At 37.7% G+C, this 144,179-nt stretch overlaps 2 protein-coding genes across 2 annotated transcripts; one reads left to right on the top strand and one right to left on the bottom strand.

Annotated features, from left to right (window-relative positions):
• Positions 1–32,334: 32,334 nt before the first annotated feature.
• Positions 32,335–121,269, bottom strand: LOC120514410 (cytosolic phospholipase A2-like). The gene is made up of 18 exons (XM_039734768.1): positions 121,110–121,269; positions 91,216–91,353; positions 71,560–71,641; positions 65,198–65,346; positions 64,237–64,356; positions 63,500–63,537; positions 62,463–62,607; positions 61,747–61,883; positions 59,197–59,419; positions 57,225–57,339; positions 53,960–54,097; positions 51,646–51,738; positions 47,050–47,115; positions 43,140–43,376; positions 40,673–40,857; positions 39,167–39,356; positions 37,968–38,125; positions 32,335–35,449 (listed from the first exon to the last, which is right to left on the bottom strand). The coding sequence occupies exons 2-18, from the start codon at positions 91,246–91,248 to the stop codon at positions 35,318–35,320; spliced, it is 2,241 nt and encodes a 746-aa protein (XP_039590702.1). The 5' UTR covers positions 91,249–91,353; positions 121,110–121,269; the 3' UTR covers positions 32,335–35,317.
• Positions 121,270–132,279: 11,010 nt separating this feature from the next.
• Positions 132,280–138,671, top strand: LOC120514708 (prostaglandin G/H synthase 2-like). The gene is made up of 10 exons (XM_039735219.1): positions 132,280–132,432; positions 132,708–132,821; positions 132,949–133,092; positions 133,808–133,951; positions 134,307–134,488; positions 134,770–134,853; positions 135,183–135,429; positions 135,879–136,165; positions 136,984–137,131; positions 137,700–138,671. The coding sequence occupies exons 1-10, from the start codon at positions 132,372–132,374 to the stop codon at positions 138,110–138,112; spliced, it is 1,824 nt and encodes a 607-aa protein (XP_039591153.1). The 5' UTR covers positions 132,280–132,371; the 3' UTR covers positions 138,113–138,671.
• The last annotated feature ends 5,508 nt before the right edge of the window (positions 138,672–144,179 follow it).

Genomic DNA, 144,179 nt, shown 5'->3' with positions numbered 1-144,179 from the left:
TCATGCTCCGGCCCTGCTTTCCAGAACATTCTCAAATGTTGAAGGTAACAGTTGTATATGTGATTTGTAACGCATGAATGAAAATGTAAACACCAACAAAATAAAAGTAAATGACTCCTTATATATCCAAATCATGTACCTTTGTACATTTTGTTTCTCATAATGGTTGATCCTAACAGCATCAGTATGTATTGCTGCAGTTACACCTTTTTAGATAGGGGCACCATATGATATTCACCATGGAAAAATCTTTACCCTTAAACTGTTTTAATTTTGTTACTAGGATTTAACCTTATTTTAGAATTTTCATTCAAAATTTTACAGGGAATTAAAATGTGTGAAAATGTATTTGATGTCCCATGCTGATAAGAATGTTTGCCTGTCATTATTGTTTCAATAAATTCTGCGTTTGATTTTTTTTTTTTTAATTTAAAAAGTTTTCTTGTTTTTGAAATTCTTTTTCTATATGACATTCTCTACCAGCTTCTTTAGCTGCAATCTTTCATGATCAAAAGACACTGGTCCAGACAATGTCTTCCTCACACTTTGCCCACATTGGTTGGCTATGATAGGTATATCATTACTTTGTACATGAGAAGTCAGGCAAAAGGACACATTTTATTGGCTAATTGAACAGATTACAAAATGCAAGCTTTCGAGGCAGCTTAAGCCCTCTCTTCAGGCAACTTGTAATCAGCATATTATAATCTGTTCAGTTAGCCAATAAAAGGTGTCATTTTGTCTGATTTCTCGTTGCATCCTTTAATGCTAACACGGTACAACATCCTACTTCCTACATGAGAAAATGTTAACAAAAAATATGCAATTTTGAGCTACTGGCATGTTTTAAGCAAGTTTGTAAAATGGGTGTCACCATTGAATAGATTTCTCTAGTCAGGGTTAAGCTTAGTAGAGAGTATTTTGTTCTAGAAATTCACACTGGCCCCTGGTAAGCATTACAGTATCAAGTTTCAAAATGGGGAAACATATTCTGAAAATTAGTCTGCAGTATACTGAACTGTAGGCTGGTCTTTATTTAATACAAATATTTATATAGGTTTGCTTGGGGATGGGGAGGAGATGTACACAATGTACTTATTATTTCTGTGACTTTGCTTTTTGTAGAGAGCAGCTTTTAACAGAGAATGTTAAATGTTTCAGTCGCAACTTTGCTTTTTTTGACTTTGAGCTAATAAAATGCATAGCAGCAATCCTGCATATAAAGGCTCTTATCTTTTAAAAGAGCTGCTGCCAAAACCTTGTGCACCTCACAGTTATCTAGAAGCACACATATCTTTTCATTTTTATCTAAGATGCCAGGAAAGCAGCTAATCTGATGCAGGGGATCATTATTTTTGAGACAAATATTTTCTTAAGCCATTTTTATTTCCAATAACATTGGTCTCTGTTTAAGGCACATTTCCCTGAAGTGGATTAAGGTCACTCCAGTGTTTATGTGGCCTCCTGGCTTTTCATGTCATTTTGCATGGTTAGAAAAGGAAAGAGAAATTATTTTTACTGTAATACTGATAAGATTTGGTAGCAAAGTTGAAATAGAACGTTGAAATTTAGGACGTCCTCTGTCAAGATATGTTAAATATGAGTACTAAATGATGCCTTTCATAAATCTGGTCATAGCTCTTTTACAATAAGCTAAAATTTATTTTAACCTCCCCCAAGACGATTATTTTAATCTGCCTGTATTAAAGTGCTTTCTGTGGAAATAATGACGTATTCTTCTCCAAAACCACTTCTTACATGCCTCCACATGTGTAATATCCACTTTACTTAGAGTCTAAGTCTCTTTTCCATAAATGAAAATACTCCACACTACCGCTTTCACTATTCACTTTTATTGTTGTTGTTGAATACTTGCTTAGCTATTAGTTCTTTGTAGCAAAATAACCATCTTCTGCAATTATGAATCCACAATATTTAAACAGACACATTCATATTTATATATTTTACATACATATATATATAAAGGTTTATATATAAATACATACAATATATGTAGTCCAGCAAGTAGTGTACAAAACAATTAGGCTCACATACCACAGTAATACATTGTATTAGTAGTTCTCCATTTGATTTACTTTAGTTACGTTGATATATATAATGATATACAGTATTTTATTTATACAACTTAAAGCACATCACAACTACAGGTTCTTAGTATTTTAAAAAAAACGGGAGCACACTAATGTTAAGTGACTTCTTGGGGGTCATAGGTTGAATTGGTAGCGTTAAGGTCTAATATTGTAGCAGCCTGCATCTCAAAAAAGATTCCTCACAAACAATAATAAATTGTGCCTCCTGTGCTTGATTTTCTAGACTCAATTTCTGTCTTCATGGTCTGCTTTTTATATTAGCTTTACAACACCTGCCCTTCTTGTAGAGGAGTCATATTGCCTACCTTTATCCTTTATAACTGCATTTCAATCTAATCAATCCACTTCTGAAAAGTAATATTGCTACACAGTGTCTGATGATTAAAATGCTATAAAAATGATGTTTTATAAATTTCTTCCCAAAATTTTTCTTTTTTTTCTGCTAGTGTCTGCATTCTTTGAGGCTCATAAGCTGTTGAAAATAATGTTTAAGAAAAAAATACCCATTGGCTGCATTCACTCAGTACCACAGAGGATGAATACAGGTTAGTAAAAAAGGACATCATGGAACGACACACACATATTTCATCATGCATTTCTAACAACATGCTGTTGTTGTAATGAAACTTAAATAATGCATTTGCCTCTCGATCGTGTGATTGATGATGCTAGTTATTAAAACCAACGTAAAATGATATCTGTTACATTCATAAACAAATACTAGGCTACACATTTGGGAGGACTCCAGAAGGATCAGGCATTTATAAATAGACATTTTGGAATGTTCATTCAATATGAGTCAGCCCCTTCCACGTGTACTCCATAAATAGTTAGGTGACCATCCCAGACTTGCAATATTCCTATCATGTTTTATTCTTCCAACTTCCATCTGGTATTTGTGTTAAATCCTTCAAAAAAATCTGAAATATTGTCATTGAACAAACCAATTTGTATTGTTCTCCAAGTTATTTTCTATTAATTTTAGACTTTTCTTACATGTTATTTATTTATTCTAATTTTTCATATTATGTAACACCATTTTGAAATACTTTGGGTGCCACCATTTTATAATTTTTCTGTTCATTATTTCTATGGTCACAGTTAGGCGTATGACCTACATATTCATGGTGTCAGACAACGTAGTGCCACAGCATTTGAATGCAGGTATTTGAATATTTCTAGAGCATATTTTTTCATGATTTCTTAACACTGACCTTTCTTTACCATCTGCAAAAAACACACATATTATTTTTTTTACTTTGAGCTTTGGATTAAAATTGCATATTTTTAATCTTTATTTCAAATTATAACTTTTCCTTTGGTCATCTCTTGTTCTGTTTTAACATTTCCATTTCCAGGATAATCTTCCATTATTAATTCCTAGCAAAATGCCAACTATTTAAAGCTATTGGTAGTCTTTTCACAGTAATAAAATGATCTTTGTCAGTTATTGAATTCAATTTGTTCACCCTGTCAAAGTTATCAACTCTATTCTAGGCACTGAAAATGACAGCAATCTCCAGCCATTTTTGCGCCATGGACCTGTTTCATGTAAGACAGTTTTCCACAGACCGGTCATAATAAAGTGCATAATAAATACAACTCACTATAACGATGAATCAGTGGGAGCCCTGAGCTTGTTTCCCTGCAACAAGACTGTCCCATCTCAGGTATTGATGTGTGACAATGACACCCGAATTGTGTTCCATATGCTCAGTCTACTCCGTAATTTCATTTTGGTTGCTGTCACTGCAAAAAACCCACTTGACAAAGATATAATGTTAGAAACAGAAGCAGGATTTTCAGTGCAGGATTTTCATTGTGGTGATCTCCAGAGAGTTTTTTTTACTCATTTTAGGTTTGGTTAGCTTGTGGGCTTAATTTATCAGGCATCAAAACTGTGACAGAGACAAGTGTGGGAAAGAGGCACAGACAGAAGTGATGGGGAGATTGTTGAATGACTAGTGGTCAGAGTTATTGAAAGTTAACAGCAGTTTATTGTACACCACAAACAAATCAACAATAAACAACAGAACAATGTGACTGTTCAACATCCTCCCTCTTTCGCTTTGTTCCTTATTTCAAAATACATGAACAGGTTTGCTTTAATATTTTCTTTAAACACATTCAAGAATTAAACATTATATCAAAAGATCAACATAGTCTGTCAGATTGAGAAGTATAAATGTTTGTGTATGTGCGTCTTTACCTGAATGTGCAGCCACCATGTAAATATTATATTTTTGTTCAACACACGCTAATTCTCTGTGAAATTGCCATCATACACAAGTGATATGGGTCTACACAATCCTTCTGCCATGCTGTCAATTTATTTTCAATTACCTTTATAGAAAAATGTATTCTTAAAATTGGTAATATCTATGTATTAGAAAAGTATTACAAGCACATGAGAAAAGTAGATGCTATATTTTACTAATCCTTGAGATATAAGAGTTAGGATTAAAAAGACATGTCTACATATTTTTATTATTTTGTATGAGCTAGAAACCATCAATAGTTCATTAAGCCAAAGGTTAGACGTGCAGGAGAGCTGGAAGGGATGGTCCCCTCACTTAGAGGGGGAATGTGAACTCTTTTGCTGTAAATAATAGTAGCAAGCGCAGAGCTAATAGGGAATAAGAATAGGCCTTGTCAAACAGAAATGATGGCCAGAGAGAGGTTTGACACCCACTCGTGTAAGAAATATTGGTAGAATTAATTAGAGGCAAGATTAGAGCAGTGAAATTATAGGTGTCAGATGAGGATGAATAATGGCTTGTATGATAAGAATTGTAATAAATGTAAGACATGCCTATGGCTGCTCACTCATTTCATCTTAATTGAGTCTGTATGTGCACCATACAATAAATCTTGACTCTGCTACCTATCCTGAGACTCTGAGTGCCTTCATTGGGGTTAAGGGTGCCTGCACCAGTCTGCTTCAACAACTTGTGCAATTCAGTCAGTTGTTACACATCGATGAGACTTACTTACTGATGAATTCTGACACCATTCTGAATGATGAGTGCTAACAGTTATTGAAAGTTATGAACAGTTTATTGTACACCATAAACAAATCAATTTGCATACTTATCCAAAAATACTTGATACCACTCCTCCTACTTCCTTAACTACAGTGGCTGTCATGAACAACAGAACATAGTCACCATTGTACAGTGATAATCTAGTCATTTTTCAATATAGCACACCCTTCAGACTCCGATAAACAATAAAATGGAAATAAAAATCTTTTTTTTTTTCTTTCTGTATGGCCCGGTGCTAAATGCTACATGGGCCAGTACCAGTCCGTGTCCCAGTGGTTGGGGATTGCTGCTCTATGAAACTTGTAGAATTTCCACTGCAGTCCAGTAGATGGTGCTGTCATGAGCTCTACATCAACTGACACATAAATGTGTTCTTTTCCCTTTTAAAATGTGAAAGACATTTAGAAGGTTGTTTCTGTAATTGTCAGGTTCAAATATAAAATTGAATGGGGTAAGTTGACATGGACAATTGATTTGAATGTAGTGCAATCAATTAACGGAAAGCAAAATGCCAGCGTACAGAATGGGGAATATTTTAATGGTTGATAAAAGCTTAAAAGGAAAGGTGCCATTACACTACCAACTCTTTGTAAACAGCAAATCATGCAGTCTTATGCAGTAAACAACTGGCAAGCCAAGTCACTCTGCCAGATCCTTTCTCCAATGGCTTCACTGTTTTCAGAGCAGCCCCTTGGAGATTGAATAGGGGTAGCCATACCACACAATAATGGAAATAGCAGAAACTGCAAATGGCCTGGATAACATCTGGGTGGGCAAGTCACAGTTCTGAGACTAAAAACATAATTTACCTGTTATCAGGGCGGCTTATCATATCCTATCATTTGTAATGGAAACAAGCAACGAACATTTAAGAGAGGTTTACAAATTTAAAGAAAACAGGAAACTTGTGTCTAAAATATTTACCATTAAACATTTTCAATAATTAGTTTTTGTCTAGAAAAATCAATTGCAACAGACCTGCATATTGAATAGGCCAATACCACATAGACTGTTGTTAACAGAGGTGGAAACTGTCAGACTGCTGCAAGTTATAGGATGTAAAGAGAAGAATGTATAAATTATGCACAGTTACAAAGTACACAGCTCATGACAGCAAAATAAATAGTCCCCCATTTTGTATAATGGACACTGTGATGTTTATAAGCAGTTTGAGGACAGTCAGCCTGTCTGCTGGCTTACCTGCTACACTTTCCCTTTGCTGTACAATTGAGAATCCAGGAATAAAGTGGACTGAAAAAGTAGGTATAGTATGCTACAAAATCAGAATGAAAGCCTCAGCTCAAGTCATATTGGTAACAGCTAATGATGCAATTCCTTTTAGTGCAGTTGTGACATTAAGCAAGTTAAGGTTACATATAAGTCTACAGCGTATATTTAATATATTGTATAATTTGTGCCTGTGCTTTAAATGCACAAAACATAAACAACTATAAGATACAAGGAAAGAATGAAAAATGTAACCTTTTCACTTTAAAGAAAATTGAGAATAAGTGATGACATGATTAAAGTAAAACTATGAAGGGAGTTAGTACAGTGGATCAAGGCTATTACTTTAAAATAAGTTCAACATAAACACAAGGACACATTTGGAAATTTGTTAAGAGCAGATGTTATGCAAATATTAGAAAGTTTTTTATTCATGCAAAAAACCACAGATCCATCGAATAAATTACCAAGCAGTGTGGTGAAGAGTAGGATTTCAGGGACCTTTAAAACTTGACTTGATTTTAATTTTGGACAATCAAAGTGAATAGAATGAAGTTGTTGGGCTGAATGGACTGTTCTTGTTCAGATATTCTAACAGCGTAAGTGTCTTTATAATTTGTAGTAACCCACTCTCCCGAAATGGCCAAAGTAATGTGAGACCTCCAACAACAGCCGGGTGAAGCAGGCCAGAATTCCCATGTGTGAGAGAGACAGTGCATCTGGAGGCAGCATGAGCTTCTACTAAAGTGGTTGGTTTAGGTCTACTATGTGCCAAAATGCTTCAAAAGTTCAAAAATATTAGTAAAGCTCACAAAATATAGTCCAAGCCCCACCAGAGGGAGGATGACCCTAAACCTCCAGCTAAAGGATGAAAGGGCAAACAAAGAATCTTTATAAAATGTTCAAAAAACTGAAAGAAGGCAAATGTTGCCAAAAATGCAATCCAAAGCAAACATGCCCCTAACACAGTATCCAGAAATACTTAAAAATACCAGTAAATACTTAAACAGAGAACCACAGACACTTGGAATAACCTTCCAAGTAGTGTGGTAGACAGTAGGACTTTTGGGAGTTTCAAAACTAGACTTGATGTGCTTTAAAAGAATTAAGTGGATAGGACTGGTGAGCTTTGTTGGACTGAATGGCCTGTTTTTGTCAACATTGTTATAAAAAATTTTTTTGCTATAAAAAAAGATTTTTGTTTTACGTTGCTATGTTGTACCAGGTCCCTCATATTTTTTGGGTGGCCTAAGAGACTGGGCCACCTATAAATCTCTGTTGAGCCCTATAAAGGCTTACAGGAATTGCAGTCTTTCTGTGGTATATTGTATGCACTTGGTGATTGGTGAGGTTTTCTTTTTGCCTTTTCTTGTATTTACTGGCTTTGTTGGATTCTAATTTCAGGGTAGTGATCCTGGCTTAAACATAACACAATTACATTTAAAAAATGTGTATAATTTATTTGGTGTCTACTCACAACACAGAAGAAAACATTTGTTGCAATTTGTATTACTTCACTCTTGCTTTTGGTTACACAACACAAATTATTTTCTGAAGTTGATTATGTTATTTCATAAAATTCTTTCGAGTATCCTCTGACCATGAATTATATTAAACAGATTTTGGGATACTCTGTATATTCAAAAGTATGCCAGTATCTTTTGTGATATCAATTCCTCTTAATGGATTGACATGTGACACAAGTCAACGTCTGACGCGCATATTGAAAAAAGCAGTGAGCAGCAGATGATACAACAAGAAGCCTTTATGAATTTTTTTTTACATTAAATTGAAGACTGCAACACAAAGAAACACAGATTTCATAATTTTGGAAAGTCTGTGAAGGCCTTGCCCATCATTTCCTACTGCTGTAATTACTTGCAGAGTTGCTCCTGTTATGAATCAGAAAGATTGCTTCATTGCTTTGAAACAAAGCCAAAGAGCCCTTTTCCAACATGATTGTACACACACACACACACATATATATATATATATATATATATATATATATATATATATATATATATATATATATATATTATTTTTTTTACCTTGAGCAGACAGTAATTCTGTCAAATTTCCAGCCACACTCAAACAATCCAGTCAGCATTCATAAATTTGGAAAGGAAATTATGCTGTAGCCTTGCGGTGCCAGGATGAAAAGGAATCATCATGCCTGTAGAAAGTGAGAGTTGCTGAATCATTTAGCTGACTACTCTCATTCCGGGTGTTGTTTAGAAAATGAATATATTTCATGGCCCACAGCCAGTCATCTTTATTATTATAATGTATAAACATGACTTTTGCTCCCATGGCTCTCACAGGTTTCAAAGTCAAATGTTTAATAATGTAATAAAGAAAGGTTTGTGTCTTTAATTGACAAATCACTTTCACTCCTTTGTATTTTTTAAACATCAGATTGTGTAGGAAGATGCAAGGGGTTTCTCTAACACAGCCTGAGAGTTGGAGACGATTACTAATTAAAGATAAGCTTAAATAAATTTGGACATAGAGGCATGCATGCTTTGATCTCTCATGATGGAAGCACATCATTACGCTATCGTCCAAATTCATAAACAATAAAAATAACATCAGTGCTCACATGACAGAAGTAAAAAGCTATAAACCTGCTGTTAAATGCAGGAGAAAATAAATGGATGGAAGTGGACTTGTCATGTCTTCAGGCCACATGTCTGATCATTTCAATCACTGTTTAAAAATGTCAGAAAACAAACAAATTTTGTAAATTGTTTTATTCCTGTTCGCTTGAAATTGCAACATTTTTGAAAAATAAAGTTGCAGTGCCATAGACAGTGAAACCTTTATCTATGATAAGTGCTAAACAAAAATGCAAATAAAATTGTTACAGTACTTATTTGAAATATTTTTTTGAAAATTAAACTTTTTCAAGTAAAAAAAGCAGAATTGTCTTCTGTAAAACAGCTGTTCCTATGTAACCTGTTTTGTTTTTACTGTTTTCATAAGAATTCATTATTTTAGTTTGTTTTGTCTGGTGCCTCCTGACTTACCATTATGAAAAAAACCTACATATGATATACTGTTCAACTCCTATTATGTCTGTTTATGCAAGACATCAAGCTTTTTGGGGGTTCCTCCCTCTTTTTGGCCTTCTAGGACTGAATAATATCTTCATGTTTAGGTAAGTTTTTCGACCATATTTTGCATGGGAAATTACAACCTTGTGATAGAGTACTCCAAAAGGTGTCTTCAGCAAAAATGATGAGAAGGACTTGAAGTTGTGCTTGCCACATCAACCCACCCCAGAGGTTCACCCCTTAATGGGATATGAGGGGTCAAAGTTACTTGCTTTCACTAAGCATTGAAAAACTGGGGATCAGTAATTTAGGTATGTAGAACTTTTTTTATGCCATTTTGAGGTTGATAATCATGAGCAGCCCTTAAAAGCCATTTCCAGAAGTTTAAAAATTTCAAACATAAGTATTGTTTTAAACTGTTTCAAGGTAAGTGATTATGAATATGGTGTTACTTTTGATTTTTGATCCTTTACTAGGGATCTAGCCCTCTATGGACTTATATCAGAGGGTGAAAAATGACAAATTTTTATTACAATCGAGAATATTTAGATTTTAAACATTTAAATTTAGCACACATTTTATTATTTCAAATATTTGTTTATTATGTACTTTTGAAATATACTGTAAATGTAGTCCTACAATTTTGGTATTGTAATAACAATTGCAGGATTGCTTATAATTGGTTGATCGGTTGATGAGTTTTATTTGTATGGACCCACGTACACAAGAATGAAGGGATAAGCAGGCAGACATTATATTGTAAATCATGATGGGTACCTAAGATAAATAAATTCAGACTGAAGGCTTCAAGTGAGAATTTCTTCCCAGTTCTTTTTTCTTTACAATGTATAAGACTCTCCCTTGTTATATGTTTCTAAAAAATCACACATTTAACATATATTACCTTTTTTTAAGGAATTTTACTTTACATAGCAGCATGACTGAACAAGACTATGTTTGGTCTGGAGTGAGGTTAGAAACTAACATGGCCTCTCCTCTGCAAATATGCATAATGGAAAAACAGCATGTCACTTACTGTAACTGCAGATTCACTTTTGTAAGTTACATGTTCTTCCCAATCTTTTTTGGAAATCTTTATTTGTCTCCCACACATTTGGAGTAGAAATAAAGAAATGCCATGGCACTTTTTGGAAATACTGTAATTTATCCCTTTGACGTTAAGTTGAAGTGGTCATATCTCTGATTAAGACACAGTAAAGACAAAGGGACCGTTTTTGAGCATAATCACACAAACATCATATAAACACTTTTATTAGGCAAAACCGACTTCCATGCAGTGCAGAGGCAATCTAAAGTGAAATGATGACACTGTGCCATAAATGAAACTTTTATTCACAGGCTTTTTTGCCATTATAACAGGTGGGAAATTACATTTTAATCCCATCAGACAGCTCTCCCTTAATTAGCATTATTGTTCTTTTTTTATTTCCAAATCCCATTTTCCATTAAAAACCAGTGGTCAAAACTACTCTGCCGCTGAACTGGGTTGCCTGCTTTAAAGGAATATGAAGACATATACCTCAGAAATCTTCCTTCTCCAAATATGAAGGCATAACCTTCCCCCTGTCTTTTGGACTTTGTTATAGTCATAACAGAACTTAAAAAGTACCCCTCAAATATCCATGGACACTTTATTTACAGAGTGCTGAAAAAGGAAAGCTTGGCCTCTCCTTCAGTAAGATTAGTCTAGGTGTAGTGTTATGTAGTGGTTATGACTTTGGACTTCAAACCATGAGGGCGTGGGTTCAAATCCTCCTACTGACAAATATGTGACAATGAGCAAGTCATTTTACCTGTCTTTGCTCCAATTGGAAAAACAAAAGAAATGTAACCAATTGTATCTCAAATGTTATAAGTCACCTTGGATAAAGGCATCCACCTTTTTGTAAATATTATCACACCATACCAAACAATGCTGAAATAAAGACATGTCCTTCAAACTCGATACTCACCTTTTACTCCTTAAATATTGATAGGCAATTTCCCCCCTCATTTTCCTGGCATGACCAGTGGCTCTATTAAAACTAAAAAAATTGGGAGTATGCTCCCCTTGACTCTCTTGTTTACTGAGACAGAGGAAAAGGTCATCAGAACCACTTCCAGTTGCACAATATTTCTCAAATATCATATCTCTTTGTTTCTCATCATAACACATTGATAATATCAATATGCAATCATTTATCTCTATTCATAATTAAACTTTATATTGAAATGATATTTTCACACTTAGGGAGGTCAAAAACAATGGTAGAATTTTTTCATGATTACATATGCATTACCTACATTATGTGCAAAGTAAAAAAAGTTATAGTCACCTATGAACATAGAAAAAGTGTTAGAATTATAAATTACTATAGGTAAAACAGCATTTAGCTATATTTAATTATGATAATGATAGCAGAAATAAAAAAAAAATCATAATTTAATAATTTAATAAATTTATTAACAGGAACACAATGGGGACATAGCAGCTTATTGTTCCCATTACATCTTTATATTTACATGGCATGTTTAATGTTTACACATTATTGTCAAAAATGATGATATATAAATTAAAATTAATAATAGTTATTGAAAAAATATGCTTTATATTAAATATGTTTTTAATATCATATACACATTTATATTTCCATCCATCCATTTTCTAACCCGCTGAATCCGAATACAGGGTCACGGGGGTCTGCTGGAGCCAATCCCAGCCAACACAGGGCACAAGGCAGGAACCAATCCTGGGCAGGGTGCCAACCCACCGCAGGACACACACAAACACACCCACACACCAAGCACACACTAGGGCCAATTTGGAATCGCCAATCCACCTAACCTGCATGTCTTTGGACAGTGGGAGGAAACCGGAGCGCCCGGAGGAAACCCACGCAGACACGGGGAGAACATGCAAACTCCACGCAGGGCGGACCCGGGAAGCGAACCCGGGTCTCCTAACTGCGAGGCAGCAGCGCTACCACTGCGCCACCGTGCCGCCCCATTTATATTTCCATGATACAAAAAATTCAGATGGTTGTTAAAATAAAATACTACTTTTGGTTTAGTAATCTTTCTCAAATGTCATATCTGTTTGCTTTTTATCATTTTAAATATCTATACAAAATCTTAATCATCCATCTGTAATTATAACCATAGTTTATTTGAAAATTCATGAAAATATTCAGTTAAAGTACCACTTCCTATTGTTGGAAGCAGCCCAAAAGCTGATAAGATTCTGTTATTTTTGATATAAATCAGGTGTACAAAATCTCACTGACCTAGGTCAAAGCGTTTTCAAGTTATCGTATTTACACACAGACAGACATAATATCAAACACTGTATTTTCGGACGTCAATCTTCAACAGAATCCTGAGGTCAAATTTTTTCACGATTCCTATACTTTCTGTATACTATTTATATGAGAAAGTAATAAAAATACAGCTCTCTTAGGTATCCCTACCCACCTTATTGCTAACTGTAGCAAAGGTAATCACAGCCAACCCCAGAGATAACATCATGTACAGCCTTGAAGCTAAAGTCGTCCTTCTGACTGCAGCTGTTATTACTGCAGAAATATTCTAAAAAATGAATGTTTGATATGGCATACACTGTTGAAGGTAAAAGAATGTTCACAAATGAGTCAATGTCAAAGAAAGGAATTACTGAATATTAACTATAACAAGATTTCAGGGTAATAAAGTATTTAATCCATCTGTGAGATTCCGTCAGCTCCTAAGACACATAACTTTCTCAAAGCTATTTATTTACAATTCAGGGTCAAGAAGGACTGGAGCCAATCTCAGCATCACTGGATACAAGGCAGGAACCAATCCTGGACAAGTTGTCAGTCCAATTTAGATTCCCAAATTACCTGCACACACGTGAAGCGGAATATCAGACAATCCTTGGAAAAACCACAACAGACACAGGCAGATGAACACCGAGTATGCTTTGTATAAGAGGAGAGCTTTGCTAAACCCTAAATCATCATGCTGCTCGCTAACAACTAATCTCATACAAAAAAATAAAAAAAAATGATTCTACACACCTCTCTGCCACTGTCACCCTCCTTGCTTAAAAATCAAATAGCAGCAGGTCACTCTACCAACTTACATTTTGTTCAGGGGAGGCTGTGTAGTCTTAAAACTGTAACATTAAAGTGTTACATATGCATAACGCTTGCAGGTAAATAACAAATGACCATTGACCTCCAACATTCTTTCAGTACTTTTCCTTCTGATGGTCTCAGTGCAGGACATGTATCCATTTCGGGTTTTGGAGATAGAATGGCTGTTACTTTATCACTAATGAGAAAGGGTTATGGTAGGCAAAGTGATCTGGTTAAACAGCTGCTACAGTACGCCGCCCCATTGTATTTACATCATTGTTTCACTGTCTTTTCTTGAAATAATACATAGAAATTCTGCTAACACAATTAAAACCTTTGTAGGGCAACAGCCACGCCAAAAAGTAAACATAAATATAAATAATGATTTTTCTGTGTTTCCATAGCAGAAATGATTTTTCATTTGTTTGTTTAAGTTATTGAAATATCCTCATATTTTTATTGCTGATGACAAAAAGAAAATGCATTACTTGTAAATAATGAACATGAATCTAGCGTTGAGGTAGTGATGGAGGAACAGTGTCAGTTTGTTGCAGGCATACTGTATATTTTGGAGTGTCATTTCAATGGATTAATCACTTTTTACTTAAAATATCATGCTGTCCACCTGTGGCAGTAATTAAGGAAAGGGATTTAAATGTCTGCAAAGCATACAAAAACCTGCTAAGAAATAGTTAGGTATATGGGCACACCAGTAATACAGTATAACTTGGTCAATGCTCTTATATTTCATGCTCAACTTTACTTTGTCATAATCTTGATTAGACAGAGCTTGTCCCAGCAGTAAAGGACTGCATATTACTGACCCTGAATGGGAATATTTGTGCAAACATTCTAAAAAGGAAAATGTAGAGTCACTAATGAACCGGACAGCATGTCCTTGGACTGTGGGAGGAAACCAGAATGCTCAGAGGAAATCCAGATGAACACAGGAAGGACACAAACACTCCACACAGACAGAAACCTAACTCCACACAAGTTCTCTGATTTGGCAGTCCCTCTCACTGGACCGCTATGGCAAACTCTTCTGATGAATTTGTCACGAAACCATTCATCTATTTCTCGTGCTACTATAGCTAAAGTAAACTAAATTTAGAACACAGCAAGAAGAAATATGAGAAATTAAATCTTTTCAAGAAAAATAATAGGACAAAAGTTGAAAAGAGACAATTTCAAAAAAGAAAAATTAAATTTAAAGCAAGGCAAGCAGTGATTAACAATTTACCATTTCCTTCACAATTTGAACTCATTAGGGCTTCATTTTGCCAAAGTTTATTTTGTCTAAGCCATGCTAGAGATACCAAAATGTCACAGCTGAAATAGCTCTCTGGGCTCTGGATGAAAAGCAGAGCTGTTAGTGAGACCAACATGCCTGGGGCCAGCATCTTAAAATTCATATTCATCTTGGGTTCACATAGTTAAAAAAACTTTCTCATGAAACTATCACAGAATTTCTTTATTTTATTTTGAGGAATTCTTTTCCTTTATAATTTTGGGGTTTCTGATGCTTGGCAAACATTATCTGTAAACAGACTAGTGTGAAAAAGTACAAGAGTAAATGTGTTCAAGCCTAAGCTTTGAAGACACGTTATTGTGTTCATAAGAATTACTTATGAATGCTTTGAAATCACATCAGTTCTTTTTGTCCCGCACAAAAACCTCCCACATATGATTTACTGTTTGACTCACCTTAGTTATGCAAAGCATCAAACTTTTAGGGTTTTCTGCAGTTTTGGCCCTCTAGACCCAAAAAAACTTTTTAGTCCGTTTTTGGACCATATTTTGTGCAGTAAATTACACTCTTATAACAAAAAGAAAATCAATAGGTGTTTTCAGCAAAAATGATCAGAAGGACTTGAAGTTGTACAGGCCACATCTACCGACCCTGAAGGTTACATCTTGTAATGGGATAGAAGGGGTTCAAGTTACTTTTCACAAAACTTTGAAAAAATATGGATTGGTGATATAGGCATGGGGAGTGTTGTTTTATGCTGTTTCAAGGTTGCTGATCACAAATAGGCTTGTATTTTTGATATATGATTTTTTACTGGTGGTCCTATCCCTCTAAGAGCCACATCCATTAAGTAACAAATGACAAATGTCAAATATAAGCATGTGGGTTATTATTAATATTTTTCTCATAAACCTGGTAAACTGTTTAAACAACACAAGAAAGGCATACATTAGCATTCATGAAGTATCCTTTGAGATTTCTGCCCATAGGCGTCAGTGGTGCATCAGTGGCTACTTTGGTTTCTCAATAGTCATAGACCTATCCATGAGTTGATGGGTCAGTGTAGTATCAGTTTGAAATCCTGAGAGTTGAGCACCAGTTTGGCATCAGTGAAACATCAGTGGAGATATGTGGCTAGTCGACATTCCTGAGAGTCAGTGGAGCATTGGATCAGTAGTAAACTGTTTTAGTTCTTTTTTTTTTTTAATTAATTTTATTACAATCAATACATAGCAATCAAGTTTTTACAAAAAAAAAAAGAATTATGTTAAGAACAGATCGATCCCCACCCCTGAGAGAGAGAGAGCAAGCCAAACGGTGTAAAATTTAAGGCTTGTAAAAATACCTAAATTAATAAATTCTCTGTGCTTTATAAACTTATTTTAAAATATTACTGATTAGATGCTGCCATGTTTTGAAAAAAGTCTGTACGAATCCTCTGAGTATTTAATTTTTTCCAATTTCAAATAGTATAACACATCAGTTTCCCACTGACTTTAAAGAGGAGAGTTTGGGTTCTTCCAGTTTATCAGAATAAGTCTGTGTGCCAACAGTGTAGTGAATGCAATCACAATTTGTTTGTCCTTCTCCACTTTAAGCCCCTCTGGAAGAACACCAAACACAGCTGTTAATGGGTTAGAAGGGATTGTGAGTCCAAGGTGGAGCACAATTGGGTTATTAGTGTATTGCCGATAATGTGTGTTTATTGGAGCGCAGAGCAGGGAATACAAAGAAGTACTGCAGGATTTTACTTCTGTTGTGGTCCAAGCCTGTGTATGTTCTTCTATTTGTGTCCAGGTTCTTATCGCCTGTATATTTGCCGCCCAGTAATAAAACTGGAAGTTAGGTAGAGCCATGCCGCCTTCTGCCTTTTGTCTTTGTAGGGTCGCTCTTTTGATGCGTGGATGTTTTGAATTCCAAATAAATTAGGTTATTGTTGAATCTAATTGCTTAAAGAATGATTTATTAATGTATATTGGGATGTTTTGAAATAAAAAAGGAGCTTAGGAAGAATATTCATCTTAACAGTGTTAATTCTTCCAGCTAGTGTGAGATGAAGGGTTGACCATCTATGCAAGTCTTGTTTAATTTTTTCCATGCAGACGACGAAATTTTGTTGATATAGAGCTTTATGTTTACTTGTGATGTTTACCCCTAGGTATTTAAACTGTTCTGCAATGATAAAAGGTAGGGTGTCTAATCTAATATTATATGCTTGAGAATTCACTGGAAAGAGTACACTTTTATTCAGATTAATTCTGAGACCAGAGAGCTTTTGAAATTCTGTGAGTGCTGCTAAGACTGCAGGCACAGAATTTTCTGGGTCCGAAATATACAGTACCATATCATCTGCATATAATGAGATTTTCTGTTCCAGTCCTTCTCTGCTAATCCCCTTTATTATCTGATCAGTATTTCGACAATGTATTGCCAGTGGTTCAATGGCAATGCAAACAGCAGGTGACAAAGGGCATCCTTGTCTTGTGCCACGTTCTAGTTTAAAGTAGTCTGAGCAAATGTTATTGATGCAAACTGAAGCTTCTGGGTTAGTATACAGTAATTTAATCCATGCACAAATGTTGGGCCAAACCCAAACTTCTCCAATGTAGTAAAAGGTATTTCCATTCAATCATGTCGAATGCTTTTTCTGCATCCAATGATAATAATATTTCTGGGGTGTTTGATTTAGTTGGTGAGTATATTACATTAAACAGGCGTCGAAGATTTGAAGATAAGTGTCGGCCCCTAATAAATCCAGTTTGGTCTTGTGATATTACGAGGGAGCACTTTCTCCATCCTTCTAGCTATGATTTTAGAGAGTATTTTAACGTCGTTATTCAGAAGTGAAATTGGTCTGTATGATGCACATTGTAATAAGTCCTTATTTTGTTTTGGAAAGACAGTGATTAGTGCTTGGCGAAAGGTTTGTGGAAGAATTGGTTATCTCTGGCTTCTGTAAATGTTGCTAATAGGAGGGAGCTAGCTGAGGAGAATTTCTTGTAAAACTCTGCAGGGTAGCCGTCAGGGCCTGCTGCTTTTCCACCTTGGAGTGACTTTATAGCATCCAGTAATTCTGATAATGCCAGAGGTTTATCAAGTTCCTCCACACTAAAAGCGTCAATTTGTGGTATCTGTAATGTATCCAGAAATGCATTAGATTGTATATTGTCTTCTTTAAACTCAGTAGTATATAGGGATTTATAGTAGTCTCTAAAAGTGTACATTATATTTTTGTGTTCGATGATTTTATCTCCGTTAGTGTTAGTGATTACGAGATTGCGTTATACATCTTGCTTGTGAATTTGTTGCTAAAAGCTTATTAGCTTTCTCTCCATGTTCATAATAATGATGTCTGGATTTGTAAATTAGTTGTTCAGTTTCTTTAGTTGTCAAGAGGTTTAATTCTGAATGTAGAGCCTGCCTCCTCTTATGTAGAGTCTCGCTTGGTAGTCTGGCATGTTCTTCATCTATTTTAGTAATTTCGCTTTTTATCTCTGCTACTTTCTTGCTTCGGATTTATTTCTGTGGGAAAGATATGAGATAATCTGTCCTCTTAAGAAGGCCTTAAGAGTTTCCCAGAGTATTCCTGCAGAGATCTCAGGGGATGTATTTGTCTCTAGAAAGAATTTGATTTGTTTGGATATAAATTCAGTACAATTCTCGTCAGCTAATAGAAGCGGTTGAGGCCATCTGGGGTGAGTGTATGGGGCTTAGTAATTTCAGCTCCAAGATCATAGGAGCATGGTCCGAAATAACAATAGCATCGTATTTACAAGATTTAATCTTAGGCAAGAAGTTATTATCTATAAAGAAGTAATCAATCCTTGAGTAGCAATGATGTACTGGTGAGTAGAAAGAATATGTTCTTGAATTTGGGTTTAAAAACCTCCAGGGATCTGATAAGTTGTGATCAGTTATAAACTTTGTAATTATCTTTGCGGTGTTAGTTGCCGTTCCCCCTGTGGAGGAAGTCTTATCTAAAAGTGGATTTAAACACAATTAAAGTCCCCAGCCATTATAACTTTATGAGTGTTCAGATTGGGAATGGATGCAAATAAATTTTGTATAAATTCCTTATCATCAACATTAGGTGCATAAACATTTATCAAAATCATTTTACAGTTAGATAAGTCTCCCATGACCATTACATATCTCCCTTCAGGATCCAATACTACATCTGATGCTACAAATGGTACTGTTCTATGTATGAGAATTCCCACCCTCTAGTTTTCTTTGTAAAACTAGAATGGAACATTTGGCCAGTCCAGTCTTTTGCAGCGGAACTGATCCTTACTTAGTAAGTGGGTTTCCTGTAAAAATACTATTTTAGCATTTAGACCTGTTAGGTGAGAAAGTACTTTCTTTCTCTTTAATTCGTGATTCAGGCCTTTAACATTCCAGCTTACGAAGTTAACTGTCCCATCATGGAGACACTGATTCTGAGTTTTTGATGTCATTTTATAGTCTTAACTGGAAGTGAAATAGTTTAGGTCTTAATTTCCTATTTCCCCAAGAGTTGTTGCCATGCAGCTTATTATTACGTTGATAGTTATAATTATAAAGATTGAGATGATAGATTAGGTATAGATCAAGCCTGCTCTCTTTCTCTTCCCCCCTTAACCCCCCACCCTCCCTTTTTGCCTCCCCAAGTGAGGCTAAAACCCACTTCACGCAGTCCTAGTCCTCTGACATACCCAGAGACAGAGCACGTCCAAAGCACAATAAGCCCCCATGCAGTGGCTAGTTATGGTTAAAAGATAGAGATATCTGTTACCAATATAGTCTTTAAAAGAGGAAAAAAAAAAAAAGAATTTTGCACTTAATATATATATATAATCTTCAGCAATTTTAGTGCATTAAGATGATACCCCCAGATAATAAACCCAGGTGATGGTGTTAAAGATGTGTCCAAAATAAGCATAACAAGTCTTAATGCAGTAATAGCAATAACAGTAAACCAAGGGTATGATATTGAACAGTCTCATTTAGGGTACACATGAAATAATTAGAAAAGAAAAAGAGAAAAAAAAAAGAGGAAAACGTAATTAAGCACAATAAAACAAACATATAGCGCCCTAGTAATACTAAGTAATAATAAGAATATATGAGAATATATGCTGATAAAAACCCGTATTTTAAAACAAATAGATCAGACAGTAGATTATTAATCCTAGCTTTATCATTTACCGCCATGACTCACAATTATGTATCAGAATAGTCCGGGATCAGCTTTCTTAATTCATTTTCTGCTTCTTCCTTGCTAGCGAAACATAGAAATGACCCTGCCATTCCACTTTCAGTTTTGCGGATACAGGAGGCTGTATTTGACACTGGCTTGCCGTAGCCGCTGTTTAATATTATAGAAGGCTGCGCGTTTAATAGCTGTTGCTGGAGAGAAGTCAGGGAAGATACGAATGTGGCTATTTTCATATATAATATCTTCCTTGTTTCTGAGGAGTGCCATCACCTCTAGCTTAAATGATAATCGTTCAAAACGAACTATAAAAGATCTTGGTCGGGTCTGACGGTGTTTGATCGCGACGCTGTAAGCGCTGCTATCTCAGATTCTGCTTTAAAGTCGCCCGATTATTTTAGAAAAAGTTCAGCTGCGAATTTCACAGGGTTTGAACTTTCTCGATTCTCCGGCAGACCTTCAATTCTGACATTATACCTTCTACTCCCATCTTCTAAAGCAGCCAGTCTGTCTCCAAGTTTTTCTCCGAGTTTTTTACATTCGGAACTGACATTTACTGCTCTTTCCTCGGCACTGGCAGCTGAATGTTCGGCCATTTCGATCCGATTCGTGAATGTCTCCTTAAGATGCTCCAATTGATCAGCAAGCGTGCTCAGTTTAACCGAGTTTTCTGAATGCTCTTCAATTTTACCCAGCACCTGTCGAAGTTCAAGTTGTACCTCTTGACGCAGCCTTTCATTTGCCTGTTGGATTTCCTGTCGCAGCCATTCATTGGCCTGTTTCATTTCCTGTTTCAGTCTCTCAAGTGCCTTTGCCGTTGCTTTCTCATTAGCCTTCTCGCTTTTCTTTATATCTTGCGTGAGCTCAGCGAGCAACACTTTCAGTTCAGATAGCTCAATTGTGCCTTCTTGTACCGTAGATGAAGCAGCAGACTTTGCTGAAGCCGGTGCCCCCGCTGCTCCAGGCCCGCGTAATTGCGCAACTGAAGCCGCGGACTTCCCGGCCCTTTCCAGTTTCAGGTAATCTTCTCCAATCGGCGAGCTATCCACATCTGCACTCACGATCGCACCTTCGCTCCCCTTTTCGCTCTCAGCCGGCGACGATGTAGCGGACCGTGGTCCCGAGGAGTCTGTGCTTTCGCCCATCTGATCCAGGTCTGTCTCTGATAGGCCGTATCTTGAACTGGGGCTTGCTGATCGCAGCTTGGATGTAGCTTTAGTTTTCGATTCTTTCAACCCCCTTCTTGTTGGCCATGTTTATATGTGCTTACATATACTGTAGCAGTCCCTCTCGGGTTGAATAAATACAGGATATCTCAGAATAATAAGCAAATAATATGAAAAATAGCACCACTGCTAGCGGAGCTCCACTTCAGACGTCCATCTCTCGCATCGGACGAGACCAACTCCCTGTTTTAGTTCTTTTAACAGACGGGTGTCCCTAGGATTGGTAATGCTTCAGTGCTTACAGTAAACTGTTTCATGTTCCTTACATTGATGAGATGCAGAAGTGCATGATGGCTTTCTCATAGAGACTGCTGCCAAATGTATTTGTTGTGTATTATTGTCCATTTTCCTTTATGTTGTGTGGATGTTCTATAGTATTTGTTGTAATTAATATATTGAAGTTATGGTGTCTTTTTATCTGATGCTGTTTCTTTGTTGTATGCACAGTTAAGGATTCGATTGTACTTGACACAACCAACCTGAATCTGAACTAAATGACTACATATCGATACACTGTGCCCTCTTATGCCCTGTAGCCCCCTTGTACTACGAGCCATCCTCCCTTGCACACACTCACAGCTGGCTGTTTTATGCCTCAATCAATTATTGGCAGTGTACCTTGTGATCCCATTTTACAATCTTGCCTATAAACAATTAAGGCAATTAGAAAGTTTCATGATAAACTAATTATAAACAGAACTGTGTTGCCTTTACAGCTTTCTCCACTTTCAAGGAAAGGAAACTTCAGGTCTTGATAATTTACATCCCTTACTTAAAATTACTAAAAATTGTCTTTCTGTCCTTTCAGTTTGAACAAACACTGCTTTTAATCTTAACTCCAGAAGATGGTGCTATTTCTTGATTGATAGTGTCACCACAAAGGGCTCCACTTTTCACCCTATTTTAAGCTTTACATCATTTTTGTACTGTACAATATGAGCACACCGGCAATGGCTTCTTATCCCATTTAAACAACAAATAGGAACACCATATAAAGGCATCAGGGCTACAAGGGTCTCATTTCTGTAGTTGGATTAATATTGATTTCACTAACTTTAGTCTAACTGGACTGCATAAATCAATCCTGTTGGAGTCTCCATTTAGCATTGCAGGCAGTGTTCTTTAGTTATTATTAATCTGGATGAATGTGGGAGTCAAATAAATCCTGCAGTTATTAATCATGACAATATGACACCTCAAACTGCCCCCAGGTATGGCAGTATCTGCCTTTAAAAACAAAAATTAGCTGGAGTCCTGAAAGGCTTGGAGAAAACTTTGAAATATTTTTTATTATTAGATGCTGTATAAAAGGACTATTATTGAACACCAGTAGGACACATAAAAAGAGGCAAATCCATCCATCCATTTATTAAACCTGCTTATCCCAAGCCGGGTCAGTGATCCTTCATCTAAATTTCCCCTTAATATTACTAAAGTTTTTCTAAAATAATGACACCTAAATAAACCTGTTTTATAATTATTTTAACAGTGGCACAGTGGCTAGTACTGCATGCTCACAGGTTCAATGTCCTGGATTTGATTCCTGTGTCTAGACTCCAGATATTATCTATTTGAAGTTCTTTTACTGTGTTCCAGGTAATCTGGCATTCATCGGATATCTCCAAAGACATACAGGTTGTGTTAATGGGTGATTAACAATTCCCTGAAATGTACTGACACTTTAGGCTGGTTTCTCACCTTGTGTCCAGTATAGTTAGCACCAGTTCCACCATGACTCTGAATTAGAGTAAGTATAAAAATGTTATGTGAATTATATTCCTGATGCAATGTTCACTGTTATGTTCATTATACACATTATGTTAATTATTCATTGGTGACAGCTGCATGGTCATTCTGATAAAATCAGATTGCCATGTTCCAGCACTCCATTGCAGTCAAAGAGACTGTCACCATGCAATAACCATTACCATTATACCAGATCCTTCAAGAACGTCAAACCTGAAATTGGTGCTGAGATGCTAATACCTGTTACTGTTGGAAATAATACAAAGAATGGCAGCTTCAGTTCCCATATCAGCTGGTAACCACCAGCATTGCCTTATCAAGTTAGTTTTTGCCTAGAAGACCATACCTGTAAAACAGCAACACTAAATTTGCCTTTACTTTGAATTACCAAATGCTTTTCTGTCTTTTTTTCCCTCACATTGCTCTTAGTTTACTCTGTTTATATTTTGCTCCTTGGCCTTTTAGTTATTATGGGAATAGCACTACTGCACTTCTAAAACTGTTACTATCAATGGCTTTGTGCCATCAAGACAAGACTGTTGATTTATTGCATGTTTTTTAAAAGCAGTTTGGGTTGATATGCTTGACAATAAAATAAAAAAACAGTAATAATAGTGCCTTCACAAAATTGTACTGGAATTAGCAAATAATGTGAAATGATTGAATGAATAATTAAAAATAATAAAAATCCACCCATTCTTCCACCAATTTGCATTTGTATACTCACTGAGACCATTGCAGGGTTGTGAGGGGCCCTGCACTACAGCTTTAAATGCAAGGCAGGATCACCAGTCCACCAAAACATCCCACATATCACTGACTAAAATGGAAAAAAATGATAAAGTGTTGAGAATGTAATTTTTTAACTGTTTACAGGTTTACATTTGACATGATGACTAAAAGACAAACATAAGTAGAAAGGGCAGAGTAGACTGCAAGTCATCATGTAAATGTAACAGCATCAGTCTATACCTCTGCCCTTCTTTCTTCTTTTCTCTCACCATCCACATTGCAGAGTGATGCTGACTCAAAGCGCTATCAGATTATAAATCTAAAATACTGCTTTTGTGGTTTTGCAATAAAAATAACTGAACTTTTAGTAGCTAGAAAAAGTAGGCATGAACTATCAGGAAGACAATTTTGACATAACTTGACAGATCTAAATCATTAAAAGCGTTGCTTTATTCCATGTAACAAGTTTATAAGATTTAGTGTTTATTGCTCTCAGTGACTGCATTACCTGTATATCTTTATATTGATGAAAGGCCTATAAATGTAGACATTTTACATTTTAAGTAATATTCAGTATACAGCTCTTCAAAGGGTGGAACAGTTTGGTAAAAATATGTTGATCATGATATTTGTTTTTCTCTAGTTTAGGTAATGGAATGCTGGGAATCAGTGCTTGTCCCAGAAGCACAGGGGAACATTGCAGGAGACAGCTTCTCATGTACAGGTATGCCACAGCATAATTATGGACTGTGAGAGGAGGAGTCCATACAAATAAGAGAACATTAAAATCCAAGCTAAAAACACTAAGCCAAGAACCGAACTGTGAAGTAGTGTCTGACTTCAACTGAATCAGCAACTGATTTTCTCTCCTTTCCAAATCCTGCTCGGTCATACCCTCAGACATTATTGTCATTATACTTATTCTTTAATTATATTAAACAACACAACCCAATCATTCATTATCAACCCTACATGAATCCAGTTCAGGTTCATAGGGTTAGAGTGTATCTAGACAGTGTTGGGTACATAGCAGGGCCTACCAAGAATGAAATAGTGTTTTATATTAAAGTGCTTGGCACATATTGAAGAAGATAATCTCGTGTTTAGGTAGCCTAGCACTGAACATGCCCTCTGTCAGATCTTCACACAGCATAGTGACAACAAGTTCAATGACAGCTTCACAGATACTTCTACAAAATGGCGTCCTGCACTGTGGCACACTGGTGTAGATGTAGATGAAGGTTTTACTTTTTCATTTTTCTATTGGAACACACTTACACATTTTAACTTGTCATCCAGATGAAAGCCTGGAAACTCTCTAAATGTTATCCTATCTGATTTTGTTATGAAATTACGTCATCTGTTTATCTTTCAAAACTATGTTAACTACACCTCATTTTTGGAAATTCCAGAACCTGTGCATAATCGATGAGAGCTGTAGATGGTTTATCTGACGCACATCCTGAACAGTAATCCAGTATACTGTCACAGGCCTCTCATCCGAATAGCAAACCTGGAAAGCATCACTAGCTCTAGCTTCTCACGGCACAAGCAGTGTAATTGATTTCACATACCTAGGAATGACAGAAATAATGCAGATGCATTATGCCCTGTACTACCAGATCCACAAGAATAGCAGAGGTAGGGTCTACATTCCATTGTTGGAAAAAATAGATGTACACCATTATAGACACTAGGGAAGTTTTTCAAGAGAATAGATTAAGCAGGGCTTTTATACAGCACAATACTGTAGAATGTAGCACATCCTACTTTAACTCGTCACACAGATTCACACTACAAGAAGAATGTACAAAAATGTCTTCACTGTGACTTTGATATTCATGGGCCACACAAATGTCGAGAAAATGGAGGAGTTAGACAGAACACACTAAACATTTCCTACTTGCTGCCTATAGCTGGGTGTGGCAAGCCCACATTCTTTGTGTTTTTTATGTTGTCTTTCTCGCCTTATTAAACAGCTCAGAAAGTTATAGTTAAAGACACTATATAATACCTGTTTAATTTAAATGATAAGCATGCTTCACCTCAAACCACTACACTAAAGCTATGACTTTGAATCAAGTTTCGGGGACTGCAGCAACCTGCTTTGGGTAGACAAGTAAAAACCTGTTGCAATAGGTGTAGTGATGTTGCTACTTCCAAGAAGAGCATTATTACTTTAGCTCAGCGAGCAAAGCCACGGGACACTTGGAAATTCCAAGGTCCTAGATCTGAGTTCCAAAGAAGAAAACTTGTGGTAAGTATGATTCAAAGCTTCACATAACAATTTCAAGGTCACAGAGGCCAGGAGCCTATAGTAGTAATTTTTAATGCAAGTCAGGAATTGACATTTGATGGACCAAAAGTTCACACATCCACTTGCAGTGCATCTTCTGGATGTACAAAAAAAAATTAGGAAAATTCCAATGCAAATCAGAAAGAAGAACGTGTAAACTTCACACTGATGTTGGCCTCAGAATGTGGGATTCCATGAGGCAGTAGTGCTAAGCTGATCTATTATATCAGTGGTCATGATAACAATTTGTGGAAGTTCAAAACTTCAGAAAATGGGGTATCTCTTTGTTTTGTCTTAATCTACTTTCCCCTTTTGTATTATTAATATGTAGCATTTGAATGCCTCAAATCTCACAGACTTACCACTGTTTATAAGGTATTGTACCATATAACCTCACCCCACCTTCCCTTCTACATTTATAAGCTTAGGCAATTAGGTGTAGTATTAGACAAGCAAGAGTTAAGTTACAATTTAAATAATGTATTATTGATAATATTCAAGGACAGCACAGTGGTGCAGTGGGTAAGGAGACCTGGGTTCGCTTCCCGGGTCCTCCATGAGTGGAGTATGCATGTTCTCCCTGTGCCTGCGTAGGTTTCCTCCCACAGTCCAAAGACATGCAGGTTAGGTGCATTGGCAATTCTAAATTGTCCCTAGTGTGTGCTTGGTGTGTGGGTGTGTGCCCTGCGGTGGGCTGGCGCACTGCCCGGGGTTTGTTCCTGCCTTGCACCCTGTGCTGGCTGGGATTAGCTCCAGCAGACCCCCGTGACCCTGTGTTAGGATATAGCGGGTTGGACAATCACTGACTGACTGACTGATAATATTCATAAATAATAACAATATGCAAAGTACAAGTGAACACTGGCAACCATACAACCTGATAAATGCTGATGTGAAGTTTCAGGAAGCACACAGACTTGTTAGTTACTTAAAATGTCTCTAGTTCATTTTTGGTCAGCTTTCTTCCGAACAGGCTGCATGCCTGTCTCAATATGGTTGCCGAGCTGTGCTCTTCATTGTGTTGTTCTTTTCAGTTCATTGTGTGTGAGATGCTCTTTCATCAGTTGGTAAGACAGAGAGGGAGGGGTAAAGCAAGCACGTTTATAGGCTCTTTGTCCAAACCCTACAGTCAATAGGGTGTTGTGGTACTTAACGACTTCTGATACAAGCCAATTCCAATCAGCCATACTTCAGACCAATGGGGCACCGAATATCTTCATACCTGCCCCCAAAACCATTTGTTGAGCTGATGAGGATTCAATCAGGATTTTGATTTGAGAGAGTCCTGCAGAGAATCACTTATCAAACTGATTTGAGGCACACCGAACCCTGTCGTAAAATTACAAAGAGACTCAGTCCTAAAACAGGGTGGGGGTACTTAACCATACAAATAAAGACATACAAAATATGAATCAACTTCTATGCAAAATTTCACACCACAATACTTTTTAATACAGGATTCAGCTCTACTTTTTTTTATTTTAATGTCCAGAAAAATATATCATTCAATTTTATCCGTTAATAGGCCCCCACAGGTTTTTGGTTCACAAACTGCTTCCTCTTTTCTAAGAAAAGAGGTGGGAAGTGAAGAACAATCAAGACAGGTGGAAAGAAGCTTCCTTTTGTCCAATGAAAGAAGCACATTTTCCTTGCAACAAAAATTGTGGGATAACAGACAGATACCCTTGCAACTTCAAAAATGTCTTGCTTTCTCTTCACTTTTGTCAATGCTGCTCAACCCTCTGGTTTCTGCTTCTTTATGGCCCTTCAGTCAAAGGTAGCATTGAAATAACCAGCTTTTTCTGTTGTTAAATTTTTTTTAAAGATACCATCAACTCTAAAACTTATAAAAAGAAAAACACTTGTATGAATTTTTATAGCCAGTTCGAATCGCTCATTATCCATCCATCCATTTTCCAACTTGCTGAATCCGAACACAGAGTCACAGGGGTCTGCTGGAGCCAATCCCAGCCAACACAGGGCGCAAGGCAGGAACCAGTCCCGGGCAGGGTGCCAACCCACCACAGCAAATCGCTCATTAGCTTGATTTTTTGTCAGTTAATCTGGATCCATTTCTCATAATCGGGCACAGCCGTTCTACAAGTTTGATGTTAAATCATTTACACCGAGCCCTTAACTTCTGAAAATGGTATTCAGTATCTACATCCTTAAAGAAACAGCAGTGTTTAATTCAGAAACTCAATCTTTCATTTTCTGGAACTGCAGAGGGTTCATCATCTAATGCAATACATTCCATTGCAGTGCAGACTAGTTAACTCATGGCGTCAAAAGTCCAACTCTGAACTTAACCACATTTTAAGATGTGCTTAAGGTATGATGCCGCCTATTTAAGTAACCTACTCTGGGAATGTTCCTGTTGACAGTAACTTTATCAAAGTTGTTCGAGGACTCTTTAGATAAAGCTGGAAGATTCATGAGAAGACCATGGCCTATCTTCTCAGGAGTATCAGCTGTACTTTGGCTGTTCTCAGATGTCCCTTTCTTATGCTATTCTAACACAATTTATTCTTGTATTGAAGTATTTTCTAGTATAAAAGTGGTCACAGACATAATTGCTCACATTGATAACTGGTTGATGATCTGGGTACATCTTGGAGATAATAGTGATAATTGTGTGTGTATATTTAAAGGCATGCACCATGAAAGAACCACATATTAAAGGGGCTTCGATTCATCTGGTTTGTTATGCTCTTTAGCTTTTGACTATTGTGGTTTGGTTTCATTCAAACATTAGGCGAGTTGATAGCTGAGATAGCAGTGAAACGTTTTTTGCTTCCTGCACATACACACAATGGTTGAAGCAGTGTGATGACTTCAAACAGAATGAGGGAGAGACAGAGAAAGATGAAGTGCAGAAGACTGAGTGAGTGAATTCAGTTCAGGTTTCCTTCAGCCATTCATTTTTATTTGGCAAAATAGTAACATTTTAGTCACATGCATGCCAGGGCATCAAAAGATCATCCAGTTATAAACCAGTAAATCAATTGCACATTAAGAATGAAAAACAGTGTATTCCAGTCATTAGCAGATAAAGGGGTTACCAGAGCTGTAGTGATTTTAGCATCAGAACTGAGTTTTCAATCAAATGGGAAAGACTTGTACAATGTTTAGATTCAAATAAATAAAACTGAACCAAACAAAAACTATTAGTTATTGAAAAATTTTTTGTAAGCATTCATTTCCTTTAAACTGTATATTTGGTATGTTTGCTTAATTTGACAATCAGGTTAAAGGCTATGCCACATTACATGACATTTCCATTGATTTTCAGTTATAGCCTTCATTTACATCATCTTAGAGAATGTAACCAACAGGGGGCACCACTGAGTCCCCAAACCCCAGACACAGTAATGCCCAACAGTGTCCTGGGTTCAAATAAAGGACTTTTTACTACACATAGTATCTCAAACAATACACACAGCAATTCACAAGACAAGATTAATCTTTGCTGTCCTTCCACCTTCCTGGTGAGCGTCGCCTGCTGCTTCCCAAATCTTACTCCTCAAGGCGAGTTGGCAGGCCACTTTTTAAGCAAGACCTAAGAATGCTTCTGGTACCATGGTGCACCCTAATGGAAGCATTTTCAGGTCATGTGTGAACTAGGGAGGTCCACTCCCAACAGTGAGCTCTAACAGCACCCAGGAACCCAGACAAGGCTGCACTTCCAGACTCCAGTTCCCAATAACCTCTGTGGTCATCCAAAGTGAGATGATTCGAGGGGACCACTGCCACCTGTCATATGGGAACTGGAACTTCTCCTGGCCTCTAGCTTCTTCTAGTACATCCCTTATATCTTTCCAGCTGGGCAAGAAGCCATTCTTTTGTCCATCCAGGATGCCTGTCTGTCCTCCATGGGATTATATGAGTCAGAGGAATTTATTGTGCACTCCAATGAATCCAGTTGTGTAATGCGGCATATCCAACAACAATAATAATAGTAATAATAAATAATTCTTCACATTTATATAGCGCTTTTCTCACTACTCAAAGCACTCTCCATGCAGGGAATACTTGGGAAGTGAACACACAATCTCCTTACTGCAAAGCACCAATGCTACCTACTGTGTCACAATTCACTACAACTAGCCTATGACTCACTTTGATAAAATTAAACAGATATTAAAATGTCTTCAGTCATAGGGGCAGGCTCTGATTGCAGCACAGCTGACAAACAATGGATGCTCTTCCAGAAGTATAGCTCATATAATACAGGGATGAGGAATAACGAAAATGAAGGCTTTGGTCTTCACATACAGAAGAGAAGCTCATCCATCTGAAGTTGCCTGATTTACATACCACATCAGAATTGAAAAAACACAAACAGTGCTGAGACTGCACCTAAACTTGCTGTACCTGTTAAATCTTTGTACAGCACCAGGTCTGTCAGGCAGCATGTTATTGGCTGTCACAAAAAGTGGTGAGCAGGAATGTGCTAGAAGGTCAACATGCGATCGCTAAATGTGAAATGGCCAATTTTCATTTGTTTAAACTGTCATGGTCCAGCAACAAGATCAGCAACTGTGATCACCAAATCTGAGATACCCCACAACTATCCATCCATCCATCCATTTTCCAACCCGCTGAATCCGAACACAGGGTCACGGTGGTCTGCTGGAGCCAATCCCAGCCAACACAGGGTACAAGGCAGGAACCGATCCCGGGCAGGGTGCCAACACACCACAGCCTCACAACTAGAAGTCGCATAATAGAACATTGGCTTAACAGTAAAATTGCAAAATGTCTGTACTGGTTGAAACTGACTTTCAATTGAGCAAGCATAACATATTTTATATGAAAGGCAGATTTTCAGCAATACATTTTTCAGTTCTTTATAAATGTATTAAATTTACCACATCTTAAAAGTTGCCAAATTCTTTGATCATTTCTGGTTGTTCTGCTATGAGGAAGCATAATATGCAAGTAGGTCTGTCAATTATACTTTAAACTTCTTTGCACCCACTTGTCCCAATTCAGTGGCGGTGAGATCACCCAAAAAATAAAAGCAAAAACAAGGGTACAGCAGTCATCATTTGGAAATTGTTTTAATAACACAACCATAAAAATGACATGAAGAAAAATTTTTATTGAAAAAAGTCTTACAAAAGAATGGTTCATCTAATATGAATTAAAACATACATTATACATATATAAAATTAACAAATATTTCAGTGAAGTGAAGGCTACATTAATTTAAATAAATAAGGTAGTTGTAGTATAGAATATTGTTTTTTTTTTTTTATAAATAAATGTTCTAAGATGCCCTTTCACTTTGTGATATTGCTTTGTACAAGACATAAAAAATGGCACATTATAACTAAAGTAAAAGAATCTTATAAAAACAATATACTATATAGAAACCGCATATAAATTAGAAAAAGAATGTATACTAGAGCAACAAATCTCCTACGAGTCAGTCTGCACAGGACAACCACAATTGAAATCTTTATGTATAAACATCAGGTTTGGGCCAGCATACAGAATAAAATCTCTCAGCGTAATTGTGACAGACCTGACAGATATGGCGGTTATCACGTATTAAGCTGACAGCACCTTTTGAACTGGGGTAACTTGATGGTGCCATGACTTTAACAGGTTTCCTGTTGTTCAGGGTGGCAGAGAGGAGACTGTAGGTCACTGCCGAGAATTACACCCTGTGGTGTTGCTGACAAAAGGCTGCCCACCAGCAATGGACCTGAGGTCGTTGGATTACTAACTATCAATCTCACCCAGGTAAGCTGAAGGGCAGTTTACCTTCACTCGTAGAGAGATTACTGCTAATTAGCAAAGAACACACATCCTTGTGTACAATGGCAGACTTTGTCTCTCATATTTCTTGACTGTTATATCAGAACAGAGGTACAGGCCTGTGAGGTGGCCTGCACTTGTTTTGGGATAAACTACCCAAATTTAAGGTAGAGCTGAGGACAGGCAGATGTGGGTTTTAAATCTACACAGGATGTGGACGCTTCCAAATTTATATTTCCCTTCTTTAGTGTGTGTGTGTGCGATGGCACATGCAGTAAGTGTACACACTTCCAAAATAAGAGGATTAGTCCCTTTTACACACTACTTTAAATGTACTATATGAGGTTAAAGCCCTGGAGAGAAGCATACCACGACAACTCCATCAATACAGCAAACATTTAAAAATGCTTGTGTGTAGCTGTTGCCTTTTTGTACAGACTGGCCCCTTAACTATGTCAACAATGTATACTTCCGCTTGCTACTTCACAACTTGGTGCCAAAACCAAAAGGTAAAAATCTGATAATCAGACACGATTATCACTTTAATCACGTGCTTTTTTGAAGTGTTCTTTGCTGTGGCTTTACAACTGCAGCACTGCTCACCATTTTCTGGGTTCACTTTGAGAAGAGAAGTCTGCATTCTTCTTCTTCTACTTGCAGCGCCCCAGTATGATAACACTGGTCATGTTCAGGATATAAACATGACCAGATTACATTAGTAAACATGCAGGAAGTTAAATAATTTTTTTATAGATTTCTAGTACACATCTTATTTTTAATTTTTATTATGAAATCTGTTTGCTGAATAAAATGTAACTATGCTGATTTAAATCTTTTGTCTCATTGACTTTGAATGTTTAGCAAGGGTTTGCGGAGTGATGGCAGTGGTGGTTTCTTAAACAGTTTTATCAGAGTAGCCCTTTAAAATATCTTTCAAACCATCTTATGACAGCAGTGCAGAGAGGTTATGGGCTTTAAAGTTTAAGCGCTAGCCTTTTAAAAGACGATTCAGAAAATGTTTTTTATTTAATTTAATCCTCCCGTTTTTTGTGTCACATGGAATTATTAAATAAAAATATAAATTCAACAGACATGTGCCCTTTGAGTTTACTACTGAAATTAGTCATAAAATTACTGTATATAAGAAGAATCTTATAGTAGGTAAAGCAGAGGCATCCAAAGCTGCATGTGTTAAAGATTTGGCCACCACACTTAATGACTTTAATCATAACTAATCCATTAATAAGATTAACAGACGGTATAGTTACAGTACTTTGACAAACAGTATATATAACTCTTAAAAAAAATGTAAATTATTCCAGCTGTTCACTTTGGTCGAAGTAAAAGAAATACAAGTATATGAAATTATCAGGCAATAGACATAAGCACTGAAACAAAACTAGGGTTGTAAAATAAAAATGTGAATAAAGGAAATAAAAACATTATTATTTGCAAATGATTAAACTAATTAAAAGGCAATTATCTGTTTGAAACATACTTTTGTTATGAAAAGTAATGACATTTTCGCCATCTTTGGGGTCAAACGGCTCTCTGCTTTCTAAAATTTATCCAAAAGTGCTGTAATTATGTCAAATCTACACAAAGTTCTAATTTCAACAGAAACCATGTAATGTAATCTCATATATACGTACACACAACGGTCAAGAATAATTCTACATGAAACAGCTACTTTCTAAATTGTAACTGTAGACATGAATGAACTATATCACTCAAATAATTATACTGCTAATATAGCAGACACAGGCATTGATAAAACGCCCCTCATACTGAACACTAGCTTCTGGAAGATAAAGTAGCTGATGGGAATGCTGCTTGTGTCAGCAGCAATAATAAAATGAACATGGCCCACTGCAAACCACACAATTTATATCTATAATATCTATGATGTTTAACACGGAGGAATATATGTTTGTCAGGATTTAATGTTTAAGCAGTAACTGCAGAGTGTAGCAAACCAAACAATGCATGGAGGGTAAGAGGTGCCATGCGTGTGTGCATGAGAGGCAGCTTAAGAGTTCTCTCGATTGTAGTTGCCCTTTGAGCCAGGAGTTGTCGCTGTTTTCTAATCCCTTTTCTCTTTCTCCTTCTAAAGACCGAATGATCGATGGCCCTTCCATCACCGAAGTCACCTCTGGTGTCCGTCCTCCTGGACCCGCTCTTTCCTGCTATCTATCTTCAAAACCCAAAAAAAAACAGCTACCTGTTTTGGTTCTGTGTTTTTGGACTCCTATCTGCAAAGGCATCTCTGCAACTAATTGTGTACTTGTTTCCCTCGAACCTTTCAAGTTATACAGGGTTACCAAGGTGGTACCCCAACTCTTTATCTGTTTTCCTTTTATCATTTTACATAGTGTAGGAAAAAAGAGATACACAAATAAGAAGAAACTATTGAAAAGTGAAAGGAACAAGTGGAAATACAAAAAAAAAAATCAAACTAAACAAAAAAATACCCAGAAGGTATAGCACGAGTGCGCTTCATGTCCAGATGACCACTGGCTTGGTATATACTTTGCGCAACCACCAAAAGGACTACTTAGCTAAAAATTGCATTATTAAAGGGGAAAAGGGATGTGGCTAAGATGAAAATCTTCTAATGGCACTGCACTTCTACTATACAAGTACAACATAAATCACTTCTTCTTTTGCCATTGCTTGGCTTACTAAAATAATGAAGATGAGTCAAGAGCAAACCATGCTTTGTGTACACTGACAGCATTGAGAAATGTGCTTGAACACACTTAAATCAGCATTGGTCTGACAGGAATAAGTCTCAACAATGATACCCTCTCATGATTAAAACAGACAACAGACATTTGCATCCTCTGTGCATTTCCTGCTCTTGTTGGTAGGTAAGGTATACAGAATTGCTTTTTGTTACACTAAACAGTAACTGATTTTGCTGCCAACATTGTTTTATCTCTCTCCCAAACAACACACACCTTATTCTCTGATTCTCCTCATTATGCTCGATACAGTACAGTACATTCCATTTTAAAAATCAGAGTAGTGAAGGTTTGTGAGTGTTGCCTGGTCTGGTGTCTAAAAATCAGAATCTATAAACAATTTCCAGTTTTTATACTTTACAAATAATTATTTCATAATAGTGAGAGAAACAAACCAAGAATTACATTACTCAAAAGTACACTGCTTAAAATTTAGTAGGCTGCATGGTAACTAATTAAGTGATATTTAGTAATTAACAATGAATGATTATTCAATAAGCACCTTGAGTATGGGAAAGGTACTATATAAATAAAATGTATTATTAATAATAATAATAATAATAATTTACCTCACACACAAGTAAGTTATTTTGAGTCTGAAACTGCACACATTCAGTGACAAACAGGGAGGGCTCAGACCTTTAACAGCCCACCGAGGTTCTTTTTCAGAATGTTATAAATTCTTGTGTATTAATTCAGGTACAGTTTTAGACAAGAATAACAACAGTAGCCACTACTGATGACTGTAACTTGCATAAAGAAAAGTTGGCTTTGCAAGGTACAACATGAAGAAAACAAAATGGCCTGATTAAGTGTGGCGTTTGTTTCTGAAGTCCTTGTTTAAAAATTTTTTGGTTTCTATTTCATTTAAAGACACAGAAAAGCGAGATGGATTTTCCCTCCTGAACTGGATGCTTTCAATGATGGCTTCTTTAATGACCTATAACGTGCAGAAAAAGAATATTGTTAAACTCAGCACTTAAAAAATCTGCATGCTAAATAACATGTGATACTGTAGTGTACTGTTGTTTATAAATGTACTACCACTTCGAAAGGCAAATCACAAACTGGAAATTTTAAAAGAATAATCCACCCAAAATAATATACAGTATGTTACTTACCCTGTTTTGCACATTGTGAGCATACGAGTACAAGTGGATGTCTTCACATGTGGATTATGTGAAACGAATATTATGAGATTTTTTTTATGGACAGTTTTGATATTGTTTGCTGTTGTCCAACATGTGTCACTGTAGGTTCCCATTCTATCAGAAACGTTATCTCAGATCAAGATGAGTGCCATCCTTAGTTGCGCTCTCTTAATCATTGTAGTGTAAGAAGTGAGATGCAGTCTTCCCTGTACTTTGGCTCTGTCTCACGTAATCTGGTGTATGGGCTGTGAAAGACAAGGGAAATGTGTGCCTCCCTAACTGTCGTCCTCTCACACTCACCTCTGTTTATGTTAGCACAAGCAAGAGCAAGACGCTTGCTTCCTGCACTGCCACTCTTTCTTACTTACTGTGTGGATCTTCTCATGTGTAGATTGGCTCACATGTCTGTGATTTGTGTGAAAAACACTCTGTTCTCAAACTCGATGCATTAGACATATGCAGGGTGTCATGTCTACCTCTGCTGTAGCCTCATTCCTCATACAATTAACATTATACTACAAAGGTACAGTACATTATATTTAAAACTGTTGTAACTGATGCCACTGATGTATATACATTCTGTACATAATAATGGACTGGAGGAAAAATCCTGTTCAGTCTAGTTTAGGAGCTATAAGCGTGAAATCTCCTTGTGCCTTGTGTTGACCAGAGCTCTGTCAGTATCTTTTGAGCTCTAGAGTACCCAGTCCTGGACCTCAGAGTCATATTGTCTATAAGACTCCAATCATTACTAATCAACTCTGGAATAATCCAGGTCCACCATCTAATAGATATGGAAAAGCACTGCTGGTACAACACTGAGAAAATGGCAGAGGTGTTGAGATTGCACTCACTAAGGCAGGCTAATCAACTGCTGCAGAAGATCCATACCAACTTTCCAATCTCTTATTGCACACTTCCTCAGTGGCAGAAATGAACCCGAGTCAAGTGAAGGCTTTCCTGATTTGACTGTGGTGCCGGCTGGTTTAAAACCTGAGGACAACTTAAGTCATGTATGCATGCTATCTACAGCATCGAACAACTTCATTAGACAATGATGTGGGGAAAGAGCTCCTCAGAATGTGTGTGCTGGTGGGCAGAGACACTGGGGACAGCTTGGTGGAATTTATATAGACCACAATTGAACAAAAGAACTGGCAATATGCAATGGCGTGTCCTGCATGGCATCATTGCTGTTAATTCCTATGTCTCACTGATTGACAAATGTCGTTTTGTAGAAAGAGAGAGAGAGACTGTCTTCCATTGTTTTCTGTAGTAGACGTGGACTTCTTTTAAAACTCTGTTTTTAGTGTTCTTAACTTGCCTTTTAATGACTGTGTATTTATTTAGGGTGTTACCAGAATAAATAATCTGGAGGAATGTTTAACTGGAAATTTTCACACTAGACATGCCAAGCTGACTGTTTATAAGTCTAAAAAACGAGAAAATCAAATCAAATAGGCAATGTGAAATGATAAGGATATTTTATGGACTTGTGAAAGCAAGAGTGTATTTAGAATACAAATTCAACAAAATGACCACAAATATAAATTCTTTTTGATGATGGTGTGTTCATGAGGCAATTTGTAAACCTTAGGATAATGAAATGATTTTTTCTTATTTGAAATACTAGCAGATTACCCAGTGGCTTCGCTCACTGAGCGGAAGGGAAAAAAATAAAATGCAGAATCTGGAGGAATTTGTGGCTCGCATCGTCATCTGAAAACACGAATTGTATTTCGTAATGTTCTGTAGAAAATTAGTTGAATGTGGATTTGCGCCAGAAATAAGAGACAACAATGGTACAGGTGGATGGCTTAAGGGTGTTAATTTCACATTGCTCTCTGGTCATATGTAATTTCCGTTTCAAACGCGAAAAGAATTTTATATATATATATATAGATAAGTAAGATACAGTATTGGTTTCTTTTTGGGATAAGTTGGGTTTTTATTTGTTTTCTTTACTTATGAAAATGTAAATGATTTGTATTGTGTTCTTTTTGGGGTGAGAGAGTTTTTTTTGTTTTACTTACGATAATATAAATGCTTTGTTGATTATTGATTAAGAAAGTACAATTCGAAACTCAAAAATCTCTAGGGACATTCTGCTTTATATATGCCTAATACCGTATCTTTCATGTAAGAAGAGGGGTGTAATAATTTCTATTTCTGAGTACTAGACTTTATTTACAAATTCAAAAGATATGATTAGTCCATAAAGGAAAAAAATAAAATTTTGTAAAATGTAATAAATATATAAAGGTTATATGTCAGAAAGTCAAGCATTTTAAGAAAATCATAACTTACATCAATGTTATTAAGTGTGTTGAATTCCATCAGATCATGCAACTGTTTGAATGCTTGATTGGAGTACTGGAAGTTGAACGTTGAGTATGGCGTTTCAGGATCATCAAAGATATCAAAGTCTGCAAAATCCCTTTCTTGCTGAGTATCACGTGTAACACCTTTAAACAGACAGTTAATCAACGATATTTGATTTAATATGTTGAAGGGCCTAAGCAATTTATTTACAGCTTGTAAGGAACAGATCTCTGTGTGCAAGGTAACAGAAGGAAAAAAATCTGTGCTTCCGTGCCTAACTTAGCTGCTGTGCTTTTCTGTTAATGTCTAACCAAAAGTGAGAATAAATATTTACGCTTCACCATTAGAAAAGAACTTCTTGTTGACTATCACCTGCCATTTATTAGTATATAAAACACATCCAGGATTACTGAGAAAGTCCTAGAGTGATAGATTTCATTTTTATTACATATAAATACACACACATGTGCACACATATCTTGCTGTGAGCATGAAGTATCACCAGTTGTTAAATTTGCACACTCTTTTCATATACATATGGACTTTCTCCAGGTAGCTGGCATTCCTCTTGAAAATGTGTCTCTCAGCTTGATTGCAGATACTTAATTACTACAGCAGTAACATCTTAGTTTAGATACTGCAAAAACACCTCTCTTACTCATATACTATTACAAGACCTTAACACAAGCTTCTTTATGTTTTAATGACATTCACTGAGAATCAGTTAAATGATTATTAACCGTTGTGCAGCGTGACATTTTGACATGCTGGTAAAATTCACTGTGAATATAAAGATTTCATAGGCTTAAGCTCAAACTAGCCACAGTATCACTCTCAGACAGGTAACAGATTATTTAAAAATGTTCACTATCTCTTTCCCTGAAGCATTTCTTATTGCCTTGTTACATATTAGCAAATGAATAATAGATGTACTTTTGTAGTACCCAAATTAAAGTGTTATTACCACTGCAACCAAAAAAAATGAGTATGCGCGAGAATGCATCATCTGTTAAGCTGGCATCCTATCTAGAGGGGACTCTGACTTCATACCCAGTGCTGCTGGTTCTGAGACCTTCATTACAGAGTTAACCTGCTTCAGGAATAGGTACATCAACATGCATTCACTATTTTTGAAGCTTACTTATAGAAAACACAAGTTATGCAGAAAAAAATACGTATCTCACCTGGAGCCTTAAAATTTCTGAAGTTGATATTGGCCAAGACAAAGTGGATAATAGTGGGACAGTTTTTGTCACCCTTTTTAGGTTTAAAAACGTAACATTCCTTTAATCCCTCTCTGTCGAGTACTTTGGGGTCAATTTTAGGAAAAGGAAGTTTATTCATTTTAGCCCATTTTTCTGCAAGCAGCAGTTCCTTTGGGAAAAAAGAAAATGTTAGTTGCTATTCAAACAGAATTGGTGTGCCATAAATGTAAAAGGCAATAAAGCAAACCTGAGTAAATAGATTAATATAAAGGAGGAAGGAAGCAGTGTCGGTGGCTTTGCATGAATATAGCAACTCTATATCACTTGAGTTAACATTGCTTTATTCTGAAAATTTCTGCACTCCGTGTGGCTGCAAAAGCTACACGTCTAATTAATGTGCCTCAGCATGCATGCAGTATGATTCCAGCAGTCGGCAGCATGAGGTTTACCACTGCTGCTTCACAAATCCAGTGTCCAGAGTTCAAATGCCCTGATCACTCATTGTCTGAGTGTTTCTGCATTCTACCCATCTCTGTGTTTTTTATTTTCTGGGTACTCTGGTTTACCTCTCACACCTCACAGACATGTGTGTATTAGGTTGATTATAGGCCCTGTGATGAAGTGGTGTAAAGTCCAGGGCTATTTCTTGCCTTACATCCACTGTTGCTGGGATTAGCTCTTGCCTGTGGGTTTGAGTCCAGCAATGGAATTAAGATGTGTTTGAACTTTGTTGCCTTTCATTTCTAGGGTCCTTTCACAGCAGTTTGCTTTTCTCCTTCCGCTGAATTTAAGTTAATATGCTGGTAATTTTAATGGCACCGTGGACATTAGTGCTGCTGCCTTGCACTGACTGGGTTTGAACCTTGGCTGGCACAGTCTGTGGGACCTTTGTATGGGTTTTTCTGCAGACCTGCGGTTATTTTTTTTTCCTCACTCATGTCGCAGAGATGAGCATGCTGTGTTAACTGGTGGCTATAAACCGGATCTGTGTTAGTGAGTGCAGGAGTGAGTAAGGTCTGTGACTGAATGGGTTGATTCCTGCTTTGTGCTTGATGATGCCAGCTCCCACAATTCTGCAGTGGATTAAGCAGGTTTGATAATGGATGGTTAGATGAAAGGATTTTTATTTGTTGCCCTGAATGTCTTCTAATTTGGTAAGGCTAGGTTGGCACTCTGAGAATTTGAAGTTAGAATTTGAATTAGAAGTTTGCATGCTTTTCTTTTGCCCATTTTGAATTTCTTTAGGCACTCCAGTTTTTTCAATAATTTTAAGAATTTGATTGTTAGGTTCATTTGTGAATCTAAACTGGTCAGGCATGAGTAAGCATGGGTGTGTACATGAGTGGGCCCTGTGAAAGTCTAGCAGACCTTCCAGTTTCCATTCCTGTTCTGCACTGCCAAAACACTTGTTGGCAACCCTGACCTAATAAAAAAAAAATGGATTTAGAAACTAGGCTAACACAGAGGTGGATACTGCTGACTCACCTTGAAAGGAGGGCTTGAATCACTGGGGCGTGCAGAAAAGTCAAAAGAGATGATAAGATCCACTCCTCGCTGTGGTCTCAGAATCAAGGGGTATGGCAAGTTAAATGTCAACCCACTGTCGACCACATGAATCTTTTTACTCTTCACATCCAGGGGTTCATAGATGCGGTCAAATTCATCTGGATCTACAGTTTAATCACATGAATACAATTATATCCAAATAGACTATAACCTTACATATACATTCATTAGACACTTAAATACTCGTAAAAGAGTATGGAGCAGATTGAGGAGACCCTGGACTGGTGGAGATATGCTCAAGAGAGGAGAGGAATGAAGGTCTGTAGGAACAAGATAGAATACATATGTGTAAATGAGAAGGAGGTCAGTGGAATGGTGAGGATGCTGGGAGTAGAATTGGCGAAGGTGGATGAGTTTAAATACTTGGGATCAACAGTACAGAGTAATGGGGAGTGTGGAAGAGAGGTGACAAAGAGAGTGCTGGCAGAGCGGAGAAGAGTGTCAGGAGTGATTTGTGACAGATGGGTACCAGCAAGAGTGAAAGGGACTGTAGTGAACCCAGCTACAGCATGTTATATGGGTTGGAATTGGTAATACTGACCAAAAAACAGGAGATAGAGCTGGAGGTGGCAGAGTTAAAGATGTTAAGATTTGCATTGGGTTTGATGAGGATGGACAGGGCTAGAAATAAGTACATTAGAGGGTTAGCTCAGCTTGGATGGTTGGGAGACAATGTCAGAGAGGTGAGATTGTGATGGTTTGGACATGTTCCGAGGAAATATTGAGAGAAGGATGTTAAGGATGGAACTGCCAGGTAAGAGGATAAGAGGAAGGCATAAGAGAAGGTTTATGGATGTGATGAGAGAAAACATGAACATGGTGGGTGTAATGGAGCAAGATGCAGAGGACAGGAAGATATGCAGAAAGATGATCTGCTGTGGCAACCCCTACCAGGGACAGCCAAAAGAGGAAGAAGAACATGACATCAAAATGAGAGGAACAGAACTCATCATAAACTGTGAAGTTAGCTTTACTTACATTTAGTGACAGAATTTTGTGAAAAATTGACAAATTTAACGGAAGAACCATAGAGGAAAAAAGCAAGCCACCATACTGAAAGAAATGACAGGGGACTAAGGTTGATTGGTTAATATTATTTATAAAATGGTGGTCATGAGCACATGACTATCAAAGAGACTGGTACAAAAAAACTTGGTGTTCATCAGACAGGATTGCATTAATTCAAACTGAGAAGTCTTTTGCTGATATGCCAAAGCTGTTTTTTAAAAAAGAGAAGTTGACTGTGACTAAGATGGCAGCCTGGTAATGGTAAAGTTCATTGAAAGGAGGACAGAAGTGAAATGTCTGAATTCTTTTTTTATTTTATTTTATTGATTTTATTAAAATCAAATAAAATTCCATATAAATAATTCAAGTTTTACAAAAAGAGAGAAATAGAGCTAGGCCAACAGAGAAAACCTTTAAGAGTTTTTAACTTTTTAAGAAATGTCTAAATTCTACATAAAAACGTCAAGAAACAAAAAAAAGCAAAAAAGGAAGTTAGGGAGGGAAGAGCAAATTGATAGTGAATGTAATGTGGCATTCCAGCAAAGAATCAGATGTAAGAGATTAAAGGTTCAAGAAGGGATTAGGGCAACTAAAGCAGGAAGATAAGCACAAACAGAGTTAAGAAAAAAGAAAATAAGGCTGGGGTTTGTGAAGAACAGACAATGTCAAGGAGGCATTAAAGGAGGATCTTGGGGGCAATATCTGGAGCTGAGACAAAACACAGATCATTAAGGACCAGCTAGGAAGTGGAGGAGTGAAATGTCAGATGTTGCGACAATAAAGAAGGAGACACTTAGATTACATGGGGCAGTAATGTGAAAACAGCTAGGCCAAAGTGGACAAGCCATCTTTACAATGATAGGAGTAAGAGCAAAATGTTAATTAGAAGATTAAGAGGGAACTGTTGGCAGGTACCACCACAGTCAAGGCAGCTTAGTGACTTGGAGGCAGTCTTGTTGAAGAAGGAAGTCAGAAGAAAATGCCATGTTAGGGCTAGGGCCCTACAAGGATTATGCTGCCAAAAGTGCATGATGGATTTTTCTATCCTTCACTTTAATACCATTATATTACGCCTGTTAAGTCAATTTACCAATCTTTACTTGTACAGTGTGTTTCTCTGAACACAATATCACAGGATGCACACAGCACATAACATGCAATACAAAGTAAGTTTTTTTCACTCATACATATGCACTGCCTTAAGGTGACATTTTGAAATCAAGACAGCAAAAGCCTAAAAACGTCCCCCAAGTAACAGAGGACAGACATTCCATTCCAGAAGCAGATTCTCGCCATATCTAAAGCAGATCATTAACATGTGGGCTTCAAGCACAATTTCATTGTGAAAACCATTGATAATTAAAAGGGCTCACTTTACCTGTAACTACAGAGTCTTCTTCATCTATGGAGTTGCACAGCAGGCCCCCAAACGGTGAGTATGGTAACGTCGTGTTGAGATTCAGGCCCAGCATAAAGTTGTGAACCTTCCCGGCACGCCCCTCACGGGTATTGAAGAGGGAGGAATCACTGATCAAGGAGGTGAACATGCGCTGCACCCAACTGGCCTGGGCACTCCTCTGGTACTCTTCTTCAATCTCTGAGCTCTCTGTACCAGCTGAACATCCAACATGAACATAATTAGTAACAAATGTTACAAGCCACAATTCTCAACATCTACACATTTTTTCTTTTAAAAATTCCATTAAGTCAATAAAGAGAAACAGGACAAAAAAATATCAATGAACGAAAGAAAAATAATTAACAATATCACATCATTTTGTAGTGGGGCTACATAGTAGTAATAGAGTTGTCAATGTTTGTGCTGAGTGCGCTTTGTTTCCATCGTCCCGTTTACTGTTTATCATGTGTGCATCAGTGAATGTTGTCCCCATAAATACAGAGGGGACAGATGATGGAGGTAGACTGCAGCCCCAAGATGGAAAACACCTGTTTACAATCAATCCATTACATCCAGCTCATTACTATATAAATAATCAGGAGGGAACAGAGGAAAAAGGAAGGAGAAAGATGGAGATTATATTTTACTACAACGAACCACCAGCACCTGCTATTTTTCCACATCGCGCTTTGGGATCCTGTTTGTTTTTCATTCTGCCGGACTTGCATCAATTCAATCATCACCAGAAACCCCGGGGTTGGACTACATTATCCACAACACGCCGTGGATTCACAGGGAGATTGCTCCATTTTTTCCGGGAAATTAAAATGCATCACTTATCTGTTGGCCCGTCATCCGTATTCAGGACAGTTGTATACTCGGACTCAAGTTCACTATCATTGGCATTTTCGGTATTCATTCATCGTTATTTGTGTTTGTTATATGTTACTGGGACAAGGGAGGGTTTTGATATTGTATATATGGTGTTGTCACGTTGTTAGTTTGGTGAAGGGATATACATATTTACATATATATATTTTTCATGGGGAATATGCAGTAGTGTTTTATTGTGTTCATTTAATATATTTATTCACTTCTTTTTACATATCTGCTTTTGTGTGCTTACGTTTAAACTGCCGATTGCGGAGGAAATTTTATTTGTTAGAGGTATCTCTTGATTTATAAGATTCATCTCAGTAATTTATCCAGGCCATAGGTCTTGGAAGTGTAGCTACCGGCTGGGTAAAGGGGTCGGCCGTTACAATTTTGCATTGTAGAATGTACTAATGAAGACAATATATTAAAAAAAAGAGTATACTTTAGCTATAAAATATACAAATAATATGTTTTTCTTTACAAAAGAAGCTTGATATTTTCCACGGTTAGGCTTTCTACACCAGTATAAATTGCAGAAAAGACAAATAACTGCAGCAGGTCATTAAATTATGTTTACATTATTACTTACATTTACATCTATGTTACATTATTATTATTTCATTAAAGCTAGAGACAGGGTGTGTATTTCAGTCTGGGTATGGCTTGTGTGGAATTTACACATTTTTTGCAAATTAGCAAAGGAAAAACCTTAGTCCACTGTAGTCTGAAATTCCTGGGGAAAATCTATTGTTTACCAGTTTCAATGCTGAACACATCCACCAAGGATTTTTTTTCTCATTTGTATTTAACTGGGGTAAATAAAAGAGAAAGAAGGTACATCAGGAATTAGCAAAACAGAGTAAGTTAAATTAGGATTGCTTGCTTTCATTTTCAATTGTTAGTGGTGTGTCAACTTTGCGTTTGTGTAATTAAGGTCAGATGTGGGTCAATTAAAGGAGCACATCAAAGGCTCTTTGTCTCTGCAGGTAAAGCCGATTACCTGCAAATTGGGGGTAATTATATTATATATAATTATGCAATTTCTGGCCCCCCTGGCCATTGAACCTTACTCTTATTCGATGTTAATTAATGTTGATTTATTTTGTTTTATAATTGTGTCTTTCATTTTTCTATTCTTTAATATGTAAAGCACTTTGAGCTACTGTTTGTATGAAAATGTGCTATATAAATAAATGTTGTTGTTGTTGTTAATTAGCATCAGAGCCCCAGCAAAGTATTTAGGCATGATAAAGCAGATCCAGATGAATTATTTAACTTAAGGGTGAATCACAAACTCAAAAACCCCAGTGCAATTTGAGAGGAAGTTCATTTAGGACTTAAGCCAGAAAGCACTTCTTTAATAAAAAGAATTGTGCAAATCTGGAACACACTACCAGGATATGTAGTTAAAGCAGAAACCCTTAAAACCTTTAAGAAGTATCTGGATGAGATATTGAGAGAGCTTATCTATTAGCTAAGCAAACGAGCCCGATTGACTGAATGGTCTAGTCTCATTTGTAGAAGTTCTAAATTGGACAAAACTGTGAAAATGAGATGTGCCAGTGTATATTTCCATTATTCAAAACGTATTAGAAATAAAAGATGAAACAACAGCTCTTTTTGGTGATTAATTGTTAATCTCAATGTAACACAAAGAGTAATTCAGCATAGAGGAAGTCAAGACTGCTCAATCTAATCAGAATTCTTGGTATGGGCGAGGACTTTGAGCACAGGGAGAGCGTAAATGAGAACCTGTGCTTTGTCTCAGAGCTGAAGGGCCTATGCTGTGGCTGGGAATGGGGACACACTGGGCAAACAAGTCTGTGCTCTGGCCAAGGGCACGGACACACTGGTGGACAAGGGCCCGCATGGTGGCGGCTAATTGGGACTTGCTACCTAGTCTGTATACTGATCACTTTCCAATTCCTCAGAACTTTTGGAATACGGATGCAGTTCTGTATTCTTTATGTTTTTACTGTTATTTTTAATGAAGAGATTAGCCTTGCTGATACTCCGTAAAGAGCAGATGACAAAGGTAGATTGCTAAATTAAACATTTTATTTCAATTAAAAAAATCATTTTGATCCCTATAAGCAGTAAGTCAAAACTTAAATCATTTTGAGCAACTAAGTTTATTTTTTAGCTTCAGAAATGTTTTTAAAAATTAAACCAAATTCTGTGTTACTACTAAAGACCAATGCGAAGGAAGAAGGTTTTTTTGCCATGTCATTGACCAAGTAACACTGTCCAGAATGCGTTCACTACAAAATGCCACTCAAAGACTTCCTCTTTAGTCTATGTTTACATTTTTAAACAAATAGAAAGATCAAACAGCAGGACCACCCAATGAATAGCAGATGCAATAATAATAAGGAAAAAAAGGAACTCTAAGAGAATGAGGTCTTTATGCTGTAAATGGAGTTAAACACAGTAACAGATTTTTTTATCTGTCGTAGTACAATAAATTGGGTTTAAACGTATCAGATAAGTTCATTACTACCTGGCAACACATGCAGCCCATTTAGAAGGACTATCAAGCATGTCATTGTGAGTACCTGAAGAAACACACACAGATGCAAGGGGACAACATGCAAATTCCAATGTCAAGGCACTGGATTTGAACCCAGAGGCCAATAAGCCACTAAAAATAATTTTCCAAATGTATTTTTTTTTTCTTCAGCTTCACAGAGCCTGATTTTTCTTAAAATGTAATTTCCCTGAAAATATGTGGCAGTATTCTTTGTAGGGTAGTGGCAATAGAAGAGGCCAGTATCTGCTGAGCATTTCAAGCAGATGAACAAAAATTTGTTTTGTTTAAATAATTATATACCACATTGGGAACTTAAATCTTTTAATTCTCACTATAAGTAAAAGTATGACAGGCCAACAGAACTTGAAAGGATCTGCATTTATTTGTCAACCACGCTGCTGCCAGTTGGCATACAGTAATCAGAGCTTCATGATGAACCATTAATAGCAAAGCGCTACATACTAATGGACAATTCTGTTTTACCTTTGCGAGGTTCTTCGTCATTGTCTAGGCTGTCCTCCCCAACAATGTGCTCTGGCTTAAGATTTTCTGTGAAAACAATAAAATTGATTTTGTAAGTGTATGCATTATGCATACGAATAAAAGAGAGATGATAGTTAAAGTTGGCAAACACTGCAAAAACAGAAAAAAAACAAAAAGACTGCTTGATTAGGAAAGAATTGTGTGCTGCTAAATTCTTGATCAAAGGAGATGCTTTGTTTTAAATAAGGATATTCTGAATTCCATAAAAACTGGAGAATGGAACATAAGTTGCTTAATATAAGATCCATAAGCGTGGTGAATGAGCTGCAGTTCAACAAACTAAAAAAATGCTTAGTAAGCAGCACAGTGTACAAAAGGAAGTTGTGGATGACAAGATATCCCCTGCTGTGTCGTAACTGATTCTTCAGTGAAAAAGGAAATAATGAGAGGAAAATAAAAATATCTTGCTTAAAAGTGAAGTGGCAATAGTGGCAAAATGCGTAGGTAGAAAAAGAAAAAATAGAACATCAGCATAAGGTCAACACCTCATATGGCTACTGTATGATACACTTTGAAGATGGCACACTGATGCACTGCTGCTTCCTGAGATGAACAGATCAGAGATATTTTCCAGATAATGTTGTTGTTACTCTGAAATATTTACATAAGTGTTAGGTTGAACTGACACAGCACAAATGAGAATGGCCATGAGTAGCTGCTCGATTGCACCCAGTGCTGGTAGGATAGGCTCCAACTCCCTGGTTTTTGTAAACAACAAATTGCAACTTCAAAATAAGTGTATGTGGGGATAATATACAGTATTTGTTTTTAAGGTCAGAGCCATAAGGGCTTGGAAACCAACTCAGCAGCAAAGGGCATAAAGAGCAAACACCCATAAACCCTTCACACATAAGCATACTTCAGCAATTCAAACTGACTTGTTCATAGTGCTATTAGACCACATAAAGAACATGAGTATTTCAAAATGATGAAAAACAAACCCAAGCCATAAAAGAAAACAAAGAGCTAAGTGCATCGAGACAATGCAACCAGCTTTATCAGTTAACAACACTCAAAGAGCATTGCTATGACTTACAGTATACTGTATATTATATACATATATATTTATATGCATACTTACATACATATATAAAAGTCTGCACACATACATATATAAACATATAAAGTTATACGTTGATCAGTTGGTAAGGGTTTACCAGAGGCAAAAGAGCCATCAGAGGCAGTAGTGGATGGGGCCATATTTTTTCTTTAGTTATTTATTGCAACCTGGGGTCACAAGTGAAATCTCTCATTATTACACCACCATCAGAAACTGCATAGGTTTCTTTGTCATGCCTGAAACTACATAATCCATTTTTGAAATATAACTTTCAGCCTTGAGTGGCTCGGAGTCATAGCCAGTGCTCGTAACCTCACAGCCACATCTCGTAACAAATTGGAATCACTAATCATGTGTAGCTTAAACACAATCATATTTTCCTCACTTTATAGTGAACTTTGAAAACAATGCCTGAGCAAACCTGGCAAACAAAGCTGCAGTTTCAAACTACCAAGAGGTGTGGAACAATGCATTGTCATCTCTTAGCAGTGAAACAGCTCCATGCAGGTGGTGTGACGGATATCTTACGGTACGTTGCTTTAAACCAAGATATCTGGATTTGATTCCTTCCAGTTACATTTAATTTTTTGCTTCAATCAAATGTTTCAACTCATTACTTTTATCATGGCTACAAGCCACTTAGGACTGGTCCATGTTGTCTCCATAATTATTTATTGCAGGGCTTATTTATGGTAACACCAGGTAACTCAGCAACTAAATAACAGACAACATGGGTTTATGATGTGAAGATCTTACCAAACTTATCTGTTAGACTTGATTGAATGGGTAGCTAGAGCAGCTGACAAAGTATACTTAGACTTTCCAAAATCTCCATACTAAAGATAAATTCTGAAATTAGAAGCTACTGGCAATTTCTAAAACTGGATTTCAATTTGGCATAAAGGTGTAAGTACATTAAGAGGAGAATACTCCCTCCACATTGAGTAAGGGCATCAGTCGATTTCCTCAGGGGTCTGTACTTGGACAGGTACTTTTTCTAATTTAGATTAATGATACAAATTCTGATATTGTTAAATAATTTGTGAAATTGCAGATGATACTAAAATCATAGTGATAGCAGAGACTGGAGGGGCCTACAAACAATTAAAAAAAACCTGAAGTGTCTTTAACTTTACTTCATTATTACTATGGCCATAAGGTTCTTTTAAATCCCAAATGCATTTCTGGATCAGCCTGGCAACTCCATCTGGGATTGGCCCTGTAAAAATTCCTGCTGCCATCCCACCACAGCTCCCCTGGCCGTATTAGCCATCTCTGTTAACATTTAAAATAAACAAGACCTGAATGGCGTCAAGACAGAACAATTTGGATGAGAAGAGGCCATTCAGCCCAACAAATCTTGTCAATCCTACTTGTCAATCCTATCCCTGAAGTCCTATTCTCCATCACACTAGCTTATTTTATGTCTCTATACCTCTAAGTGTGAGACAGTCTTTGTAATGTTGGTGTGAAAGTTAGCAAGTTTTCACCTGTGCCTCTGTTTCCTTATTTGAAGAACTTGTTTCAAAATAACAGCTTGGATCCATTGTACTAATTTCATTTGTAATGTTAATCACCGTAATCAAGTTACCTCTTAATTTTTGTTTGCTTAAACAAAAAAAAAGCTTATCTTCTTCAATCATAGCTCATACCTCTCAATCCTGGAATCAGCCTAGTCGCTCTTTTCCAAACGCTTCTCTAGTACTGCAGCATCTTTTTACTTTCTTGTATACAAAGTATAGGGAAGGTATTGTAATCATCCAAAAATTTGATGTTGAGATTTTGATGAATCTCGATGTTTTAGATCTCCCTGAATTTCTTGTATATGAAGTCTAGGGAAAGTTTTGGAATCCTCCAAAAATACTGTTTTTGAAATTATGTCTGTGTGCATGTGTGTGTATGTAAACACGATATCTTGAGTACCTTATCACTGAGGTCAACCATATTTAGCATACAAGTATTAGGTACAAAACGTAGATTTGTACCAACATTTGGGCTATTTCTGCTAACCGGAATAGGTACTTTACCTTTTATTCATGCAGCTGCAGAGACCAATTTATTAAAATTTACTTTTGTAATAATTGTTCAATATATTATTAATTTGATTTGATTTGTTGTTGATGGTTCTTTAATGTACATAATATTAAAATATAATCATTGTCTTGTAGTTTACTCCTCAAATATCCATCCCCATATCTGAGTACAGAGGGACCTCGGGTTACAACGTTTCGAGTTTGCAACACTCACTCCTATAAAAACTTAAAAAAACTGAGACATGAGAAGGAATAAAGGTAAGCTTTTTTTACACTCATTCTTTCTGTTACTTCAGTACAGTGTACAGTACAGTATATTTATGTCCTTTTCTTTTTTCTCAGGCTTAGATTTTGTGTTTTTATGTTCTAGATTATGATTTTTCAAATATGTTAAGAATGGTAAGGGACTTAGGCTAGAGTGTGTTTTGACTTACACCAAAATACGGGTTATATCACTGTTGTAGGAACGGAACTGTGTCGTAACCCGAGGACCTCCTGTATATGATCAAGTCTTGGAGAGACCACTCCCGATTTTTTACGATATGGAGACCAAAACTGCACACAGTGCTCCAGGAGAGTCCTCACGAGAGCATTCTATAACCTAAGTATAACCTCACTTGAATTATAATTTACACTTCATGCTCTATAACCTTCTTCATCACTTCTGTATGCTCTCTTGATGTAGAACCAAGTGACAAGTCCACTATGACTCCTGGATCCTTCTCATAAGTGATATTTTGAAGTTTCAAACTTTTGATTGTGTATTAAAATCTAACCATTTTATTTCCCAAATGTAATATAATGCATTAACTTACTTTAAATTTCATCTGCCACAAATTTGCCAAAGCCTGAATTCAACCCAGGTAATTCTGTAATGATTCGGTGGATTCTGGATTATCCACTGTTCCACCTAATTTAGTGTCATCTACAAACTTAACCTATGTGATCTTTGCACTCTTACTAAGATATACCATAGGCAGCTGTATCTTGCTGCTGCCATCAATACAGTAGGTTTGAGGGACAAAAACCTTGTTGTCTTGTGTCCCTTGTGTGGATTCTTGCCTTAGATTTGGTGTCACTGCCACAATAGACAATGCTGGTCAACTGACTCAATACAACAGAGGCTCTGGCCTTAGTTACCTTTGACCCATCTTTCCTGATGATTTTAGTGCTACAAAGCCATAAAAGCAATCAATACATCACAAAGAGACTGTCCACTGCTAGCCCTACAGGCACACTGCCATTAATTCTAACTTAAACTTTGAACAGTATTGTACATTTCTATGTGATGTTTCTTGCTAAATTTAAATAATCAACAGGAATTACACCTGTAGAAAATGTAATTTTTGGTAGGATTACTACATGAAATAAGACATTCTCAGACTGCAGCAGTTTGCACTTTCACATTAAAGAGAAATTTATCAGGTTTTCCTACTTTCTTACCAAGCTCTTCCTCCATGGTGGATCCTGAGCTATTTGCACTTGATACACCCAGTACTCTGTTGAAGAGAATGGAGAAAGCACTGCCCCATACTCCTGCCAGGAAAGAGCAAAGAGATACTTGCATTGGTTAAACCTTTTTGATAAACATATTAAGTACAGCAAGTTTAAGAGCCAGGTATTTATTTAACAGACATGGACAGCACAAAGAATAATTTGGGATGTAGAAGCCAAGGAAGGAGGGACTGCGCAACACATGCTTTAGGCAATGTAAGTGATCAACCTATTTACCAAATTCATTTGATCCATTTCTACCTGCCATGGAAGCCAAACCTAGTCCTTTGCAGAACACACTTGTGCACACATTCATAATAAGAGGATAAGTGTATGCGTGTCTATCTGTGTGTCCGTCCAATTGCTATGTTCCTGCTATTCCAAAAGCTAATGCATCAGAAACATTTTTAGTAATAAAATGCATTGCATTTGTCATTCTAATAGATGGCGCATCACAAACATTAAACACTGCTTTTACGAATCCTATACTAAATGGCATACAACAGACCTGTGCTTTGTAAGGAGCACTGCAAACATTAATGCTGATTTCAACCTGTTTTAGCTCGTAGAACAACTAGCAGGATAAAACAGAATGTCTTTTGCTTACTAGAATGGAATTTTATGAAGAAGCGACAAAAACACTTCAAAGCTGTACAGTAAATGATATTATATTTATTGTATTAATGTTTGATAAAGTAATGCATGTGGTAATGAGCCAAAAAATGAAAGGTAGAAATGGCTTAAGTGCAAATCTTAATCTGTAGTGTGAACATCAAATTGTAAATTGGGAATTGAAAAATGTGATATCCCACGTGAATATGTGTTGGGGCCCATCTTTTTAACTTACATGATTACATATATAAAATATTGCAGATAAGCAGTGATGACAAATTAGTCAAATCAGCAGATCTAGCATGCTACAGATGGTTCTGACAGAATTCATATTTATGGTAATTTGAATTAAATGATTTTCAATTTTAAACAAATGTAAAATGATGCAGATAATAGATTCTACTGAAATTAGTTATGTCTGACTTATTATTATTCAAGAATAATTTAACACGAATATGGTTGGATACACAGAATGTTAACTCTTGAAACGAATCTTCATCGCATCCAGTGTTCCAAGATCATTCCTGTGCTCAAACTGGGAGAAATTTAAGTAACATTTCATAACTAGGGACGAAATTTAGATACATCACTATGATGCAGAAACATTGGGTGACTCCCCAACATCAAAGAATTTCAAGGGCTAAGCCAGTGCTGCCACTTTCATGTCCAAACTTACTTTTAAATATGTTAAGGTTGTAATTCATAATGATTTACATGGCCATTTGAAGCAGTAAATAAAGGAAGAACAGTGAGGAAAGCTGTCAACCATCCCTCTTTTGTGTCATGTCAGTCCTCCTGCTTACACTGTGAAGGCTGCAAAGGCTACCCTGCGAGTTATTGCACCCATCCTTTTTACTGTAGACCAGTCTCAAGGACTACCATTGTGGGACACATCAAGGATGAAGGCATCAAATCAGCCTCGGAAGAATGGTTGCACAAGCAAGTCAAAACATTTAACACTGAAAAGCTTTGTAACAGGTATACCCGTCACAAAGCTTTTCAGTGTCAAATGTTTTGACTTGCTTGCTTTAGTGCTCATAAAGTTTATGCTGAGATCTAAAGCTTGTTTGATTTTACTGATGTTTCTAGGTCAGGCTCAAAACTTTTTGATCACCCCTTGCATGACTATTTGATTGTCGGTAGTCCGTTGGTGGTTGAACTCCAGTCTGGGGTGTTCTGTGAGACGTCAGTCTGTCTGCGCGAGTTTCTCTCTTCAGTTTAGAATAATGAGAATGATTCATGATATTAAATTAGCCCAGTGAAAGTCAAGGTGAATGTGTGAGCCACTGCCCAAGTGTGCATTCTGATGGACTGGCTCCTCGGTCAGAGGGCGCTCTAGCTTTGTGCCTAGTTCTGTTGAAATCTCCTGGGCTGCCTGGCTGGCTGTTGCAAGTTCAAAGAAGCTTTTTGTCAATATTAGTATGGGGGCACTCCAATCAAATGAATGCAGGCGAAACGTGAAAATAATGTACTAAAATACTGAAATCATATTTTTAATTTGATGATAAAGTTGAAAAATAAAATTGTTCAAGCTACTGATGGCAAAGGAAATATTCATACAGTGCTTTTGGCGCGTAATCCTGCAATCTAAAATAAGTATGCAACCTACACATGGCTCTCACTTCTCTCTCATACCAGCAGTGTCACTTACCCATGAGAAAGTGTAATGGATTCTCAATGTATTTTTTCACCACTGTCCCCATGAAGAATTTGCTTCCAAATAAGTCAGGTGGCATGAAAGTCCCATATTTGGCCATTCCAATTTCATAAGGACTGAACTCCACCCAATCTGCAGATAAAGCACAGCACAGTTACGATTTCATTTATCAAACAAAACAGGGTGAAGCAATTCTGAAGAGGCTACTGAAAATTCAGCTGATGTTGCATGGGTATTGCACCCTAGTGCTAAACCCACAGCCTTCACACTGGGCCTGGACCTTCCTTCCTGTGCATTGGGGTTTTCTTGACAGGACTACTGAAGCACCAAGCTGATTAACTATCTACTCAGCCTTCGGCTTCTTGGTTTCTACATAAAAACGTGTTCAGAGACACATTTTTCCTGACCAGCTTCCCACTCATATATTTCCAAATTTTCTGTGGGATGAAAAGCTTACCAGACGATAATTGAAAGGAGTAGCTGTGCCCATACTTGCTCAGACAATCATTCCTTTTAGGGGAGCAAGTGACCAAATACAGGAAGGCTATAGCTTTTAAAATCCTAGCATCTGTTCAGCAATATAATCAGGCTTCAATCCATGTCACAGGGCTGTTTTCAAAAAGAAAGCCAACCAAATATCACCTGGTCATGGGTACAACTGAAAGGGCATGTAATCTTACAAGCATTAAACTTGGCCATGTAGGCTGTTCTTGTTATGATTCAAACAAATAAATACTTCTTTTTGTTCTTCCTCTTCATCTTTTCCCACTTGTGTGTGGGGTCAAAGTACTCGATCAATCATCTCCATACAGCCTGGTCCTGCAACTCCTCGCCGGTCATGCCCTTTTCTTTTAAATCTTCTTTTACTCTATCCATCCACCTCAGTTGTGGTCTCCCTCACTTTCTCTTCCCTATACTTACATTCCCATCACTCTTTTGCGCACATATTCATTGTCTCTCTTCATCACGTCAATACCACTCCAACCTACTTTCCTGTACTTTCTTTGACATCTCTCCCATTTTTCTTGTTCTTCTGATTGTCTCAATTCTTATTCTGTCCTTTTTTGTACCTTAGCACATCCATCTCAACATTCAAATTTTTGCCACATCCAGCTTCTTCTCCTGTGCTCGTTTCACTGTTCATGTCTCAGCCCCATTCATCATTAGTTTTCTTACTCCCGTCTTAAAAATCTTACCTTAAACCTTCATCTTAATTCTTTGACCTTTTTCCAGTTGTTCCATTCACACTGGTGTCTGCACCTAGTTTTCCATCTTGGGCTACCACTGATTCTACATATTTAAATGTTTTCACTCCTTTCAATAGGTCTCCCTTCGGGCTAACTTCTGAATCCTGATCTTCATTAAACCTCACATATTCTGTCTTCTCCCCACTTGTTTCCAATGCTCTATCTTCCAAAGCCCTTCTCCATTCTTCCAGCTTCCTGTCCATATCCTCTTTTCTAAAGCTACACAACACAATGCCATCAGCAGAAAGCATGCACCAGGGAGACTGGTCTTTTATCCCATGACTCAGCACATCCATAACCAGGTGAAAGAGGTAAGGGCTTACAGAAGATCCCGGGTGCAAACCTACTCTGATTGTGATTTTGTCTGTTACCCCAACACTGCTTTGAACCCAAACAAATAAACACGTTAAACTAAATTAATGTAAGGATATGTAAAAAAATTGCTACTGGAAGAGTATCAGGTTAAGATATAACAATATGCAATACAGCATTTTGCTTTACAATAGCACAACATGAGTAGATTTAAAATTCTGAACATGATTCTTTGGAGGAGCCCATTTCCTAATGTGTACTGGAAATTATCTCACAAACTAAATGATGTCATTAAAGAGGTGTACCAAAAGATAATCTAATTTCGGTACAAAGAATACAGTTTATAAATTTAGTCACAGGTTGTCACTGAATGCCTGTACTTTATAAATAGTAGTAAATAGTAAAGTAGTTAGACTTCTGATGAAAGAAGCCATTTTAAAACCAACCAATCAACAGACAGAAGGACATAATGAGAAAAAGCAAAGAGAAAAATAACTGATGATTACAAAAAGCTCAGGGGCTCCTACAAAACTCACACCTATGTGAATGAATTCATCATAAACTGAAGTTTGGATCAGTGTGATGTTTGGCAGAGTGGTTAGTGCTGCTGTCCTGCGTAGCTGGGCCTGAATCCTGGTCAGGATCTCCTTCCATGTGCAGTCTGAATGTTCTCTCTGTGTTCATAGGAGATTTCCAAATGTGTGCAGGATTGTACTTGTCATTCTGTTGGTCCAACGTCAGGGAGTGTTGTTTTGTGTATTCCATATTACATAGGGTTGTCTTTTCTGGGACTGGTATTCCCCCACCACCCTGATGTTTCCAGGATAGACCCCAGCTGCCAGCATCTCTGTTATAGAATAGGTAGGCTTTGAAAATGAGTGGATAATATATTTTGCTACAGTGCATTGCTTTCTTATATCTTGAGGAGCAATTTAATAGTTTTGGTGCAGTGGTGGTATAGTGGTTAGTTCTCCTGCCTTACATATCTATTGTCCTGGGTTTGAATTCCATTTGCGACATTTTCTATGTGTAGTTTGCACTTCTCTCCACGTCAGTGTGGGTTTTCTTGGGTATCCCAGTTATCCTACCAAACTTCAAACACATCGTCGTTAGATTCATTAGAAATATAACAATTTCATCTGTATGAATACATGTCTTGATGTATGTGTAACTGAGCCCTTTGGTAGATTGGTAGCCTGTCCAGGATTTTTTCCTAGCCTTGCACCCAATATTGCCAATACACACAGGTTTCCCATGAACCCAAACTGAATTATGTGGCTTACTTAAACATCACTGTTACATTTACCAGTGTTTTAGTGAGCTTTACATAATGCTTACATATAGACTAGTATTTCTATATACAGACCATCTTAATTTTGTGACAATATTTTCCAGCAATTCAGCTTGTTCACACATCCCTACCAGGATTCAAAATCTCCACACCTATTATTTTTTGTGAACAAAATAGTTATATTTTGTTGCAAACACAACTACTGCAAACAATTGTGCAATTTCCTTGGTATATCACGCTTGAGTGTAGGCAGCATTCCAAAGAGCTGAAATTAAAAATTAAAGTAAATATCACAATACAAGTCACTAATCTGTTTTCTCTTTAAATCTGAAACCTAATCTGAGAATGCAATCTCTTATTAAAACTGAAACCGAAAGGACTGCCTACATGAGACAAGCTACAGTATTACCTGCAAACATCAGCTCAGAGACGTCAGGCTTGACATGGAGACATGTGAATAACGGGAGAGGACACTGGCCCTCGTTAATCTTCTCCTGCATGTCGCTTAGTCTGTAATCCATCCTCTGGGAAGAAAAGTGCAACATATTTTAGTGATATTTCCAAAAAACAAATTATTAGTTGACATAGGGTTAAGCAGTTAGACATTACTTGGCTTCACATGCTTCCAAAAGCAATGAATTAATATATATTAATATAATGTCTTAATAATTAAATTTTTCTGTTTTTTGAAATATCAATGATAGTCAAATAGTTTGCAATGATGCATATAAAAAGCAAAAATCTCTGAACAAAGTAAATATGAACATTACTAAAAAGAAAAATCATACCATTTGTTAAATGCACCTTTACACAGCTTACTCGATTATATGTTAAGAAATCTTATAATTCTGATATGGCTGCACAGCTATTTAGGTTATAGCAAAACATTTTAAAAAGCCAGACTGTTTATTATTCTGGTTTACTATATCTTCTTTTAAGAACTGGCCATATTCTGAATTTAGTTACACAGCTTAGGTGCAAATCTGTCAATTTCCTGTGGAAAGGGGGCTTGTAGGAAAGGAGTTGTAGTGTCAAGGTAGTCAATATTCAGATATTCTCAAGCTGCACGGCTCCCTAACAAAGTTATGTGCAGCTTTCTTGTTTGTTATTTTTACAATAATGGACAGAAATGACCAAACGGTACCTGAGGTGCCCAGAGCAAGACAGCAACATGAGGGACCTCTATAATAAGAAGTATGGAGACAAAGGTAAGTGGCAGTACTGTATTGTAGTGATGAATACCCAGCATGTACTGAAGGGAGTAAGAGTGGCTCCAAGCTCACCTTGCCTCCAGCTGCTTTAAGGGTACACCAGGTTCACCTACGGCTGGTGATTCTGCACGCGGAGGGGACTATTAGTAGGGGTCCAACATTTTTGACCAATAAGAAAAGGGATCTTTAAATTTTCTGTTGCCTTTGTGTAAACTCTGAGACCTGAAAGGACATAAGGCAGCAGCATCTTATGATATCTGTGCGCATGGTAAAACTCCACCGAGAAGATCAGCTGGGAATTCAACTAGGGTTTACCTACTGGACTATCATGTCATCAGCTTTATTGTGCTACTGCTTTACATATTTTTTGTGAACTGTTCTGCTAACAAAAGCCATATTTACCCAACCACAGGACAGGAACTTCTTGGCATTAATTGACACTGAACCATTCACACCTTTGCAAAGCCTCAGTATAACCATGAAGTCAGTTTTATATTTCATAACATGGAAGAGTAAAAAAGTGAATAAAAGTTTCAAAAATATATTTCAGACACGCACTTGCTATTTATAAGCAGCACATGCTTTATGTGTGTCCATTTATGAACTAATCATAAAAAAAGTCCTCTTTGCCTTTTTCAGTTATTAGTTTCAAGGCATACTGCAGGGCATTGAGGCTTCAGTTTTAAAGTCTTGTGTTCTCTGCAAATGGCAAATATTTGCATAGGAAAGTAACATGCTTACATTAGAAACAGCAACGAGTCTGTAGTGCTTGACACTTTTAGGCACAGAGAATATTTTATCTGATAGGATGCAAATTAGCAGTGCCCACCTTGTGTACTGATCGGTATCTTGACATGGTAGCCACTTCTCTTTGGTATCATCATTTGTATATGGAAGCAGAAGAGGAAGGGTGTGGAAGTGCATGATGTGAGCCGTATAGCAAGCCATCTTAAACCTTGATCAAATTATTTTTCTCACCAATTATCATTATTTATATCAAATGTTCATCTTAATACAAATCATTGCAAAATCACATTAGATTATGCAGCATTAGAATGAAATGCTGTGGTTCTAATAAGCACGTTAATTAATATTTATCAAATCCATTAACATTAAGTCAAGAAGGAATATAAATGAGTACTTTAGGTGGAAGCTGAAGCTTTCTCTTACATTGCGTATTAGCGTCTCTCCTATCAGCATGCCAAAGATGTCGGTGAAGGTGACAGGCTGACCAGATGCTTTCTTCTTCCATAACGCTTCAATATAACGTTTGATGTGTTGGGGCAGAAGCAGGAAAAGAGGATTGCTGCTAACACTTTTCATCAGTTCCTGATTGATCTCTTTTGGTCCTTTTGCTGGGAAATCAGCATGAGAGTACAGTTTTGACATATACCTTACAGGTAGTTAAAGAGAAAAGGTGACAATGATGAGCGCAAAGGGTTATAACAATAAATGAAAAACAGAAATGAAGAGGTGAAATAAACAAATATGACATATATTTATTATTCCCCTCTGTATTGCTGGATTCTTTAGTTAATGTGAAGGTAGGATTCCAGAATCTTCCACATTATAATCCTGTTAGTTATATGCAGTTAGTATAGACTGAATGAGAAATCAGACAGTCCACAATATCTTAATTGTTCTTTCAACTGTTTAAACACTTTGTAAGTTCTATGGAGGACGAATGAACCTCCTGGCTGGGAGGCAACAATGGAAGGATGTAGGAGTGAATACACAGCCTGGCTGGCATGCCTCGTCATCTTCATCCTGGCTGGGATCGAAGAATAATGAATGGACTGAGTGAATGTGGAGTTGCAGCGTGGAAGTGCAGCCCTGTCAGGGTCTTTGGATGCCACTGTGGGAAGACAATATTGGCTTCCACATGACCCAGAAGTGCTTCCAACATGCAGTGCAGTGACACGGAAGCATTCCCAGGTCTCACTTGGAGGACACTCAATTGGAGGAAGAGGGAAAATAATCTTGTGTTGTATAATTGTGTAATTGGGCTGCATTCAAAAGAAATGTTTTGGTTACAAGTAAAATCCCTTATTTGAACCCAGGAATGTGTTGAGTGATACTGTGCCTGTAGTGTGGGGCACAATGAAGCCCCATTGTATTTACATCTTTTACTGAGTTTGTCCATGATTAATCTGTTTTAACCCCTGCCCTGATATATGAAAACATTTATAAAGCAATTATAGTCATTTCATACTTTTCTTGACTTTATTGATAAATCAACTTATCTGACCCGCAAGAATATGTTTGGCACCAGGATTTGGTAACATTTATATTCCCCCCTCTATCAAAACACACTCATTGTTTCATGAGAACATGACACATTAAAATGTCTGAAGAAGTAACCATAAGATGAAAGATTAACATTATCATTCTTTGGATTTTTTGCTCTGTATTACAATAGCAGTATATCAGCATTAACAACTGATAAACCTTTAAATGTCTGAGTTGCCTTACCAATTCTTGTGAAATTCCAATAGACTTGGAAACTGCACATCTCTTCGAAGAATGTTTTCTTCAAATTACAGAAAAATCATTTCTAAAAAATATTCTGAGGTCTGTTGTTACAGTGATAAAGCCCTATCAACTGAATTTCTTATCATGGGTTGTACGTTGAGAAATGAGAAAGGACCTGCCAGAAAATTCAGTTGATGTGATTTTCCAAATGATGACGTGTATCTAATTCTGACTTAGTACAGTATGATAACCAATTAGACTATTCAAATATTTACTTCAATAGGGTACTTCATTCTCATGAATCCTTAATACCACAACCAGTGGTTTGTGATGGCTGAAAATTCACTCAAATTAGAGAAATGCCACAGAGATATTAATGGTGTCTGGCAATGAGGAAACTGGAATGTAATCTACTGGGAGATGTGCGGATTGCTTTTCTTTTGGACTACACGGATGCCTGCTGGTACACAATCAACTAACACAATGATTTGCTTGTAAGGATTACAGAAAGATTAAGGAAAGTAACATTCCTAAAAATGTGGATACTTCAGCTGTCCACTATCTAGTTATGCATGTCAAACACAGACAGATCGACATAAAATAATAAATCATCAAAAAAAACAAGAAATGAATATTAGAGAGGTATTGTTTTAATACATGTGGTGGGCTGGCACCCTGCCCGGGGTTTGTTTCCTGCCTTGCGCCCTGTGTTGGCTGGGATTGGCTTCAGCAGACCCCCATGACCCTGTAATTAGGATATAGCGGGTTGGATAATGGATGGATGGATGTTTTAATACAAAATGTTATATACAATAACAGGTATAATGTCTAGCAAATCACATTATGCAAACACATTATTTTGCACAGTCTGACATTTCTGCACTGATGCTGTGCTAGACCACAGGAGTCTACTCTTCTCCAAGAACTACTAATCTCTCCAGGTGGATGCTTCTGGCTGCTTTTGTTCTCTTTACCAATATGCAAGCTTTGACCAACACAGGAGCAACCTGGTCCACTACATGGGCCATTCTACTTTGTTCATCATCTGATTACACTCAGAGTAAAGAACAGGTAAGCAGTTCTATTGTTGAGCAGACTTTGATATGGGACACCTGCCCAGTCTTAAGTATGTCACATACGCCATCTTTTACTATTATAAGGTCCTCTACTAACATTTACAAATTGTGGTATCTTACAAAGTTTGTGTTATGTTCTATTGTTTGTACAGTAAGCATCTCCAGTACTTACCACGTAGACCCTGACAAACCAGCAACATATGTGACACAGTCAAGGACACCAGACTCATATAATGCCTTCATAACTCCAGAGAATCCCACCATGGCTCGAAATCCACCCCCTGACCCAAGTACAGCAATCACTGGCACCTGCACAACACAACAAATAAATAAATAAAACATTAACACCTCATTAGTATTTAGCAATCCATCACTCACTATTTGATTTGCTTTGTTGTCATTGAAATGCTCCATTTTGTTAATAAAAAAAAAACACAATTGCCACAGTCAGGAATTAAACTTCACATGAATAACATATCATGTGATCAGTCCTACCACTGAGCCAGCAAAGCCAAACTGACCAATTAGATTGCACGGATGGACCACATGCACACACACACACACACACACACAGAGTTGCATTTTATTAAATAGTAGAAGATAAATATATAATGATATTCTAATTAATTAACATTCCAAATTCAGAAGTCTTTTTAAAATAATCCTAAAGCAAGCTCCCTTTCCCCCAGATCCACCATCTAAAAGTCATATACATCATCCTTATTCTCTTTATAAGACTGCGGCTTGCAAATTATTATCCTACAAGGAAAATAGTGTCTACCATTAAAAAGCTCAATATCTAAAGCAAACTATTTTGATATTTACATTTAAAAAGTTTATAAATTGTATAATAAATGATTTTCAATAATTTTAAAGATTGCAACTTACATCCCGATGTGATGTAGGCAGACAGCGTCCCTTCTCCATTTTTAAAAGACTTTTTATTCCCAGCATTACACGTTCTCTACGTTTTTGCCTGAAAGCCTTCTCCTTGTCACATAGCGCCATACTGAATCGTAGGTCTGTTGATGAGCTTTACATAAACAAAACATTAAAATCAGTAAACGCTAAGAATTGTCTATCTCTACTAATAAGAGCATATTAACTAGTACTTACGACTGCTTTTAAGTTATAGTATAAACTTTAGGGGAAATGCATAAATGTTATATACACACAGTATTGGTTTACTGTTAAACTTCTTTATGTACAGTTTAGTGGAGAACAATGTAATTACTCTAAATTTCTTGTTAAAATATCAAAACCAGTTGCTCCCAAACTTGGTCCTGGAGCTGCCGGTTTTTGTTCCAACCAGAATCACAATCAGTGATGATAATTGATTTCGTTTAATTAGCTGGTTTTCTTTTCTCCTGGTTTTCTGCATTCAGAAAAGAATGGCATTGTGGTTTTTGCATTTATCGGAGATTTACAAATATTTCTGTTTTTGCTCTAGCGTTAAATTCCCAACTGTCTTTTGTTATTTTCTTTTTAATTTTGCCCTTTTTTGTGTAGTTTGCGCCCCTCATTGTATCCTACCACTGACAAATAAAAACAAGCAGAGCAGACTCCTCAGCAAACAACACTGAATAATGGAAGGCTGCAGCCACAAGCTAATTAGTAACTGATGGATTAGACCAGAACAGCTGGAAAGCAGAAAACATATCAGATGAAAATGTTGTTCAAAAGAAAAAACAATACATCATCTGCATATAACTTAGTATATTTTAATAAAACTTTACCAAACCTAGTTTTATAATTTCTTCATTGGCACCGAACACAGAAACTGGGAAATAACAGCTCACTTAATTAGGCTAGGAGTCCGGTTAAAAACACGTTGGTTGGAACAAAAACCCGCAGCCAAAGTTGGCCCCCAGGACTGAGTTGGGAACTGCAGAATTAGTAGATGCATAATATTAGTATATACATACCAAACTTCAAGGAATAATTCCATGAATACTTTGGTCACCTGTAATGAAAGAAACATTACTATTTGACTAAAACTGTTTTAATATTTAATGCCCACAAAATTACACCACCAATACATTATTTACATGTATACACTATATATACAGTACACACTATTTTATTCTAGCACCGACTCTCACTGCAAAAGAAATAGTTAACATGAAGAGCACAGTATCCAGGGTGGATTTACCACCAGGGCATTCTGGGTGCACATTCTTTTCACCCTACTTCAACCCCGGCCCAACGCTCAATGAAACGGTTGACAGTCTGCATGTCAAAATCAACATCCGCTTGATGCAACACCAAAGGGGAGATTGATGAAAAGATCGAGTGTCCGTTACAAGAGTGGGGACAACTATGCTGCATGAAAGAGCAGGGGGAGTGTCTGTATGCAAGTTGTTAATAGTGAGATCAGCTCTCTACTAGGGAGCTTTGCTCATTAAATCAAGCAGGGAACTGTGAGGGTCTTCATTCGGCCTTGCGCACACCCAATCAAGTGCCATATCTGCTTGACAAAAGTTCAACTGATACTGATGATGGTGGTTTGCTGATTGAGTTCACAGTAGTGGTGGAGGTCAGAGGTACGCAGACTGAGGTAACTAGTTCTAAATATTATACTTTCGTTGGTCATGTATGTTGTGTAAATATAATCCATCTTGGCTTTACTGCTGCTGAGAAATGTATTGCTGAAAACACTCACCTTACCAATTGAAAATGCTACTTCTTTTGTTTGTCCTACATCAATATTTGCACAGGAAACAGGAAATGTAGCATTACCAAGGGTCTCATCCATAACGTAGTTAGCATCCATTAGTGTAATCTGGAAAATAAAAGTTTCAATATTTTTTCTTTCTTTCTATATATCATAGCATATTGTATAAGAATAACTATTTTACATTTGTATCTCCTCGATGTTCACTCTGAATTAATGCAGTGGAACTGATAAGTACAGTAAGATATGCAGCGCTATGCTGAAACAGTATTTGTATGAGTCATAAGATGGGCCTACCAAATTCAAAATAAATTTTCATGAATTGTATAAACAAGAATACAATAGAAAACAATAAAAAGAATACAGATTTATAGCCAAGATATTGGACATGTGGCAGAAAAATGTTATAACAGGCTTTTTAATTCATGGAAATACTTTGTACCTGGGTGCTGATGACACACTGCACCTACTCTTTTATATTTTGCTCATATTTTTAAAAATGGATTAATAACATACTTATCTTCTTCTCTCTCTCCCTCTATCACCATACCGTAAGTGTTACAGTTTTAAATCCTAAATTAAATTTCCTTAAATGTGGGAAAATCTTCGAACAGTACAAAGCAATGTAAGTTGAACCATATTCATCTCTACCCTTGAGACAGACAAACTTAAAGGTGAGAGTGAAAATGGAAGTGGCTTTTTGCACGCTAGTTTGCAGTTTACTATATTTTTCCTGCACAGCAACATAAAGAAAGTGAAACAGTATAAGGCTTTAGAGCAACCGAGGGAAAGCGGTTCATTCTTTGTGAAAATAATTTGTTCATCACATTCAAGATCTACACTTTTATGTGTATTGTTACCAATAGCTGATACCAGAAGCTACTTAACTTCACATGACATTAATTTCCTTCACAGACTACAAAGAAATTTAGTAGTGAGTAGGAATTACCTCTAGGATATTCTCCTGGTTAGGATCGAGTATGAATTCAAAGGTTTCATTCCATTGTGGATTAACATCATTGTTAATGTGCCGTGTCCTCTTCCGGCTTTCTGGAGCTGATGAGATAAACAGCTCCACATAGGGGTCTGGAGTATCAACTGCAACAACAAAAGATAACCAAGACATAGTTTAAAGGAATCCATCTTTCAATTCCCTGTACTGCCTCATTTCCAAGGGGTGCTAGATCCTGTCTCAGTTGTACTGGGACCAAGGCAGTAGCTAGTCCATTGTAGGGTGCACACTTTGGCACAATCTCATAGGGGAGTCTTTGGCATGCAAGAAGAAAACAAATTACTTGTAAAACACCACAGAGAAAAAGTGAGAATATACAAACTCCACACTGACACTGATGGACCTGGAAGCAGAACCCGTGTTAGTGGATATATGTGTCAACAACATTTACCACTGCTACCCAAACTTAAAAGTAAGATGATTCAATAAAAAATAATACAATGCTGTTTTAAGAACTACAGACTCCTAAATCAGAGGTGTTTGCTGGTGATGGCGGTTTTCAGCATTTAGTGTAAAGATACACTGGACAGGAAAGCAATGGAGAACACGAAGCATCTCATAATCACTAAAAATCAACCAAAATATTATGTAAACCCACTTAAAGATATTATTGTATTTAACATACACCTTTTCCCAATTTGGAAAAAATATAAACATAAATAATATATATATTTGACTGTATAGAAAGAAGGTACAAAGTTTAGAAACTTAGAACATAATTTAGCCCCTGGTCCACAAGGAGATAAATATTAGAACAAAACCATGGGTAGAGGAAGGACATTAAAGTCGGCATGGCTTCAAGAAAGCTTAAACCATCCTACTATGATCTGTGAAGAGCCTTGTCTTTAAGCAGTACCTCAACATCAATGGGTGTGAAGTTTAATTCAGACAGTTATGGGAAGTTCATTGCATAGTTGGGATTAACAATTAAAAAACTGTGCATTTTTAGCTTGCCTGGCAGCGAAAATCAGTAGGCAGGTAAAGTCCAAGAGTGATTAGAGACTGGAGGGACTGCACAGTGAGGCCATACAATGGTGGTAGGCCCAGACTGCTTCCTAGCAGCAGCTGGAAGGCAATGCTGGGAACAAGCTAGAGGAGTGGTGATGGCGAGTCAAGGAACAAAACACACACGTTGGGTCACAGGATTCTGGATGAGTTGGAGAGAGTGGATAGCATTTAGTGAAATTCTGGCCAGCTTTGAGCCACAGCAGTCCAGTTTTGAGATAACAAGAGCGTGATCTAGAAGATGAGTGATATTAATTACGAGGAAGGGTTCTGCCTTTTGGACATCAAAGCAAGACAGAAGCAATAGGATGGGGGTCAGTGAACAAAATGATGATTAAAAGAAAAGGAATCACCTAAAAGCAAACCAAGGTAAAAGTGATTCACTTTCAAGATAAATGCTTCAAGAAAGAACTGTGGATAAAAAAGGGAAGGTAATTGCAAGATACCCAGGCATGGGCTTAATTTCTGATGATGTTCATTCATCCATGATGAGATGGCAGCGATGTATTTGAAGATCTGTGCTGAAATCTGCATGCTGAAAGGAAAAAAATAGTAAGGAGGAGATGTGGGATGTTTTGGGGAAAATGGCAGCACACTAAAGCCCTGAGAATACCTGAGTGCATAAGGAAAGAATTAAGAGAGACACAAGAAGGCAGCTTAGCACCGATTCCTAAAACCAAATCTTTTCAGGAATTCAGAAGACAGGACATAAAGTTACTCCATGTCACACAGAAGGACTACTGTATAGGCTGGTTTGCACATGCAAGTAAAAACGTCACTGTGCTCTGCATACTCCCAGGAACTACAGATAGAAAACAAATGAATAGTGTCTAATAACTTTTGAGTATGTACAATGTGAAATTTAAAAATAATGAACCTTCACAGGTTTGAAGCAGAATGACAATGTGTGTTAGTAATAGAACTGATGAAAAACAGAAGCAAGCAAAAACCTTAAGACATCAGTCAACCACATTGATTTCTACACCTATAAAATTTAATTCCCTTTTATAGCTTTCAGGAATAGAAAGGGGAGGCACTGCAGTACAGTGATTAGCACTACTACCACACAGTTGCTCAATCCTAGGATGAAATTCTCTCTGAATAGCTAATGTTTTGTTTTTATTCTGTACATTCCTGTCGTTTCTGTGAGGGTTCTTCTGTTGTTGCTGTGGTTTTCCAACACACATCCAAAATAAAAGGTGCTAAGGTCCACTGGCGACTCCAAACTAGCGTGGTGTGAATTAGAGAGCGTGTGTGAGTACAGTAAGCATGCGCTGTAATGGGCTACCTCATCATCTTACTGTGCACTACACGGATGTCCGCTCTGGCTCACCCTGACCATGATCTGGTTAAGTGGAATGGATGACTGTAATGGGAACAGAAATGAACTCATGACATTTACATTTTATTAATTCCTGTTGTATTATACTTTCCAGAAAAAATACAGAACCAATTACAACCAAACCAAAATTAAAACTGCAATGGCATAATAGGGGGGCTCTGATACTACAAGGGACACATAATAACATATCAGTGTCAGAAGAATTTAAAAGCAATGCTCTTTAGTCATTGAAAGGTTACCTATAAAAATCAAAACAAGCTCTAGATAAAGACTAGGTGTCCGTATATATAAAAAAAAAATCAAGTCAATACACATCTTTACATTCTTACAAATATAACAGATACAGTGTAGGCAAGTTTAAAGTCCAAAGCACTGTCTATAGGAAAGGCAGATTTAATTCAACAATCTAAAAGAAATTATAGTTGGGTTGCAAATGTCCTATTTCTTGTAGATTCCTGATTGCTGCACCACTTTATTTTATATCGTGCCTGTTCTGCTGTGACACCACTGCGATTTTCAAGTTCAGTGCCACAGCACAGTTGTTCAGATACATGGATACTGGAGAATGGCAACACAGTGAATCAGTGGTGGGCGCTGAATTGGCAGCTTATGGCACTGGGCCCTAGTCCTAGCCCTGTCATTGGGCTGTTAAAATCTGGAGATTTAATACTGGATCAGCTTGTTAAACTAGATGCTATTGCTTCAACTTCATGTCTGTTAATTTTGAGTCATGAAGTCAATTAAAAGTATTTATGACGTTAGAAACATGCAGAATATCATAAAAAATAGGCAAATGAGTAAAACCTCCTTATTGGTATTATGTGCAGACCAATTACCTAATTACTGTAACTCTCAAAAAGTAAATTACATTTAGAGTAATTCAATTATATAGATTTACCAAACCAAACCCAACAACTGCCTTGGGATATAAGCTAAAGTATCGACACTTAAGAAGATGAATTACAAAAATCTTTAAATGGAATTATTTTTCCTTAAACATAATTATGATATTCTATATTGGCCATGCAATCTAGCGGATGCTGGACTTCAAATCATTAACTTATCATTCAGTACCTGTGCAATCCTCAGAAAGTCAGTTAGCCTGCTTTTGTTCTACATGAATAATTTTATATATATAATTATAATATATAGTCATAGATTGCTGGGGACACCTCTGCTATGGAGGGACCTGGGGAGTCAGTGTGGACAGAACACTGCCTCCCCCGAAACACTAGATGGCAGCCTCCCTGGGTGGCAGCGTACCTCGGACTCCCACAGGGCTTCATGGGAGATGGAATGCAGCTGCAGCTGTTCCTGAGCCCGTAACAGCGGTTCTTCCACCACACCTGGAAGTGCTGCCAGAAGTAGGGCAACAACTGCACCAGATGTAAAAGCCAGCCCTGACACAGACAGATGCAGGACACAGGATCAAAGCACACAAGCAGTTTTTATTTTCTTTTTCCCTTGTGTTCCCCACAAGTATAACACACAATCCCCAGCACAACACCATGCTTTTCCTTCTCTTTTCTTTGTCTTTCTCCTCTACTCTCCCTCCAGCAAGCTTCATCGTCCCCCTTTCCGACTCTGGCTCAGAATTACCCTCATTCAAGCCTTTTAGCTGCCTCCCATGCACATGTGTATAACAATACATATATTTTTTTTTTTTTAAGGCTGGTGAGAAAAAAAGGAAACCTGAAACTCAGAATAAAAAAAACACTTGTAGATAAAGCTAAAGACAGTTTCATAAAGGTTACCAGAGAAATGCAAAGATTATAGATAAACTAAATGTCACTTACTCAACATTTCTCAGAGTTGGTTTTCATCAATGTGGCACACTACAGACCCTGACTAAGTCAAAGATGTGAGCAACTGAAACCCATGGTGCATTTTATACTAATACTGGTGTGCTACTTTCTTTCATGTCGTTTAACAAATGCAGGATTGTGTTGTTAAAGACAGCAAGGCGACACAATGCTCAAGATTACTGTATCACGATTAGTTTGATTTCATGTGTGGTCACTGACAGTGAAGGGGTTACATGTTCACCTTGTGTTTTGATCCGGATTTCTCTCAGTACTCTATTTGTATTCCACATTTATTTACCAAATGCATTTGGTACTACATTTTCTAGGTTGTGGGCTTAAATGATGTCTCTGAATGGATCTGGTATGTGTTTGTGCAGGTGTGTGCCCTATGGAGGACTGCGGTTCCATCCTGGGTTCATTTCTGATCTTGTGGTCAGTTTTGCTTGGATATGTTACATGCAAATTAAGAACAGCATCTCTATTATTCAGTTTTCCTACATACAACTCTTGTTACTTTCTGTACTGCCGTCCTGAAGGTACAGACTACAGCACATTAAAAGCGCTTTATAGGTTCAGTCATGCATCTGGGAAGCCAGAACATGTGCTAATCTATTCGAAAACATCCACAGCAAAGAACATGGTGCTGCACATTGTTCTGTGAAGAGTCTGATGGATAGCCACAGAAAAAATGAGAGTCTCCGGTGCCTCTCTTTAAAAACAGATGCCTCTCAGGCTTATCCTACTCGGACCTTGCAGCATGGAGAGATGTCATCCAACAGGTGCAGACACCCTTCAATCCTGGCCCGTGTCCCCGCCACCCGATCCATCCATGGCATTCCATGGGGAGCCACCAGACCCTGCTCTGCTCCATGCCCACAGCTTCCGATCATGGCTCCACCCAGTTAACTGCACACTGTCCTCCCATGCCTGCCAATCGCTGGCTCCACCCGGGGAGAGGACACTCCTGATCTTAATGATCACTCCTGCTCCCTAGTTGCTCAACACGAGGGATCCCCACGCCCCCTTCCTGAGCGCTGACCACACATGCTCGTCCCTGGGGTTCCATTCCTGTCCGCCTGCTTCTCTCTTACATCAATTCACTCCTACTCCTGGCTCTGTTCTCCTCACAGTAACCTCCATCCTTTTATCTGTTTTTCCTTTCGATCTCTCTCATTTCTCCCTCGTGCTCTCCTTTTATATGATGGGGAGCAGTTGCATGTGTAATCGCCGGATTGCCTCCCTGGGCTGATAATGAGGCAATCAGACTTTCTCGCTCCAACCCGGAGATGATCCATCTTCTCAGACACTCACTTGTACCTACTCCAATCCCCAGCACGAGCAAGTCCAATTATTTGTTTATTAAAATCGGTGCTGCGCCACGGACCACTCATCACAAGCACGTGCAGTATAGTGTATACATAATATTTCCTACAGGTGTTAATTCTGCTTGGACAACAATCACAATTATTATACCAAATTATCACACATCCTGAAGCTGCACTAGTTAGGTTAACTAGACACCCTGATTAGACCTCATATGTGTAAGCGTGGGTGAGGACATGACTGAGCCCTGCAATGGGCTGCTGCCAAGTTCAAGGGTGTTGTCTGCATTGCATCCAGTGCTACCTGGACAGGACCTGGACCCCAGGACCTTGAATTGGATTGAAAGGGTTTGATTATGAATGGATGCGGTTTACTGAGTGAGACAAATTGTAGGTAGTAGGTAGAATTACTGTAAAACAGAATGAAATGTGAAAAAATTTGTATTTATTAAAGGCAGGAATAAAAATAGTTAGAGAGAGATAAAAAAAAGTATTATGGGGCCATTAAATAAATCCAGTGAGTTGTGAGGTGACTTTACAGCCCATCTTTCTTTACAATACTTCTAAAACCATTCATCAATTGACGTCAATGTAACACAGTAAAAGCCAATAAAAAGAAACATTAGTTGTACTCCCTGGTTCTAATTGTGGATCACAGGTGTGCAATGAACTATTTTAACCTTTAAGAAGATAAATGTGGAAAAATGAGCATAAAACAACATATTTCAACATCGTTGACATTTATTGAATGAAATAGGATCTGAGGGAAATAATGAAAAAAGATGCATTCCTTCTCAGAGTAATATATTATAAGAAATCACTTACGCAAATCACCGATTGCTCCTTTCGTGACATTCTGCGCTCGTACCACCTTCACTCGGAATTTGTGAGAGTACTGGTGTTCTACCTAGATTGAACAGAAACAAACATCACAAGTACTGTAAATCAATAAAAGTCCCATAAAAGGACTAATCTTTAGTTATACCCTAATCTAAAAAAATCTAATTGTTTTCCAACTTCAATGAATAGAATATTGAAAATGGCTTATACATGAATCATGCAGGATTTTTTATAATGTTACTTGAAAATTTTTCCATCTAATGTCAGGATCTGAAGTTATGGAAAAACAATTCTGCTAATGTGTAAAATTAATGAATGATGACAGAATTATTAAAACAGTGTATATATACAGCACTCCACTTCCACTTAGCACTCTGGCATTTCCTTTTTTTCAGTTGTCAGTCTTTCCTTCCTGAATTCTGTTCTGGTATTTCTGATTATGTTATTTTTCACAAATGACCACATACTAAATTCTTGCCATGTTCCTCAAGTAATCTGCAGTAGTGTTTCATTTACTGCACCAATGGTGTTGTGGGGAACATCTGAAATCTAAAGACAACGAATGAGTGTTCACATCTCAGGAGCTCTAGGATAAAAAATTTTAGTGGTCTTTTTACCCCCAATCTTCATTCCATGTTATTGATAATAAACAAAAAGAACAGCATTTTAGCTATGTCAACTATATCTAGCTATGGTCAGAAAAAAAATAAGGAAAACATATCTTCTTATGTAATATGCTACCGTGGCTGTCCGTTTGTCAGTCCAGGATTTTAAATCACCTGTAGCTTGAACTATTGACCTGAAATTTGGTACACATATACTATGTTATGTCTAGGTTATTCCTCTTTTTATTTTTATTTTATTTTATTTTAGAATCAACTTTTGGCAGTGGCCAGCAGGGTGGTCATGCAGCGCATTTGTACGGGCACCATTCTAATTCCCTACTACCTTCGCCGTTACTTCCCCTACCTCGTCATATCTAAAATCATTCTTGAGGCAGCTTGAAGACTTAAGTTCCACCTTAAGTGAAAAATTAAGGTAAACGGACTAATCAATTGCAACACAAAACTGACTTAATCAATTTTAATGTGAAAAGATGCCAATGAAAGAAGAGAAGAAACGGGCTGTTAGGGTGGAGAAAACAAGGGCTACTCAGGAAGCAGCAAGCACATCACCCTCTGAGCAAACAAATGCTAAACGTACAGAGAAAGAGGATGAAAAATAGGAATGTTCAAGTCAAGTGTATTCACTGCACGTTACTGTGCAGTGCACCATTACTGTTTTTTTATATTGATCTCCATTTTTATCTGTAAAGTATTACAAAGGTGTACTAGTGGTGCCCCCATTCATTGGCTATGATCAGAATCAAATACAGCCTAATAAATGGTTGATGGCGGTTTTCTAATTTTATGAGATAAACAATGGGAGCCAAGTGCACGTTCAGGTGTCTATCCACAGAATATATTGGTTGGCACCTTGAAGAAGGCAGAGTGTTTTTGGAAGTAGGGAACATATTAGTTTTCGATTTTCGATGCTCTTTTCGATTTACTTGCTTCCGTTAGGTCAGATTATCTCAGGGCATAACGTGAGCTACCACAGCTATGCCGATGACACACGGCTGTATTTATCAATAGCACCTGGACGACCCCGAAACTCTTGATTCACTGACACAATGTGTCACTTGTGTTTCCGAATGGATGAGTTCTCAAACTAAATAGAGAGAAAACAGAAATTTTAGTGATTGTCAATAATGGATATAATGAGGTTATTAGAAATAAACTTGATGCATTAGGATTAAAAGTCAAGATGGAAGTCAAGAATTTAGGGGTAACTACTGACTCTGACCTGAATTTTAAATCATATATTGATCAGACTACTAGGACAGCATCTTTTCACTTAGGAAATATAGCAAAAGTTAGACGTCTTATAACATTGCAAGATGCTGAAAAATTAGTTTACGCTTTTGTTTTCAGTCAGCTAGATTACTGTAATGCACTCCGCTCAGGACTACCCAAAAAAGGCATCAATCGATTGCAACTAGTGCAGAATGCAGCTGCTAGAATCTTAACTCAGAAACGAAAATCCAAGCATATCACCCCAGTTTTGATGTCACTATGTTGGTTACCTGTGCCATTTACAATTGACTTTCAAATATTGCTTATGCTTTACAAAGCCTTAAATAATCTCGCTCCATCTTATATTTCGGAATGTCTGACACCTTATATTCCAAATCGTAACCTTAGATCTTCAAATAAGTGTCTACTTAGAATTCCAAGAGCTAAACTTAAAATAATTGGTGAGGCGGCCTTGTGCTGTTATGCACCTAAAATCTAGAACAGCTTGCCATTAGGAATTTGCCAGGCTAATACAGTGGAGCACTTTAAAACACTGCTGAAAACAGATTACTTTAAAATGGCTTTCTCATAGCTTCATCTTAGTTAAATCCTGATGCTCTGTATATTCAATTAATTATCATGATTATTCATGGTGGCTCCAAAATTTGTACTAACCCCTGCTTTCTCTTCTGTTCTTTTTCCAGTTTTATGGGGTGGCGACTTGCGCCACCACCACCTAATTAAAGCACCATGATGTCCCTACATTGATGGATTAAAGGCCAGAAGTCCAAATGACCGTCATCATCAAGTTCTTCCATGAGAACCCTGAATACCATGCGGACTGATTGATGTCATTTATGTTAGGTAGAATGCCTAGAGGGGGCTGGGTGGTCTCATGGCCTGGAGCCCTTGCAGATTTTATTTTTTTCTCCAGTTGTCTGGAGTTTTTTTGTTTTTTCTGTCCTCCCTGGCCATTGGACCTTACTTTTATTTTATGTTCCCTAATTTTAATTCTTACTTTGTCTTTTTTCTTTTTCTTCATCATGTAAAGCACTTTGAGCTACATTGTTTGTATGAAAATATGCTATATAAATAAATGTTGTTGTTGTTGTAGTTTAATTTTCTCAACCCACCTTGGATGCAATTTGTCCAATTGAGTACCTTGAAGCCCCTTTATCATAAGTGGTCCTCTGAATTTAAATGGTGAGTGGAGATTACCCAGAAGTTCCTATGTGTTTACTAACACAGGAGTAAAAAATGAATGGATTAATCACAGGGATTGCCACATGGCTCCTGTGTTACAAAATGGAAGTAATAACATTTCGTGCACAAATGGCTTCTGCAAAGCTGTACCTGATAAAAGTCAGATTAAGTCAAGTTTTATTTGATCAGTTTGTTGTTTTCAACAGTGTATATCAAGTATAGTAGAAAAGCACCAACACACTGTATAGGACCTGCTTTAGAAATGTTCCTGGCTGGTTCTGTGTCCCTTTACGACAGATACTGAAAGACATTTGTAGCTTTAATTATAGTCTTGAAAGTATTTTTTTTTCACTGTCCAATTACCAAACTATAGGGAGATTCACTCAAAAGAGGCCCTGAATATTCTGTTGTAAGCAATCTGAACCAAAAAATATGCTATATACAGTCATATGAAAAAGTTTGGGAACCCCTCTCAGCCTGCTTAATAACTGACTCTACTTTCAACAAAAAAGATAACAGTCTTTCATTTCCTAGGAACATCTGAGTACTGGGGTGTTTTCCAAACAAAGATTTTTAGTGAAGCAGTATTTAGTTGTATGAAATAAAATCAAATGTGAAAAACTGGCTGTGCAAAAATGTGGGTCCCCTTGTAATTGTTCTGATTTGAATGCATGTAACTGCTCAATACTGAATACTTGCAACACCAAATTGGTTGGATTAGCTCGTTAAGCATTGAACTTCATAGACAAGTGTGTCCAATCATGAGAAAAGGTATTTAAGGTGGTCAATTGCAAGTTGTGCTTCCCTTTGACTCTCCTCTGAAGAGTGACAGACAGCATGGGATCCTCAAAGCAACTCTCAAAAGATCTGAAAACAAAGACTGTTCAGTATCATGGTTTAGGGGAAGGCTACAAAAAGCGATCTCAGAGGTTTAAACTGTCAGTTTCAAGTGTAAGGAATGTAATCAGGAAATGGAAGGCCACAGGCACAGTTGCTGTTAAACTCAGGTCTGGCAGGCCAAGAAAAACACAGAAGCGGTATATGCGCAGGACTGTGAGAATGGTTACAGACAACCCACAGATCACCTCCAAAGACCTGCAAGAACATCTTGCTGCAGATGGTGTATCTGTACATCATTCCACAATTCAGCGCAATTTCCACAAAGAACATCTGTATGGCAGGGTGATGAGAAAGAAGCCCTTTCTGCACTCACGCCACAAACAAAATCACTTGTTGTATGGAAATGCTCATTTAGACAAGCCAGATTCATTTTGGAACAAAGTGCTTTGGACTGATGAGACAACAATTGAGTTATTTGGTCATAGCAAAAAGCACTTTGTATGGCGGAAGAAGAACACCGCATTCCAAGAAAAACACCTGCTACCTACTATCAAATTTGGTGGAGGTTCCATCATGCCGTGGGGCTGTGTGGCTAGTTCAGGGACTGGGGCCCTTGTTAAAGTCGAGGGTTGGATGAATTCAACCCAATATCAACAAATACAGGTCACATGAAGGCTGTTCTAGGAGGATTAGGATCAAAAATCTATTTCTTTTTTTTTTATTTTCTTGATTTTATTGTAATCATTCCATACTAATAGCTCAATGTTTACAAAAATAGGATTGAAAACAAATCAACCTCCACCCCTGAGAAAGAAAGCATGGCCAACGGGGTAAACAGGTTTATATTCCCATCTGCAACTCTGAAATGAATCAACTGCCCAACTGTCTTTTTGAACTAAGATCCTGGATGGCTAATAATTTTCTTGATTTGAATCAAAATAAAACGGAGGTACTTATAGTGGGTCCATCAGCTAAAGCCCAAATTGGTCTTGGACTTCTCGGTTCTTTCTCTGTCTTTTGAAAAGCTCAAGTCCACATTCTTGGTGTTATCTTTGATAGTAACCTCTCTTTTGAGAAACAGATTAATTCTGCAGTTAAGAGTTTTTTTTTCAGCTTCGTCTATTAGGTAAGATCAAGCCTTTTTTTATCTTCTAGGGATCTTGAGAAAGCTACGCATGCTTTTATCTTTTCTTGCCTTGATTACTGCAACTCACTGTATTCTGGGATTAGCAAATCCCTAATACGCAGGTTACAGTTGGTCCAGAATGCTGCCGCTCGCTTTCTGGTTGGTGCAGGAAAATCTGATTCTATTTCTCCAATATTAGCTTCTTTACACTGTCTGCCTGTCAGTTTTCAAATTGATTTTAAAATCTTATTGCTAGTTTTTAAATCTTTACATGGGCTTGCTCCTGCCTATTTATCTGAATTGTGTGCTTTACACCAGCCATCTAGAGTGCTTAGATCTTCTGGTCAGTTGTCTCTTGTTGTCCCTTGTACCAAGTGTAAAACTAAAGGGGACAGAGCGTTTGCAGCTGCTGCTCCTCGCCTGTGCAACTCTTTACCTCATCACATAAAGGAGTCGTCTACAATTGAACTGTTTAAAACAAGATTAAAGACTCATTTCTATTCACTTGCTTTCTGTGACCTTCAGTAATACTGATGGTTTCCTCATTGTGATTATGTAATCTTACTTCTATTTATTATTTACAGTATTTTATTTATGTTCATTTATTTTATTTCTATTTATGTTATTTGTATGTTTTTTCTCTTCTTTTATTGTAAAGCACTTTGGCCACAGCATTCCTATGTTGTTTTAAATGTGCTATATAAATATATTGACATTGACAAAACTTAAAGCTAGTAAAAATAAGTAAATTGATGAGTTTATTAAGCGGATAAAGCTTAATGGAGAACAAAAAGAAATTGGGAGAGAATCTGCTTCCTCAGTGCTTTAAGAGCTTAATCCAAAATATTATTGATTAAATCCTGCTAGGTTTTGAAAAAGTTCTGCACAGATCCTCTAAGTGAGAATTAGATTTTTTCCGGTTTCAAATAGAATAAAACAAGAGCAACCCAATTTCTTATAGGGCACTATCACATACACACACAACTTCACTCATACTGGGCCACACCATAATAGCCAAGTGATTTCAACCATATGGGTAAAGAAGAATGTTGAAATGCTGCACAAATTGTGCCCAGGGTGGGGTTTGAACCTACAATACTTTGGCTAAAAAGTGTTTGCACAAACTTTAACCACCCAGTAAAGGTGCTCATTCATGACTCTGAATCTAAATACACAAACACCTGGAGCCTTTCACTTCTTCACTTTATTCAATCTGGATATCTACATAATAAGGTACTTTCTTTTCCCTATATGCTCCTATCCATTTCTATTGATATTTTTATTTCTATTTTCATTGGCAGCTATCCAGTATGGGCAGCATACCAGACCAAGCTCTCCTCCATGTACTCCCCACACTCAGTCCTGCAGTATAAGGAAGAGCTCCATTACACAGTTTAGAAATATTTTTCACATTTAATCCTATCCTCACTTACAGACCAAAAAAACAGAGATACTTGAGGTGTCGTAACAGAAAATGCACCGGGCCATCACATTTCATCAGCAGTCTTTTCACTTGAATTAATCTGCATGCTTAACTCATGAATGGTGGTTTTTAAAAGGTGTAAGAAGACTAGACTGATGACACCCCATCCATATCATCAGGTTAATAACAAGAGTTCTTTACTCTTACTACACAATGATTCATAGATGTACACACTGAACAGTATTATAACAAGCTTCAATAAAAGTTATTATCTCTTTTTTTGGGAAAGATTTCAACCCTCCAGCGCAACCTTCAAACGGATTAAGCAGCTCTAAAATGTTATGCAAGACTTCCAAGAATTTAAGCGTACTGAAATACCAATGTTAAACTAATTCCATAAACATGAATTATATGTATTGTATAGTATTGTATGTAACATGTCAACAAATGCACATATGGTATTACACTGAAGAAGAATTTGCTGGTTTATAACTCGAGGAGTAACATTTTGTGCACAGTGCATTTGAATATTCCACAGCTTCATCTTGCATCAGCTCACACCATATATTTCTCAGTTAAGGGAGTCTGACTTGCTGAATGATTTATCTCAGCATTCAAATGCTAAAGCTATGACTATCATATTTTATAGAGAAGTGGGAGGTCAACCAAGATAAAAACGTAAATATTAGTGAGTGTTGCTCCCTCCAGCTCTCCCGTCTTTACTGATTTCAAATGATGTATTACTTGGAATATTACCAGCATAGCATAACAAAAGTGCCAACTTGAGTAAGGAACAGATTATGCTCAGTTTTTACTTGAGATGGTAATGGTGTCTGATCAGGTGTGTGTGTGTGTGGGTATTGTATGGATGCAGTTCCATCTGATATAACTACATTTTATTCTGCTGTCCCTGTCACTGACTATAAAGTAGTTGCACTGCAATACAAACATTGGTTTCCCAATTTGTAAGCGTAAGTTGGAAGAAAGAAAGAAAGAAAGAAAGAAAGAAAAAAAGAAAGAAAGAAAGACAGAAAGAAAGAAAGGAGACAGGCCAGTAAGGCCAACAAGCTGGTCTGCCCTGTTCATCTAGATCAGGGGTGCCCAATACGTCGATCGTGATCGACCAGTAGATCAGAAAGGTAGTGCAGGTAGATCGCGTTGCATTCAAAAAAAATTTTTTTTAAATGTTAGTCTATCATATATCCTCCCTATGGCATTTGCCACTTGATTGACATACAGGGCGGCCAGTCTGAGATCTCTTTTCTTCTGACACACTGGTCATACCGCATGCACGATCAAATGCGCGAGCTACTGCAAAACTCCAGCTATCTAAGTGATCTTCCAATTTATATCGATGGGGATTTTAAAAAAAAATTGTTGGGCTGGATGTGGAATTAGAAGAGGATTTTTTTTCTCTCACAATGTCACAATCGAAGTGCGCTTGTCTGATCTGTCAATCTATTATTGCTATTCCAAAGAAGAAAAATGTGGAAAGGCACTTTCAATCTGTTCATAAAAACTACAAAACTGATGTCCTTCTAAAAAGCGATCTGAAAAAGAGAAAGGAGAGGGAACTAAAATCACAGTTAATCGGACAGCCGTCATTTTTCTCTCGGCTGAATTCAAAAGTAAAGGCAGACACACCGAAGCATCATTCCGGGTGAGTCACTCGATCGTTAAGCATAAGAAGTCCTGCCCAGTTGGAGAGATGATAAAAGATGCCTTCGTTGAGGCGGATGGCTAGGGAGAAATTCCTTCTTAGATTTCAAGACCCCTGGCCGGAGAAAAAGGAGTTTCTCCTTGTCATTAAACACGCAGAATACAAGCAACTTAATTAAAATCAATGGCCATTAGACTTGGCATTTTTTTTCCGATCTGACCAACATGTTGAATGAGATTAATTTATAGCTGCCAAGGAAAAGAGAAAATCATGGTCAATATGATTAGCTCAGTTAATGCTTTCAAACGAAAAATGCAACATTTGTCCTCAAAGCTGCAGCGCCTTGATTTGGGGAACATCTAAAACCTCGCGTCAGAGCTGGAGACGCAATGGAAGGCGTGTGTGCAACTTGACAACATACGCTACACAGACACTTCAATCATGCACCCTCTTAATCTCATTTTGTGTAAACTCCTTTAATCTCTACTCATAGTTCATACCTCTTAATCCCGGAATTAGCCTAGTTGCTCTTTGCCATACTTTCTCTGTTGCTGCGATGTCTTTTTGTTATAAAGAGAAGTAAACTGACCAGCTTACTGCAGGTGAGACCTCACTAGTAATTTTAAGCATAACCTCCCATGACTTGTACCCCCACCCATGGTGAACTATAACCTAACATCCTATTAGCTTTCTTGATCACACCTGTACTCTGTCTTGATGCTGATAGCGATGAGTCCACTGCGATTTCTAAATCCTTGTCTTAAGGCATACTTTCAATTTTTAGACCTCCCATTGTGTATTCAAAGCAAACATTTTTATTTCCTTTGTGTAATACTTTACAATTACTTACATTCAATTTTACCTGCCACAAATCTGCACAAGCCTGTATATTATATAAGTTCCTCTGTAAAAAGTTTGCTGACTCTACGCTTTTTTCCTTCCATTTAGTTTGGTATTATTTGCAAACCTAACCAATTTATTGATTATATTCTTGTGCATATCATTTATGTATATTAAAAATAGTAGTAGCCCCAGCACAGATCTCGTAGAAACACCACTTTAAACATCACCTAATTCAGCAAAAAAATTTCCCTCACCATAACCCTTTGCTTCTTGTGTTTGAGCCAATTTTGAACCCACCTACCCTGAAGTCCCACTTGTTTAATTCTGATCACTTTTGTGCTATCTTATAAAATTCCTTCTGAAAATCCAGATAAATAATACCATGTGCACCTCTCTTATCAAATGCTTTTGTTGCTTCCAAAATTAGATGCATATGTACCAGAGAGAGCTAGATTATAAAAAAGTGCAAAAAGAAGCAGCCCAAACTACTTCTGCAAAAAATATTTCATTAGACTCCATGGTGTCAGGTAATCTTGATTTAAGTCACCCCAAATGGTGATTAATAGGTGATATTACAGAAGTGGTTTAAATCATGAAGGGCACAAGTATTTATTTTAAATTGGGGTCTTCAACTAGAACACAAAAGGCACAGATGGAAGTTAGTTGATGGTTAAGATGCCACTAGTGGTAGAAAGCTTCACTTGACATACAGAACAAGTATGTAGACTAAATTTATAAGTATAGTAGACAAACACATGTTGGGGATACTCGGATACTGACAAAGATTTTCAAACTCAAGAGTTGCTAAGCTGCATGGGAGCAGGGATGTTTCTAGGATTTGATGGTATCAGGGCCTTAGCCCCTTATGGGGGTTTAAGGACATCCTTCTCTGAGCTGTTACACTCTCACTCAGCCTCAAAACATATCGTAATCGGTGCTTGAATTGGAACTCAGTTATTGCCAGTACTCTGTGTTTTGTCAGACTCTTGTTCCTCCTCACAATGCGATTTTAATTCACATTTAAAAAATTCTCTAAACTGCTTAGACAACCACCTGTTCCCCTCCAAGTTTAGAGTGCAAAGATACGCGAATATAAGATCAAAGAGCCACAGGGAGATGCCCTCTTGGGGATTTTCACTAACAAACATATATAGTTGTGAAAAGCTGGAGGCAGGGGTTTGCCCTCTTGATGGTTCAACAGTGGGGAAATAAATGCAAAAAGTTGGGGGGTGGTGGTAAATAAATGAAAGATCGGGAGAATGGCACAATATATCAAGGGCTTAAGCCTCTGAAGCCATCCCTCCCCATGCCACTGGATGGTTGATGAGTGTCAAGCTCAAATTTGTAATGGGACTTATGTCTTTGCCATGTAATGCCTTATTTTTGTGACATTACAGTCATCTTAAAAGCATGATTGGGGCTAATGCCCTATCAGATTGAGGACCATCATCCAGGACTATAGACTTCTGAAATATGAATATGTATCTTCTTAAGGATTTACCTGCATCCAAATTCATTTCATTCTTCCTTTATTCTATAAAAATGTTACAGTCACTTCTATATATTTGCTTTTTTATATATATTTTATTAATCCCCGAGGGGAAACTGTCTTTTCGCATGACCTTTGAAGGTCAAAGCAGAGGGTCAGCCATTGTACAGTGCCACTGGAGCAATTTTCAGGCTAAGGGCCTTGCTCAAGTGCCCAATGCAGTAACAGTCCTTCTGGAAGTAACAGGATTTGTTTCACACAGGCATTGTGCTTACATTGTAAAAGGCATTTATGTACCTTACTGCAAACTCCCATCAAGCAGTCTAGCCATTCTTCTTCAAATTTTATACATTGGAAGCTCGGTGCTCTTCAATGGAATTATGAAGTTCTTTTGGTGCAGTGACTTGGTCATGCCTGCCTAGAGGACTCTGGGAGATTTTATATTCTATAATATCTATTCTCTAATTGTAGCATTGGAACTAATAGTAGTTTCTGGCAAGTGTGACCTCTGCTAAGTGAGCTGGCATTGTCTCCTTTGTTTTTAGAATAGGCCTCCATGACCTTGCACTGAAAATTGTGAGCTTAGCAAATGGATAGACAGATTGCAAAGAAATTAAGTGACCATTCGGGAAACATTACTTTTTTTTCTCAATTTTATATATATCTGTTATAATAAAAAAATCTTTGGAAGAGAGACATGACTTTCTCAGAGAGACACTTTCATGTCCTGTGAGACGAGACTTTGTGCCAGGAGATTTAACCACACCCGGGGCCGGAAATAAAAGACAAAGAGTAGATGACAAAGTAGAACATCGTAAAGAATTCAAAAACATTGGCACGATACACATGCAGAGCAGGTTAGAGATAATGGAAGTACAAAATTTCTAAAGTCTCAAAAAAAAAAAAACGATAGTAAGAATCGCATTAGCACAAACGAACGGAAATCATTACTCGGTGAAATAACGGAACAGCGAAAAAGAGATCAAATATATTGTTTGGATTTAAACTTTACGTCGGAGACTTGTAGATATCTATATCGTGTTGCCATCAGGGAAAAGTAATGTCCCGTATCCACGAGAATGGAAAGATTTGTTGTTTGGTGAAAGTGAAATCCTGCAAGAGAAAATTTCAAGCCCCGCGACACAAGACTTTATGCAAAGAGATTAGGAAAAGTCCTGCCCACCTCTAAAACATTTATAATCACGCACACAAATCAATCATTTCTCATTTGTGTGAATGCTATTGTCAGACACAGTTTGTGTAGAGAGAAAGAAACGATATTCACTCACGGGCAGTTATACGTTGCGTTGTCATGATGTAATTCCAAACATGTATTCAAAATTCAATACGATATTGACAAAAAGGTAAAACCGAAAACAGATCGAATATATGGATATAGGTGATATGACAGAAGTATGTAGATATTGTTTGGATTTAAACTTTAAGTCGGAGACTTGTAGATCGTCTAATTCGTGTTGCCATCAGTGAAAAGTAGTGTTTCTTCCCAATGAAGAGGCATATCCACGAGACTTAAAAGTTTTGTTGTTTGGTGAAAGTGAAATCCACATAAGCTTAATAAGCTTTACACAAGAGAAAAAAATCTATCTGCGCCAACAGAAAAAAACAAACAGAAATTGGGGCAAATTCTGCCAAATATAGCACAAAAGCAAGATGGCTTAAATCTCAGTTTCTCTAGAATATTATAACAGAAGTATGAGTCCCTTCCTTTACCCTTAGTAAATGAAACAGTCAAAGTAATTTTATAACACATCATTAATGTTTCAGATTGGTAAACCATTCTCATGGACACAACCTATCCATGTGCTGCAATTCCCCAAACACGAGTGAGAGCAACTTGGCAGCTTTACTCCGCGTATGAAGAAGCAATTTTCAGTAAAGGAAATGATGTCTTTCATTTGAGCTTGCTGCCAGCCCAAGAAAAGGCACAGAGACAATGACATGTATTATTTAATTTTTTGGAACCTGAATCAGCAGCTCCAACTACCCAAGAACAAACAGTGATACTGTTTGTTTTACCTGTAGCCTTTCCTGACCTTAGGTGATCAGTGACCCATTGAAGGCATCAATCAGACACTTTAAGTTGAACCTGTGAACTTGGCAGTCAGCTTTGGATTTAGCAGCATTCCATGACAGCAAAAGGAGCATTTTATTCATTTATAAATTGCTTGTTAGACAAATTTTACTGTTGAGCATGTGCAGTGAGTGAAATTCAAAAGTGCAGAGGGCACACTTTATATTCTATGAAACAGTGGTGCCAACAATCTTGCTGGCCTCGAGGAGAACACATTGATTTGTTGTTTGCTAAGTACTTTCCTTATAATACTGCATATAAATACTAACATTTCAGAACTTTTGATAACCAGATGTTATTATATACAAAAAATTCAATGATAAAGCCAAAACGGTAATAAAGTAAAGCTGCATCTACTGTAAATCAGTACTATGTCCACTGGTAGCATTTAAATTAGATAACAGAAGAAATCCCTTTTTAATAATTAAGCAATAAACATTCTTCACATTGGTTGTACTATTTATTCTCCAAGAAATCAATTTATTCAGTGAACACGCCTTTGCAATTTCAAATCATTGATCATTACCATTTAAATGGAACTTTGTCTATGAGAGAGCTAAACGGGTGTTGTAATCCTCTGAGAGTTTTTATACCCAACCATGTTACACCCAAAAAGGGTCAAACCAAAGGCAGTCTTGTGGTTAAAAACAGGCCACTGATGGAAATGGCTGATAGTTAAGATGTAGTGAGCAGGATAAACAGATACATTTTCACAAGTCAGACATGTCAGATGTACAGTAGACACAATCTGATTCATAACGAAGGAAGAATCATGATATGGCGAAAATTCTGAAAACCTATACAGTATATCTATCCTGCCAGTTGTCAAGATTATATATATATATATATATATATATATATATATATATATATATATATATATATATATATATATATATATATAAGTAATATAATGGTATAGGATGTGTTTTCATTAGAATGATGTAGGATAACTGAATACTGGCTCCATACCACAAAAGGTAGGAAATTTCTACAAATGTTACATCAACATAACAGCAAATTCTTCCAACGGCAGTCACAGAACCTCAGTCCAACAGAACATTTATACAACAAGATGGAACAAGCTAGTGGGGCCATGGATTCAGCAACAGTTAAAGGGAATATATCATATCCTTTAACAACTTTTCAAACTGATTTAAAAACAAACAGAAGACCTACATAGTAAGGGGGCATCTTAGTACTTTTATGCTTTATAGTTTTACAAGGTCATTATTGCCCTGGTACAGAATATACTGAAATTCTTGATTACATGTGCTACTCAATATGCAACACATCACCATTCTCTAGCTTCATGACTAGAACCACCTTATCAACCTTCTTTATCTAAAAAAATCTAAGAACATAATTGTTATATACAGTGGTACCTCGGTATACGTCTTAATCCGTTCCAGATCCTTTGACTTATACCAAACAGGACGTATACCAAACAAATTTTTCCATAAGAAATAAAGTGAAAATGATTAATCCGTTCCCATGAAAAAAAAAATCCTATTGTTATTGGCATATTATACATTGATGTGGTTGTATAAAATAATTTAAACACTGCCTAATACTAAAATACATAAATACAAAGCCAATTACATGAAATAAACCTCAATTTACTTTTTAATAACGTCTTTGTTTTTCACAATCATAGATACCGTCGTTCTTGGCATACGGTATGCAGCAGCCATGTCCCGGATACGCATGCCACCTTCCTACTTTTCAACAATCAATTCAAATTTACGTGAAACAAAAAAAAAAAAACACAAAATCACTTGAAAATTCACATGGAGTTATAGCGCAGGTTGTTCACTGAATGCTAGCAACTGGCGTACTGACGCTCGTGGGCAGTCGTGGCTTTGTCTCAGGAGAGGTAAACAAGGGTAGCACGCGAGTCGTATACCAAGAAAAATTTTTCGCATCCAAACAGGACGCATACCAAGTTGGACTTATTCCAAAGCAGACGTATACCAAGGTACCACTGTATATATATTTTATGCTGTGCCTTTATGCAGTGAATGCATTTGTCACTTTGTGTCACCTATGTAGGTGTTGTATTTATGTTTGATTATATGTGGTCACATGAACTTCAAAACAATGTCACGTAAATAAACAAAACTAAGATTTTAATAAAAATTAACTTTTAAACTACAAAGCAAAATTTGAAGATAATAATTTTAAACCTTATTATGAAAACCCCTGAAACAGACAAAAATATATACATAAACAAAATGAGGGGTCAGTTCCAGTTAAAGTAAGTCAGGGTGTATGGATATATGTTCCAAAAAACCTGGATTTAGTCAAAACTGCATTTTTGGAACAGGTTAAGCCAGAATTGTGTGATCCATGGGGGAAAAGATACAGAAAAGTCGATAATCCCAGTTTCTGGAATGGGCTCAGGCTTTGTCTGCTCCTGAAAGAAAGATCTGATGAAATCCACATCAGTTACTGGAGCAACTAATGCCCTGAAACTAACCTGCCAAAGAGCAAGTTATTTTGAAGGATGAACACTTTGAGCCTGCAATAAGTAACAAGAAGCTGAACATCCAACCATAAGATCAAAGGTTGTCCTGACAGCAATGCTGATCCCAGCTGCGCTATTTTAGAAGCAGAAAAAGCCAAGAAAACGTTGAAAATATTGTGCCCATGTTTGAATGAACAATCATTAGTCCCCGAGTCAGACATTCTGGCTTGCCCAGATAAGTGTCGTGTCCTGAACATGGCTATGAATTTTTCACTACACCTGTATGCATTAATGGTACTGTTTTACATCTGAGGTTTTAAAATATGACATGTTCAGTGTAACACATTGATGCAAATCATTTAATTTTCATTTTTTGCTTTTTGCTTATGGCAGCATTCTTTACAACATTGGTAATGCCACACATATCAGCAAAGTGATCACATTTGAACAAGAGTCTGCAAACATGCACAGAATAATGTCTTTGCGAAAGAGAAATAAATAACATCAAAGAAGAATTCCACAGAGTCACAGGTAGGGCAATCAAATTTAAACAACTGTGGCATTTCTAAACAATAATAACTGATAACAGACTCATTGATGGATGAAGCAGTGCACCTTGAGCCCTTCTGTAGAGTCCCTCACCTTTTAAAGAAATGACTCTGAAGACCCTCCTCTTCCATAAATAGCTAATATCCTTATTAACGCAGACTCAATTTGGGGTTCTGTAATGGAATACTCCAATAATATGACTTCTGCATTGTATTGTATTGTATTGTATTTCATTCGGCTGATGGTGTTTACGAATGAAAGCCAAGTGTGTACATCAAATGCTCAGTGCAAATATCAATGTGTCCTCTTATCTATTCTTATCCATTCCGTAATTACAAATTTTGAAGGCAGATATCTGAGGTGTTAAATTTGAACTGAGTAATCTACCATTCTCTACGGGTTTTTGTTGTGAATACCAAGCACAGATTAACCTAACCGGGATTGTTGTGAGCTGATTGAATTCCGGTGTTGTGGCACCAACTAAAAATGCAAGCCAGGGTTTGTTCTGGGAATCAGGATTATCTAATCTCTCTTTCTGGAACAGGCCCCATGTTAGCCATATTAGCTCTAGCTCCTTACAACTCTGAATTGGTACAAAAGTGATGGTTGGATATACACATAATTTCAGTCTCCTAAAGTTGGGAGAATGCGTCTTTTATTTTTCTTAGTAATGCATGTGTTAACATATTGTAAGTTTTTTCATGCAGGGTTTCCATCACTAAATTCTTCATATTTTTCATATAATGAGGGTCTCCAGTACTACAGAAATATTTTGCCAAAATATACCGTTGATACTATGCCAATGGGACTACCCAAATTAAAATATTACAAATATACTGCAATAGGAGCAATGAATGCCATCTGGATAGGTAATTTGATACTACCACTTTGAGAAAACACATTTTATTGAGCATGGAGTTTATTCAGCCAGAAGGTGCTTCTGTATGCATGTGTATGTGAAGAAATACCTGAACAACTGATTCACCAGCACCCAACAATCATATTTATTTTTGTAATGTGGAAGATTATTCTCAGCATTTTTATGTAGTGTATATTAAGGTGAATGACATTCCTAACTTTATATCATTCATCACATTTCAATATATCACACCTGCACTGACTTGAACGCGTCAGATTTTTCTGCTCATGCTGCATACAAACAGTAGTAACAATATACAGTAGATGGACTCTGCAACAGACCCAAGACATGCTGGAACGATTACATCTCTCAGCTGGCTTGGACGTTGTTTTTGGTAAACAATTTTACTCTACTTTGACTTTTATAATAGTTATATAAATTGTCAGACTAAAGCAGAAGAATATATAATAAGTAACAAAGGTGAATGTTAACAATTATTAATAATAAAATAAACATATCTAACATTTGATTTTTGTGTCTTTCTGTTGTTTTGGGCAGAGTTGTCAATGTTCAGGAAATTTCATCCTCCCTTAACAGGGAGTTACTTTGCTCTTTTTTTTGGCCTGAAGCAGTAAATTGTGGATACTTTTATTTTGATCTGAATTTATTTATAACGCTATACTTTTTGTACATTATAAGTATCAACATTTTAGGCTTTCTATTTTTTGTATTCCATATGACAACACATTACTGTTCTTATATTAATTATTAAAAAAAACATTTGTCTTATCTCTCTATTATAAAATAAAAATCTTGGAAGGAGACGAGACGTGACTTTCTCAGAGAGACACTTTCACATCCCGTGAGACGAGTTTTCGTGCCAAGAGATGTAACCATGCCCAAGGCCGGATGCCCCGCGAGACAAGAACTTATGCAGAGATTTGGAAAAGTCCTGCCTACATAACCACGCACATGGTTTAATCATTTCTCAGTTGTGTGAATGCTATTGTCAGACACATTTCTTGTAGATGAAAGAAGCAATATTCATTCACGGCAGTTATACGTTGCGTTCCAAACACGGAATCAAAATTCAATGCGATATTGATGAAAAGGTAAAAGTGAAAAGAGATCAAATATATGGACATACAGTAGGTGATGTGACAGAAGTGCGCTGCGCAGGATGCAGATCACGCGGCACGGCAGCAGCAAGCCAGCAGCTGATCGTGCAAATAGGAGGTAAATATATAAAAAAAATGTATTTGTTTCCCATTGTATCACCATTTAAGAGGGGGTGTCGGAGGAGCAACCGCATCTCCTTGGGGTGCGTTCAGCCCCCTCTTTACAACGTGAGCAACAGAGATGTGAAGTGGGGGTACGGGGGTTGGCAATCGAAGCGAGCAGGGGGCAAAGCCCCCTAGTTTAAGAAAAAATAAAACATACACACCTACACAAAAATCTCTCAGTAATCACTTGCTATTCCAAAATTCAATATTATGGATGGGGGATTGAAGAAACATCACTTTTAGTTGTTTTGTGACTAATAAAAATTCAGTACTGAACAATTTAAGGCAGATAAAATTGTAGTAAAACACGTAAAAGAAGTGGTGAGGCGGCCTTCTGCTGCTATGCACCTAAAATCTGGAATAGCCTGCCGATAGGAATTCGCCTGGCTAATACAGTGGAGCACTTTAAAACACTGCTGAAAACACATTACTTTAACATGGCCTTCTCATAACTTCACTTTAACTTAATCCTGATACTCTGTATGTTCAATTCATCATAATAACTATTCATGGTGGCTCTAAAATCCGTACTGACCCCTACTCTCTCTTCTGTTTCTTTTTCTGGTTTCTCTGTGGTGCGCCTGCGCCACCACCAACCTACTCAAAGCACCATGATGCCCCAGCATTGATGGACTAAAAGCCAGAAGTCCACGTGATCATCATCATCATCATCAAATCCTTCCATGAAAACCATAAATACAAAGAGGACTGTTTCATTTATGTTAGGTAGATTGCCCAGAGGGGACTGGGCAGTCTCATGGCCTGGAATGCCTGCAGATTTTATTTTTTTTTTCTCCAGCTGTGTGGAGTTTTTTTTTGTTTTTTCTGTCCCCCCGGCCATTGGACCTTACTCTTATTCTATGTTAATTAATGTTGACTTATTTTATTTTCTTACTGTGTCTCTTATTTTGCTATTCTTCATTATGTAAAGCACTTTGAGCTACATTTTTTTGTATGAAAATTGGCTATATAAATAAATGTTGTTGTTGTTGTTGTTGTAGTATTTTCAAATATTCCATTCCTAAAGGGCCAGTATGCCAGTAAAAAAAAAAAAAGGTTGAGAATCCCTGGCCTAGAGATATCATACAACATTTAATCACTTACATGTCGATGATCTGCTGTAATTAAGCATTTACTTTGATTAAAATGTCTATTATCCAAAAATCATGCTGTGTGACTACATTTAGCAGTAACCAAGCATCCAAGATCATGCTCTGCTTCACAGCATTGGGTTCACATTAGTGGGACCAGCATTTTGAGGAGGTGCAGCTTAAAAAAAGCAGCCCCCCCGCCCCCCAACCATAGTAAAGCAGGTTAGAAAGTAGAAGGATAAAAACTGAAATGCTTGTTCATATTCTCCCACTTTAACTTATTCAGTAACCTGCTCTAGACACAATGCCACTTTCTGAAAGTTCAAAATGCAATATGATCCTATAATTTTTGCATTTCCTATACAGGCCTCACTATATTTTGCTAATGAAATATGCTAATCCTGCTACAGAGTTCCCTTATTCAGTCTAATTATGTTCACATCAATATATGAACCAAGCTTTCATTTGAATTAACAATAGAGGTGCATGCTGGGATGTACTGCATTAGATAATCTAATGAAACCCGGCAAGCATACAGAACCAGGTGTTCACACCAAAGATGCGGTAAAAAAGCTTAATAACCACAATCCATGAGCGTATGTAAAAAAAAAACTTGCAGAAGCAAAATAAGACATTTGCTTAACTTGGCACAAGGTTGTGTGTCTATTGATTAGTAAATGACTTTAAAATTATAGCCACGGGTTCATAATGCAGTAAAATAGAGGGCAGATTGCAGTAGGTAGGTAATCAGTAAATTACACCTACTGTACCAAGAAACAGTTTGTTACACTAAAATCCCTCATTTGTCATAATTCACTCAGACAAACATTGTGTACTTTTTGATTGACATCATGTCTCAAACTTAATTATTTTGTACTTACAATTATGTACTGATAAGGATCTATAGAAGACATCTTCAAATTCCGGAAAGCTGAAATGCTGTTCTTCAAGGTAAAGAAAGAAGCTGAATTCAAGTGCAAGTAGTTCCAAAAGTGGTGTTACGCTGTGTCCAACATACCCTGAAAATGAAAGCACAATCTTTATAGGAACAGAAAAGCCCTTTGAATTTTAGAGTTTCTCACATCACACATTTGAATTCAGCACATTTCTAAGTAATGCATTTTCACTGAGATGTTACATGCCATGCTTTCATTTCACCTTATGTGTAAAGTCATTTATGCAAACAATGAAAACATTGTAGGGACCAATATCATCAGGTGTGTTTACACTGTACAGGGTCCAGATCAAATATTACCAGATCAGAGAAGTTGCTTCTAGGCAATAATCTGATCTGCATTCATTTCAAGGAAGTCCAATGGTTTTGCATAAGAGATGCTGCACATTTACTGGAATTCTTTCTGTTTCAGGATACCTGCATAACAGAAAACTTATCAAGTAAAGGAAATTCAGCCAACCAAATTATTATTTGACGCAGATGTTCATTTATATGAAATAGTATTTCAGACAATATACTAGTGACAATTAAAAGGAAACCTTTTATTGGCTAACTAAAAAAGATTACAATATGCAAGCTTTCAAGGCAACTCAGGGCCCTTCTGCAGGCAAGATGTAATACAGAAACTGGAGTTCCCTTTGCTTTTATAGACACCAGGACAAGAAACAACATTGGAAAACCTTTAAGTGAGACATCTTAAATGTAAAAAATTAACAGACCTCTTCAGGCGAAGATTCATTAAGCAAGAGAGGAGAACAATGTCTTGTCATGATCTTTGGATAAGATAACTGTCCAACAAAGTCTTTTGAAGTTTCTGATTAGTTTTTCAATACAATGTGGGTCTGCAGTCAGGTTGTCTGTGTCAGTCCGAGAGGAGCAAACAATCCTCATATCTGCCATAAAACTCTTGTCTCTATTCAACCATGTTGTAATGTGTTCAATTTTAGCATGAGTTTAACTTCCCATTCTTTTCTCTCTTGCTGTTTTCTGAAGCTGCTAATAAGCTCTGTTACTGTAAAGTCCCTCTCACAGTGACCATGGATGTTAAAGTGGCCTGCTACAGGAACATCTATGTTTCCATGCTTGATGTGTAACCTGTGCAAATTCATTCTCTGGCGGAGTGTTTGTCCAGTTTCTCCCACATAGAGTGCAGTGTCAGGACATTTCATACAGAGAATTAGGTAGACCACATTAGATGATCTGCAGGAAAACAATCCCTTTAATGGATGTTCTAGTCGGCAGTGTGGTATGACTACGCGGTCTGTATTATAAACGTGAGCACATGTTTAACTTCTTTTCTGTAGGCAGGGAGTTGTGCCATTTTCTGTTGGTTCACTTAGGGAGCTTCGGATAATTAGTTGCTGCAGGTTTGGCGGTTGTCTGTATGCCAGGAGGGAAGGTTCTGGAAATATATTTTTCAGCATTTCGTCATTGTGTAGCTTTGGTTGAAGTTATTTTATAATTTTTCAAAGTGCTTCAAAATGTGGGTCTTTGTTGTCTTTGTTTTTATATTCCAGAAGGTTGACTCTGGGTATGGCAGTAACTCTTCTTATTTGAGTGTCTGTTGTTTTGGGGATATAACCTTGTCTAATGAAATCTTGTCTAAGCTCCTGCAGTTGTTTATCCCGTATTGCTTGGCTGAAAATAATGGAGCACCTTATATGCTTGGGGTGGACACCCTAGTACTACAGACAATATACTACAAAAGTAGAGGATGCGTTTATGCTGTAAATTAATTAACCAACAATTAATATCAGCCTATCTGTCTTTTTTGACAATGCTTGAGATGAGCACACATACTGTATTTGCAATGGGTTACATTTTACACAGACAGCCCTCTTACTGCTAGTCTACAATCTTTCTCACAGATGCAAAAATCAGCCTGTCGCTCCACAGAGCTGACCTTTTTTCAGAAGTTTAACTGCTGCCACTGCTTACTTGTAAAGGACTCATAGGAAGAAGACAACTTTTTATAGGCTACGTAACATTTGTGACAGATATAAGAATGAACAAAAAATTAATTTAGAAACCGTCAAACAAGCAATTCTCATTTGTCAGTTCTCAATAAACGCCTTTCTAGCTCAAATTTATACTGAGACAGCTAATGAGAAATAGAAATAGAGTACAAGGTCTCCCTTCTCACCCATCAGTGCATTTATGGACATGCCGCTCTTTACCTACAGGAACTTCTCACTCCTTATACTTCCTCACATACCCTCCGCTCTGTACACAAAACACTCTCCAAGTCCCCAGAAATAAGCTCAGCAGCATGGGTGACAGGGCTTTTTCATCTGTGGCGCCGAAGCTTTAGAATGCCCTCCCTGATTACCTGAGAGCCCCACAGTCATCTGATGTTTTAAACGAAACCTAAAAACTCGTCTCTTTAGAAAGACTTTTTGTTAAAGTATTTTTATAGACTTATTTTTGACTCTTTGAGATTGCTAAAATATAAAGTGCAATACAAATAAAATGTATCATTATTATTTGTGAGCATGCTGAAAAGAAGGCATGACAGATTTCACTGGAAAAGCTATTGTGATTGGGGAGCTGATCGTTTGTTCAGGAACCTTTGAGTAAATGTATGAGAGCTTTATAGAACAATATCTCATTGAGACTGCTCCAGCAAAAAGCAGAATTCGACAATAAGTGGCATATCACTGATTCTGTAGCCAAAGCCTTCCAAACCAAGAAGCCTTTCTGACAGTACCGCAATAAGAAATGAGACAAAAATGACACCTTTTAATGGTTAACCGAGTTGAAATCTACTCAGTTAATCAAGCAAAAGGTGTTGCTTTGCTTCACATGTCATTGAATCCACAAATGGCTAACATGGCATATCACTCTACTACTACGTCAGTACCGTTGAAGCTGTTACCAACATCATCACAAAGGTCCTGTCAGCACGGACTTCATGATTTGCGGACTACTTTTTCACGTGACACTAAGTATTAAGAACAGTATCTTACATATTTAATTTCCAGCCTATATACTGTACATACAGCATATTTTAAATTATATATGTATAATATGTATGTATTACACTCACCTAAAGGATTATTAGGAACACCATACTAATACTGTGTTTGACCCCCTTTCGCCTTCAGAACTGCCTTAATTCTACGTGGCATTGACTCAACAAGGTGCTGAAAGCAGAAGCAGAAGACAGAATGAAGGTCAGCTGCAGGTAAGGTGGCTCCCCTGGTGCATAGCCTGGACAGAAGAAGCAGGGGAGTCACCAGTAGCAGAAAGGCACCGGGCTTTGTGTTAAAGGACAGCTTCCAGCCATTGTTTTAAAGGATTTTTTTTTTATTGTGTTTTCGACCCCCACTTTTTACTGGATTATTTATTTAATGAAGACTTTTAGTGATGCACTGCACATTTTATTTGAAGACTTTGATTTTTGTTGTTTTAATAAAGGCACTTTTGCACCATCCCCTTGCTTTGTTGTGCCTCACTGCCTAGCTCATTGATGACATTACCGACGGTGTCGGGTTCAAGGGCTCCCGGAAGGACGATGGGAGCGTGGAGAGAACTCGCATCATCACACATTGGTGACTCTAAGTTGGCCTGCCATGAGTAAGTGCAGGGATGTCTTCTCATGGACTGCCACTCCATCCAGGTTTCTATCTTTCTGTCTCTGACTGTTTGCAACCTTGAAATGGAATATATGGATTCAGAAAGAGAACGAATTATGAAAATGTGTAAATTTAAATTATTCTTAACAGTAAGTCTGAATCACATTGTGCCAGCTTGGAGTAGCCAAGTAACACAACCTAATTGTCACAGAGATATGGAAGGGAAAACCAGAAAGCAATTCATGTAGACATGGAGGGAGAATGCACCCTCCACTCAGACAACAACCAGGCCAGTATTTGATTTCAATCTGTAGGTGCAGTAAGTGCTAAACACGGTGGTCTCATGCTGTCACAAACAAAAACACCCTGCTGGACTGCCCTCGACTACTGAAGGGTTTAGTCGCACTGTTCTTTCTGTTTATTGGCCTAAACTCTTATATGCAATATGCTCGACTCAGAGCTGTATTTTAGGTTGGGTAGAGTTCAATAACACCAGTCAGATTCATTTTATAATTGGTACTTTATTTCACTTTTTATCAGCTACTGAAAGAAATATGAAGAATTCCAATTAATTTATTGGAAATGAAAGTAAAACTGAATTTTAACAAAGAATATACTGTACTTAATTATAATGGAGATATGCAAATAATTCCAAAACAAGTTTCTACCTATCAAATATCAATGCCCAGTGTACTCAGATGAACAGGAATTTCTTTGAATTAGTCACAATTTACTATACAGATTCAGGTAAAGTGACTAGAGGCAATGTTGTACCTGCCTCGTCAAACAAGTCAAAGCTGTAGTAAACGTTTTGCTTTAATTTTGTTCTTCTTTCCAAAATGAAGGCTTCCCATTTACTGGATCAAAATGCTGAAATTGAAAATTTCAAAAAAAGAATCCAGTAAACACTGTCAGATCCAACAGAAGTCAGTGAGAACATTAGAAGCCCTTCTAAGCACCATTTTTCAGAATGGCATATTACAAACGCTACAGTGATACCGGCTCAGCTGCCTGTGACTATCTCATGATCAGCCAATTTGACTGACGGCAATATTAGGAGGGTCGGGCTGCAGATGCATTCAGGAGTTGTGCAGCCAAAATTATGGAGTGCTTTGTCATTCCTTGGACATCTTTGGGAGTGTTTGACCACTTGAGCACGAAACAAATGGGACGACTTTTAGCTGTAACAATTTTTAGCCACATTTATCCCAAATGAGCAAATGAAAACAGACTTTATGTTGTCATAACAGCTCTCAACAAAAATTTCTCTAACTAGACAAATTAATTAATATATTTGTGGCATCAAATGATTCAAAAACTGCTCTGATTTACTTTCAAAGGCTCAGAGAAGCTGAAGCCATAATGAGAACAGCTTTCTTACACTGGTCACCTACTATTAAAACCTACTATTATTTTTATATAAAACCACTCCTATAACTGTAGTTACAACACCATGTCTTGTTAGTGCTCTAACAGTTTATTCAGTACCTAATTTGGGACAAAGAACTCCAAATTACCATCAGATTAAACTAATGGCACTACAGCCACACAATACTGGGTGGCATCTCCAGCTGCACGGTAACAGGTCCAGTCGGACATGCACCTTTTCTGCTGATCAGGTAGGTCATCACATTAAGAAAGTCCTGCATTAAGTCACTCCCCTGCCATTTCCCTTGTATTTTGAATTTTGCATATTCTGCCCTTGGTGAGCTTCTTCATTTGAGTTTTTCCACATCCCTGGTCTGTCTGTCTCTTCTTTTTTGCTCACTGGTCCATGATTTCACACTCTCCCTGACTACACTGTGCATTTGATTGAATAGCTGGCTGTCCATTTATAGTTTCTCATTATTTTATGCTACTTTTGGCTTTTATCTCTACGTGCCAGAAACAAGCATGACACATAGGAAGAAAAAGAAAGCAACTGACACTTTAGCGATAAACTCAACTACTTCCATGTGTACTGATGAAGACAATGATAGAGGGCAACAGAAACAAAAAGGTGAAGTGAAAGAAAGTATAGAAAGGGCACAGAAGATACAAAATAACTTAAACTGGTACAAAGACGCAAAAAGAAAGAACAAAATTAATGAGCATATTAGAAAAGCGATAATTCAATTAGGTATAAAAGACAAAGTGCTTATGCATATGAATCTCATTAAATTAGCATGCATGACTTACAATGAACTGAGGATGAGCATGCCTTGAAAACCTTACTCAAAACAAAAAAATAGATTTTTAGGTTTGGAAAATACAAGTGGAGTAATTTCTTTCAGATGATTATGATAAACATGGGAATAACTCAGGGTATAATATGAGGATATGAATTATAGAGAACAGCCATGTTACAGGTATAAAAGTGGTGAAGACTAGTCATGTTTTAAGCTATAAATGGAATTATGGGTGAATGTACACTGGCAGTTGTGAGTGAATTTTTTTTTTGTAAGATGAACATTTGTCCTGATTTCCATAATGCTACAGGCATGAGACTTATGGATTCTGGAGTGTGTGGAGAGGAGAGGGTGCTGGAGGAAAATGTAGCATTTGGGGGGAAACACTTCTGCTAAACATATGATGAACATTAAAAGAGAATTTCATTAATTGAGCAATGAAAACATATTCCAGATATTGAAGCAATAAATCATAGGATATTAATGGTTTACGGTGAAGACTGTGATGTTAATATATCAGGAAGGAAAGTCTACTAGTTCTGATTGTACAGATAAAACATCAAATACAACTAAACAATTAAATAAGAGACCATGAAGATGTACCTGGTTGGTCCCACCATGATTACAGTAATTGCATGCACTATTTTGAAGACTGGCAACCAGACTTTTCAAGTTAATCCAAAACTGTCAAATGCCTATTTTATTTTAAAATGCTACAATGACAGATTGCCTGCACATTTTTAAAAGTACAAACTATCTTTGATGAACAGTATTAAAGATCTTTCCAAACTCTCAAGAATAACTTCCTGTTTACATGAACATTTACTCAACCTTGCTGAGAACACCCTGGAAGACATCCCAGCGAACCTTCTGTAAATTGTCTAAATGGTGGCTAAGACACTTCAAAATGCCACCAATGCACTCCCACAAACTCAATATTCTGGCCCATGCTCATTTTTTTTATCCTTATTCTCCTCTTTTCCCAAGTCTTATCAGAGGTCTCTAGTAGTGAGACACCTGACAGTTTTAAAATTGAATGCTTTTGCTTTATCATTTCTGGTAAGACGATGCAATAAACGTTTTATTTCCAAAAAAGCCTAGAGCGTAATATACAATCTAATCATCTTTGATTGTGGTATGATTGTTGGTGCCAGATGTAAACAGCTGTCCTTCTGGGATTTTGACACACTGCCGTCTCCAGAGTTTACAGAGAAATGTGTCATAAACAAAGAACATCAATGCGAGTGGCAAGTCTGTTTGTGAAAATACCTCATTAAAGAGAGAGGTCAAAGGAGAATGGCCAGAACCAGAAAAAAACAAAATACTCAAATATCAGCTGTTTACAACAGCTGCAGACAGAAGACCAACTCTAATTGCAAAACATGTCACACCTGAAGAAGATGGGCCACAGCTGAAGGACACCATGATGGATTTCCCTCCTATCAGCTAAAACGAGCAAGATGAGGATTTGGTGGGTGCATGTTCATTGGATGAATGAAGATTGGAAATATGTTAGCTACTCTCAAGAATCTCCGTTTTTACTGTATCTTGAAGATGTTAAAGCCAGAGTGTGGATTCATGGATCCATCCTGCTTTGTGTCAATGGTTCAGACTTGTGGTGGCAGTGCAACATTGTGGGGAACTTTTTAGTTGGAGCTAATTGGGCCTCGTAATGCAAACTAAAAATTATTTGAATGGCACATTACTGCTCTAACCATGTACAATCATTTCCAGCAGGATAATACACCATATCATAAAACACTTTGTTTCAATGACCGGTATGGTCCCCACATCTCATTCCAATGGAGCAGCTTTAGACTGAGGTGGAATGGGAGGCTAACAACATGTTGTAGATGCCCCAGAGGACAGTTGGACATGGGGTGTGAAATGCTCCCTGCTGTGCCCTCCTGCCAGTTCTTGTAATCTTCAGGCATCCCACCCAGGACAAGGATCATAAGTCGTCCTGACCGGGTATTGCCCCCATTTTGTCAATCCTTCTATTACAGCATCCTGGCCAGGTAAGGACTCCACCTTCGTCCTGGAATGGAATACCCAACTGTCATCTACACATGAATTCTTAGCGAAAATATCTACAGGAACCGCCCAATTCTATGATGTCACCGTGAACCAGAAATCCCAGGGAATGTTTAAAACACCTTTTTGATTCCATGCCTCAAAGAATTCAGCTTTTTCTTATGGCAAAAGGGAGGTTTTACTGAATACTAGAGAGGGTTATCAATAAAGTGCCCACTCTTACATATGTGGAATGGATACTGAATTATTGTCCACAATGGCTTGGGCACTGCCTAGGTAAAATATGCATGTTGAACAGGTGTCTGTGTGGTGTTTTTCTTCAGGTAAGGTTTTCCTCCCATATCCCAAGGACATGTAGGCTACACTGCCTAGTGACTTGTTAGAATGTGTGTTAGTGAGCTGTTTGATGGAATGGCTTTTAAGCGGTACATTAAGCCAGTTCAAGAGTGGATGGACGGATGACTGGCAAGGAGTTTCCATGCAGGAAAAGCTTCAACCAAAAAGGGACAGAAAGAGAATATAAAACCTTCACTAGCACTGTTGGAGACACACATGACACACACTAATTACAGAACACAGCTAGTTTGAAAAAAATCACTCTAATCCAATTATTTATGATCTTTTCTAGGATCACCAATAAATATGTCCAGGCTATTTTAGAATATCTTTGCAGAATAAACAATGCTTTTGCTCTTTTCGCACTTGCTTTGCTTTGCTTTACTTGATGATATATCAAAGTCATGCAGGTATACAGGGGGCAGTTGCTTTTCACTAAATCAGTTTTCAGGAGGTATACAGCACTTTTTCAAGAAGTTGCTACGAACTACCAACAAATTTGTCCAAGTCCATATTTTCTACTTTCAATTGAATTAGTTTGTGTGCTGCTTTTTTCTTTTAGTGGTTATGGGCTTGCTGACTATAGAATTGTTTAAAAATGTAAGGATGTTAATGTTTTTAAGAGTATATGGTTCTGCTGAGATAGAGACATCTCTCCGTGTGACCAGGAAACTGTAAAGTGCAATGTCAGTGACTACTACTGACTCAGAACTGAAACAAAATGATGATTAAGTAAACAGTCGTGCCTACTCTAAATTTAACCTGAGGGTTATTTTAGGTCAGTTGCCACAAGTTTTAAAATATCATAGTAAAATATACAATGCTATTGAGATTATCAAGATTCAAAGTCCTGGTTGCTTTCTGTGTGGTTTATTCTCAGGGCACTTTGGTGTTCCTCCTCCACCAAGACGATGTGCATGATCTGTTCATTGAACGTCCGAAATTAGCCTCTATATGAGTGAGTGAGTGTGTGTGTGTGTGTTTGTGTGCATGACTGACTTGTTTGCTATAAAGGCTTGTTTTCCACCTTGCACTCAATGCTGGCGACATATGCACCAGCTTCCAATAACCCCAAACTTCATAAGTACAGTAGGGTAGAAAATGAATCACTGAATAGAACATACTGTTTAAATAACTCTGTTTCATGAGGGATTGATCCAGTTTTTTTTTCTTAAAAATTGCAAACACCATTGCCATTCACCTGGATAACTGGCCGACAAGTTGCCTGCACTGCCCTACAATTATATTTGCTCTTTTCACTAACCTCCATTCGTATTCACATACTCGTATGGTCTGGTATCTCCACTTTGTCCAGACTCCACTACAACACTCATCGTCAATAGCCTCACAGATCTGTGCTGGAACTCTTATGGCCAGTTAAATCCACTAACCAGCTGACTCAATGACCTGTTGCATTACAATTAAAAATATCAACAGTAGTCCTGTCTGTATTTTTCAAGCACCTTGAGAAGGTATCCTCTATATAAAAAATAAAAAAAGATGTCTATATGTTTGTTGAACAAAAATATTTTTCGCTGGCTTCTGAAATGTATTTGTAATTGTATGTGAGGAGATGGTCAATATAAAAGATCTGTCTTCTGCCTTATAGTGTTATTTGTTGAGGTAACAACAGTTCACTCACAAAGGCCACATCAATTTAAATCTCTAAATAATGTAGGAAGTCTTCAGTCAACAGTATGGAGTTCTAGTCCTGCTTACAGCTCTCCCAATGTCCTTCCAACCAATTTAGGCTCTTGGCTAATTAATCAACTCATCACAAAAATGTAAAACACACACGAAATACACTATTAATGGAAGTTGCAGATGGTTTGGTATCCCAGTTTGGTAAGCTAGTGGTAACTTTCTCAGACAGGAAGACCGAGTAATGGATGGGCAGTGGATGATAGCATGTTCCCTCAGCATGCCTACCCATACCTCTGTCATTGTTGCAGCCTGGGGTTCTGTAAATCTACATAAGAACTGCAGCTGTAGTGTACACTCGGGTTAGGGACCTTCAGAGCCGCTAGGCCAGTGCTTCCCAAACTCGGCCCTGGGGACCCCCTGTGGCTGCAGGTTTTTGTTCCAACCAGCTTCTGTTTTTAATTGAACTCCTGGGCTGATTAAGTGAAGTGTTATTTCCCAAGTTCTGTGTTTAGGAAACAATATAGAAATCAGAAAACTAAGTTTGCTAAAAAAAAATATTAAAATGTACCAAGCAGTAATATAGGAATAATGTATTTTCTTTTCTTTTTAACAATATTTTCATCTTGATTTCCATTCTACTTTTTGTTTAATTAATCCATTATTTACTAATTAGTGAGTCTGACGCTAAAGTAGTTGCAGCCTTTGATTATTCAGTGTTGTTTGCCTGCGTGTCTGCTCTGCTCATTTTTAACTGTCATTAATAAGATACAACGAAGGGGGGGAAACTGCACAGAGAAAGGGCAAAATATAATGAAATTAACAAAAGAGAGTTAAGCATTTATATCTATAGCAAAAGCAGAAATATTTCTAAATGTCTTATAAATGTAAAAATCATGCTGCTGTGCTTTTCTGAATGTAGAATAAAAGAAAAAAATACCAGCTAATTAAATGAGCTCAGTGTTATCAGGTGTTGCCACTAATTAGAAATTTGGTTGGAACAAAAACCTGCAGCCACAGGGGGTCTCCACGACCGAGTTTAGGAAACGCTGCGTTAGAGTGAGCTTCACGTTGGAAGAACAGTGGAGGCAAAGGCTTACCTGGACGAGTGGTGGTGCAGGTAGTCGTTCTTGTCGGTTATCACTTGCATGTTTTGTAGAACGTGAGCAGAATAAACGAAAGGTGTTAAGGACCTGAATCGTGGCCTTGTCTGTTCTGGATGGGGTTAAAGGGTGCATTACGGCCTCCGTCACAAAGCACACAAGTTCAAAGAAACAATTACAGTATACAAAAGGACACATCATTCTAGTTTCTCACAATCAAAGACCAACTCCAGTTAAAGTAATAGAATGCGCTTATTAGGTGGAGACGATTTACAGGATTGAGTGACTAAGAGAACAGCCTGAAGCAACGGAACTTACCATTATGGCCAAGGAAAATTTGAAGGGCATAATATAATTTGTGAAAATAGTACTAAACTAGCTGATCCATTCCAGACAACGGTCCGCTAAAATCATTGACACCCATCATCATCAGAAACAGACAGGTCAGGATATTAGAACTCCATACATGCCCATAGTTCTTTCTGAGATGGAAATGAAACTACCATATGCACCAAGAAGAGCACAAACTTTGACAATAATGGAAACAGGGAAGAGGCCACCCCTTAGAGAACCATGCTGTTCTCTGACAAGACTGAGCGTCTTCACAGCTGTCCTGAATATTAGGCTTCTTCAGGCAAAAAGGTTAAAACTTTAAGCGTCACCAGCCCTAGTGGCAAGTAGTTAAGGGAAAGGCACAAGTACTTACAGTGCGGTGAGCACATTTGATGCTTGAGCAAGTGGAAACAAAAAGTACCAAAGGTGAAACTCAGCACAGGTTGGGTTAAATACTTATAAAAGAAATGTCAGGACTAGAAAATGACTCTGTGATTAAAGACTAAATCCAATGCCACATTTAACCAAAACAGCCTCAGCTAAAAGAGGAGCACAACTGCACAGCTATATAACCCCACATATTTAAATTCCTCAATTTGCTAAACACTGTGGTGGGTTGGCGCCCTGCCCGGTATTGTTTCCTGCCTTGCACCCTGTGTTGGCTGGGATTGGCTGCAGCAGACCCCCGTGACCCTGTGTTCAGATTCAGCGGGTTGGACAATAAATTTGGATGGAATTTTCTAAACAGGGACTAACTAACCTGGCTGACTTATGAGGTTCCAAATATCACAGCTTTTACTGCGTTATCTGTTGAGGCAATGAGTTGTAATTTGGCTGCTGATTAAAACAAAAGTGTTTGGAAATAATTACAGGTGAAAAATGTTAACAAAATAAGCTAAACAGAACCGCACTAAAGTTTAAGAAAGAAAACTCGCTAAAAAAAACTTCCTAAGAGTGCATAATTTAGATTAAGGTGTATTTTTGATTTATTACATTTATTATAAGCAAAAGTGCATTTTAGAATTGTTTCTGCGGGTGACTTGGTAGTGCAACAGTTAGTGCTGATGGCCCTAAACTTTAGGACCTTGGTGGAGTCTCCAGGGTGCACATGGGTTTTTTTCTGGGAACTGCCACTTTCTAAACTGGGTCTGTATATCAGTGTGTGTGCGTGTGTGTGTGTGTGTGTCTGTGTGAATGGGTTCTGTGATCAGTTGCTGCTCAAGCTATGGTTTGTTCTTGTCTTGTGCCCAATTCTGACAGCACAGGCTTCAGCTCTCCAACACCTTGTTTCTTGATGAATCAAGGGACACGGATAATGGTATGCCATTTAATGATGATTTAATGGTATGCCATTTAATAACTGTTATGTTACTTGTACAATAAGTAGCAGAATAAATGATTTATGAACACACAGAGTATCTGGTAGGCACTGAAGCAGTATTCTTGTAGCTTAAACCCCCTGCTACTATATCACAATGATGGTCACTGAGCATGGAAGCAGGTCATGTATTTGAACCATAAGTTACTGTAAAATAAAGGCAAGAACTGGCCACAAAAAGGAAGAGAATCACAAACTGACAAATAAAGATGGCCGCCTGTGGGACTGCAGGGATGTGCAGTCACCAGGGTCATCAGTGCACGTTCATCTTCTGGAAAATGCATTCAGCAAGTATGGCTGCTCATCTGAAGACTATTACAGCTGTTTTTCCACTTGCACCAGGTATAAAAACAAGGCCTTGTTTCATGTTTGAATATTTACTCAGATCTCAGAAATGGAATATCGTGCTAATTGTTCTTTTTGATGCTTTTCTTGTCTACATTTAATTTTTTCATGCTGTGCAAAATGGTTGTAAATATTCACTTATAATCTGAACTTAATTATAGATCATTCTTTCCAAGTTGCACTGAAATGTATTTAAACATTTTTAACAGTCTGCGAGTCTAGTTTAAATAAAAAGATACTGCACAAAAATAGAATCTGAATTAAAGTATTTAGTACTAGGGTGTTACTAGGGTGATTACATCTTGCCTCAAGAAGGGACCTGAGTTGCCTGGAAAGCTTGCATATTGTAATCTTTTTAGTTAGCCAATAAATTCACTACAATTAAAGTGTTTAAATTGGTAAACAGAGAAATGAAGCTTTAACACAAGCATGTTGATAGCATGATGACATGAGCTACAACCCATCAGTGCCCATGTTGAAATGTTTTCCAGCCAATGCAGATTCCATTCGGGCAGCCATGCTGAAAAGTTTCACACTTGGGTATTAGAAACATACAATAAAAACAAAGCAGGAATCGGGCTCAGCATGATTCTGCCTAATGCCCCATGACTAGTGGAAAATTAGTATATATTGAATATATATTAGAATGTTCAGTCAGAGTTGGCAAGTTTAAGGAAAGAGTGCCAGTGATCAGACAGCACTAGGAATTAAGTAAGAATGTGAAGAGTGGCGTAAAAAAGCAAGCATCAGCCAATCTTCGTTCCTTATTTTGCCTTTCAAAGATTCATACAAGTGTGAATGTAGTACTAGGGTGTTGCACCATGTTAGCCATTATGAATGTAGAGAAAAGCCAAGCAAAATGACACCTTCTTGCCTGAAGAAGGGGCCTGAGTTGCCTCGAAAGCTTGCATATTGTGATCTTTTTAGTTAGCCAATAAAAGGTGTCATTTTGCTTGGCTTTTCTCTATATAAGTGTGAACAAAATAAAAAAAGATCAACCAGTGTAGAGAGCAAACTTAAAATAATTTAAGTTGGTCAATATAAAAATAAAAAAATGAAATTAAACATGTAAAAAAATTAATTTATCAAACATATAATACATATAATTACATCTTGCCTGAAGAAGGGGCCTGAGTTGCCTCAAAAGCTTGCACATTGTAATCTTTTTAGTTAGCCAATAAAAGGTGTCATTTTGCTTGACTTCTCACTACATTCATAATGGCTAACACAGTACAACACCCTAGTACTACTGACATATAAATAACACATTCCCAGGATTTGTAAATTGTGAGGGCTGCTTTGTGGTGCCACGGTTATAGCCGTTACCTCAATAATCAAATGTCTTGGTTTGAATTCCGTGCTTGACTGTTTTCCATGAGGAGTTTTCACAGTTCTTCACAGTCCGTATGAGTGTTTCTCTGGCTAGTATAACTTCCATCCCAAATGCTCAAAGACTTGTATGATTTTAATTTTTCCAGGTAACAATGAGCGTGTGGGTGTGTGTGTTAGCAGATCCTGTGATGGATCTAAACACCATGTTTAGGTTTTGTTCCTTCTAAATATTCAGAGTTACTGAGGTTGGCAGCTGGTTTGAGAGTTAATGTTGATGAACAAAATTCACCAAAGTATATTTTGCAGCAAACATACTACACTTATTGGTGACTTTGTTTGCCAAATATTTTACTAGAAACTCACTTAGTGGCCACCTTTGATGAACTATTTCTTTTTTTCCCAGCACCTCATGGTGCTTTAAGACAGTCATACAAAGAGCTTTCACACATGCATACTGCAAACGTATTCCACCTTACATTTATGCCTCTGCATGATCAGCTTTACGCATAACTGATGTCACCTCTCCAGTTGAATCTGCTTCCCACAGAAAAACAAACACTAGCAGTATTTTCTTTTGAGAGAGCTGACCATAAAGAGACTACTATTAAAATATTTTGTTTTCAGCATATATTTATTGTATATTGTAGCGTTTCTACTGGATTTAGCTTGTTATGCTCTTCACTATGTAGCTCTGATCAGGTACGGACAGGTACAGCTCCCCAAGTATAGAGATCCCTTATATTATAGGCTCTCTCGGCATGCTGACACACATTGGTACGCATACAATATCTCCCAGTACTCCAAACCTCAAACATGGAAGTGCCAATAAGAAATTGGCCAAACTGATCTTCAGGTCCCAGCTGCTGGAGCCCCAGGATGCTCGGCAGCCAAACACCGGGTCCATTTACGAGAATGGGGCACAGGCCAAATGCATTTGCAATTAGTCACGCTGCTTGGTGCCAAGTCAAAACAAACCTTAAACGAGAACCCAGAGTCAGAAAATGTTCAAGACCCTGTGAAGCAATAACAATAATAACAAAATATTTATTACTATTTACAAGGCATTTGTATCTGTTTGATTAGAAAAAAAAAAGTGTAAAGCCTCTGCACAAAAAAAAAAAAAAAAAAGTTGCGTCCGAACCAGCCTTAAAAAAAAGAAAAAGAATCATTAAGTCAACCACCACACAATACCCTGGTATTTTGGTTTTCGTGTTTAAGCTCTTAACTAGTTAGTAAACTGTGAATTAACCTCAGAATATGCTTGCCATTAATTAGGACTTGAACTTAATCTTAACTTTCATGCTGTAAACAGTGGCTAGCAAAAAGCAGTGTATCCATCCAAGTAAAGAAATGGCTTACAGCCATGCAGGATGGGGAGGAGCACCTCGCAGAGGAAGCCTTATACTGTACAGAACATCTGGTATGCTACAAGAACAATTGTCAGACTTTGAACATATAACTATAGTAGAAAAAGATGTTTATTTCTATTTATCATCAGCTTCTAATGTTAACTGCAATATATGGAATAATTTGGGTATGTATATTTGCACTCCATTTAAAACATTTTACTTTTATACTGGAGGGCACGGTGGCGCAGTGGTAGCGCCGTTTCCTCGCAGTAAGGAGACCTGGGTTCACTTCCCGGGTTCCTTTCTGCGTGGAGTTTGCATGTCCAAAGACATGCATTGGTGATCCTGAATTGTCACTTTTGTGTGTGTGTGTGCCCTGCGGTGGGCTGGAGCCCTGCCCGGGGTTTGTTCCTGCCTTGCGCCCTGTGTTGGCTGGGATTGGCTCCAGCAGACCCCCATGACCCTGTGTTAGGATATAGCAGGTTAGAGAATGACTGACTGACTACTTTTAGACTTGTATATGTCAGGACACGGCCTCACAATATAAAATGATAAAAGGAAGCACATAACATGCATCACTAGGATACATTAAGTATTCAGTCCCCTTCACTTTTTATTGTAGTCTTGTGCTAAAATCATTTAAATTAATTTTTCCCTCATCGAACAACTCTCAACACCCCAGACAAAGCAAAAAAACTGGATTTTAGAACTTTTTGCAATTTTATTAAAAATAAAAAACTGAAATATCACTGTAACACAAGAATACAGAACCTTAACTATGACACTTGAAATCTGCTTCAGGTGCACCCCATCTACGGATCACCACTGAGATGTTTACACACCATGTTTGGAGTTCACCTGTGATCAATTCAATTGACTGAACCTGTCCATGTAAGGTCTCACAATGGACAATGTATATCAGAACAAAAAAAAAAAACAAGCCATGAAGTTGAAGGAATTTCTTACACAGTTTACAGACATCCTCCGCATCAAGAGGAGCCAACTGAGGTAGTTACTGATACAGATGCGTCCTGGACGACTCCCTGTGTAGTTTTTATGGGTATGACCAGCTTGGAGGAGACCTCAGGGACTGTCTTGGGATCCTAAAGAATGAGTTAGCAAGTGTGGCTGGTGGAGAAGGACACATGAGCCTCACTGCTAGGGCTGTTGCCTCTGTGACCCAGCTTCAGATAAGAAGGTGGAAAATTAATGAATGAATGAAAGAAAAGGTTAGAGACAGGATAGTGTTGAGGCACAGATCTAGGGAAGGGGAAGAAACCCCGAGAAGGATAATTATCATTGCACCACTCAACAGATCTGGGCTTTATGGCAGAGTTGTCAGACAGACACCTCTTCTCAGTAAGAGACAGTAATAGAAGCCTGCTTGGAATTTGCAAAAGAGCACATACAGGACTCTCAGAATGTGAGAAACAAGATTCTCTGGTCTGATGAAACCAAGATTAGTGTCATGTCTGGTGGAAACCAAGCACCGTTTGTCACCTGCACAAGCTAAACAAGACCACAAAAGTTTAATGGATTAAAAAAAAACTTTATAAAAGTATATAATTTAGACGAAATCATATGTTTGATTTATTACATTTACTTTAAGCAAATCTGCATTTTAGAGCTGTCTCTATGGGTGGCATGGTGGTGTAAAAGTTAATCCTGTTGACTTTCGATTCAGGGCCCTGGTTTTAGATCCTGCACCTGGTAGAGTCTGAAAGTGACCAAGTTAAGGGTCTTTAGTGCCATGTGCCCAATTTTGGCTGCACAGGCTTCAGACATCTAATACCTTAATCCATGCCGAGAATGTTATGTAATTTTATGAATGTTACAATATTTGTACAATGGAAGCAGCAGCACAATACATCATTAAAGAACACAGACAGAGTCCATGGCGGGGAATGAATCAGTAACCTTCATTTGTATCATGTGTGGAGAAAACCAGCCACTGTTCATCACCTGTACAATACCCCTCTTACACTGAAATATGGTGGTGTCAGTATAATGTAGTTAGGTTGTTTTTCTGCAACAGGGACTGGTAGACTAGACAGAGTTGAGGGAAAGCTTAGCGACAACTCTGGAAATGTCTTTGCCACAGCCCCGAATTAAACCCAATCAATCAAACCCCTCTAGAAAGACCTTAAAATAACTGTCCACTTATGGTCTCCATCCAACCTGACAGAGCTTAACAGGATCTGCTGAGACAAATGGCAGGAAATCCCCAACTCTAGATGTGCAAAGCTTGCCATGTCATATTCAAGAAGACTTCAGGCTATAATCGCTGCCACAGGGGCTTCAACTGTAAGTACTGAACAAAGGGTCTAATACTTGGCTCAATGTGATGTTTCAGGTTTTTATATTCAATAAATTTCCAAAACTTTCTAAAACTCTGTTTGCACTTTGTCATTATGGTCTACTAAGTGTTGCATGATGTGGAAAACTTAAATGATTTAAGTACAAGACTGCAACATAGCAAAATGTGAAAAACGCTTGGGATCTGAATACTTGCTGAATCTGCTGTATGTCCTACATACACACACATACAATAAACAAGGTATAAATAAGCAACAAATGTCAAGTTCTCTGGAAGATCTGTTGTTTACGATCTCAAAGTTAAAAAAGTATGGACACATAAATGTGAAAAACAAAAGAAGCTACAGTGTAACAAGAAAGCACCAGAGAAGACAAATGCAACAGGTCTTCCTGTCACAGTTACCAAAGAAAAATAAAGTTATACTATAAACTTATCCCTGCTCATGGCAAATTAAATTAGTGAAGGTGGCGGCTCATTTCAAGCACTGAACATACACTATGTGGCCAAATGTTTGTGGACGTCCCTTCAAATTATTGAGTTTCAGTCACACTCATTGTTAGCAGGTGCATAAGATATAGCACATAGCCATGCAATCTCCATTGACAAACATTAGCAGTAGAAAAGATTGTAATGAAGAGCTTGGTGACTTTAAATATGGCACTGTGATTGGCTGTGACCTTTGCTGCAAGTCAGTATGTGAAGTTCCTGCTCTGCTAGATCTGCTCTGGTCAACTATAAATAGTGTAGAGTATTGTGCGGTGGAAACGCCTCACAGCAACATCAGCTCAGCCACGAAATACTAGACAATGCAAGCTCACAGAACAAGGCTGTTAAGCATACATCATGTAAAAATCACCTGTCTTCTATTACATCACTCACAACAAACTCCAAAACTACCTCTGGAAGCCTCATCAAGAAAAGAACTGTGCTTTGAGAGTTTCATGATATGGGCTTCCATGGCCAAGAAGTCACACACAAGCCTAAGATCACTAAGTGCAATGCCAAGCGTCAACTAGAGTGGTGTAAACCATGCCACCATTGGACACTGGGGCAGTGGAAAGGTGTTCTCTGGAGTGATGACAACAGTTTGATGGATGAATCTGGGTGGAGTAGATGCAAGGACAATACTATTCACTGCATAGTGCATACTTTATGATCTGGTGTAGGAGGAATAATGGTCTGGGTCTCTTTTTAAGGGTTTGGGCTCAGACCCTTGGTTCCAGTGAAGGCCACTATTAATGTTACAGCATGCAAAGCCAATTCCGACAACTGTGCACGTTCAAGTTTGTGACAACAGTTTTTGGAAAGACCTTTTCATTTCCAGCATAACTGTAGTACTAGGTTGTTGTACCATGTTAGCCATTATGAATGTAGAGAAAAGCCAAGCAAAATGACACCTTTTATTGGCTAACTAAAAAGATTACAATATGCAAGCTTTCGAGGCAACTCAGGCCCCTCTGTAAAACAGTGCACCAACCTAGGACTACAAAGACATAGAAGATCTCAAGTGGCCAGCACAGAGCCCTGGACTCAACCCTGATGGGTTGACACCTTTGGGATGAACTGGTGAGCCAACTATGCGCCAGATCTTCTCATCCAAAATCAGTACCTGGCCTCACAAATAACCTTGTGGCTAAATGTTCATGCATTCCCACAGATATACTCCAAAATCTTGTGGAGGTGTGAGGTAGGGAGGAGCAACTCAATATTAATGCCCATGTTTTTGAAATTAGGATGGCCAAAAAGCCCATGTATGCGTGATGGTCAACTGTTCATAAATGTCTGGCTATACAGTATATGTATTATACCAGCTCCCAAATGAATTTTCACATACAGGGTTTCTGGATACTTGAAGTAGAAATGAATTAGGTCAAACAAGGTATAAGAAGCTTGAAAATTAAATGAGCCATTTGGCATCAGATGCAGTAATTCTAATTTCTTGTACCTGTAAAAGTAGAAGCCATTACAAGACTTACCAGAGCCAGCACTGGTGCCTATAAAACATATATTGTAATAAGCTTAAGATACCTTCCTGTCCCCCTAGACACCCATCTTCTGTACTTTACAGCTCATCCCACCACTTGAAGTGCTTCAGTAGTCTTTGTAAATACAGTAGACTGCTCACAAAGTTTCTTTCCATGAAATGTTTCACTTGTTTCAAATTAAGTCATAATTCCCACATTTACATTTATAAATGTAAACAACACCAAATTAACATCATTCTGGACCAAAATCTTTAAATGCCTTTCAGACAGCCTTGGTGTCACAATCCCGTCTAACCCACCAACAGCTGTGTTTGGTGGACTCCCAGATAGACTTAAAGTGGAGAAAGACAAACAAACTGCAATCGCCTTTACTTCACTATTGGCACATACTGTAGACTTGTTTTGCGCAACAGGAAGAATCCTAACTCACCTCTTTTAAGTCAGTGGGTAACTAATGTTATATATGATTTGAAATTGGAAAAAAATAAAATTCTCTGCAAAACCTTTTCAAAACCTGGCAGGATCTAATCAATGATATTTTAGAATAATTATTTAATTTGGGGGAAATTATTTTCTTTTTACTCTTAAAGTTTTACTCTGTCTGTTGGCCTAGCTCTCCTTCTCATGGGTGGCGGTTGATTTGATTTGAATTGAGTTTTGTCATGTTTGACTTGCTTGTATGGAATGTCACTTGCTTTCAATAAATTCAATGTTAAAAAAAAAAGTAAACAGCAATGATATATCAACACACAATTGTCTGTAGAAATGACAAAGCTGTCAAATTGCACTTTTGTACTCAATTTTGTCCTGTTTCAAGGTGGAGTACTAAAAGATGCTGCTACCCAAATTATTTCAAAACACACAAACCAGCTTCCCATAAAAGGTAAGAAAAGTCTAGAAAATCTGCACATCTAATCACACTTTTTTTTTTTTTTTTGCAGCTACATGTGCCATCTTGATGAATGATCCACTTACTCCCTCCTTCTTCCTCCCCACTCATAGAAACATTACGCAATACTGCTAATTTAGTTTCTTCCTCAGTGGTGGACTGTGTGATATTGGACACTTCTCTAAATTATTTCAAGGAAGGATGCATAATCTTTGTACTCGGGTGCAGCAAGAAGTATTTTAACTTCATCTTTCTAAAACATTCATTTGTAATGACTCCAATGACATTCAATTATTTCAAATGAGTACTAAGAGTATTGAAATTTAACACATGTAGGTGGGTATCAATGTCGTATTAGGCTTGTTCAGGCCCTCGGCTCTATTAATGCACTTGCACCAGCTCCATCAGGTGATATTAGAGTATTTTTCTCTCATTCTACCTACAATCCAATCCAAAGGTGTTGTAACACATTACCACTATATGTTGTGAGTGTCATGGAGGACAGTTGAGCATCTCGGCTGGATGACAGCATGACCTTTTTGCCAAAACGGAAGGTGCCAGGGGATGTACAGGTACAAGCAGAAGCTGGAGGCCAGGAGCAGTTCTAGCCCCATATATTAGGTGGCAGTGGTCCTCTAGAGGTACCTCAGCATGGTTCATGGGAAGGGGGGTCTGGAAGTGCAGCCCTGTCAGAAACCCTGGGTGCTGCAAGGGAGTGCTGTTAGGGAAGGACTGCTCTGGTTTCCAATCAACCCGTTAGTACTCCCCACATATCATACTGGGTGACTGGAAACCCTTTGGGGACCAGCAAAAAAGGAGCCAGAGGGCTAAACTCAACTGGAAGTGGAAGGAGAGTAAAAAGTTTTCATTGTTTCTGTATGATTATTAGCTGTGTCCTTTATACAAGATACTTTGGGGATTAAAATAAAATCCATTATTTGAACCCGTGACTGTGCTGGGCATTATTGGGTCTGGAGGTTAAAATGGATTGGAATTTGGAGGCGTCCCATCCTGGTTACAGTATTTTTGAATAATGTCCTGTAAAAGTGCAGAGATACTCTTAAATTGTACCTCTGAAGCATCTTTGAAAACAACAAGTGCAGAGAAGTAACCAGAAATTAACAAGCTGGTGCTATCCATTAAAGCTTTCTGCGTGGCAGCGTCAGATATTCTTGCAGCGGTCGGGTGTCATATGAGACTTGGTGGTTGCAGTGCTCTGATAGATAAACCACTTCCGCCAACTAGCATGGCTGGCTCACAGCCCCCATTAACTAACCCACAGTGCAAATAAGTGTCATGGACTCTTTGCAGAGTACTTTATTCAAGTCTTTATTGGGTCCTATTAGCTACTGGCATTGGCAGCAGCTTTTTACGCCATCAGACTAAGCCAAGTTCTATGAATCCAGCTCTACAGTCTACATGGGTTGTGCCCCTTAGTAAAAGGGTTAATGACCAGATTTGTGATACACAAAAAGAGAAATAAAGTAACAGCAGGTTCATAAAAACATTTAGTTTGGTCCATCCAGATACAGACTAGACACTTACTGTTTACCTGTATACAGTATATGTTACCAAATCGCATTGTGGATACAGTATATGGATTTTCATTGGTTGTGTTCTTTAGATGGCCACTTCCCCACCAGCACAGCTGAGCTCACCACATTCACTTCCTAAACAAACCAGTCTTGTAACCACACAATGCCAACAGTAAATCAACATAGGAACCCTGTCACCACTGAGATCATCAGTACCTGCTATCCCTCACATTCCCTCCTGCACTGTCACACTGCCGGAGAACATCTTCTGCAAAGACTTTCCTGGCTGTCAGCTTCCACAGTGGAGTCTATATAGGTGGGAGGCCAAGCTTTGACTACAGTCCGTCACCTGCTGTTGAATGAGCAGAGAGATCAGTGGCCTGCACAAAGCTGATGCAGAGACAATTACTTGTTTACACTGCTCTTTTTATAAATATATTTTGTCTCTTGCATTATTCTTGTGAAGGCATTTACATTTGCTAATTGAAGCCATTTGTTATTTTCCAAACCTGCTATTTCCAGGAAAAGGTGATGGAGGAGGCTGGAGAGTTGATGAATGAAACTAAATTAAACTCACCAGTGGGTAGTACTGGCAACTTACTCAGTTTTGGATTTTTTATTTTTTTGGCTTTTCATTCACTGAAACCAAAGTATTCACAGCAAATGTAACAGAAGAGTCAGAGGAAAAGCATCAATTGAGTTCTTTAAACTGAAACTTTGCTTTTTCATAAATAAAATGATCAAGACTGGGATGTTTGCCTTGAAGCGGAATGTCAAGTGATTTGAAATGTCTTACATAATGAAAACACTACTTGTTCAGGTACATAACATATTATTCTTAACATTGTTGAAGATGGCTGGGGGGACGACCCGGCCGGGATGCCTTGGAGAGCCCTGGACCTCAGCACTTCCGCCACACCAGGAAGTGCTGGGAGGAAGAGGAGCAGGGACACCAGGAGTGCTTCCGGGGATACAGCCGTTACTTCCGCCACACGGGGGCTTGTTGGTGGGAGATTGCCGGGAAGCACCTGGAGCACATACGGGTGTGAATAAAAGGGGATGCCTCCCTTCATTTGAGGCCGAGTCGGGTGGAAGAGGACGGAGCTCGGAGGAGAGGAGTGGCTGCAGTCTGAAGACTGTGAAAGGCATTGTGTTGGCCAGGACTGAAAGGGGTGATTGGTGCTGAGGCACTGGGTTGTGCTCACTTAGCTCTAAATAAACGTGTGTTAAATTACCAATCAGCCTAACATTCAGTACATGTCTTTGAGATGAAGAAAAGGAAAAAACGGAGTATCCAGAAAAAACCTACAAGGACATGAGAGAGTGTGCAAACTCAGCACAGTAACTAGGCATGATACATGAGATAATAGTGTTACCACTTGACTATCTTGTAACTATAATTTATTATAAATATAAATGATATTTTTTAAATTATATGAATATAATTTTCAATACCAAAGTTGAATATTTCATGGTTAATATTTCTGAACTATAATTAAGGTGTAGGCACTATATAGTCCTAGTCTTTCCTGTCACTTGACTGGCACTGTGCCCAATCCGCACTCATCACCCCATATGTATTTAGCCCACCTGGCAGAGCTGCATACCGTTTTCTGACAGAGTCTGACTAGGCTAGGAGGGTCACGTGGCCAACAGACTTTCACCAGCAAACACCACTGCTAGGCCTGGCTGCAGGATTAAGTCCCAGTATCCCTGTTCTGTGCAAGGTTTTGGGCTGTGAAGGTCAAGTGAGAGCCAAGTCAGTGGACAAAACTTAACAATTTACTGGTCAATCTACATTTCCATCCTCACCTATTGTCACAAGCTTTGGGATTATGAACACAAGCAGGCAAAATAAGAGTTTGCCGAGTTACTGGGCCCATTCTCCATGACAATGTGATGACATGTACAATAATGGAAGACCTTGGAACAAGAGAAGCCAGATGAGGTGTCTGGACATCTAGCTGGGAAAGCCACTGGGTGTCTACATACATAAGTAAACATGCAGAGAAGATCCAAACCCAAGCTAGAGGGCTTGCATCTCTTGCCTGGCCTGGTAGCCTCAGACAATTCCCTCAGAGTTAGAAGGAGTTGCTGAGGAGAGTGTGGCCTTCCTGGCTAATTACACTGCCACCATGATCCTTCTTATTTGTCAGGATAAGAAGAGTGAAAGTGAAGTAACGATAAGGAACTATATGCACAAGTTTACACTAAATGTTTACATACTGCATATTGTTCTTTGTGCTATTACTGTTTTTTTTATTTATTTTTGCGTATTCTCTGTTATACAGAGAGCTCCGGTACGTAATCCTCATTGTCTTTGACACCTTAACAGATTAGTCTCTGTGTGAAACTCCATGCATTAACAAAGGCTATGTGATAAAATTACTGCCATATGCAAAAGAATATGAAGCGTAACAGGTGTTAATAGTGTGATGAAAACTGATAATATAAGGGGCGGGGTGTGCACTTTTAACCCTTTGTTTTTCATTGGCTCTGCACGTATAATAACCCTAAGTTTATTTTAGCTGCAAGTCAAGTCAAGTTGGGGAGCATGCACTGGCACAGTGTGTTGCCGCACCCACTACACGTTGAAACAGTTCGGGATCCCAGTTTGCAACTCCCCAAGCAGACACACGGTCCAGTCCCACCTTCCGGAAATGACTCTCTATCTGCCGCAGCCAGGTGGTACATGGGCGACCCCTTGGCCTGGTCCAGCCACCCAGGTCCCCAACAATGAGGATCTTACGAGCCGGATCACCCTCGGGGAAACGCGCCACATGGCCACAGTGCCATAACTGACGCTCCCTCACAATGCAGGCAATGTACCTCACTCTGGACTCCATGAGCAACCGCTCATTCGACACAAAGTCAAACCAATGGTACCCAAGGATTCTCCGGAGAGACACAATACCAAAGGAGTCCAGTCTTTGTTTCAGGTCACTGGATAGCATCCATGTCTAGCAACCATATAGCAAGACAGGAAGCACCAGGACTCTAAGGACTTGGACTTTCGTCCTTTTGCAGAGATATGGGGAGGGCCACACACCTCTTTCCAGAGACCTCATGACCCCCCATGCTCTCCCAATCCATCTACTGAGTTCACAGGAAGAATCACCAGAGACATGAATGTCACTGCCGAGGAAAGTAAACCTCTCGACAAGATAAACACTCTCTCCGCAGACGGACACACTGCTGATGGCTGTGCCCAAGAGGTCATTAAAGGCCTGGATCTTGATTTTTATCCAGGACACTCGCAAGCCCAGACACTCAGACTCCTCACTCAGCCTCTCGAGAGCACTGATCAGATCCTCCATTGACTCTGCGAAGATCATAGCATCGTCAGTAAAAAACAAATTTTAGCTGTACTGACAAGATATTTTTACAAAAGCGTTTTTATTTTCTGCAACATCCATCTAATTGTACCTGTATGGGCACATCATTTCTAAAACGAAATTAAACAGGTTACATGCCAATAGCTTTAATGACTTGTTTTGTCCACCACTTTTCATCTATTACTATTTGCTTGAGTGCAGCTTAATGATGTCAATTGTCAATGGCATTGAAAAAAGAAAAATAATCTTAGAAGGCAATACATGGGTCACAGTGTCGACAACCGAGACCCTTATACAAATGTGGACCTTATTTTCCACTAATGGATGAGACTGCATCCGATTCTAGTTGTTTATACAGCAGGGAAAAACATCCAGTCTGCTCTGCAGGCCATAACAATAAAGAAAAGGTTCAGATAAAACTAATAACGTAAATATAGCTACTACATTATTAAGTGACATTTGTGCAACTATGGTATTACACTTGACTTCAAATTAAATTGGCGAGTACAATTCCTAACAAACTGCACCGTGAGGACCAAAGCACAAGGACCTATACTTTTTAATAAAATATCTTCATAGAGCAAGCCAGCTTCCCATAGAAACAGTAATAGAGATTTCTACTTATAATCGAGGGTGGCATGGTGGCGCAGTGCTAGTGCTGCTGCCTCAAAGTAAGGGGGCCAGGGTTCATGTCCCAGTTCCTCCCTGCATAGAGTTTGCATGTTCTCCCAGTGTCTGCGCAGGTTTCCTCCCACAGTCAAAAGACATGCAAGTCAGGTGAACTGGTGACACTAAATTAGTGTTTATTGTGTGTGTGTGTGTGTGTGTGTGTTCGCCCTGCGATGGAAAAGTGCCCTGTCCAGGGTTTGTTACTGTTCTATTCTGGCTGGATTATAAAATGGCATGACTTACAATCAAAAATGTTGGAAATTCCATTGACATTATATGCCGTACTGAAAAATTACTTTACATATTTACTATTCGTACAATAGACTCACTGAGGCTTTTTGTTTGTGTAACATGATGACGCTGTACTGAGTCTTCAAATGGGAAAGTGTGCGCTTTCCAAACTCAGAGGGTCTCTCTCTATTATCTGCTTCTACAAATCGTCATTTAGAAAATAATACTACTTTATATTTGAAAACATATTCTAAAACACAAGAAATATTCACTTCTCTCTCAATGTCTAGTTTTACTCTTCTTCACTTATGATAATAACAGCCCTATGACCTTAAACTGAAGCAGAATCTTCATGAATAAAATCCACATTCACCATCACGAGAACAGTATAGCAGCTTCCCAGCTTCAAACTACTCGAGTCCAAATTCCATCCTGTGTTCTGCTTGTGTGGAGCTTTCTCAATCTTCCAAGACTCCCATTTCCTTCTAGCCACAAACCCAAAGAGTGTGGACTGTGCATAAATGTGCCCTGTAATAGACTGGCAACTCATAAAGAATGGATTTCTAACTTGCACCCAATTCTGCCACTGGTTCCTTGCAACCATGAACTGAGAAATGAATTAGAAAATGAATGAATATATGGTTTTATTCAATTATTTATTCTCTGTTGTAGTTAAGTACAGATGAAGGACACAGTGGCACACTAGTCAGCACTGCTGCTTCACACATGCAGCTCATTTGGCGCGGATATCACAAGGGGTTGTTGTCAGAGCAGATATGGCATGCTCTCCCCATGTCTGTTGGGGGTCTTCCTCCCTCACTGTCAAAGATATTTAGGTTAGGTTATCTGGGGACTCTAATGTAGCCTTGTGTGTGTCTGGATGGGCCCTGTGATGGACTGGCTTTCCATGCAAAGTTGGTTTCTGTGTTGTGCCCTGTGCTACAGGGATGGGATTGAGAATGTGTGTGTGAATGTACGCATATACATAAACTAACTCCAGGTGTTAACAGACATTATATGCAAATATAGAAGTATTTTGCTAATAAAAACATATTAAAAGGTGTGCATCTTTACATATGGTTACTAGTTTTCACTCTTTAACTTCACGTTGGCCCAGGGGTTTCAGTACAATTTTAGTCAAACTTTTGTTTAAAACATTTTCAATAACAATACAATAAATCTACTGATTTCTCTAATGTAAAATGTGAAACTGAATACAACTATATAGATCAGAGGTATTCTGGCTCCTCAGTGCCAGCAGCACTGCCATGAAAACAGATGCCATCTTTAATAGAAGATACAGGCCTCTGCTGCCATGGGTGCTGCAGTATCTGTTATTCATCTACCCTCTCTGCATGCTCTTTTTCAACTACTTTTGCAAAGTTCAAGAGAGCTTGCATCATTTTTCTTGAGTAAAAATAAAAAGTCTGATAGATCAACACTGAAAAGCAACAAAAAAATAAATAAATAAATAAATAAAAGACTGGTGGCACAAACCTGAAGGTGGCTCCAGAGCTTAAACTTTATGCAGCCAGCTCTTTCCATCTCTCAGCCTGATCACATAATTTATGGCAATCATCAACACAAGACATGTTTAGTGTGGCAAATAAATACTTGATGAATTGCCCTAGTAAATCACACATTTACTCTTCTGAAGGTTTAATTACAACACTGCTCAGCTAACTTTAAAATGTAAAACAGATCACTAATCCCAACACATAAAATGTGCTTTTAATGGCAAGAATCATCCATCCATCCATTTTCCAACCCGCTGAATCCGAACACAGGGTCACGGGGTCTGCTGGAGCCAATCCCAGCCAACACAGGGCACAAGGCAGGAACCAATCCCAGGCAGGGTGCCAACCCACCGCAGGACACACACAAACACACCAAGCATACACTAGGGCCAATTTAGAATCGCCAATCCACCTAACCTGCATGTCTTTGGACTGTGGGAGGAGACTGGGGCACCCGGAGGAAACCCATGCACACACGGGGAGAACATGCAAACTCCACGAAGGGAAGCGAACCCGGGTCTCCTAACTGCGAGGCAGCAGCGCTACCACTGCGCCGCCCTGGCAAGAATCATGGTAACTGCTTTTCTGTTTTAATGTTGCATGCTGCCAGGTAGGATGCAAGACATGTTTACAGCCCTACCGATTATATGTGCACATCTCCATTGTGAAGACCCTACAGTACATACAAAAAGGCTCAGACACATACAGAAATGCATCGTTAACGCACAAGCAAATTTTCATCGTTAACAGTCCAGTAGTTTAATTAACCCTTTCCAAATTATTCAAACAATAGCCTTTTTCAGAACGATTTGTGTACAATACATGCATTTCAAGCACACACCAGTCAATATAAATTTAATTAGATCCAACTGAGTATTCGCGTAACTTACTTACTAAGTAAACCGTTTAAGAAACAAAATGCGTGAGACCAGGAAATGTCGGAGTGCTGAAGCTTCATTGTTTCCCGAACCCCGCCGATTGCTTTTTCCATGAAGTTCGAGTACTCTTCCCTGTTCTCACGAGTTTCCTCCCTCATCCGAAACACTTGAAATTAGGTTGATCTGCAAAGCTAAACTGCCCAGGTGTGGGTGTGAATGTGCCATGCGATGAACTGGCACCCAGTCCGAGACCGGTATCTGACGAATGGCAGATGCTCCCACTTTATGCTCCGGTCCCGGTGACTCCGAAAAGAGGATTGAAAAAAAATTGGTGGAATGGGTAAATGAATGGGACAACGTTTACTTCAAGGAAAGTATGCGACAGATACTGGAATAAAGTGAATTTTAAACCAGAAAGGCGCTCTGCTCTTTTTACCCAACTTTGCCCAAGTGCGACTTTCCTCTAAAATACGTCCATTACACCGTTCCATGTCTTCTGCTCTGAGGCGACAGTACAAAGTTCTCAATTTGCGATCATTTCGTGCATTTTTCTTATGGAGACGTCTTATCCGAGCCCCACCATAAATGTGTTCAGGGTCTTTAAAACCCTTCTAATTGGGACACCAATTAACTGCCCTCTTGCGAATCGGAATGTTTAAAATGCACACACGCCGTCTTCGTGACTACGGACACCATCCCCGGCCCCGGTCCCACACCAGCTCACAGCGCAATTCCGAGAGGCGGCACTCTCTGCTGACTGCGGGTCAGTGCATGCCTGAGAAAAGAAGAAGCGAATGAGAAGAGAAGAAAACAGAAACGTCTCCACATGGGGCCAGTGTCCGATGTGAACAACTATCTATATTAACTCACCTCGGAGACAGCTGTCACTCCATCAATCACGCAGACGTCACGCACGTCCAATTCAACCACTTAATGGGAACTAAAAGGATTCTCGATCTGAACGAAAGAGACTTTTTTTGAAAGTGGGAGGCGCCGGTGTAAGATCGTTCTCTTCTTGGCTGGGCTGGGCCTCTTTCCATCTTAAAGAGCCAGTGCCGCGTTATTATGACTTGACACGTCCTCCATTCAGTTGTGATATAAGTCATAAATTAAATTCATTATGAAACTTTTTTTTAGATAACTGCCTGGTCTGAAATTGAAATATCCCCTTTCTCTCACTCTCCGTCCTTTAACAAATGGCTTTACACTAATGGGTTCATACTCGATTGCCCTGTTTGGCGGTCGATTTTGTATTGATTGAAAAATCCATTCACCTCACCGTTGTAGTTCAGGGTTACTGCTTGCTGGTTCCTATCCCGCAGCGCTAGATGGAAATTGTCCCGGGGTGGATACGAGTCCTCCGCACAGCCCACTCCAGTTAAACTAAGCTGCAGTTCTTTTTTAAAGTGGGAGGAATCCAGCAGAACAAATAATACCGACATGGTGGAAAACGTCGGGCTGACGCTGCCTGGAATTTGAATTTGGGACTGCGAGGCAGCAGCGCTAAACACTGCGCCACCGTATTCAACAACTATCATTTACTTTGATGGCTTGTTCCTTCTTTTTGTGTGCAGCACGAGCCACTTTGACTTTTTCTTTCTCCAAGTAAACTTAATAAACACATGTTCTGCTGACTTGCATACACAATTAAAAATAACAGTTCAGAAATGGCACTTTACTGGGGTGTACAGTTTCTTGTAAAACCAATCCCTGGCAAAGAACCATTTCATTATAGGTTTATTGCTTATGAAATTGCCTCCTTGGGCTTTGAAAAGGTTCCTAGTATGTGAAACAAACAGAAATCTTTAATGTATAACAAGGGAGATCAAGAAAATCTGAACTGAACCTTTCTTATTGCAGGCAGAAAGAATCCTTTTAAAATCATTAAGTCACCGATATCTCACAAATCTGTTATCATCCCTTCAGGGTTATTTATGGAGCCTGTTATGAATGCAAATAAGTAAAGATTCTTTCTGGAATTTTCATGGAGATGGTTCTTTTGGGAACCAAACATGGTTGCATCGCTCTGAAGAACCACTCTAACACCTTCTTAAGAGTGTGGAGTAATGTTAGTCCTGCGTCCATGTTCAGTCATTATGGGTTTATTTTCTAACTACTCTCTACTTTTAAAATGACTCACTTTAGTTAAGTATGTTGCTGTTTCCCAGCCACTATCTGTACTGCTGAATCCAAATATTCTCATCATAGCTTATTTTGTTCAGGAAGTAAGTAAGTAGAAGTACATTTTCCTGATCATGCATTTTAAGAAATTATTCTCTAATTTATTTTGAAATGAAGCCAAAGTAGCTGATCTGTTTTAATATTTACTGTTATTTGTGTATAAACAAAGCATGAAAACATGTTAATACAAATACCAATTGTGAACATAAGGGGGCATTGCAGCACCCCAAACTCCATACACAACAGCACAGACACAGTTCCAGATGCCAATAAATAGATTTATTGCCACAAATAGTACATACACACTCTACAAGGCCAACAAAACAGCTCTTTCCTTCTCCACTGTTCCTCCCATGTCAGCTTTGTCCGACTACTCTACAAACCCTGACTCCCCGAGTGAAGAGGAGCAGTTTCAACAACCACAACAACAACAACATTTATTTATATAGCACATTTTCATACAAATGATGTAGCTCAAAGTGCTCAAAGAGAAAATAGACAAAATAAATAAGAAAACAGAATTAGGGAACACTAATTAACACAGAATAAAAGTAAGGTCCGATGGCCAGGAAGGACAGAAAAAAAAAAAAACAAAAACGCCAAACGGCTGGAAAAAACAAAATAAAATCTGCAGGGGCTCCAGGCCACGAGACCACCCAGCCCCCTCTAGGCATTCTACCTAACATCAATGACCTCACAATCAGTCCTCATGGTATTCAGGGTTCACATGGAAGAACTTGATGATGACGGTCATGTGGACCTCTGGCCTTTAATCCATCAATGTTTTCTTTATAATGGACCCAGAGGTACTTCTGGTGCTATCACACTGCATCCAGGAAGCACTTCTGGGTCACGTGGGACAGGATAGCTTGACTCCAGCAGCTCCCACTAGTGGCAACCAAGAACCCCAACAGGGCTGCCTACCAAAACTACAACCCGATACAGCCGTACGGGTGTCTGAAGGGGACATCTGCTAAAGGGAAGTCGCACATCCAGTATATGGAGGAAGCAATCTCCCCTTGTGCATCCATTAAAATGGCCTCCAAACCAAGAAAGGTACCACTGACCAACCTGCCTGTGCACTCACATCCTTCCATTAAAAAAGCCTCCTGGCCAGATAAGGACCCATCCATTCAACCCTTGTTGTTTATTAAACAATATTCATGTTTTTTTAATCAAGTAAGAAACAGTTCTTTAGCACAAATTACAATGCAAAGTGCCCAAAACCATCGACATCCTAAAAAATCTCATCCATCGATTATGTTATTTCACTTTTGTGGAAGGTGCTAAAAGTTTACCAAAAGTTTTAATACACAATTTACATCATAAAGCTGTATAATTATAATATTAGTAGGCTACTGAACCCCAGTTGACTGTTAAGATTCACTCATCAAGAGTTTCCTATAACACATATTAAGTGCAAGAAATAGTCAATTCTGTCAATTGACTGCTTATTTATGATGCCGCATGCTATGTGTTTTTACCTATAATTAATAGTCGTACAGTATTAATAATAATTAATTGCCTTCAAATAGCACTTTTCTCGCTACTCAAAACACTTTACATAGACATTGGGGAGCCATTTCAACCACCACCAATGTGTAGCACCCACCTGGATGATGCAGCGCCAGCCATTCTTGCACCAGTGTGCTCACCGCACATTAGCTGTAAAGCAGTGAAGGGCTAAGAGAGACAGATAGCCAGTTAGGGGATAATTAGGGGAGCCAGATAGCTGATAGCGTGTTGCTGGACCCACACGATGAACCACCTGGATTGGGACCTGAGTGCAGTGGGTGTAACCTCAGCACCACAGTGGAACAAAGTGAGGGTTTTTACTCCAGCCACCAATCCCCAGGTTTTCCCTATAAGCTGGAAGGCAAAATGGATGAGCAATTTAGCCAGGACATCATGAGAAACCCTATTCTTTTCAAAAGATGCCCAGGAATCTTTAATGACCTTGGTCTGAAGGGTGACACCATTTTTACAGCACAGTGTCACTGCACTGGGGGATTGGGATCAAAAGGTGAGCGCCCCCTGATGGCCTCACCAACACCTCTGCCAACAGCAATCCAAGCTTTTCATAAATGGTCACCCATCCACGTACTGGCCAGGCCCAAACATGCTTAGCTTCAGATGGATGACCTCTTCTGACGTGCTGATGGTATGTAATAGTTTTTTTACCACAGTGCACTAACCCTAAAGCCACTCTTACTCTCTACACACATTTAGAGCACATGGCATGTTGTTATAGATTGATGCTGATATTTTTAGCCTTATACATTTATGACTTCCTTTCACAGTATAAGCTTTTGGCTGAATGTGACAGTGGAAGAGCTTAATAGTGTAATTCGAATACCAGTCCTCCATGCTTTCAGGTATCGTACTCATCACATATGAAACTTATTGCAAGGCAATCAGGCTGTTTTCAACATGGCTGTTGCTGAAACGGGCAACAACTACACAAAGAATGCCCTGCAGCAAAACAGAGCACCACCACATTACCACCAAAATGTCTAATGGCCTTCGTAATTCTAATTACCAGTTGGGTCCTTTGCGTGCATTAAAAGAGCAGCATGCCTCAATTAGAGATAAAAGAAACAAAAAGCTCAACTTTAATAAATCACCTTAAATCTGCTTTCTACTGCTTGTTTAGTACCTTCATAAATTTTCAGTTTGATCATTTGTGAATGCATAGCAACACAATTTTGGTACCTTTTCCATCCTTAAACATAAATCCAGCTATACGATGATGTTACTGTCAGGGATGTGCAGAGCATCTAAAATTAGCTCACATAGTTATCTCTAACAACAGTTGACTTTCAGGTATGTGCCATCTTTTGATCTCAAAATTTCCTACAATAGCTATAAAATGACACACTCGGGTGGTACATTAACACCCACAATGTCTTCAGTTTTTCACCTTACTGGTGTTTTTTGATTGAATGATAAGCCATTTTGCATAATAATTGAGTCAATTTCTGGGATTGAGAAAGGTTAATGGGGAAGAAAGAAGTGTCTAAAACTGCCCAAACTGTTGTGCATATTAGACTTCAATTAGTCCATGCTGTCCACTTCAAGGTACCTCCTCCTCCTTTGCCCTTCTATCTGACATTAGTTTGAAAGAAAAGCTTTCTAAAAGGACTGAGGGGTATGCAATGACAGTGGGAAAACCTGCAAGATGAAGAATGGAACTGATTTAGTAATACTGACGTTGTGTCATAATGAACCACTCACAACATTAGGCTGGGAAGTAATCAAAACTAAGAACAGCAAAAGGAAAAAATTACAGAAATGTTAAACAGAATTAATTCTCCAAAGCACAAAGTACACTAAACTCAGTAGACTTGATGCACGAGCATTTAAAGAAGGCTGACAACCTGTTAAGTATTCACGCCAAATTCATTATATGACTGCCAATTCAGTTCAAGGCAGATGATGTGCTTAAAAAGAGATGGACATGAGTAAGGGCTTTGAACCTTAAGACTGTGAATTTGATTGAACAGGACTAAATATAAGTATAAGTGTGGGATTAATGCTAGGCACACATTGCAGGAGAATGAGCTAGACTCAACCCTTCTGACAATCACAAAAGGTGTCCTGATTTCAAGTAGGTCTTAAACAGTTATCTTCCCAGACTAGCCATCTAAGATGGGTTGAAATCTAAGTATTCAATGTACGCCTCAATGTTAACGTTTGCAGTGCACATGTCTCTGTTATATGCCATTTGGTATGGGATTTGTTAAAGCAGTATTGGCGTTTGTGATACGCCATCTAGTGGAATGACAAATGCAATGCATTTTATTACTAAAAATTGTTTGTGATGTGCCATCTTTTGGAAAGATAGAGATATAGCAATCAGATAGACACAGACACAGACACTTAGACATTATCCTTTCAATAAGGTGGACTCAGTCATTTAAGATATGTTATGATTATTCTTAGCCTCCTTTTTTTATCCACAAGCTGGTCACCCAGATTTTAAATCTTAAATAAATCTATAGTATTAGGGCAAAATGGAGTTTGTTATATGCAATGTAACTGACGTCATGTGTAAAAGATTGGTAACTAATAACAAACGGGCAAAAAATGTAAATGAACATGGGTTGAAGAAGAGAGTGTCCGGAACTTCTTTTACAGTTTTTTTTCACTGCAAAATGACCTGCAAATTGTCGCAATACGATGAAAATTACTATTGTCTTCCATGCTTGATCTGAAGTCACATTTTTGTCTGCAAATTACTCTGCTGGATCCCATATTTAGTGAAAGGACTCCCCAAATTGTGAAAGTAAATCTTTTAATTCCCAATATTTTTGTTTACATAATCTAGTAAAGTGAGTAATCCAATAACAGAAGACAGACTAAAGGACAAAAAAAAATATTAAAATGAATCAATATGTGTGGGCTCGCTCAATTTTTCAACATTGGTTTGTTTTTTAAAAATCTGTTAGTCTGTGCCAGGCTTATGATAACGCATATATTTTGAAATATTGAAGGCTTTTTTCACCTTACAACGATGCATCTTGTATTATTGCATTAATTAAGGACTTCGGCGATTTATATTTATCACATTCGAAAGCTCAAAAACCAGATCATCTCACCAAAATTAACATTAAAAAAACGGAAGTGACACGTAAGACCTTTTTTACACCTGACATTGACCATGCGATCCCCCTTTCAATTCATGTTTATTGCCGTGGTGCTGAGAAATGGGATGTGCATCATTCAGAGTGCGCTTACGGCATTAGACTGGCACGTCATGGAAACCCATGTAGTTTTCTGCGAAATATGTAAACAAGTTGATAAAGCAAAGAAGAATGAGACTCCACTGCTCAAAAAGGAAACAGTACTCATTGTAGAAGTATAGCACATCTTCACTAAAGACCGATAAAGATTAACTGCCGTCTGAGTTTACATGATACAGCCGCCGCTGGTTCGCGGGCCCCCGTGTTTAACGGATATTGTTCAGAGGAATGCATACAGTAAATCGTTTCTTTTATTCTTCTCAGTTTAACTGGACCGACTGTGGCATTTTCTATGTATCGAATACTCGTCCGTGCATTACCTTCAATCGTCCTCCTAGAGTTCTCCCGTTCTCCACCCTGAGATTAGCTCCGTGTTGTGTGGACGCATTTAAAATTGTGCTGGGCTGCTGAGCAGAGTTGGAAGTGCGCTGCGCGCAGGTCCAGAGAAGGGCACCGTTACAAAATACCCAACACGCACGCAATTATATATTAACTAAAGGATAGATAGATAGATAGATAGATAGATAGATAGATAGATAGATAGATAGATAGATAGATAGATCATAACAGTGTTCGGGTTAAGTGTCTTGCTTGGACTGAGTGCAGAGCTGGGAGTTTAGATCTACAGCCTTACGCTATGCAGCTGCTTAGCCACTCTTCCAAAATATGAACAGATGCACGTTTGGTACGCGGTTAGCATCGCTCGTACCTAATAACTTCACATACATGACCTCGGATTCTAACTTTTTCAGGTGTGTGGTGTTTGCAGGTTCTCCCCGATTGTCTACTTCTGGTTGTTACTGTTCCTCAGGAAAACACCGCTCAAATCCCCCGTCACTGACCACCCCTCCCCCCACACCTTTTTGTCATTGGTATTTCTGGCACTAACAGGATTAATTTAGGCTGATACACGTAAATGTGCATTTCCAACAACTATTGTTACGGGGTGTTGTCCCCTTAATTAATTTAATTACATTTAATTTTAATTTATCTTGACGGATGTTTTTTTTCCCTCCCACTCCACAAAGGCGTTGTCTGAGTTTGCCCTGGACTGGTGGGTGCCCATGATTAAGTGTCACCTTGTCTACATTCAGCTCTTACTCCGCTCATGTTATAGCTATAGGTCAAGTTTTAACTCCTGGAAACATTTTAATGGATATGACTGGGTGTTATTTTGTACAGAAATAAACACACTTTTGAAACGTTTTGAACTTTGAAGTTGGCAGCAAACATAAACTATTATTAATTATTATAAACTATTATATATAAACAAATGAATTAAGTATTATGAAAATGAAATGCAAGCCAGTCACCCGGAGTGTGCAAGACAGAATTTTTAAGCCACTGATTGTTGAAAACAGCGATTACGAGAACACATTTTCAAAAAAAAAGTCATTGCTCTCTCACCACTCTTTTGCAATCGAAGTTTTTTTTGCGATGTTACGCTCTCACTCGTTCGTTTTAACAGAGCAACAGTTTCATTTCTGTGAGAAATTCTTGCAATACATAAAAACGATTTAGTAATATATGAAAAAGAATACCATAAGATACAAATATTAATATTCATAATATTTAGTGCATTTACAGTGTAGGTATTTGTATGCACTTATTTTAATAAACGATTATTTAAAAAAATAGCAAAATAAGATTTTACTAGATGAACCGAAAATAAAGACATGCACTGTAAGACAACGCATATATCATATACTGTATGTCATTTTATATACGTTTACATTTATTCATTTAGCAGGCGCTTTTATCTGAAGCGACTTACAAGAGAGGCCAGTCTACGTAATCGAATGAGCTGTTTTGAGGGACTGTTTTGAAACAATTCTTACAATATAATATTACAAAACTAACCACCACAAGTGAGGAGCGCTGAAACCAAATAGAACAGAAAACTCGTTAATCTTTGTAAGTTACAATAACCTCGCATTAAAACCATTATCATTTAGACAGATATTTGCAGAACAAGAGTGTCTTGAAACGCTTCTTAAAAACACAAAGGAAGATAGCAGAGGTAGGCAGCTAATTCTGCCAGATACGAATAGCAAGTGTAAAGAGTCTGGATTGAGATTTGATGCCACTCCATTCACTAGCAGACCAGAATATACAAGAAGAACCATAGGCGCATATATGTAGAAGAAGCATATACATTATATATAGATTATTTATTTCATATATGTATCATACACTCTTAAAAATAAATGTGCCAGAGAGGTTGTTCGTTGAACCAAAAGAGCCATCCATATGAAGATTCCAAAAACAACCCTTATAGCCGCAACAAATACTGAATATTGGATAACTGACAGTGAATAGATGATAACAGACAGATGAAATATGAACAATTCCTGATTTAAATCGATTCTTGCTGCATGCAATATTCCGACTGTCTCGATCTGCTCCCTGCTAGGTGGAGTGCTATATATTAAGATTTCGGTTTTTTGCACACTACGATGAACTGGCGCCGTGTCCAGGGATTGATCCTGCACTGCGACATGTTCGAGCTGGGATGGGCTCCGGCCACTCGTGATCCTGCTCAGCATTAAGCGCCTTTTAAATGGTGTTGTATGGTTTTATCCGCATTTTAGGAACCTTTTCAAAGAACCTGTCCCATCTAGAATACAATGGTAATTTGTGAAGCAAGAATTATACACAGAACCACACGACCCCATAAAGTTACAATTACGAACCGTTATTCAATCGTTATATTACAAAATAACATTTTAAGAAATTCGCAAAAAGAGCCCAAACGCTGTGTTATAATGCAAGAGTTAAAATCTGATGAGTTGTAAATGACTCATGGTTAGAATCAAAATGTTCCTCGTGATGGTCCAATGGTCCACTAGGTGGTGCTAGACAATACTTTTTTTTTTAATCGCCGTTCGAGTCGGTAATTATTTTCAAAAAGTGTCTAAGTGTGATTCATTTTATCACCAGGTATTAACCGAAGAAAAAATAAACTGTATACACATTAGTTTCAAAGAAAAACACAATTTTGAATACTGCCAACCAGAAAAAAATCAAATTTACACGTGAGAAATGTGCTTCTGTTCCTTTCTCAATCGTTGTATAGGCGGACAGATGTTTAAATAAGCCTTATTATCGTTGTTTCCACTGTTTCAAGAAATAAAAAATATATCACAACCACGAATGTAAGAAAAGGGTGCTTTAGAAAGCCCAGGAAAAGTCTCAATGTCTAGAGATGTTATCTAAGGCGTGTCTCATCTATTTTATACGTGAGGATGTGTGAAAAACTTAGGTGAGAAACTTGCAAATCGGAAACGATGGGACAGTTCAGAAATGGGCAAGCCGTGGTAACGCGGTAATTTAGCTGCGCTCGTATCGTTAATGTTGTAATGGTTAAATTGTCATACAGGATCATACTTCTGTGTAATACACAAGAAAGAAAATGTAAATGATATGCGATAAAATTCTTACGGAAATCACTTTAAAACGTGACACCAAATCTCGCTTGCTCCAGAAAAACCTGAGAAACGTGTTCTTGCATACAAAAAACTGAAAGGTAATTCAATATGTACTGTGACATTTTCATTTATTTCGGATCCTCGTAAACGCGTATGATAAAGATCAGTGATGATAATCATGAAAGATTCAGAAAACCCTAACGTTTCTTCAAGCGTAATACATTCTTTCACCAGAACTTGCTTTGTTCTTTAAAAATGAGCAAGAAATGCCTAACACATTCTTTTGGTATTACAGATTATTAGTTTTCATTGTTCTGTTTTCTTCAATTTCCCGTGTGCCCAAGCAATAACTCAGTTCTACTCGTCGAGCTTGCGCGCTCTCTCCAGGTTTAAGTTTTTTTTTTTATCAGTCCATTGCTCTGATTTATCTCCTCACCTTAAATTAATAGCATCTTGTCAATTAAAGACTAATTTTTCACATAGTACTGTATGTGTATCTGCCTGGCAGCATTTTGGCGCACCTTTGATGAATCTGCTATACCACCCAGAGTTGACGTTCCCCTGCCGCCTGTTTCACTCTCAGTTTGGCTCCTTTACAAACGGAATTCCTTAACTAGTGAAAATCAATTCACATTTTTTTTTAATATTAGTTGTTATAATATGTTTGCTTTCAGAATTTCAATTTCAAACCAATTATATTTTGTCCAATATACCAGACAATTCAGTCGTTCTATAAGAGTGCTAAACAGTGCCGCGCTACCGGATAATCGGGTGTCCCATCCAGGGACAGACTTAAGCCTCACAAGACATCGAATAGAAATAAGATCGAATTCTGAATGAGGCCTCTCCTGTTCATGTCTAGCCCAATCTGGTATGAAGATAATTTATTCTAATATAGCGGAATTATCGTCGTGGGTATGTTTCAAGACATTAACGCAAATATATTATTTGAGTCAAAAGAAGTAGTTATTACCAGCACTATGCTGACATTATTAGAGAGTTTTACTTTATACTTTGAGACAACGGACAGAATTCCATAAAATTATAAAAACAATCTTACCCATTACCATCCACGCCTGAAATGTTAGTGTTAGAAAATCTGCACACATTTAGAAAATTGATCAAACATTCTTTAGTTTTTCATTGACAGTTTCAAAAATGATTCGCATTTTGAAAATTGATTTTATGTGTTGTTTAAATTCATATTTTACACACTGAAATGAAATCCACGTTTACTGATAGTATTGCAATCAATTTAAGTGTATATAATTTTTACAAATTACTGTGTGCAGCCTTATAATAGGTAATAAATATTTGGATTAAATCAATGCTGCTTTCTTATTTGAGTTATACATAGCTAGGTATTTATTGACTTTTCTAAAACGGAACTCCATTTTAATTTATTTAGCGTCACTCTTCCAATACATTGAATTATCCGATAATCGATTCTTCGCTTTTTAAAAGCAGTAATTGTGCAAAAACACCAATAAAACAGTCTATTTGTAACGTCATAATAAAATGCAGAAAATACACCGAGTCACGTATTTGTATTGTGTAAACAACAAATATGTAACTTCACAATTGTCAGAGATGCGTGAAATCCAAGAATTGCAAAATTCCTTGAGAAAGCCCCGCCTACGTCCGCTATAAAAAAAGGCATCTCAGCCGACTCCAAAGCAGACGAAACAAGTTAGCCGTTGTTCTGTTATACTCTGCGAACCGAACAGAGTATTTTTTGGATTTTACTTGCATAATTTATATATTTATTACAGATTACTGGAATGAACACGGCCGTCGCAATTCTGTTCTTTTTTGCAGCGGGATTAAGTTTACTTGAAGCAGGTAAGAATTATTTTGAAGTTATCCTGAAAGTAAGTTGCAGTGTAGTTCAAATTATGATTCAAGAGGAAAGCGAGAATATTCGCCACTTAATTAAACTAAAGCAATAGCAGATTCAGTGTATGAAGTTTTTTTCCACAGTTTATATTAATGATTGCACAGGGTTTCCTTCCTTTTTATTTTCCTAACTCTTCTATTTGTGTAGGGAACAGCTAAGGGCTTATCATATACGTAGTTGTTCATAATGCCTTAATGAAACTCGCTCTTTCCGTCCACAGCAAACCCCTGCTGTTCACTCCCCTGTCAGAACCGGGGAGTCTGCATGACGAGAGTGGAAAGCTACGAATGTGACTGCACCGGCACAGGCTACTACGGCGAGAACTGCACCTCTCGTAAGTAGAGGAGAGCTCACTAGTGCAGAAAAATCTGTACTTCAAGTTAGGGCATTTTGTTTCTGCTTTATTGTTTATTCTTCGACTTGTTGATTTATGTATGTATTACTTTATATTTCTTCCACAGCTGAATTCTTAACCAGGATTAAATTGGCTTTGAAGCCCAGTCCGAACACCGTGCATTACTTTCTCACACACTTCAAGGGCTTCTGGAATATTATCAACAACATTCCCGTTCTAAGAAACTTCATCATGAGATATGTTTTAACATGTAAGTGGCATAACATTTTTACGCCGCTGGTTCATAAGCGATTCAGAACTGAGTGGCAGTGGGTGTGCACATGGCAGCGTGATGTGCTGTTGGGTCATTATCTTGCATTCAGTGATGCCTGGATATTCTGAACATGCAAGGGAAAAGCTGGGATAGCAAAAGCTTGGCTGACTGGAGTCATGGGGAGCTCATGTAAAAGTGATCCGAATTTAGGCAGCGAGTTTACAAGTGGTACGTTTCCAGCTGGAGGAATGACAGCTCTTTGGCAGTGCAGAACTAAGCAAGACGTGACCTGTTTCTCGGGTGTTGCAAGTGAGGACAGCTTTGTGGCACGGGCACTCCTTCTTGTGGGAATTCATTGTCCTATTATGGGGATTGCTGGCTAGCACCGCTGTCAATTAAATACTTGTTACTTCCATAGCGTGTAACAGGCTTATTCCAGTGAAAATGATCACTAGAATCCCCTAAAGTTAAAATGGGCTAAAATAAAAACCTAGAATCTGATTCATGCACAGAAAATTGCAACTGTTGGCTCTATAAGATAAAGCATATTTTTGTTGGCAGATGTATTTTATTTAGTGAATATTAAACCAGGTAACATATCAGCCTGCCAAGAACTGTTGAATCTGTTCAACACTGCCATTTTAAAGTGCCTCACTCAAGAAGATATCAGGGCATAGCAGATGCTTAATTGTTGTTTTTATTTTGAATACAGCTCGAGCGCACCTCATCGACAGCCCTCCGACCTACAATGCTCATTATGGATACAAAAGCTGGGAAGCCTATTCCAATCTGTCCTACTACACGCGATGCCTTCCACCAGTTCCTACTGACTGTCCAACACCAATGGGCACTGCAGGTACCTTTATCTGACTGCATTAGTAACTCTGTGCATGTGTTATTGTGCTCTTGTAAACTATGTGTGCATTTCCTTTTATATGCAAATGCTAGCTCTGCTCAATACAGTATATATGCATATACATTTATATAAATATGCGATAGAGGCATCAGAATAATGTACAGTTATTAAAGAGATAATAAATACTTAACTTTGTTAAGTAGTAATTTAATATTATGTACTGCATCTTATAAAACAGCCATTTGTTAAAATGAAACACTCTAGGTGCATATTACCAAAACAAAATATTTTGGCTGTATCTTTTTATAATTATTTTTAAAAGGAAAGCTAAGCCTTATCATTGCCTTCCCCACAGGAAAGAAATCACTGCCTGATGTCAAAATGATTGTGGAGAAATTCTTGCTGAGAAGAAAGTTCATCCCTGATCCACAAGGAACTAACCTCATGTTTGCCTTCTTCGCTCAACACTTCACCCACCAGTTTTTTAAGACCGACCAGAAGAAGGGTCCCGCTTTTACTCGGGGTTTAGGCCATGGGGTATGTATGTTAAAACTAGATGAATGTCAGATGATATTTCCCAAAAGCAGTGCATTTTTTGAAATTTATAAATTAAGAGAAATAAAGTACATTCCCTTATGTATATATTATTTTGATGATGGCAATATAGCTATTCTCCAGTGTTAAAACAATTTAATGATGCTAAATATTTAAATGTTAATAAATCCTTTGATGATAATTGTGAAGAATGTTTGTTTTATTCAGTTGCCTTAAACAATATTACTATTTTATAATGTCATTGTTGCTTTCTGTGTTTTTAGGTTGACCTGAGCAATATATATGGAGACAATATTGACAGACAGAACAAACTTAGACTTTTCAAAGATGGAAAACTAAAATACCAGGTAAATATTTACTACTTGTTCTTTGAAAGCATACATATTAGTCAAGATGTGTGGCAGGATAAGCTATACATCCATCATATGGATGGACTTACTTTAATTTAAAAACTGGTAGAAGGTGACAGTAGTTCAGCCTATTAGTAGCAAATATTGTCGCTGTTAAGGTTATTCTAATTTTTCTAATTATGAGGCAAAATTAGCCACACTCTGATGTTTTGTAATGGTATATTTAGGCATCTGAGGAATCACATTCTTATGTCACTTTAGAGTTAAACAAGGAAGGTGAGTGTTTTCTCTAATTAATGATGATTTCCTTTTTTATGTTTCTGCAGATGATTGATGGTGAAATGTACCCACCTTTGGTGAAAGATGTTGAGGTGGAAATGCATTATCCTCCCCATGTCCCACAGCATGAACGGTTTGCTGTAGGCCATGAAGCTTTTGGACTGGTCCCAGGGCTCATGATGTATGCCACCATCTGGCTGAGAGAGCATAACTATGTATGTGATGTTCTGAAAAAGGAGCATCCTGAGTGGGACGATGAACAGCTGTTTCAGACTACCAGGCTCATCCTGATTGGTGAGTATCGTCTTTTAACAACACAGGAGAATCTTCTAAAAGCCACTGATACCATAGGTTTGTGGACAGCCTAATCTCTGAAAACACACAGAATACATTATGGAGAGGAAACTACTTGTTAAGTCAAAGATAGCAGGGATTTAATGGCTTATGTCTGAGGTGGCTACAAACAAGATTGGGTACTAATTTAAACATATGCTGTTTTATTAAGTTGCTATTAAATATTAATTTCTTTATATTGTAACATTTTTTTACATACAATATATAGTGAAACCAGATGTTAAAAATATATAGTCTGCCATCTCAACCAATCATTTCAAAAGATAGCACTGTACGACAGAAGATTCCTCATGATTAAGATGAAAGTAGGAAATATATGCAGTGGTTTTCTAAAAAAGGAAGTTTCTCTTAGCCCAGGCTAATAAATCCTTGTGATTTTCCTTCTTTAGGTGAGACAATCAAGATTGTAATTGAAGATTATGTTCAACACTTAAGCGGCTATCACTTTAAGTTGAAATTTGACCCAGAACTCCTGTTCAGTAAGCGTTTCCAGTACCAGAATCGCATTGCTTCAGAGTTCAACACCTTGTATCACTGGCACCCACTGCTCCCTGACTCCTTCCTAATTCAGGACCGTGAATACAGCTATCAGCAGTTCATGTTTAACAACTCGGTGTTAATGCAGCATGGCATCAGCAACATGGTGGAGTCTTTCTCCAAGCAGGTTGCTGGCAGGGTAAGTCTTCTGTTTAAAATGTATAATATGCTTGAGTGAACAGAAATTTACATTGAAAAATCAAGTAACAAATTACTAGTTAATCTGAAAAAAAAAATTACATATTAATAGTAAACAATTATACCTAATAAAAAAAGTATTTGCTTGATATTCTTTACTAACCAAACAAAAAAATTGAACCCAACACTGTTTGAAATTCTTTGCTTTATATCACAGTTAAAGTGTAGCATCCAGATTACTATTATTTAACATATGGATTTAAAATCATAATTATTGTTCATCAGAATAAATTTAGAGCATTTACATTTAGATGGAGGAGAACAGTCCTGAGTTAATTTTTCTGAAAAATGTCAGCTGCACATTGTTAGAAATATAGTTTTTCAAGCCTTCATTAGTACAAGAGAATATAAACTGATTGATCTAATTTATTACGCTTATCCAAGCTGACACAAGACTTTACTGAGCATCATGCAATGATTCCATAGTTATTCAAATGGAGCTCTGGCACTTTTACTGACTCTTTGTGACCCAGAGTGAGCGAGTTAAAGTGCCATATTGGTGGCACTTGAAGTGCCAGCCGTGTGAACGGTTCAGCACCTTAGCCATTAAGTCACACTGCCTTTAATCTAATCCGCTTTAATTTAATCCGCTTTCAAACTTTCACTTAATAGTGTATTAATGTCTTGGAAAAGGGCAAAACAAAAACACTGAACCATAACAAATATTTTTCTTTTGAAAGATGTTAAATATAAGTTGAATATGAATTATTCACTTAAAAGGAAAGATCTGTAATGATGAGAAAACCTAAATTGTTACAGGTTGCTGGTGGCAGAAATCTTCACCCTGCAGTGATGAAAGTGGCAATGGCATCAATCGAGCAGAGCCGACAGATGAGATACCAGTCCCTGAATGAATACAGGAAAAGATTTACCATGAAACCATATACATCTTTTGAAGAACTCACAGGTATTGTGGATTTACATCCTCTTCCCAGCAACACTTTCTTCAGTATGTGACAAATATAATCATACTGGAAAATTCATTATTCATATTGAACCCATTGCAGTTCTTTGATAATTGGAACAACAGTACATATTAATTAAGCAGATTTGTTTTTTTTATGAAGTGTGCAATACTCAGTTTGCATTTTATTTTAGTTGCTAAACTGCTCCTTCACTGAGATTTTTCTGCATCCCGTGCTGTCATTCAGGGAAACAAAGTAAATATTAGGAAATGTTTGCTGTGCTATAATTACCTCATCACTTGTAGAAGAGATATAATTATGGCAGGTTGTAGCTGGAAGAATGTGGATTATGCTTTTAAAGCCAAATCCTGGCCAAATATTTTTACTCCTAATGCCTTAGTTACGGTGCTCCATGAGCTTCAGCTGATAGTAAAGGATTCTATACTACAGTAAACAGTAATTAGGTTACATAAATTCAATCAAATTGACAATAAAAAGTATGTGTTTATCTAGTATATTCAATTGTTTTTTACTCTTGGTATTCTAATGTATTATTTCATTTGTTTGCAGGTGAAAAAGAAATGGCTGCAGAGCTGAAAGAGTTATATGGAGATATTAATGCAATGGAATTCTATCCAGCATTACTGATCGAGAAGCCAAGACCTAACGCCATCTTTGGTGAGACCATGGTTGAAATGGGAGCCCCCTTTTCTCTAAAAGGTCTCATGGGCAATCCTATCTGTTCTCCTGAATATTGGAAGCCTAGCACGTTTGGTGGGAAAGTTGGTTTTGACCTTGTGAACAGTGCCTCTCTGCAGAAGCTTGTATGCCGGAATGTCAGGGGACCATGCCCACTTGCATCCTTTCATGTGCCTCAACCCGAACACACTGAATCAGTGACTATCAATGCAAGTAGAGCCAATGCTCGGCAAAGTGATGTGAACCCCACTATGCTCCTGAAAGAACGGACTTCTGAACTTTGAAAACTGGGATACTTACAGAGTCTGACTTTCTATGTTAAAACAGAATAGTATTTAATTATATACATAATTTATGAAAAGGATCTGTTTCCTATTTATTTCTATGACACTGAACAAGAATATGTTAAATATTTATTACTTAATGCAAATTTCTATTTATTTATTTATATATTTATTGTTGGTATGAACATTTTGACTGTTTTAATTTAATTATCTACTTCTGAAATAATAATAATGAAAACAAATCTCTTCCTTGGTTATATATTTGAAGATGGTAAATAAAACATCTCATGTAATTCATGGGCTTGAATCCTGTTTCAGGTGGCTTTACACCTGCTGCTGCTCAGTTGTCCTCTTGTCTTGCACTCTCAATTGAAACCAGGAAATTTGAAAAATATAAAATCCAACTGATTTTATGGCTCTTTTTTATGAATTTATTTAAAATTTTCTTTTAAGAAATTTCTTGTCAGATTCATCATTCACATGGCAGTAAATGAATGTATATTTTTTGTTTCCTGATAAAGCTATTGAGAAGATAAGAGCTCAAAAATATGTTTGTCGGATCTTTGAAAGAATATTATTTATTTTATTTTCTAGTTGGAGCATAATAAGGATGCTATTTTTATATGTTGTGTAAATGTGCAAAAGTTTTAATTACATGCAGCATACAAGCTTATATGAATTTTTATTTTTTTAATAAAGATTTTATAAAAATGTTCGCTATGACAGGCTTCTATTCTTTATTTTTATACTAGTATATAATCAAATGAGACCTTTACATGAATAAGTGGCTTCAATCTTTTAAATTTATTACATTTTGTAATGAAATCAGAACTGTGTTGGTCACTTTTTCTGTTCTTTTACTACAACTAGACATACATTTAGTCATCAGTGAGTAGATTATTGGCTTGGTCTTCTAAAAAGTGCTACCTTACTTGGTGGTGCTAAAAATGTTTGATAAAACTGTAGTATTACACACAGATTGAAAGCTTGGCTTACAGCTTTTACGATTTACACATTTGCTTATGTAAATTCTGCTTAAATATCTGCTGGCTTAACATCTACAGTCTTTAGATGCTTGCATCTTATATTAATATGGATTATGCTCGCAAATCCATCCATTATCCAACCCGCTATATCCTAACTACAGAGTCACGGGGGTCTGCTGGAGCCAATCCCAGCCATCACAGGGCGCAAGGCAGGAAACAAACCCCAGGCAGGGCACACATACATACACACACACCTGGCACACACTAGGGGCAATTTAGAACCGCCAATGCACCTAACCTGCATGTCTTTGGACCGTGGGAGGAAACCGGAGTGCCCGGAGGAAACCCACGCAGACACGGGGAGAACATGCAAACTCCACGCAGGGAGAATCTGGGAAGTGAACCACTGCACCACCGTGCCACCCATGCTTGCAAATGTATAAAATAATAGTCCAGACAATACTTCTGTTGGAGCAAATAGACTTCATATTTTTATCTCATATTAATAACCTCTAGAACCTGAAAGAATTCACTGAAAAGTGCTTTTTGGAAATGTATTCTACTTAACAGAGCAAGATGCAGAGGACAGAAAGATATGGAAAAAGATGATCTGCTGTGGCAACCCTTGACGGGAGCAGCCGAAAAAGAAGAATACTCTACTGTCATTAGAACCCTTGACAAAAACTACCTTAATTCCTGCCTTATGTGCATAGTGTGGTGCTATGTTTCCATGACACAAGGTTTGATTCTGAACTAAACTGCATTCTCCGTATATTTGAAGCTTTCCTCCTACATCCCAAGCTGAGGTTAAGTGATTATTCTAAATTAGCCCAGTATGAGTAACTATGAAAATCCGTGTATGTATGCATTGTGATATACTAGAGCACAATCCAAGGGGAGTTGCTGCTATAGCCAGACGCTACTTGGGTAGGCTCTAATTTCTTCATGAACAAAGTGTGAGTTACAGGTGAGACCCTTGACAGGCACAGTTCATCTGTCCAGCCCATGCTTTGAGTTGTTTTTAGACAATTTCTTTTAATAAAAACAGTTCCATCTCATAAATATCTAGCCTGTCTTGTACAAATTGGTTATGTTGCACCATGTTTCAGTTGGTTTAAGGCGAGGTCTTTGGATCTGACACGCCAAAACACTTCTGCTTCTGCCATTCCATTCTGCTTTAGCATTTGCATTAAAGACCCATGATATAATACACCATTTACAATCTGCTAAGCACTAGCTCAGGAATAGAAACCTCTACATTCTCTTGTATTATTCACTGGTACAATAATAAAATAATTTATTTCCTCAATGATTTCAAAACGTGTGGATCCAGTGGCTTTAATACAGTGCCAAAGTAATACACTGCCATTACCACAATACTTCACTGTTATAGTATTAGGCTGTTGTTTTAAAGCGAAATGTTAACCTTTCACTAAATATCATATTTCTTATTAATGGCAAAGTTCCATGTTCATCTTATCAGTCTGTAGACTCTTTACTCCAATAGGCATTTCTCCAAAATAAAGTGAGGAGCAATGCTGTGTTTCATGATCTGCGGCTGATATCAACCATTCCTTCACTGCTTTACTTAGGTTAGGTTCCTAAAAACTGCACAAATGGTTGTTGGAATCAGTTTTGTAGTGGAAGAAGAGTGGTGCTTGTAGCTGCTATTGAAAATTTTCTCCTGGTACAGATGAGACCACGCTCGACTGATGTTTGAAGAGTATTTATTTGCTCACTGTCTCTCTCTTTGACAGCTCTTAAACACCGTGAAAAACTAAACTAAAATAAAACTAGTCAATTAAACAATAAATGAGTTAAACAGGTGTAGGGATAACAAAATTAAAACATACCGTGTGCACCTTCTGACCAGAAATTCAGGAGTCTTTATTACAATCTTTTTGATGGCACACTCATGTCTGTCTTATTAAAAGAAAACACCTTCCTTCATCTTAGTGTCCATTAAGTGTCTCAATATGCACATTTCTGCTCCACCAATGAACCTGTTCATGTGACCACAGCACCCTTCCATTCAAACCAGTTTTGTATACTTATGCACAAATACATTGAGATCAAAAATAAATAAAATCATGTTGCACTTGAAAATAAAATATTATCTACAATAAGATTGCACCACAACTATTATAATATACAATATCATTTACAAAATATATTCCACAAACTCAGGCTATCAAATTTACATATATACATATATTTTGTGATAGCTACAGTGCTGACTTTACATCTGGCATTCAGTGTGCTTGACAATAAATTTGTGGAAGCCATAAATTATTATAAATTCTTTTATAAACATTTTGAGCCTCACAATCATCAAGTTTCCAGAAACCACACTGATTGAGGCGTGGTGCACTTTCATAAACCTAACAGCCCTTGATGGTAACAACCAAACTTTTTTTGTATTATCCTTCCATTCATTCATCCATTTCCTGATCTTGTTTTTTTCTTTAACAGGGAACTCAGAGGCTATTCATAGAAACCCTAAGAAAAAAGCAAGTAACGTTGCAAATACAGTTGGTTATTTTTTAACAAATGTAAAAATGATCAATATTCTGTCTCAGGTCTGATAAAAAATATGGTCACTTTCATTTCAAAAATGTTACAAAAGTTCTGAATTTTATAATATTAAGAAAAGCATTCTTGACATACTGTAAAAAAGCATATTGGTGAAGTGCTGCAACACTTTTAAGAAGTTTGGAAAACTAGCAGTAAATTTTCACTCAGGTTTTAATTTTCATCATAAGACTTCTGACAGACAGCAAATGAAGTATAAGTGGTCATAATGAAGGTTTCTATTTTTATGATGCAAAAATGGAATTATGCTCTGTATCAGATACTCAAGTATGCAGTTTCTGCTCCAATGAGTTACATAAAATTTACTTTGGTTCAACAAACATTTAAAATTAAAACCATGTACGTTCGTACAGTCTACCTTAAAATGGCAAATGGATATTCAGTTGTTTTGTTAAATTAAGTGTTGTCCTCTTTTTGTGCAATACTAGGGCAATACTTTCTGCAGTATAGTAAAACAACACATGATTTTTAATACAGGTCATATCAGTTTAATTAACTGAACATTTTAAACAACTTAAGGAGAGATTTGCTTATACAAGCATCAATTAAAAGCAAATATTTTGCTGTTTTAGTTTGATGTTTAAAAGCTGTGAGTGATACTGGGAACCCAAAAAGATGTCTCTTTTGGGAGTCTAAGGTAAATAATCTGGTGACAGATATAAGTCCAACTCTAATATAAACTATCACACTTGTGAGTGTGCTTCTTTTCATGGACACAAATGTACAAATGACTTCTGCAGTGTAAGGAGGCCTCTAGATTAAATCACTTTTAGAGTAACAAATGCAAGTTCTGCTTTTTAATCCAGCAGTTACTGGTTGCTAGTTACAATACAACGCAATGCAACTTATTTTTTGTATAGCGCTTTTCACTGAGTGCAGGAGCAGAGCGCTGTGAACATAAGTATAGATTATACTAATTACTAAGTATAGAACTGGTACACATGGAAATACAGATTTGTTAAAATACAGAAAGAACAATGGAGAAAATAATTAACCATAATTGGAAACCAACAATATGCGACCATTAATTGAAATAAACCAGTTTGCTCAAGCCTGATTTGAATCAATGCACTCATATCCTGATTATTTTTTTAGTCTTCTTTTGACTAGCAATCTGTTCATCCATCCATCCATTACCCAACCCGGTATATCCTAACTACAGGGTCACAGGGGTCTGCTGGAGCCAATCCCAGCCAACACAGGGCGCAAGGCAGGAAACAAATTCTGGGCCGAGCACACACACACACACACTAAACACACACACACACACACACACACATATACTAAACACACACTAGGGACAATTTAGAATCGCCAGTGCACCTAACCTGCATGTCTTTGGACTGTGGGAGGAAACTGGAGCACCCGGAGGAAACCCACGCAGACCCAGGGCTCCTAACTGCGCCACCGTGCTGCCCAATCTGTTCATTTATTTATAAATTAAACAGCATTAAACCAATTTTATTGTTCTGGAGAATTGCACTTGCATTTGTACCAGAAATGTATCCTCCATGAAGCTGTATTCAGTTTAAATTAAAAAAAATCCTTTCTTACCAACATTATGCTTTAAAATGGTAATCATCAAAATGTATACACTTCTTCAGAAATCACATATAATTAACAAATAAAAACTAGGAAAAAATAGATAAAGCATTCTAATGTTTGTAATTTCAAAAACTACACAAGGATGTCTCTGTGTATCTTGCCATCCATCCATTTGGCCTAGTCTATGATTTGGTGGTCAGATTAGGCCAAACCTTTCATTAATTTGTTTAACACAGCGTTTCTCAACCTTTCAGTATTTGCGAGTTTTCATAACAGTTTTAATCGCGCCCCCTAATGTTTTTTTGAAACCCTAATAAAATGTATTCCTAGATTTTATGCTGCCTATACACCGCTACAAGTTTTATTATACCTACTTAACTTTTATTACATTTATCTAACTCTATATGTATTTTTCTAGTATCAGAATGTCGTTTAAGTTAATTTGTTTTTGTTTCAACAGATGTATTTTTCATATTATCGATTCGTGTTTTCTTTTTTTCACATCTTCGGGCCCCCTTTTTTGTTACTTCGGGTGGCGCGCCCCACAGGTTGAGAACCCCCGGTTTAACAATCATATTGGACTTTAAAGCCCATCAACCACATGGCAGAGTAATGTGTCAGTGCTATAAGTCAGGTTATAACATGTTATTCACTTTCTTCAAAACTTCTATTTGCATCAGTATAGCAAACTGTTTAATATTTGAAATGCTTTTGAGTGTTTTGCTAATAGTTCTGAATAATTGGAAAGGGCAATTTCAGGACTTGGTAGGGGAGTTTGTGTAAATTTTGAGAGAATGAAAAAAAGAACTTTATCAATAAAAACAGACTGCTGAATGACTTTGGAACTAGGAAAGATTCTCATTAGAAGTCTGACTATGAACTTGTTTCACATTTTTAAAATATTCACACATATAAACAACTGTTTCATCTAAGAGCTGTCGAAT

Source organism: Polypterus senegalus, chromosome 14 (genome assembly GCF_016835505.1).
Source record: "Polypterus senegalus isolate Bchr_013 chromosome 14, ASM1683550v1, whole genome shotgun sequence".
NCBI classification, from domain to species: Eukaryota; Metazoa; Chordata; class Cladistia; order Polypteriformes; family Polypteridae; genus Polypterus; species Polypterus senegalus.
The sequence above is the reverse complement of the archived record's forward strand: the minus strand, read 5'-3'. Positions and strand labels throughout refer to the sequence as shown.

Bases quoted from the DNA above. Each gene is read 5' to 3' on its own strand.
- LOC120514708 (XM_039735219.1), top strand. From the start codon at position 132,372: ATGAACACGGCCGTCGCAATTCTGTTCTTTTTTGCAGCGGGATTAAGT. The intron at 132,433-132,707 runs GTAAGAATTATT...TTCCGTCCACAG, and splicing joins ATTAAGTTTACTTGAAGCAG to CAAACCCCTGCTGTTCACTC. The intron at 134,489-134,769 runs GTATGTATGTTA...CTGTGTTTTTAG, and splicing joins CTCGGGGTTTAGGCCATGGG to GTTGACCTGAGCAATATATA.
- LOC120514410 (XM_039734768.1), bottom strand. From the start codon at position 91,248: ATGTCTTCTATAGATCCTTATCAGTACATAATT. The intron at 40,858-43,139 runs GTAAAGTGAGCC...ATTAAACTGTAG, and splicing joins AGAAGACTCTGTAGTTACAG to ATCCAGATGAATTTGACCGC. The intron at 39,357-40,672 runs GTGAGTCAGCAG...TTTTTCCCAAAG, and splicing joins ATTCAAGCCCTCCTTTCAAG to GAACTGCTGCTTGCAGAAAA.